General features: G+C 43.2%; 4 protein-coding genes across 9 annotated transcripts in view; 3 read left to right on the top strand and 1 right to left on the bottom strand.

Annotated features, from left to right (window-relative positions):
- Positions 1–19,274, top strand: part of LOC124004088 (genetic suppressor element 1-like) — a 39,711-nt gene extending 20,437 nt beyond the window's left edge. For both annotated transcript variants that reach the window (XM_046312946.1, XM_046312905.1), the window contains exons 4-15: positions 4,942–5,114; positions 5,335–5,529; positions 6,123–6,284; positions 6,730–6,971; positions 7,169–7,451; positions 13,872–14,506; positions 14,640–14,752; positions 14,860–15,142; positions 15,459–15,572; positions 15,786–16,424; positions 16,613–16,716; positions 18,812–19,274. In XM_046312946.1, coding sequence (XP_046168902.1) covers positions 4,942–5,114; positions 5,335–5,529; positions 6,123–6,284; positions 6,730–6,971; positions 7,169–7,451; positions 13,872–14,506; positions 14,640–14,752; positions 14,860–15,142; positions 15,459–15,572; positions 15,786–16,424; positions 16,613–16,716; positions 18,812–18,949 — 3,081 coding nt within the window. In that variant the 3' untranslated portion in view covers positions 18,950–19,274. The remainder of the gene's footprint in view (positions 1–4,941; positions 5,115–5,334; positions 5,530–6,122; positions 6,285–6,729; positions 6,972–7,168; positions 7,452–13,871; positions 14,507–14,639; positions 14,753–14,859; positions 15,143–15,458; positions 15,573–15,785; positions 16,425–16,612; positions 16,717–18,811) is intronic.
- Positions 19,275–32,493: 13,219 nt separating this feature from the next.
- LOC124035858 (ubiquitin-conjugating enzyme E2 H-like) lies at positions 32,494–53,641 on the bottom strand. Its single transcript, XM_046349660.1, has 7 exons — positions 53,345–53,641; positions 40,711–40,787; positions 40,061–40,135; positions 39,875–39,914; positions 39,659–39,711; positions 35,970–36,098; positions 32,494–35,826 (listed from the first exon to the last, which is right to left on the bottom strand). The coding sequence occupies exons 1-7, from the start codon at positions 53,395–53,397 to the stop codon at positions 35,705–35,707; spliced, it is 549 nt and encodes a 182-aa protein (XP_046205616.1). The 5' UTR covers positions 53,398–53,641; the 3' UTR covers positions 32,494–35,704.
- A 22,533-nt stretch (positions 53,642–76,174) lies between these two features.
- Positions 76,175–83,164, top strand: LOC124004015 (zona pellucida sperm-binding protein 4-like). Its single transcript, XM_046312785.1, has 8 exons — positions 76,175–76,721; positions 76,999–77,186; positions 77,458–77,555; positions 77,933–78,093; positions 80,033–80,225; positions 82,133–82,286; positions 82,630–82,702; positions 83,004–83,164. Exons 1-8 carry the CDS (start codon positions 76,229–76,231, stop codon positions 83,099–83,101), a joined length of 1,458 nt encoding a protein of 485 aa, XP_046168741.1. The 5' UTR covers positions 76,175–76,228; the 3' UTR covers positions 83,102–83,164.
- A 5,781-nt stretch (positions 83,165–88,945) lies between these two features.
- On the top strand, positions 88,946–139,267 carry fbxl13 (F-box and leucine-rich repeat protein 13). 5 transcript variants are annotated; one of them, XM_046312580.1, is made up of 22 exons: positions 88,946–88,992; positions 91,073–91,155; positions 91,542–91,648; positions 92,227–92,320; positions 92,589–92,656; positions 98,725–98,879; positions 99,603–99,712; positions 103,807–103,911; positions 106,597–106,692; positions 106,912–107,047; positions 110,209–110,261; positions 115,296–115,396; positions 134,231–134,360; positions 135,283–135,384; positions 135,529–135,649; positions 136,095–136,257; positions 136,352–136,471; positions 136,561–136,687; positions 136,774–136,857; positions 136,992–137,126; positions 137,199–137,362; positions 137,467–139,267. In XM_046312580.1, the coding sequence occupies exons 4-22, from the start codon at positions 92,282–92,284 to the stop codon at positions 137,678–137,680; spliced, it is 2,223 nt and encodes a 740-aa protein (XP_046168536.1). In that variant the 5' UTR covers positions 88,946–88,992; positions 91,073–91,155; positions 91,542–91,648; positions 92,227–92,281; the 3' UTR covers positions 137,681–139,267. The 5 variants fall into 5 exon arrangements, with proteins under 5 accessions (XP_046168536.1, XP_046168464.1, XP_046168624.1 ...); XM_046312508.1 differs by lacking the exon at positions 91,073–91,155; XM_046312347.1 differs by lacking the exons at positions 88,946–88,992; positions 91,073–91,155 and adding an exon at positions 91,183–91,372.
- Positions 139,268–144,179: the final 4,912 nt, after the last annotated feature.

Raw genomic sequence — 144,179 nt, 5'->3', positions numbered from 1 at the left:
GATGATTTCATTCCTGTTCTGTTTATAACTACCCTGGTAGGTTTACTGAGGTTGCAGGCACTGGTTACAGTTTGCAGCTTTTTCTTGAGTGGGCAGCTTGATAAAAGCCAGTCAATATTTAAATCACCCAGAAAATATACCTCTCTGTTGATATCACATACATTATCAAGCATTTCACACATGTTATCCAGATACTGACTGTTAGCAATTGGTGGTCTATAGCAGCTTCCCAACAGAAAGAGCTTTAGGTGAGGCAGTAACCATATTGCTTCAACAGTATTGTGGCTCTGAATATAAACAGCAACACATCCACCGTTGGCATTTCTATATTTTCTGTAAATGTTATAACCTTGTATTGCTACCACTGTATCATCAAAGGTATTATCTAAGTGAGTTTCAGAGTCAGAATATGAATGTCATCTGTTACTATCAAATGATTGATTTCAGGAACTTTGTTTCTTAAGCTACATATGTTAACATGGGCTATTTTTAGCACTTTTCTTCTGGGATGCTTGCTTGTTTTCATTGCTTTACTGGGAAGCTTAGCAGAAGTAGATATGTTCATGTTATGTATGTTAGTGCAGTTTGAGCTGCACACAGTGGAATTGCTCCTAGGGCACACCGCCCCAGTGCTAACAGTATAAATCTGGTTCATAGGAAAATGATTGCTGCATACAATATCTGTAGGATCAGTAGAGGCGTTCAGGGCAGTTAACGGGACATAAATTAAGTTACTTATATTGTGTCTACTGACACCCCTGGTGTAATGTACAATTGCTGAAGCATTATGACAACTCTGTGTCACAATGGTAGTGATTAGCTGAGCTGGGCTTGAGTCATTGATAAGTCATTGTCTCAATGCAGCCTTATAATGCTGTGACAGGATCCAGGAACCCAAATGACTTGAGTGGATCCCATTCTCCTTATAAAACGTGTTTTGTTTCCAAAAGGTATCGACATTGTCAACAAAAGTTACACGTTGAGCTGCAATAATCAAGTGACATCCTTTGACTCTGCTATCAGATAGGGGAGCTCCAGGCAACACAGGCCAGTCGGATAACGACAAGGCGGAGATGCATCCAGCAAGCGCGAACTGCGTCCAGCCACCGGCGGAGAGAATGTAAACATTCTACTCTGAGTGTTCCCCAGTTTCTTACATAGGCTGGTGACCTGCGTGATTAAGGAAGCCATCTCAAGACTATAATCCTGGGCAAGCAAACAATTGCCACATTGGAACGCTGAGTGATCCGGTTTGTTCCAAAACAAAGCGTAGTAGATACAGCTCTGGAACTGGTCATGTATTTCTCCAGACAAAGAGGGCCCCATTGGAAAACTCATCTGGTACCAACTTTGTTCGCTTGATGGCTAGAAGCTTAACGTCTCAGTCAAGCAGGCTTCAACCTGTCTGTTAAGCGGGATACCGGTATAAGAAATAGCGGTCCTAGCTGTTAAAAGCTAACCGTGTCGCGGAATCCACACAAAAACAAGTTCGGTATTTGTATTTAATGAATAGTGGTTTTGTTTTAATAAAAATTAGTGTTTCCAGGATACAGTGTTCCGCTGCACAATTTATGTAGTGCTTATGGAGCCTATATGAATGCTTTATGAAGCCTTCATAAGATGCACTTAAAATAATGTGGGAGAGAGAGAGAGAGTGAGTCACCCAGTGGACCCATACTGGAAAGAAAAGTGGTAGCTGTAAACACTGTCTCCTATGATGTTGTGTGTGTGTGCAGTATGCTGTGAATAGTGAGCTTTGTGTGCATTTTCTTGTGTCCCTTGTGTCCCAAGAGCCCTGTGTGTATTTGTGTTTGTATTTAAGATGGAGTGAGGAACTAGGCCCTCTAAACAATCCAGGGGTTAGCCCCCCGAGCTGCCTTTCTCCCCCTCACAAAGAGCAGTCTGTCTGGCTCGGCCTCCTACCCTAGGGTTCCTATTCAGAGAGGGGGTAGTGGAAGAGAGAAATAGAGAGCAAGGAGAGAGAGGGTTAAAAGAAGAGGAAGAGGAAGGAAGAGGCAGGGAAATGGACAGAGTGTGGTAGAGAGAGAGAAAGAGAGAGGGGGGGTATAATCAGAGGGAGTTGAACTGAGTGAAAAAGAAAGGGGGACAGGGGATAGAGGAAAGTAAGTATGAAGGAAGTTAAAGTGGAACTGACAGCATTTTAGCAACATTAGATCTTTGTAAAAATCTGTTCATATACATCCCCAGGAATAATATTTTTATTTTTTAAAACATTTTCTGACAAGCAAGCACTTAGATATGGTCATTTCCACATTTTCAAAATTCTTAGGCATCTAGCCATATAGAGTGGGAAAGCCTGTCGTTCTGCCCCTGAACAGGCAGTTAACCCACTGTTCCTAGGCCGTCATTGAAAATAAGAATTTGTTCTTAACTGACTTGCCTAGTTAAATAAAGGTCAAATTAAAAATACATTTAAAAAAATAACATTCTTAAAATATAGTGGTAATCGCAACTGACCTAAGACAGGGACTTTTTACTGTATCTAGCAGGTATTGCAAGTTCATAAATTCATCAGTTATTCTGCACTCTCAGACGAGAGTGCTCTGAAATCGGAGTAGATAGCCAGAGTGAATTTGCAAATGCAAGAGATATGCTAACTGGATAACAGTCATTCAAGTTCTTGCTAGCTAACCAAATGACACCTGCATTTCTAGCTGTCTATAGCCACCGAAAAACAATATGAGGGGAAAAAGTCAGTCACTCACCCACTCCTACAATGACATGACATGACGTCCTCCTAGCAGCTAGCTATCTGGCTAACATGAGGCTCAGTGTTTTTAGCTTGCTACATAATTAGATATGCTAGTCTATTAGCCATGGTATGACTGACTTGTGATCATTGCTCTTGCTAGTTTACATTTACATTTACATTTAAGTCATTTAGCAGACGCTCTTATCCAGAGCGACTTACAAATTGGTGCATTCACCTTATGACATCCAGTGGAACAGTCACTTTACAATAGTGCATCTAAATCTTAAAGGGGGGGGGTGAGAGGGATTACTTATCCTTATCCTTATCCAGTTTGATTGTATTGACATTCCCAGCATTAGTTACATTCTTCAGTTTTTGTCCAAAGTATTGAGTCATTGAAACTGAAACAGTGCATCCGAATGGAGGCAGAAAACAATGTATCAGGCCAGCTGTGATTTACAACCTGATAGCATTATGTTTTGGACTACCAAGAAATGTAGTCCCTCCGATGTAGAAATCTCGTCCCTCCGATGAGAAATGGGGACAAGGTCTTCCAGCTGACTCATGCACCAATTCATGTTTTTACTATGACCAGAGAAAGTGAAATATTCATAGATATTAAAAATACACAAGCTGCTAATAACACAAGCTTATGGGAACACTTTGCTATAGTAATTCATTGCAGCTGCGGTGCTGGTTGTAGTGTGAGTGGAAGGAGGGAGAACATACATTTTATGGCTTATTAAAGTGTTGAATGAAGTGTTGACAGTGCTGAACAACAACTTAATCATGAACTTCCTCATAAAAACAGCATCTCTTTGCTGTATTCATTGAGTCTCTCTAGTCATGGTTTTAAACGTTTAGAAATCTCACAGTATCAACTTTGCTGTGCGTTCAAGTTTTTTTACACCAATGTTTGGTGATGGACTAGGGATGACTTGGATTGCGATCGACCAGTTGGTGACCACTGCTTAACAATCACAGCTTAAGCCTAGTCATTAGCACTGGGAGCTAATATGTCCTCAGCAAGGTTACTCATGTGTGGGAGTAGTTTGGTAGAGTGAGTGAGTGTGTGGTTGTTTATACTTGATGGGGAGAGAGGTAGACAGCAGAGAAAGATGAAGGGGGATGTAGAGGAGGAGTTTTAGGGGTTGCCTCCTGCCCTGATCTTAACTTGCTCTGACATATCAGAAGCACTTCTCCACCCGGGTGGGCTTTTAGCTTGCAGCTGAGAGGTCATCTCCCCTCCCTTTCATCTATTTCATCCTACATCTCTCTTACTCTCCCCCTCTCCCTCCTTCCCCCCGCTCCATTTCCCCTCTCCTTCTTCCACTTTCCACTACCTTCCCCCTCTCCCCTGTCCCCCTCTCCCTCCCACCCCCTCTCGCTCCGCCCCTCTCCCTTTGCACCCCTCTTCCTCCATTCCCCACTCCCTCCATTCCCTTCTCCCTTGTCACCCACTCCCTCCGTTCCTCTCTCCCTCCATTCCCTTCTCCCTTGTCCCCCACTCCCTCCGTTCCCCTCTCCCTCCATTCCCTTCTCCCTTGTCCCCCACTCCCTCCGTTCCTCTCTCCCTCCATTCCCTTCTCCCTTGTCCCCCACTCCCTCCGTTCCCCTCTCCCTCCATTCCCTTCTCCCTTGTCCCCCACTCCCTCCGTTCCTCTCTCCCTACATTCCCTTCTCCCTTGTCCTCCACTCCCCCCACTCCCTTCTCCCTTGTCCCCCACTCCCTCCGTTCCCCTCTCCCTCCATTCCCTTCTCCCTTGTCCCCCACTCCCTCCGTTCCCCTCTCCCTCCATTCTCTTCTCCCTTGTCCCCCACTCCCTCCGTTCCCCTCTCCCTACATTCCCCTCTCCTTCCCTGCCTCAAGCTCATAGAGCTATTAACACGAGAGTCTCTTGCTGTGACCTAGAAGAAGGTGATGTGTGCGCGCATGCGAGTGTGTGTGTGTGTGTGTGTAGGGGACAGACATGACAGGGGTGTCAGAGTAGTGATGAGAGCATTGCTGGCAGGGGATTCAGTGATGCGTGTTCCAAACAGAGTGGGGGTTTGGAGTAGCTACATTGATAGCCAATGACAGTGTTAACATGCTATGGTTAGCTCAACATTAAGGGACAAATCCTGACATGAAAATAGTTTCACATGTTATGAGTGGGAGACTTTTTAAAAACTTAACAAACATGATCTATTTCCGTCTCTCTCTTCTTCTCCCTCCCTCTCCCTGTCAGGCTGAGTCAGGTGTTTGTGGAGTGAGTAGGGAGAGTGTTGGGTCTGAGCTCAGCCCTACCCAGGAGAAAGGAGGTTATCCTGTCCCCTCTCATCACGTCTTGGCTCACCCCTCTTACCCCTTCAGCCTCACCCCCAGCTCTGTCATGCAGGACCGGCAACTACAGGGCCTTAGGTGAATCACTCCTGGATGTCTATACACACACATACAAATACACCACACACATGTACACAGACACACACCACAAACACAAACACACACATACACACAAACCCATCAACAGTGCAACGGATAAGTCTCTCTTGCTTAAACCACATATGCACTATCCTCCGTTCACCCCAAAACAGCAGACCCAAATTTGCAATCTAATCCCCAACTCCTCCCCCTCCTGTAGTCTACCTGGTCAGGTACACCCTGCAGCTCCCTCGGGGACGGTCCCAGATGAGTACCTGAGAGGACTCCGCCCCTTTGCTACCTCAGACGACCTCCGCCTACCCTCGCTGCACCTGGGGCTTGACCCCGTCACCGCTGCCCATGTTACTGCTGCTGCTGCCTACTACCACCCTGCCTATCTCCACCACCTACACAGGTCAGTCTATAGACCACCCTGCCTATCTCCACCACCTACACAGGTCAGTCTATAGACCACCCTGCCTATCTCCACCACCTACACAGGTCAGTCTATAGACCACCCTGCCTATCTCCACCACCTACACAGGTCAGTCTATAGACCACCCTGCCTATCTCCACCACCTACACAGGTCAGTCTATAGACTACCCTGCCTACCTCCACCACCTACACAGGTCAGTCTATAGACTACCCTGCCTACCTCCACCACCTACACAGGTCAGGCTATAGACCCCCTCTGCCTTCCTCCACCACCTACACAGGTCAGTCTATAGACGACCCTACCTACCTCAGTCTCACTCTATAGAATCAGTGTTCTGAGATGAGACAGAGAGACAGGCAGACAGACAGGAAGACAAAGAGACAGACAGGGACACAGAGAGACAGACAGGGAGACAGAGGTTTGAAGCAGCCTTTGTGTTTGTGTGTTCCGGGTTGGGATGTATAAATGGCGACTGAACCACAAAATGTGCCAAAGGTTGAAATGAATTGCTCCCTCTCTCTTTGCCTCTCCTGCCAATCCTTTTCCCCTCGTCTCTCTCTGTGTGTTCCAGGATGGAGGAGTCTCTGTGTCTGTCTGCACTGCGCTCTCAGTTCTACTCTGTACCAGCAGGCGGAGCCTTCTCTACCCTCCACCCCTCTGCCCTCCACATGCACGTGCCTGGGGCACGCTACCCTGGGGAGCTCAGCCACACACACAGCGCAATAGCTGAGAGGTAACACACACACTTATAATACACACACCTGCACCTGCTCTGAGGGCTGCTACCTTTGGAAGCTGAACAATCCCTCTGGCTGAGAGGTGTTACACTCATACATGCACACACATTTTGTCATTTCTCTGCAGGAAAGGCACAGGTTGCTGACTGTGTTAAATTTTGCTACTATATACACATCACACACACCAATACACACATCGGTGTCTGTGTGTGTTTATATCCTGTGGTTACCTATTAATTGTTCATCTTCTCTTGCTCACTCATGCTGTCTTAATGCTCTGTGTGTGTGTGCGCGCCTGCAAGCGTGGGCATGTGTGTGGATAGGTGTGTGTGTTTAACAGTGTGTGGTTAATCAGCCCCATGTTGGGTGTTGCATCTCTCGTCATCTCTCCCATGTGTCTGTGGTGTGTGGATGTGTGTGTATCTTTTAACCTCCCCACAGACTACAGATGGAGGAAGATCTTCGCCAACGAGAGAAACAGAGGGAGCTGGAGCTGGAAAGGGAGAGAGAGAGGGAGCGGGACAGAGAGAGAGAAAGGGAGCGAGAAAGGCAGAGGGAGAGAGAGAGGGAGAGGGAGATGGTGAAAGCGGTGGGGACTCAGTACCTTGCTGGACTGAAGGCTCTCACGGCTCTGCCGGTGGACAGGGTCAGACCTGGGGAGAGGCTGACACCCAAAAGGCTGGGTGCGGTGTACATACACACATACACACACACACACACATATACAGTAAATATTAAATACACACACTGATTGGTTGATTTCCTGTTAATTAAGCACCAGATATTTCTCTTGAAAGTAGAGACTGGTCACCATCCATATCATGCATTATAAAGTGCATAATGTAGTGTTTAATTATAATACTTCATTTCTTTTCCCCAGGTAAGCCCACCCTCCCTGCCCTCCCAGTCCCTAAACCTCTACAGCCAGACCTCCAGTCCTCCAGGGGGTCAGCCTCTCACCCCATTTCCACCCTGGTGCCCTCTCAGATGGGGAACGCACACACTGCCTCAGCCTCTACCGGGGGGCTCCATGGAACACTGGCCTCTGCAATGAAGCAGGCCAATGGGGAGAATCTCTGGTTGTCAAAGCAACGCCGGCAGGGGCAGGAGAGTGAGGCGTGGTCACCTGGGGAAGGGGTGGAGCCTAGGAGACACAGCTACAGGTGAGTGTCTAATCAGGCAGGGAACAAGCAGTTGAGAAATGCATACGTTAATCAGTTTCCCCAACAGGAACAGGATCTGGCACCGTTCTGTTTTTAAATGGTTCGTTCCGGAACCCATTTTCTAGGATCCGTTACCTCTTGTGGTGTAAAGTACTTAAGTAAAAATACTTGAAAGTTCTACTTAAGTCGTTTTTTGGGTAGCTGTACTTTACTCTACTATTTATATTTTTGACAACTTTTACTTATAGTTCACTACATTCCTAAATACAATTATGTACTTTTTACTCCATACATTTTCCGTGACACCCAAAAGTACTCTTTACATTTTGAATGCTTAGCAGTACAGGAAAATGGTCTAACTCGCAAACGTATCGAGAGAATATCACTTGTCATCCCTACTGCCTCTGATCTGGCGGACTCACTAAACACGTGCTTGGTTTGTAAATGGAGTCTGAGTGTTAGATTGTGCTCCTGCTCCTGGCTATCCGTAAATAAAAGAAAAAAGGAAAATGGTGCCGTCCGTTTGCTTATTATAAGAAATTTGAAATGATTCTTACTTTTACTTTTGATACTTAAGTATATTTTAGCAATTACATTTACTTTTGATACTTAAGTATTTTTTTAAACCAAATACTTTTAGACGTTTACTCAAGTAGTATTTTACTAGGTGACTTCCACTTTTACTTGAGTCATTTTCTATAAATGTATCTTTACTTTTGTAAGTATGACAATTCAGTACTTTTTCCGCCACTGCTTATCACTGTTTGTAATGTAAAAATGTTAATAAAAACAATCAGAGTTCATTCAAGTTGCCTTGTCTGTAATTCTCCTGCCCCCTAAAAACGTCATGTGAATAGTGAATAGACCAACGAGTGGTCATTGCTGTGGTGAGAGAGAGCAGCTTGCCTGTAACTCTCACAGAACTAGAATGATATTCACTGTCTATGATCTCTCTCTGCTCTGATAGACATGAGCCTGCAACTTTCATCTCTCCAGCGTTGCACTTCATCATTTAATTCCTTATAGAATCATAATCATAGGGAAGCGTGCTGGAGGTGCCACAGCACTCCTATTGAATTGAAATACATTTGCCAAAGTTCTAGAATTACTGCTGTCAGTTCAGAAAGAAAGGGAATCATTCAGGAGTGGGCCTATGCCTATAATTTAGCCACAGAGGAGAAATAGCAAATCTGTCAGCATCTAGCCAAAACAGGCCTTTTGCAATATTTCAAATACAATCGTTGGTAAGCATATGGCTCCTGCTGAAAAGAGAAGACTAATCTGTCTATAATCTACCAAAATATTTGATCAAGTTCCAAATAGGCCTTTTAAGTGAACAGCACTGTTTTACAAAGTAAAACAAGAGACAGATGAGCTTTTGGCATGAGCGCATTGACCATCGCTGGTGAGTGAGCTGTGCATCATTGGCTGAGTCAGTGAAACTGGAAAGCTTTTTTAGGACTATCATTTCCTCCTCATATTGTACACTTTGTGTCTCCTCACACCTCGGCTTAGACTATTTTTATTGATCTGAGATTCTCAGTTTGTCAATGTCAAAGTGTAGCCTGTCATTTGGATCATTTGTGAGGTAATAAGAAAAGATTCTGCTAAAGTATCCAGTCATCAAAAATTGTGGATTTTTTTTTCCTAGACCCTAGGCTCCATATTTTTCCCCCATGTGTGCAACTTCTGCAAGCACCTCTACTCTACTGCTCTATGCCAGTACGCAAAAGCAATGGTAATGCAAAAGCAATGATAATGGGGAAAAAATGATAATGCAAGAGCAATGATGATGGAAAAGCAATGATAATGGGAAAGCGATGATAATGGAAAAGCAATGGTAATGGAAAAGCGCTGATAATGCAAAAGCAATGATAATGCAAAGGCAACGGTAATGGAAAAGCAACGGTAATGGAAAAGCGACGATAATGCAAAAGCAATGATAATGCAAAAGAGAATGATAATGCAAAGGCAATGGTAATGGAAAAGCAATGGTAATGCAAAAGCAATGATAATGGGAAAACAATGATAATGCAAGAGCAATGATGATGGAAAAGCAATGATAATGGAAAAGCGATGGTAATGGAAAAGCAATGATAATGCAAAAGCAAGGGTAATGGAAAAACAATGATAATGCAAAAGCAATGGTAATGGAAAAGCAATGGTAATGAAAAAGCAATGGTAATGGAAAAGCGATGATAATGCAAAAGCAATGATAATGCAAAGACAATGATAATGCAAAGGCAACGGTAATGGAAAAGCAAGGGTAATGGAAAAGCAATGGTAATGCAAAAGCAATGGTAATGGCAAAGCAATGATAATGCAAAAGCAATGGTAATGCAAAAGCAATGATAATGGAAAAGCAATGGTAATGGAAAAGCAATAATAATGTAAAAGCAATGATAATGCAAAAGCGATGATAATGCAAAATCAATGATAATGGAAAAGCAATGGTAATGCAAAAGCAATGATAATGCAATGACAATGATAATGCAAAGGCAACGGTAATGGAAAAGCAAGGGCAATGGAAAAGCAATGGTAATGCAAAAGCAATGGTAATGGCAAAGCAATGATAATGCAAAAGCAATGGTAATGCAAAAGCAATGATAATGGAAAAGCAATGGTAATGGAAAAGCAATGATAATGTAAAAGCGATGATAATGCAAAATCAATGATAATGGAAAAGCAATGGTAATGCAAAAGCAAAGATAATGCAAAAGCAATGGTAATGCAAAAGCAATGGTAATGGAAAAGCAATGGTAATGGAAAAGCGATAATAATGCAAAAGCGATGATAACGCAAAAGCGATGATAATGCATAAGCAATGATAATGCAAAGGCAATTGTAATGGAAAAGCAATGGTAATAGAAAAGCAATGGTAATGCAAAAGCAATGATAATGCAAGAGCAATGGTAATGCAAAAGCAATGATAATGCAAAAGCAATGGTAATGCAAAAGCAATGATAATGGAAAAGCAATGGTAATGGAAAAGCAATAATAATGTAAAAGGACGGCTCACTTTCTTTCCTGAGGACGGCTCACCTCTCACAGTTCTGGGCGACTTTAACCTCCCCACGTCTACCTTTGACTCATTCCTCTCTGCCTCCTTCTTTCCACTCCTCTTTTGACCTCACCCTCTCACCTTCCCCCCCTACTCACAAGGCAGCCAATACGCTCGACCTCATCTTTACTAGATGCTGTTCTTCCACTAACCTCATTGCAACTCCCCTCCAAGTCTCCGACCACTACCTTGTATCCTTTTCCCTCTCGCTCTCATCCAACACTTCCCACACTGCCCCTACTCGGATGGTATCGCGCCGTCTCTCCCCCGCTACTCTCTCCTCTTCCATCCTATCATCTCTTACCTCTGCTTAAACCTTCTCCAACCTATCTCCTGATTCTGCCTCCTCAACCCTCCTCTCCTCCCTTTCTGCATCCTTTGACTCTCTATGTCCCCTATCTTCCAGGCTGGCTCGGTCCTCCCCTCCCGCTCCGTGGCTTGACGACTCATTACGAGCTCACAGAACAGGGCTCCGGGCAGCCGAGCGGAAATGGAGGAAAACTCGCCTCCCTGCGGACCTGGCATCCTTTCGCTCCCTCCTCTCTACATTTTCCTCCTCTGTCTCTGCTGCTAAAGCCACTTTCTACCACTCTAAATTCCAAGCATCTGCCTCTAACCCTAGGAAGCTCTTTGCCACCTTCTCCTCCCTCCTGAATCCTCCTCCCCCTCCTCCCCCTCCTCCCTCTCTGCAGATGACTTCGTCAACCATTTTGAATTGAAGGCCGACGACATCCGATCCTCGTTTGCTAAGTCAAACGACACCGCTGGTTCTGCTCACACTGCCCTACCCTGTGCTCTGACCTCTTTCTCCCCTCTCTCTCCAGATGAAATCTCGCGTCTTGTGACGGCCGGCCGCCCAACAACCTGCCCGCTCGACCCTATCCCCTCCTCTCTTCTCCAGACCATTTCCGGAGACCTTCTCCCTTACCTCACCTCGCTCATCAACTTATCCCTGACCGCTGGCTACGTCCCTTCCGTCTTCAAGAGAGCGAGAGTTGCACCCCTTCTGAAAAAACCTACACTCGATCCCTCCGATGTTAACAACTACAGACCAGTATCCCTTCTTTCTTTTCTCTCCAAAACTCTTGAACGTGCCGTCCTTGGTCAGCTCTCCCGCTATCTCTCTCAGAATGACCTTCTTGATTCAAATCAGTCAGGTTTCAAGACTAGTCATTCAACTGAGACTGCTCTTCTCTGTATCACGGAGGCGCTTCGCACCGCTAAAGCTAACTCTCTCTCCTCTGCTCTCATCCTTCTAGACCTATCGGCTGCCTTCGATACTGTGAACCATCAGATCCTCCTCTCCACCCTCTCCGAGTTGGGCATCTCCGGCGCGGCCCACGCTTGGATTGCGTCCTACCTGACAGGTCGCTCCTACCAGGTGGCGTGGCGAGAATCTGTCTCTTCACCACGCGCTCTCACCACTGGTGTCCCCCAGGGCTCTGTTCTAGGCCCTCTCCTATTCTCGCTATACACCAAGTCACTTGGCTCTGTCATAACCTCACATGGTCTCTCCTATCATTGCTATGCAGACGACACACAATTAATCTTCTCCTTTCCCCCTTCTGATGACCAGGTGGCGAATCGCATCTCTGCATGTCTGGCAGACATATCAGTGTGGATGACGGATCACCACCTCAAGCTGAACTTCGGCAAGACGGAGCTGCTCTTCCTCCCGGGGAAGGACTGCCCGTTCCATGATCTCGCCATCACGGTTGACAACTCCATTGTGTCCTCCTCCCAGGGCGCTAAGAACCTTGGCGTGATCCTGGACAACACCCTGTAGTTCTCAACTAACATCAAGGCGGTGGCCTGTTCCTGTAGGTTCATGCTCTACAACATCCGCAGAGTACGACCCTGCCTCACACAGGAAGCGGCGCAGGTCCTAATCCAGGCACTTGTCATCTCCCGTCTGGATTACTGCAACTCGCTGTTGGCTGGGCTCCCTGCCTGTGCCATTAAACCCCTACAACTCATCCAGAACGCCGCAGCCCGTCTAGTGTTCAACCTTCCCAAGTTCTCTCACGTCACCCCGCTCCTCCGCTCTCTCCACTGGCTTCCAGTTGAAGCTCGCATCCGCTACAAGACCATGGTGCTTGCCTACGGAGCTGTGAGGGGAACGGGCACCTCAGTACCTCCAGGCTCTGATCAGGCCCTACACCCAAATAAGGGCACTGCGTTCATCCACCTCTGGCCTGCTCGCCTCCCTACCACTGAGGAAGTACAGTTCCCGCTCAGCCCAGTCAAAACTGTTCGCTGCTCTGGCTCCCCAATGGTGGAACAAACTCCCTCACGACGCCAGGACAGCGGAGTCAATCACCACCTTCCGGAGACACCTGAAACCCCACCTCTTTAAGGAATACTTAGGATAGTTAAAAGTAATCCTTCTCACCCCCCCCCCCTTAAAATATTTAGATGCACTATTGTAAACTGGCTGTTTCACTGGATGTCATAAGGTGAATGCACCAATTTGTAAGTCGCTCTGGATAAGAGCGTCTGCTAAATGACTTAAATGTAATGACTTAAATAAAAGCAGTGATAATGCAAAAGCGATGATAATGCAAAAGCAATGATAATGCAACATCAATGGTGATGAAAAAGCAATGGTAATGCAAAATCAATGATAATGGAAAAGCAATGATAATGCAAAAGCAATGGAAAAGCAACGATAATGGAAAAGCAATGATAACGCGAAAAGCAACGATAATGGAAAAGCAATGATAACGCAAAAAGCAATGATAATGGAAAAGCAATGATAATGCAAAAGCAACGGTAATGCAAAAACAATGATAATGCAAAAGCAATGATAATGCAAAAGCAATGATCATGGAAAAGCAATGATAACGCGAAAAGCAATGATAATGGAAAAGCAATGATAACGCAAAAGCAATGATAATGGAAAAGCAATGATAATGCAAAAGCAATGGCAATGCAAAAACAATGATAATGCAAAAGCAATGGTAATGGAAAAGCAATGATAATGCAAAAGCAATGGAAAAGCAATGATCATGGAAAAGCAATGATAACGCAAAAGCAATGATAATGCAAAAGCAATGAAAAAGCAATGATCATGGAAAAGCAATGATAACGCAAAAGCAATGATAATGCATGCAGGTGATTTTTTTTATCTGGCACTTCAGAGCCTCCCACATCACCCCGGGCTCACTTTTACAAATGAAACACTGATGTGCGTGCGTTTATGCATGTATTAAGATAACACTGCAGTATCCTCCGAGTCAGTACTCGTTCTACTCTGCTTTTAGCTTGGCTGCACCATCAAGGTCAACTCTGATAAAACCAAATGTGTTTGTGTTTGTGTGTGTTTGTGTGTGACTATATTGTTTTTCTTGTCTTCACAGGTCCAACGCCAGCCAGCGTGACCCAGGCAACAGAGAGTCTCAACCCCACCTAGGAGCCCCACCTCCACTCATCTCCCCCAAAGCTCACCCTCACCTCCTCCCCCACCCCCCTGTCCCTCCCACCACCCTCTGGAACCCTGCCTCTCTCACAGAGACCTCCCCAGACCCTCGTCGCAGGTTTGACTCCCCTATTCCTCCCTCCCGCCCTCCTCCTGGTCTGACCAGAGCTGAGTGGCCCCCCAGCTGGGAGCGGGGGGAGGAGGGATGCAGGAGGATGGGGGAGGGCCCAGAGAGGTTTTCCTTCATCAGGGGACCCGTTCTGCAGATTTCTGGCCTCTGGAGCATGGCTGAGCTTGAAAGATCCACTCACAGTCTCCACCACCAACATAACCACCACCATAACCACCTCCACCAGCAGGGCTCACTGCTCCTGTCCTCCCCCAGCCCCAGCTCTGACCTGGGGGTCCAGCGCCCACCCAGCTCCCCCTCTCCCTCCAGGGACCTCCAGAAGTCTGAGCGGCCAGGCCAGGAGCCTCAAAACCCAGTGGTGTACGATAAGATCCTTCAGCAGCAGCACAGGCTGGTCAGCAAGCTGGATCTGGAGGAGAGCAGGAGGAGAGAGGCCAGGGAGGGAGGTAAGACGAAAGGGTATGTAAGAGGGAGGGAGGGAGGTGAGGAGAGTGGACATTCAAGTGGGGATAAGACGAGATCTGGGTGGGCTTTAACAAAATTCTGGTCTGTACTCTCACTCTCTCCCCCCTCCCCCAGGGTATTACTATGATCTAGATGAGTCGTATGATGAGAGTGATGAGGAGGAAGTGAGGACCCACCTCAGAAGGGTTGCAGAGCAGCCCCCCCTAAAACTAGACACATCCTCAGAGGTAACTACCACACACTACCAAACACTACCACACATATTAACCATTTTCAATTGTTCTTCTATTATATCGTTGTATGATTTAATTCTCTGTAATCTGTCTCTCTGTAGAAGGTGTGTTTTCTGCGTGTGTGTGGCCTGACCACGCTGGCCCATCGTGACCAGCTGTTTCATCAGAAGAGGAGGAAGAGGAGGAGGATGCTGAGAGAGCGCAGCATCTCCCCTCCTCCTGTACAAGGCAAGAGGAAGACCCCTTGTTCTACTGTGGTACCTGTTCCCCCCCTCAGCACCACTCTCACCCCTGAAGAGATGAACTGCTTCCCCCAACTGGAGGACAAGAAACACTTCCTCAACATGCTTAGCCTGTCCCATGTCACCAGCCAGCAGAGGAGAGGTAACATACAGTACACTAACCCCAGCACAGTACACCCTAGCTCTTATTCTCCAACCCCTATCCACTACAACCTAGTGTACTCTAATGCCCTATCCAAGGGGTATTAAAATCTTACCTTAGGAGTTCCGAATTACTGCTGTTTTTCTGTTCTACCTGATAGTTAATTGCACCAACCTGGTGTCTAAATCTCTCCCTGATTAGAGAAGAATAAAAAAACTGTGGAACTGGCTTTGAGGTCCATATTTGAATTTGAGGAATCTATCCCATTTTCACCCCTCCCCTTGCTCTCTTTTTCTATCTCTCTCTTGCTCTGTAGATAAGGAAAAGATGGAGGGGTTGCTGAAGGCTATAAAGCTAAAGAGTGTGACATTGGACACCATCAGATACAACCCATTACCCCTCTGTAGCAGCACTCCTGCTCTCTCAACTGGTAAGACACACACACACACACACATGAAAACACACACACACACACACACATGCAAACACACACACACACACACACACACACACACACACACACACACACACACACACACACACACACACACACACACACACACACACACACACACACACACACACACACACACACACACACACAAAGGGTAACACCCATGAGATCCTGTGTTTATGTTTTCAGGTGACTACACACCTGACCTCCCAGCCTGCAAGTCAAACGGACTAGACTACCCAGACTCCCCAAGCCCCTTGCCTCCCTACCCCCACCATCCCGACAACCTTCACACAGACCCACTAAACCCCCAACCCTCTCCACCCCGCCACCCCCCTCCCCTTGGCCTCCACCCCGACAGGGCAGGACTGTGCGAACGTCACCCATCTAACAGGCTCCAGGGTCTCCAGAACGGAGCAGGCCACCTTGGCCATCCTACCCAACTGAAGTTGGCCCTGGCTGGACAGAATGGGCAGAACAAGCCCTGGGAAAGATTCATCCGGGAGGACTTCGCCCAACACTTCCACCAGGCTGTGTTGCAGTCTACCCACAAGACACTGGGTAGCTCCATATGCATTCCGGAGTCCAGTATAAAGTCTGAGCCCTCAGCGCCCTACAACATCCCCCCTGTGAAGAGACCAGACCCCCTCCACACACCTCCACACCCCACCAATGGGCATCATCCCTACCCTTCTCCACCCCACCATGACCCTGATGGCGTACGGGTTGAGCGCTCAGAGGAAGATGAGGAAGAGGATGAGGAAGAAACCCCTAGGAAGTGGAAGGGCATAGAGTCCGTCTTTGAGGCGTATCAGGAGTATGTGGATGGTGAGTTAACCTTTCATCTACAAATAGTTTTTAGTCAAATTTTCTTTCTCTTCCCCCAACACACAATTTCTCATCCTCTATCTATGCCCATCTCCCTATCTGTCTTCCTCCCTCTCCCTCTATGACCCCATATCTTCCCTTTACCCTCCTGTCGCTCTCTCTATTTCTCTCTTCCCCCTCTCTCTCAGAGCGGGGTATGGAGAGACAGGTTCTCCACAGTCAGTGCAGGAGGCTGGAGACTCAGAACTACACTCTCAGCCTGACAGCTGAACAACTCTCACACAGCATGGCGGTAAGAAACTCAGCTCCCATATCTAAAAAGTGTCCACAAGGCTCCCATATCCACAAAGTGTCCACAAGGCTCCCATATCCTCAAAGTGTCCACAAGGCTCCCATATCCACAAAGTGTCCACAAGGCTCCCATATCTACAAAGTGTCCACAAGGCTCCCATATCTACAAAGTGTCCACAAGGCTCCCATATCTACAAAGTGTCCACAAGGCTCCCATATCTACAGTGTCCACAAGGCTCCCATATCTACAGTGTCCACAAGGTTCCCATATCTACAAAGTGTCCACAAGGCTCCCATATCTACAAAGTGTCCACAAGGCTCCCATATCTACAAAGTGTCCACAAGTCTCCCATATCTACAAAGTGTCCACAAGGCTCCCATATCCACAAAGTGTCCACAAGGCTCCCATATCTACAAAGTGTCCACAAGGCTCCCATATCTACAAAGTGTCCACAAGGCTCCCATATCTACAAAGTGTCCACAAGTCTCCCATATCTACAAAGTGTCCACAAGGCTCCCATATCTACAAAGTGTCCACAAGGCTCCCATATCCACAAAGTGTCTCAGAGTAGGAGTACTGATCTAATCAAATAAAATGTTATTTGTCACATGCTTTGTAAACGACAGGTGTAGACCAACAGTGAAATGTTTATTTATGGACACTTCCCAGCAATGCAGAAAAAAAGAGAATATATACACAGGGTACCAGTACTGAGTCGATATGCAGGGGTACGAGGTAATTGAGGATGATTGGCTCCCCAGATCCTCAAAACGTTATACAGCTGCACCATCAAGAGCGTCCTGCCCGGTTGCATCACCGCCTGGTATGACAACTGCTCGGCATCTGACTGTAAGGCACTACAGAGGGTAGTGCATATGGACCAGTACATCACTGTGGCCAAGCTTCCTGCCATACAGGACCTATATACTAGGCGGGGTCAGAGGAAGGCCCAAAAGGTTGTCATAGACTCCAGTCACCCAAGTTAGAGACTGTTCTCTCTGCTACTGCACAGCGAGCAGTGAACAGTTAATCAAATGGCTACCCAGACTATTTACTTTGACCCCCCCCCCCCCCTTTATTTTTACATTTCTGCTACTCGCTGTTTATTATCTATGCACAGTCACTTTACCCCAACCTACATGTACAAATGATCTCGACATTGAGTCCGTACCGGTAACCCCCTGTATATAGCCTCGTTATTGTTATTTTATTGTGTTACTTTTTACTTTATTTTGATTTTTTTTAAATGTAGTGAATATTTTCTTAACTCTATTTCTTGAACTGCATTGTTGGTTAAGTAAGGGCTGGTAAGTAAGCATTTCACAGTGAGGTCTACACCTGTTGTATTCGACGCATGTGACAAATAACATTTGATTTGCGTGGAGATATGTACATATAGATAGGGATAAAGTGACTAGCCAACAGGATAAAAGGAAAGGTCAATGCAGAGAGTTAAATAGTTAGCCAATAGCCACCCAGACTAACTATTCAGCAGTCTTGTGGCTTGGGGGAAGAAGCTGTTCAGGGTCCTGTTGGTTCCAGACATGCGGTAGCAGAGAGAACAATCTAGGACTTGGGTAGCTGGAGACAATTTTTAGGGCCTTCCTCTGACACCGGCTGGTATAGAGGTCCTGGATGACTGGAAGCTGGGCTCCAGTGATGTACAGGGCCGTACACACTACCATCTGTCGTGCCTTGCGGTCGGATGCCAATCCTCAACTTTTTGAGGATCTAGGATCTGTCCATACAATTTGATTTATTATGATCAAAAAGTAAAAAACTAAAGCTTGATCAGCACTCTGTGTGTCTGTGTGTCTGTGTGTCTGTGTGTCTGTGTCTGTCTGTCTGTCTGTCTGTCTGTCTGTCTGTCTGTCTGTCTGTCTGTCTGTCTGTCTGTCTGTCTGTCTGTCTGTCTGTCTGTCTGTCTGTCTGTCTGTCTGTCTGTCTGTCTGTCTGTCTGTCTGTCTGTCTGTCTGTCTGTCTGTGACTGTTTGTTTACACCAATGTGCTTTGTTCACCCCTACTCACTCTTTTAGTAAACACTCTCGCTCTTTATCTCTCTTGCTCCATTCCCTCTCTTTCTCTCTCTCTCTAGGAGCTGCTGAGTCAGAGACAGAGGGTGAAAGATGAGAGAGAGAGACTGCAGGCTCAGCTAGAGCACTTCAGGAAGTGTCTGACCCTTCCCAACGTGCACTGGGGCAAGGGGCAGCTCAAAGGTCACCTTCCCCGGTGACTCCCTGCTCTGCTCCTGACAGATTGACAGAGACAGACAGACAGACTGACTGACCTCTGGAGAGAGGAAACTGGATTGGTTCCCAGTCAGATGCAGAGATGGAAGAGAACTCTGGACTGGGAAGGAAGAAAGGATGGTAGAAAGGGAGGAGTGCCACACTTCTAGACTCTGTAGTGTGGTCAGACTCACCATTGTTGAAAGACTAGAAGTCTAAAAGCTGGAGGTCGTAGCTACAGTGGGGAGAACAAGTATTTGATACACTGTCGATTTTGCAGGTTTTCCTACTTACAAAGCATTTAGAGCCAAAATCCCTGCTGCAGTGTGTGAAAACCTGGTCAAGAACTACAGGAAACGTATGATTTCTGTAATTGCAAACAAAGGTTTCTGTACCAAATATTAAGTTCTGCTTTTCTGATGTGTAAAATACTTATTTCATGCAATAAAATGCTAATTCATTACTTAAAAATCATACAATGTGATTTTGCGGATTTTTGTTTTAGATTCTGTCGCTCACAGTTGAAGTGTACCTATGATACAAATTACAGACCTCTACATGCTTTGTAAGTGGGAAAACCTGCAAAATCGGCAGTGTATCAAATACTTGTTCTCTCCACTATACATAAGAGTATGGCATAATATTGGCACCCACTTTAACCAATTCTAGAATTTGGGACAATAAAATGACGAGTATATCCTCCTTTTTTCCCTCCTTGATTTTGAAGGGTTTGGAAGCAACCAATAGCAAGCTCAAAAGGGAATGCACAACCAATAGCAAGCCAACCAACCACTGAACTGGAAGGACAAATCAGCCAAGATGCACTTAAAGACCTAGAAGAGCTACTAGGGATCATACTAGTGACATTGCTGTTAGAACTATCTAGAACAGTAAACACTGTGCTATAGAGATATTACTATTCAGTTTTTTTCCCCACTTGGGTTCATGGACTTACAAAATCATAGTTGTAGAATATTTAAGACAGTGTTTCTATAAGAAAATAACTGGAGGTTGTGAAAATGTTTATATATATATATATATATATACACACACTACCGGTAAAAGGTTTCAGAACGCCTACTCATTCAAGGTTTTTGTCTTTCATTTTTACTATTTTCTACATTGTAGAATAATAGTGAAGACATCAAAACTATGAAATAACACATATGGAATCATGTAGTAACCAAAAAAGTGTTAAACAAATCAAAATATATTTTATATTTGAGATTCTTTAAATAGCCATCCTTTGCCTTGATGACAGCTTTGCACACTCTTGGCATTCTGTCAACCAGCTTCACCTGGAATGCTTTTCCAACAGTCTTGAAGGAGTTCCCACATATGCTGAGCACTTGTTGGCTGCTTTTTCTTCACTCTGCGGTCCGTCTCATCCCAGACCATCTCCATTTGGTTGAGGTTAGGGGATTGTGGAAGCCAGGTCATCTGATGCAGCACTCTCCTTGATAAAATAGCATTAACACAGCCTGGTGTTTTGGGTCATTGTCCTGTTGAAAAACAAATGATAGTCCCACTAAGCCCAAACCAGATGGGATGGCCTATCGCTGCAGAATGCTGTGGTAGCCATGCTTGTTAATTGTGCATTGAAATCTAAATAAATCACAGACAGTGTCACCAGCAAAGCACCCCCACACCATACCACCTCCTCCGTGCATTAAAGTGGGAAATACACATGCTGACATCATTCGTTCACCCACACTGCATCTCACAAAGACACAGCGGTTGGAACCAAAAATCTCCAATTTGGACTCATCAGACCAAAGGACAGATTTCCACTGGTCTAATCTCCATTCTTGGCCCAAGCAAGTCTTTTCTTCTTATTGGTGTCCTTTAGTAATGGTTTCTTTGCTACAATTCAACCATGAAGGCCTGATTCACACAATCTCCTCTGAACAGTTGATGATGATATGTGTCTGTTACTTGAACTCTGTGAAGCATTTATTTGGGCTGCAATTTCTGAGGCTGGTAACTCTGCAGCAGAGGTAACTCTGGGTCTTCCATTCCTGTGGCGATCCTCATGAGAGCCAGTTTCATCATAGCGCTTGATGGTTTTTGGGACTGACTTGAAGAAACTTTCAAAGTTATTGAAATGTTCCGTATTGACTGACCTTCAATGTCTTAAAGTAATGATAGACTGTCGATGCTCTTTGCTTATTTGAACTGTTCTTACCATAATATGTACTTCGTCTTTTACCCTCAAAACACTAGTCTCAACGTCAACAGTGAAGAGGCGACTCCGGGTTCCTCTGTCCAGGGTTTTTTCTTTGCAACTCTGCCTAGAAGGCCAGCATGCCGGAGTCTGCTCTTCACTGTTAACACATACTGGTGTTTTGCGGGCCCTATTTAATGAAGCTGCCAGTTGAGGACTTGTGAGGCGTCTGTTTCTCAAACTAGACACTCTATTGTACTTGTCCTCGTGCTCAGTTGTGCACCGGGGCCTCCCACTCATCTTTCTATTCTGGTTAGAGCCAGTTTGCGCTGTTCTGTGAAGGGAGTATTACACAGCGTCTTAAGTTTATTGGCAATTTCTCGCATTGAATAGCCTTCATTTCTCAGAACAATAATAGACTGACGGGTTTTAGAAGAAAGTTCTTTGTTTCTGGCCATTTTGAGCCTGTAATCGAACCCACAAATGCTGATGCTCCAGATGCTCAACTAGTCTAAAGAAGGCCAGTTTTATTGCTTCTTTAAATCAGAAAAACAGTTTTCAGCTGTGCTAACATAATTACAAAAGGGTTTTCTAATGATCAATTATCCTTTTAAAATGATAAACTTGGATTAGCTAACACAACGTGCCATTGGAACACAGAAGTGGTGTTTGCTGATAATGGACCTCTGTACGCCTGTGTAGATATTCCATTATAATCAGCCGTTTCCAGCCATTTACAACATTAACAATGTCTACTCTGTATTTCTGATAAATATTTTGTTATTTTAAAGGACAAAAAATGTGCTTTTCATTCCAAAACAAGGACATTTCTAAGTGACCCCAAACTTTTGAACGGTAGTGTGTATATATATATATATATATATAAGTTACATATATGTTACATTTTTTTATAGGAATTAAGTCTAAATAATGTTTTTAATAGTTTTGCCATTGATAATATCAATACTTATTAAGCCAGAATGGTGTGTTTTTTAAATGATTTTAATTATAGTTATTTAAAAGCCTGCTTTAGAATACAAATTAAGGGTTAAACAAGACGCTTGGGATATTTGTACTGCTGCTGGTCAGTATTTAAAGCACAGGAGGTTGGTGGCACCTTTTTGGGGAGAACAGGCTCGTGGTAATGACTGGAGCGTAATCAGTGGAATGGTATCAAATACATCAAACACAAAGTTTCCAGGTGTTTGATGCCATTCCGTTTGCGCCGTTCTGGACATTATTACGAGCCGTTCTTCCCTCAGCAGCCTCCACTTATTTAAAGATAAATAAACATGTTATAAGACCTGTATGTGGAGTGTCCCAAACTGTATGAAAACATTTTGGAAAGGTGACGAAGAAATACACTGCAGGTGAGGGACAGGAAGTGTAATATTTTGATCATGATAGCTATTTTCTATTATTCTATTGTCTATAATTTTCTATTATTTAAATCTGAGTCTCAGCCACAAACCCCTCATAACCTGTCTGTCATTGAGATATCTTCTGCCACAGGACAGAAGTGCCAAAGTCACACAGAAAATTGTAAACAGATTTTACCCAATATGCCACATGTTTTTCCACACCCTAGTAAGGGCTCTACAGTGCTGCCATTTTGGGACATATTTTCCTAAATATTTTGCTATGCTACCTGGAATGTTAATTTGGGAGCATCAGTGCCCCTAGAAAAACAAATTGACCAATTAATAATTGTTGTAATTATATCTTTGCCGTCCCTAAGCCTCAGTAGTATGCAAACATGGAGATGAGCTTCAGGGGATGAGCTTCAAAATAAGCTAGGATATTTTTCTGGTGCTCCTAAACCCTGCATTTTGTAATTGCTGGCAATTCTTATCATTAAAGGGGCACTCTGCAATCACAACATACATTTTGACTTATAAAGAATGATATACTTTAAATCCTTTGATGATTGAAGAGTTTAACTTATAAGCGCCCCAGAGCTTAGTTCCACTGTCGTACCCCATCAGAAGCCAAAATATAGGGCTCTATTCAACATGTATTGCTAATGCATTACAGGCTGCGTGATAGAAAGGTGAAGGTCATTTCAGATTGAGCCGACATATGCAGCGTTTACCGTGAAAGCTGGCTCCACTGTAATGCTGAACTTCCGTGATATGGATTGAATATAGCCCATGAGCATGTTTTTACAATATTTGTCAACAAAATGAATGTAAACAAACACTGTATAACCTCCAAACATTTTTCAAACTATAATCATGGATGAACAGTTCCTTGCATCTATATGTGGCTCTGTCAATGACTTTGAGTGTGGTTACATTTCTCCAGGCCCTTAACCTTTTACCGAAACAGTGGCGAGGAAAATTGCAGATTGCAGATTTAATACCTCTAATATTTGGCATTCTGTTCCTAAATTGTTCAACTTAGGAGCAGATGTGTCACGTAGAGCCCTGCTGTAATAACAGGTCATCTCTCTACATCCTATTGACTCTAGAGGAACTCAGCCCTGTCCATTGCAGATACCCAGTCTAAGGCCAAAGTCTGCCTCGCTCTACCTCACGCCTACCCTACCTACATAACCTCTACCCCCCCCCCACACAAACATATGCTGTTAAATCATGTTTCTATATGCTCTAGTTTTTATATTTAGCTTACAGTAGGCCTATCATGTAATATACAGTGCCTTCAGAAAGTATTCATACCCCTTGACTTATTCCACATTTTGTTGTTACAGACTGAATTCAAAATGGATGAAATTTATTTGTTTTCTCACACAATACACCATGATGACGAAGTGAAAACGTTGTAGAAATGTTAGCAATGTTATTGAAAGTGAAGTACATAATGATCTCATTTCCATAATTACTCACACCCTTGAGTCAATACATGTTAGAATCACCATTGGCAGCGATTACAGCTGTGAGTCTTTCTGGGTAAGTCTATAAGAGCTTTGAACACCTGGATTGTACAATACTTGCACATTATTATTTCAAAACTTCTTCAAGCTCTGTCATGTCTTGCCATACTGTAACTAGGTCACTCAGGAACATTCAATGTCGTCTTGGTAAGCATCACAAGTGTAGATTTGGCCTTGTGTTTTAAGTTATTGTCCTGCTGAAAGGTGAATTCATCTCCAATGTCTGGTGGAAAGCAGACTGAACCAGGTTTTCCTCTAGGATTTTGCCTGTGCTTATCTCCATTCCATTTCTTTTTTATCCTGAAAAACTCCCCAATCCTTAACAATTACAAGTATACCCATTACATGATGCAGCCATCACTATGCTTGGAAATATTGAGAGACGTACTCAGTAATGTGTTGTATTGGATTTGCCCTAAACATAACACTTTGTATTCAGGATAAAAAGTTAATTGCTTTGCCATCTTTTTTTCTGGATTAATTTAGTGCCTTGTTGCAAACAGGATGCATGTTTCGGAATATTTTTTTTATTCTGTACAGGTTTCCATCTTTTTACTCTGTCAATTAGGTTAATATTGTGGAGTAACTACAATGTTTTAGATCCATCTTCAGTTTTCTCCTATCACAGCCACTCTGTAACTGTTTTAAAGTCACCATTGGCCTCATGGTGAAATCCCTGAGCAGTTTCCTTTCTCTCCGGCAACTGAGTTAGGAAGGACGCCTGTATCTTTGTAGTGGCTGGGTGTATTGATACACCATTCAAAGTATATTTAATAACTTCACCATGCTCAAAGGGATATTCAATGTCTGTTTAAAATATATATATCTACCACTAGCTGCCATTCTTTGTGAGGCATTGGAAAACCCCACTGGTCTTTGTGGTTGAATCTATGTTTGAAATCCACTGCTCGACTGAGGGACCTTACAGTTAATTGTATGTGAGGATTACATAGATGAGGTAGTCATTCAAAAATCATGTTAAATACTATTATTGCACATACATAGAGTGAGTCCATGCATATTATGTGACTTGTTAAGCAAATGTGTACTCCTGAACTCATTTAGGCTTGCCACAATAAAGGGGTTGAATTCTTTATTGACTCAAGACATTTCAGTTTTAAATTTTCAATTAATTTGTAAAGAAATCTATAAACATAATTCTACTTTGACATTATGGGGCATTTTGTGTAAACCAGTGACACAAAGTCAATGGGTGTGAATTCTTTCTGAAGGCACTATATTAATTTGAACATTAATGAGCTATTTATGGAAATTCTACTGTAATTTCTAAAGAAAACTTTGTCAAATGTAGAACATGTCTGGATCAATTTCAATGGGAATCACCTGGATAAATAAAGAATCATTTTAATCGATAAAATGGATCATGTTCAAGTTGGTTGACAACATTTACTCCTCAGCTAGATTACATGCTCTTAAACGCTAGTAAAACCAAATGCATGCTTTTCAACCGATCGCTGCCTGCACCCGCATGCCCGACTAGCATCACCGCACTGGATGGTTCCGACCTTGAATATGTGGACACCTAGAAGTACCTAGGTGTCTGGCTAGACTGCAAACTCTCCTTCCAGACCCATATCAAACATATCCAATCGAAAATCAAATCAAGAATCGGCTTTCTATTCCGCAACAAAGCCTCCTTCACTCACGCTGCCAAGCTTACCCTAGTAAAACTGACTATCCTACCGATCCTCGACTTCGGCGACATCATCTACAAAATTGCTTCCAACACTCTACTCAGCAAACTGGATGCAGTTTATCACAGTGCCATCCGTTTTGTCACTAAAGCACCTTATACTACCCACCACTGCGACTTGTATGCTCTAGTCGGCTGGTCCTCGCTACATATTCGTCGCCAGACCCACTGGCTTCAGGTCATCTACAAGGCCATGCTAGGCAAAGCTCCGCCTTATCTCAGCTCACTGGTCACGATGGCAACACCCATCCGTAGCACGCGCTCCAGCAGGTGTATCTCATTGATCATCCCTAAAGCCAACATCTCATTCGGCCGCATTTCGTTCCAGTACTCTGCTGCCTGTGACTGGAACGAATTGCAAAAATCGCTGAAGTTGGAGACTTTTATCTCCCTCACCAACTTCAAACATCAGCTAGCTGAGCAGCTAACCGATCGCTGCAGCTGTACATAATCTATTGGTAAATAGCACACCCATTTTCACCTACCTCATCCCCACAGTTTTTATTTATTTACTTTTCTGCTCTTTTGCACACCAATATCTCTACCTGTACATGATCATCTGATCATTTATCACTCCAGTGTTAATCTGCAATATTGTAATTATTCGCCTACCTCCTCATGCCTTTTGCACACATTGTATATAGACTCCCCTTTTTTCTCTGTGTTATTGACTTGTTAATTGTTTACTCCATGTGTAACTCTGTGTTGTCTGTTCACACTGCTATGCTTTATCTTGGCCAGGTCACAGTTGCAAATGAGAACCTGTTCTCAACTAGCCTACCTGGTTAAATAAAGGTGAAAAAAAATAATAATAAACATCTCCTTTCCTCCATCTGCACTGAACTGGCATGCATTTTCAGATAAGTGCAGATGAGGGACAGGAGACAAGGAAAGGAAACCACTATCCTACAGGTAACTGCCAAAATAAAGGAAACACACCAACATAGTGTCTCATTAGGGTGTTGGGCCACCACGTGCCACTAGAACAGCTTCAATACGCCTTGGCATAGATTCTTGAACTCTATTGGAGGAATGCGACACAATTCTTCCACAAAAACTTCTATAAATTTATGTTTTGTTTGGATAAACCTAAAACGCTGTCTCAGGCGCTGCTCCAGAAACTCCCATAGTGTTCAATTGGGTTGAGATCTGGTGACTGAGACACACAACCTTTAAAGCCCTTATGCTACATTGACTCACCTCTTTAAAAGTCACTAGGTCTTTCCTCGAGCAATGGTAGCAAAAGGAATGGGCAACTGGGCATTTTTATACATGACATTATGCGCACGAACATAGCAAAATACATTTACACATACATGTCATTCAATCATTTCATCCAATCTGCTTGTGCGCGTCAACGAGCGTCTGCATAGCTGGGTGCAAAAATAGAACTTGGTCCTATTTTTGACTCGACGCACGACAAGTCCTGCTTCTCCCATCCTCAATGGTTTTTAGGAGCATATACCCACGTGGGTGATTGGAAGGTTAACTGAGGTCCACACTCCAGTCTAGCTGGTGGTGGTAATGCACCTTAAAGTTGGTTGCCAACCGCCATATCATTTTATTTATTTGACCTTTTATTTAACTAAATATATATTTAATAAATCAATATTTAAATATAAAGTCCAAAGAAGAAGACTGAAGGAGGAGAGATTGAAACTAACTAGGTTTATCCTTTTATCTGTGGTTTAGTAGTCGGATTAGAGGACCTTGTGCATGCTGACAAGACCTGCCCGGTCTATTCAGCATGCTTGATCAGATGTTCATTTCTTAGTTAACTTGGGAACCACAACTGTGTTGGAGGCACCTGCTTTCAATTTACTTTGTATCACTTAATCACTTAATCAAACGTTTCCTTCATGTTGACAGTTACCTGTATATACACGCTGATCTGAGAATAGGTACAACCAAATTCAGTAAAGAGGCTTATAGTACATATGTAGTTTATGCCCTCTGCTGGGCAGACCTTGTATAACATCTGCATTATCTTATTCTGGTGTTGCTCTCTGTCAGGCTGTGCATAAATCAATATGGTAGAAAATTGAGTCTAAACCATGGTTACACCAATCACAATGCTTTGAAATTTACACAGGAGCATGAACAGATGCAAACTTCAGGGAGAATGTGGAAAATCAGACCGCAGAACAGTAGTAAAACAGATCATTTTGAAGGAGTTTGTTTTCATATTTTTGTTTATTTCTTTACTAACGTTACAAGGGAAGCATATTTATTTATTCACTTATTTGCCTTTACAAATATCTGTATTTCTGGTCTTGTACATCCTTGAAGTAAGGGTTAAAACAAGTCAAACAAATAGCGTAGGTTTCAAATATATATCTCATAATTCAAATGATACTGTAATTGACTGTCCTGATGCTAAATAGCCATGGGAAAAGGGTCATGTCTGCTCACTGACCACGTTTACATGTGCCTAGTATTCCTGATAGTTGCTGATATTCTGCTTAATTAAGGTCTTACTCAGGATAAGCGGTTTACATGTGTCCAGTAGTCCTGATAGTTGCTGATATTCTGCTTAATTAAGGTCTTACTCAGGATAAGCGGTTTACATGTGCCCAGTATTCCTGATAGTTGCTGATATTCTGCTTAATTAAGGTCTTACTCAGGATAAGCGGTTTACATGTGCCCAGTATTCCTGATAGTTGCTGATATTCTGCTTAATTAAGGTCTTACTCAGGATAAGCGGTTTACATGTGTCCAGTATTCCTGATAGTTGCTGATATTCTGCTTAATTAAGGTCTTACTCAGGATAAGCAGTTTACATGTGTCCAGTATTCCTGATAGTTGCTGATATTCTGCTTAATTAAGGTCTTACTCAGGATAAGCAGTTTACATGTGCCCAGTATTCCTGATAGTTGCTGATATTCTGCTTAATTAAGGTCTTACTCAGGATAAGCGGTTTACATGTGCCCAGTATTCCTGATAGTTGCTGATATTCTGCTTAATTAAGGTCTTACTCAGGATAAGCGGTTTACATGTGCCCAGTATTCCTGATAGTTGCTGATATTCTGCTTAATTAAGGTCTTACTCAGGATAAGCAGTTTACATGTGTCCAGTATTCCTGATAGTTGCTGATATTCTGCTTAATTAAGGTCTTACTCAGGATAAGCGGTTTACATGTGCCCAGTATTCCTGATAGTTGCTGATATTCTGCTTAATTAAGGTCTTACTCAGGATAAGCGGTTTACATGTGTCCAGTATTCCTGATAGTTGCTGATATTCTGCTTAATTAAGGTCTTACTCAGGATAAGCGGTTTACATGTGCCCAGTATTCCTGATAGTTGCTGATATTCTGCTTAATTAAGGTCTTACTCAGGATAAGCAGTTTACATGTGTCCAGTATTCCTGATAGTTGCTGATATTCTGCTTAATTAAGGTCTTACTCAGGATAAGCGGTTTACATGTGCCCAGTATTCCTGATAGTTGCTGATATTCTGCTTAATTAAGGTCTTACTCAGGATAAGCAGTTTACATGTGTCCAGTATTCCTGATAGTTGCTGATATTCTGCTTAATTAAGGTCTTACTCAGGATAAGCGGTTTACATGTGCCCAGTATTCCTGATAGTTGCTGATATTCTGCTTAATTAAGGTCTTACTCAGGATAAGCAGTTTACATGTGTCCAGTATTCCTGATAGTTGCTGATATTCTGCTTAATTAAGGTCTTACTCAGGATAAGCGGTTTACATGTGCCCAGTATTCCTGATAGTTGCTGATATTCTGCTTAATTAAGGTCTTACTCAGGATAAGCAGTTTACATGTGTCCAGTATTCCTGATAGTTGCTGATATTCTGCTTAATTAAGGTCTTACTCAGGATAAGTGGTTTACATGCACATTGATTACCCTGCTCACGAGTATCCCTGCATTCATGGATAAACAGAATGTTTCTGATGGGTTCATATGGGTTAAATGGAATAGTAAGTGAAATGTGAACACTGACTATGGGCCTATAACCTCTCACATGTATCAGAATATAATATTAACTCCTGCAGAATTATGCATTTCTTGCAGTAAAATTATACAACAAATGTTAATTCTGTCAGCATATCTTGAAAAAATGCAAATAAACATGTCATGTGTTATCTTTGACACGGTTATGCAAGCAGCAGAGTTTTTCAACCACACAAAATATGCACACAAAACAAACTGAATTCTTATATGAAGCTGTGCTTAATCATTTTCTCAGTTTATAACTTCCTTTAAACCGGTCAAACTGATGACATTTGGACATTTTGCACAGGACCAACCTTTCAACTGTTTTGGAGTTATTGCGTTTTTATTCCCGGTCCCGAAACGGATAACTTTACCGGTGTTAGCGAGATCACTCATGCATTCATTACATCAATGTAAGACATTATTCTGGCGAGCACTACTTTATTTAGGCTTCTGGTGTAACGTGTTGAAGCATATCTAATACAAACAAATGGCCCACCACATGTCGGAAGTTATAAACAGAAAGTTGTCTAGATTAGGGGTAAGTAGCAAATAGGCTATATGGTCCATTACCGAATATCAGCTAAATAAATTACTATGATGGATCGAATTGCTACTTTTGGAAGTGATTTTTGTTTGACAATAAGATGACATCATCAAATATGCTAAACAGCCTACGCAGGCCGCGGAAAACCAAAAAATTGGATTAAATGTTTACATGCCACAGTTCCCATCCAAAAATCAGCATATCCCAGGCATTTTATCCGTGTTTCAAGCTTTTTCGGGTAATTGTAAACGAGATATGATTCCACTGGATGTCATAAGGTGAATGCACCAATTTGTAAGTCGCTCTGGATAAGAGCGTCTGCTAAATGACTTAAATGTAAATGTACATGTGTTAACTCAAAAATATAATACTTAAGAGTATCCCAAATATTAACGGGATATTAATGTGCAGGTAAACGTGGTCACTGATTTCTGCTTTCAACAAGCTTGCAACTCAGTAAACAGTGAGAGCAGACATTACCTTATTTACTTTGTAACTTTTTGGTCTGCTTCTGTGGAAGTTGCTAATAGACAACATACTTGTGTATATATATTGTATGTGGACACCCCTTCAAATGAGTGGATTCGGCTATTTCAGACACACCCGTTGCTGACAAGTGTATAAAATCGAGCAAATAGCCATGCAATCTCCATAGACAAACATTGACAGTAGAATGGCCATACTGAAGAGCTCAGTAACTTTCAATGTGGCACCGGCATAGGAAGCTACCTTTCCCGAGTGGTGCAGCAGTCTAAGGCACTGCATCTCAGTGCTAGAGGCATCACTACAAACCCTGGTTCGATTCCAAGCTGTATCATAACCGGTCGTGATTGAGAGTCCCATAGGGCGGTGCACAGTTGGCCCAGTGTCGTCCGGGTTTGGCTGGGGTGGGCAGTCATTATAGATTAAGAACAAATTACCGACTTGCCTAGTTAAATAAAGGTTTAAAAAAATGCAAAAAGTTAGTTCGTCAAATTTCTGCATAGCTAGAGCTGCCCTGGTTATCTGTCAGTGCTGTTATTGTGAAGTGGATACATCTAGGAGCAACAATGGCTCAGCCGCAAAGTGGTAGGCCACACAAGCTCACAGAACATGACTGCTGAAGTGCATAGCATGTAAAAATCACCTGTCCTCGGTTGCAATACTCTAAACTGCCTCTGGAAGCAAACAAAGAATATGATATGGATTTTCACGGCTGAGCAGCAGCACACAAGCCTAAGTTTACCATGCGCAATGCCAAACGTTGGCTGGAGTGGTGTAAAGCTTGCCGCCATTTGGCTCTGGAGCAGTGGAAACACGTTCTCTAGAGTGATGAATTACCGACGGACAAATCTGGGTTTGGCAGATGCCAGGAGAAAGAATGCTACTTTGCCAAAGGCATAGTGCCAACTGTTACGTTTGGTGGAGGAGGAATAATGGTTTGGGCTAGGCCCCTTAGTTCAAGTGAAGGCAAATCTTAATGCTTCAGCATACAATAGCATTCTAGACAATTCTGTGCTTCCAACTTTGTGGCAACAGTTTGAGGAAGGCCCTTTCCTGTTTCAGCATGACAATGCTCCAGTGCACAAAAAGAGGTGCATACAGAAATGGTTTGTCGATATCGGTGTAAACTTGACCGGCCTGCACAGGGATGAATTGGAACACTGACTGCGAGCCAGACCTAATCCAGACCTAATCTCCCAACATCAGCGCCCGACCTCTCAAATGCTTTTGTGGCTGAATGGAAACAAGTCCCTGTAGTAATGTTCCAACATCTAGTGGAAAGCCTTCCCTGAAGAGTGGAAGCTATTACAACAGCAATGGGGGACCAACTCCATATTAATGCCCATGATTTTTGGAATGAGATGTTTTTTAAATTTTATAAACCTTTCTTTAACTAGGCAAGTCAGTTAAGAACAAATTCTTATTTTCAATGATGGCCTAGGAACAGTGGGTTAACTGCCTGTTCAGGGGAAGAACGACAGATTTGTACCTTGTCAGCTCGGGGGTTTGAACTTGCAACCTTCCGGTTAATAGTCCAACACTAACCACTAGGCTACCCTGCCGCCCCTAGCAGGCGTCCACATACTTCTGGTCATGGAGTGAAGTTACACACTATGGCTGTGGTAACCATTACAATACACCATATGTCCGGTGCCCATGTTATTGAGACAGATTTATAATGCTAAACCTACAATCATAATGTATGAAAATTCTAACTCCAACCATCTCAACACTAAGGCAGTTCCCACCGTGCATGTTTTTCAATGCAATATTATTTCAAATAAATGTAATTCTCCTGTCTCTTTGACTCTCCTGTTCTTAGTTTAATGGAGGCAAAATACAAATTACAGACAAGTAGCAACAATAGCATCAGAATGTAGGGATGAGGTGGGGGTTCGGTATGTTTTCTGTAACTTCAATCCTGAACCCTAATACGTTAAATATTAATTGTCAACATTATACATTGTACAGTTGTTGCATTTTGTGAAAAGGAAAACAGAGATGAACTCAATTGTGATTAAATTCTAATGTTTATGACTAGAATGTCCCCAATGAAAGAGATTGTATTTCTTTAAGAAAACCATCTCTTCTCATCTGACCCAAGACAAGTGGCCAGTACACTTCTGTAACAGGCTTGTCAGTCTTATCACATGTTATGACAGTGCTTTGAAGCATTCTGACATCTGTTAGTGCAAAGAGTCCCCGTCATTAAACCAGTAATATGCAACCAGCTCCTTCAGTCTAGGACCTAGACCTTTCACTTACATCACTAGTAGCATATTGAATTGATGCACAATGTTAAGAAAATCATAAATAGATCTGTCATGTACAGAATGGACAAGATCCTCTCGTGTGGAACAGACAACCATGACCAATTTCTATCTGAAACAATCAGAATGTGACCTATAGGATATTATATAACTAAGCACACAGATGAGGATAGGATATCGAATTGGGCACATTGGGATAGGTTTGGGCACATATAGTTTACTGTGGCAGGAATGGGACACCCTGTCCTGTGTAGGTTGATGAGTAGCCTTTTAATGATGACAATAGTAAGGGAGAAAAATCGTGGAGCACTCCCAATGTGCTGCTCCTGAGTTAGTGATCACACAGACTGAAAACCAAAAACACTGTCTGCTAGCCAGTCTGAGTATGTAGGTGCACTCATCTAGCCTGGATATCAGACGGTGATTTCTGCATTTCTGCTTTAGACCAAATTTACATAAGAACAACGACAAAGGAGTTGGCTACAGCAGACAGCCAGGCTAGATGAGTCCACCTGCACACTGAACTGAGAATACAGACAGAGGGGGGTATTTCCATAAGGGAGAGGAGACAGGGATGCAACATGTCTTTGGAGGATCAGGTTCAAACCAGGAGAGAAAAAAAAGTAAACTCAAATGAAAACAAAATGTATTTATCTGTTCACCTTTACAGGATGATAGAAGAAATAAAACTATAGATTATAATTATGACTCACCACCCAGCACACGAACAAGCCCTAAACTACACATATTACAGTTTAACATAAGCAACAGGCAACAAGGACCTGGTTTGTTCCTTGCGCATCCCACCCCATGTCACTCCCTATTCCATCCAACACGTCCCAAGGTAACCTTCCAACCTCCCAGCCCTGCCCTGCCCGACACAACTACTCAATCCAACCCAACCCCTAGATCAGGACTGTCCAGTCTTATCTACAGAGGGCCAGTCGTATGGCTCCAGGCTTCTGTTTCAACCAAGCACTAACACACCTGATTCAACTAATAATAGTCTTCTATGAAGGCAGAAATCCAAATAGTGCTTGGAAGGAATGAAACCTGGCCATATACTGGCCCTCAGTGTGGATATGACTGGACACTGCTGACATCTAGATAGAAACCCATCCATCACACAAGAGGTGTCTTTTCTCTTTTTCTACAGCATATAAACTCAATGTCCTACACAACTTCACTTCTGTATCATGTCACAAGGTACCAAAGGATGTTTTGAGAATCACAAACACTTTCCTAAAACGGAGAGGAGGAAGAGGAGGAGAAAACGGACGAAGAGGATAACTAGGAGGAAGAGGATGGCTAAAGGAGTGACTGGTGCATGATTATGTGAGTTTGTTTAGTGACAGACAGCTCCTGGAATGACAGTAGTTAGTCTCTGTGGTTCTCTCCTCCAGAGCGACAACAGTGTGTTGTTTGTTAGGGTTGTCACCGAGGATGACAAACTACTATGGCTCTAGTAGTCTGGTTCGCTTCCATTGGGATCAGTTGGGTCTGAAAACATAAGATTGGTTCTCTCTCACACAGACACATCAGAGAACTCCTACCCTCCCTTTGTGAAAACAACAAGTAGCAAGCCTCTGAAGGAGTCACTGAGCAGAGAGGAGAGAAAAGAAAGAGAAAATCAACGATGTTCAGTCCACCTTCAACACCCCTTTCAACTCTGGTGTGAAGAGGTGTGGTAAGGTGTCTCTTGGTTGGTGTGCTGGTGCTCCTGACTACAGGGTAAAAGGCTTGTTTAGAGAACCATTTCTATGACAAACAGGGTGTGGTGGTTGGATAGAATATACTGGCCTCTGGGGTGAGGCCTGACAGAGAGGTCAATGGCAGCCATATTGGATGTCTGGATGAAACCCACTAACTGATCCTTGGGAAGGAGTGATCATGTGGTGGTCCTGATAGTAGCTTCCAACCCCCAAAATGTAGAAAGTCAACAAGTGAAATTGCATCTCAAAGTGCGATTCCTTATTGTGGTATTGACTCCAGAAACAGTGGGCCGTGCACTAGAGCCAGAGAGCTTCTCTGAGAGCAAGGGGAGGGTAAAAATCTGTGTCTGTCAAAACAGTGAGTCACACACTTAATCAAATATAGAACAATTCTGAGAATTAAAAATCAAACTAGAGTGGGGGGTGGCCGGGTTACTGAGTATAAACATTCCATCCCTGTCTCCGTCATGACAATGACAGTCTGACACTCTTGTCTTCCCATGGTGCACTGCTCTCTGGTCTCAACCCATCAGTTCTATCAGGGTTGGGTCAAAGGTAACCTAATGTAGCAGGCGCCTGAGCTGAGTCCCCACATCCGTTTTTAAGGGGAAACGGAAGTTATGTTGAAAATATTGTATCCCTGAAAAAAGAATAAATCTGCTTTCTGCCAACCCCGCGGATAGTGGGTCAACGGTCGATGAGAATACGATCCAGACCACAGCAGAGGGAATTTAGGATCCTGGGAATGCTGCACTCCTTTCTGGGTAAGAGGGGGTAATAATGTGGTTGTGGTGGTGGAGGTAAAGGTGGAGGTGGTGGTAGAGGGCGACTATGACTGAGTTATAAAGAATATCTAGACGAGGGTGACATTTTCACATTTCACACCGCCGCTTCTCATACATATAATCCATAAAAATCCTTGGTTAGTAATAAAAAAATGGCCATGTTTATATGTATATAATAGTCTTTCTGCTCTTTAGGAAATTATAGTCTGTGTGTGAGGGGAGTGGGGGTTGTCTCCCCTTCACTACAACTCCATGTCCTGAGCCTCATCCTCGGAGAAGTCTGACATGGAACTCTCAGATGAGGAGTCGCCTCCCTCCTCCTGCTCCTTTAGAGCCTCCTCTGTCGCATACTTCTGGAGATACTCTGGAACAGAGAGAAGGAAGAGAGAGAGGGAGTCAGATGGGACATCTGGTGTGTGTGTGTGTGTGTGTGTGTGTGTGTGTGTGTGTGTGTGTGTGTGTGTGTGTGTGTGTGTGTGTGTGTGTGTGTGTGTGTGTGTCTCTCACCTTTGATCTTGTGTTTGTAGTCCTCTGGTCGGTGCAGGTACATGGCAGCAGCGTCTCCGTTGAGAGGATCGATGGGGTTGGGGTAGGCCAGCAGCTGGGGCAGGAACGCCTCAAAGATGTTGGTCAGGTCTGCAAGGGGAGGAGGGACGACCAGAGTTTTACATCACATGCGTTGTGCAGACATCCCTACCCTCTGGAGAGCCTTACGGTGTGGGCGAAGCAGTTGCCGTACCAGGTCGGTGATACAGCCCGACAGGATGCTCTCGATTGTGCATCTGTAAAAGTTTGTGAGTCTTTTTGGTGACAAGCCAAATTTCTTCAGCCCCATGAGGTTGAAGAGGCGCTGCTGCACCTTCTTCACCACGCTGTCTGTGTGGTTGGACCATTTCAGTTTGTCCGTGATGTGTACGCCGAGGAACTTAAAACTTCCCAGCTTTTCCACTACTGTCCCGTCGATGTGGATAGGGGGCTGCTCCCTTTGCTGTTTCCCGAAGTCCACGATCATCTCCTTTGTTTTGTTGACATTGAGTGGGAGGTTATTTTCCTGACACCACACTCCGAGGGCCCTCACCTCCTCCCTGTAGGCCATCTCGTTGTTGTTGGTAATCAAGCCTACAACTGTAGTGTCGTCTGCAAACTTGATGATTGAGTTGGAGGTGTGTATGGCCACGCAGTCATGGGTGAACATGGAGTACAGGAGAGGGCTGAGAACGCACCGTTGTGGGGCCCCAGTGTTGAGGATCAGTGGGGAGGAGATGTTGTCGCCTACCCTCACCACCTGGGGGCGGCCCGTCAGGAAGTCCAGGACCCAGTTGCACAGGGCGGGGTCGAGACTGAGGGTCTCGAGCTTAATGACGAGTTTGGAGGGCACTATGTGTTAAATGCTGAGCTGTAGTCAATTTAACAGCATTCTTACATAGATATTCCTCTTGTCCAGATGGGTTAGGGCAGTGTGCAGTGTGATTGTGTCGTCTGTGGACCTATTGGGGCGGTAAGAAAATTGGAGTGGGTCTAGGGTGGAGGTGATATGGTCTTTGACTAGTCTCTCAAAGCACTTCATGATGACGGAAGTGAGTGCTACGGCGCAATAGTCGTTTAGCTCAGTTACCTTAGCTTTCTTGGGAACAGGAACAATGGTGGCCCTCCTGAAGCATGTGGGAACAGCAGACTGGGATAGGGATTGATTGAATATGTCAGTAAACACACCAGCCAGCTGGTCTGCGCATGCTCCGAGGACGCGGCTGGGGATGCCGTCTGGGCCTGCAGCCTTGCGAGGGTTAACACGTTTAAATGTTATACTCACGTCGGCTGAAGTGAAGGAGAGTCCACAGGTTTTGGTAGCTGGTCGTGTCAGTGGCATTGTATTGTCCTCAAAGCTAGCAAAATAGTTGTTTAATTTGTCTGGGAGCAAGACATCGTGGTCCACCACGGGGCTGGTTTTCCTTTTGTACTCCGTGATTGACTGTAGACCCTGCCACATACCTCTTGTGTCTGAGCCATTGAATTGCGACTCTACTTTGTCTCTATACGGACGCTTAGCTTGTTTGATTGCCTTGCAGGGGGAATAGCTACACTGTTTGTATTTGGTCATGTTTCCGGTCACCTTGCCCTGACTAAAAGCAGTGGATCGCACTTTCAGTTTTGCGTGAATGCTGCAATCAAGCCACAGTTTCTGGTTGGGGAATGTTTTAATAGACGCTGTGGGTACAACATTACTGATGCACTTGCTCATAAACTGGCTCACCTAATCAGCGTATTCATCAATGTTGTTGTTCGACGCTATGCGGAACATATCCCAGTCCACGTGATCGAAGCAATCTTGAAGCGTGGAATCCGATTTGGTTGGACCAGCATTGAACAGACCTGAGCACGGGTGCTTCCTTTTAGTGTCTGTCTATAGGCTATCAGCAACAAAATGGAGTCGTGGTCAGCTCTTCCGAAAGGTGGATGGGGGAGGGCATTATATGCGTAGCAGAAGTTAGAATAACAATGATCCAGGGTTTTGCCAGCCCAGGTCGCGCAATCGATATGTTAATCAAATTTAGGGAGCCATGTTTTCAGATTAGCCTTGATAAAATTCCCAGCTGCAATAAATGCAGCCTCATGATATGTGGTTTCCAGTTTACATAGAGTCAAATGAAGTTCTTTCAAGGCCGTAATGTGTCTGCTTGGGGGGGAACATACACGACTGATTATGATGGAAGAGAATTCTCTTGGTAGTTAGGGCTGACCCCAATTAGTCGACTAGTTGATTGTTTGGTGGATAGGCTGTTGGTCGACCAAGATTATTAAAAAAAAAAAATTTTCAGTCGAGCAGTAGCATATACAGTACCACTCAAAAGTTTGGACACCTACTCATTCAGGGGTTTTTCTTTATTTTTTTTTTACAATTTTCTAGAATAATAGTGAAGAAATCACAACTACGAAATGACACATATGGAATCATGTAGTAACCAAAATGTTAAACAAATCTAAATATAGTTTATATTTGAAATTCTTCAAAGTAGCCAACATTTGCCTTGATGAAAGCTTTGCACACTCTTGAGCTGTGGAGCTTCTCAAAGTAATGTTTTCTTCACCTCAAACAGCAAACAAAGTCTGTTTTTGCATCCATTGAAAATGACAGTTCCTCAATATATTTCAAAAGAAATTCCAGCCCTCTCCCTTTTGATAACCACTCGGCGTGGTAAATGACATGCTCTGATCCAGTGGAAAAGTCGTAAAATAGGCCTACCTGTGTCTGTCCTAGAACGATTCAAGCTTGCTAGCATAAGTTAATAGTTGATACAATGTTTCAGGTTCATTGCAGATAGGCCATGCGTAGCCAATGTGATTTCTAGGATATTTATTTTCAGCAAATATTTTCTACCTGCAGGCTGCAATATTTATTTATCGGCTTTATGTAGGCTATTTCCACATAGTTGGCAATGGAAGTTAATTCTTAGGATTGCATTTTCATTTAGATTTGGATAGAATTTTGATTACCCACATTACAATCCTTTTGAAATGCGAAGATGTTATTATAAATTACATGAAACAAATGTGCATATGAAAACCAAGACTGACACACATAGATAGAAATGGTGAGATAAATTGGCATTCCACATGAGTAAGGTTGCAGACTCCTCGTGTAGCCTATTACCAGCAACTTCAGGAGAGTAACGGAAGAATCTGTGAAAGCCAGAAGGAGGAGGATGGTCGTGTCAGGTTAAGTATGATATTTTTTCTGGATATCTTGATCTCTGGCTCCCCTTTGAGTCATTTGTGTCTTATTTTGTCACAGTGTGCTTAGACAAGCATCAGATAAGCTAAATGCATATAGTTGATTTTATTCAAACACATATATGGAAAGATATGGAAATATATGGAAAGATATACGTTTAAAAATGTTGACCCGTCAATTGGTGGAAAGAACATATGACTTTCAGTTGACCAAGATTTTTGACAATAATGCTCATTTGGGAGCTACTTAAGTTTATACAGACATTCTATACCTGTTTTTTCAGTCTGTCCCTCTTATATCAGCTTGTCACAGCTGCTCCTTACAGTCAACAGTTCAGATTTGATGAGAGAAAAGGTATGTACCCATGTCATGGGAAAAAACATTCAGTAGGTTTCAAACATTGTCAAACTGAGGTGGTACCAAGTCCATTATATATCCAAGTAGACATTTTGGAACTGTTACTCACCGTACAGGGCTGTCCATGTCTGGTTGATGACATCTAGACACACTGTACCTGACCTGAAGGAGAGGGGAGATGAGAGAGAAAGAATAAAATGATCAAAATTGTGAGAATAATTTTGTGATATAGGCTAACATCAAACAAACATCATGGATAATTTATAATATTGTCCAGGCCTATACATCAACATGCATTAATTGCTAACTACTAAAACGAACTTACGCTTCATCAATATTGGGATGAAAGATTTTATTCATGAATCCTGCGAGGAGAACAATAACAGTCAGTCTGCATAGAAAACCTGTGGCTTGAAAAGGTGTTACTGTCATTTCCATAATGCTTTCACCAGTTGTGTTTATAATTGTATATTACATAGAGTGTTGTAACCGAGGCATTGATACACTGTACCTATAGATGGAGACTTGAAGGGGTATTTATCCGGTAGGTCTACTCGTACCTTCCATACACCTCCTTCATACGGTGCTAAAAACAACATTTGATTAGAAACACACACACCTGCACATACAGGTGGGAGGAAGACACTGGGAGGAAGACATACAGATATTGCATTGACACAATTAGCCAGTGAGGATGATTATGAAAACACTTACTTACCATATTAGTGGCCATGTGGTTAGTGTCCACCCTGAGATTTGAAGGTGAGTTTAATCCCTAGCTGAGTCATTCATTTTATTTAACCTTTATTTAACTAGGCAAGTCAGCTAAGAACAAATGTTTATTTACAATGACGGCCTACCAGGGAAGAGTGCCTTGTTCAGGGGAAGAACGACAGATTCGTACCCCGTCAGCTCAGGATTCTATCCAGCAACCTTTCGGTTACTGGCCCAATGCTCTAACCACTAGGCTACCTACTGCCCCGGGATACTGAAGACTATAAAAAATGGGACCTGATGCATCTCTGCTTGGCCCTCAGCATTATGGGGGTATTGCCCTGCGATGGATCCGGTCCAGGGGGTGTACTTGTACATCATGCTGCCTAGTGCTACAGAAACAGGAGACTCCTGCCCTATGAGCCGTTCTGGCTCAAGGCTACTTACTTCCTTGTGGGCCGTAGAACTTGACCACAAATTCGTTGAGTCCACTGAGGATGGTGACCTCATGCTTGCTCTCGATGCTGAGCATTTGTCAAGGAAAAGACACGACTGAAAATGAACTAACAATGAGAGGGAAACAGTACAAACAAATATTGAAATGTCTGTAAACAAGCAAATTAAATGAGCTACAAATAAGATACAATTCGTTGGGAGAAATGGTACTAGTCCAAAGTAGTGCACTAAATAGTGTGACAGAGGTCTGTGTGAGTGAGTGAGTGAGTGAGTGAGTGAGTGAGTGAGTGAGTGAGTGAGTGAGTGAGTGAGTGAGTGAGTGAGTGAGTGAGAAAGAAGGGCCATCTACTTCATCAAAAGGAACACAACATTTGACATCCCAATTAAGATCTGGCAAAAAATATACTCCAATCAGTTATAGAACCCATTGCCCTCTATAGCTGTGAGGTCTGGGGTCCACTCACCAACCAAGAATGCACAAAATGGGACAGATACCCAATTGAGACTCTACAGAATTCTGCAAAAATATTCTGAGTACAACACAAAACCCCAAATAAGGCATGCAGAGCAGAATTAGGACTATACTCACTAATGATCAAAATCCAGAAGTGACGTTAAATTCCACGACCACCTAAAGGAAAGTGATGCCCAAACCTTCCATCAAAAAGCCCTAACCTGCAAGATGAACCTAGAGAAGAGTCCCCTCAGCCATTGGAAAGAATCAAGCAAAAAAACAGAGCAAACTGGAATGCTATCTGTCCCTAAACAGAGAGTACACAGTGGCAACACCTGAATAATAGCGATGATATTGAGCGAGGTCGCCATAGGCAGACCTGGCTCTCAAGAGTAGACAGAATATGTGGTCACTGCCCACAAAATGAGGTGGAAACCAAGCTGCACTTTCTAACCTCCTGCCAAATGTACAACCATATAAGACACACATATCCCTCAAATTACACAAACCCCAAAGAATTCAAACAAATCACATTGACAAACTCCTGTATGTTAGGCGAAATACTGCAGTGTGCAATCCCAGCAGCAAAATGTGTGACCTGCTGTCAGAAGAAAAGGTCAACCAGTGGATCAGAAACACCAAATATAAATATAACCTAACCAGAACGAACACCCACGACAACCTCAGACTCTACCCAGAACTAACTGCAGGTATAAGCTTCTCTTCTGGGGAGAATAGGAACCAAAACAATAAGAAATGACCAGTGTCCCATCAACTAGGGCTCTGGGAGACCAGGTTCTGGACTGATGAGGATCCCTGCCCTGATGCTACATGCTGGGCATCAATCACTGGGGTTCTGGGGTTTGAGTTAGCCTCTCCAGCCTTATGGATGGAATGCCCTTCCACATTCTGACACCTGTGTCCTGGTATTGTTTAGACAAATGAATTGTTACAGCTCAGTTGGCCAATGTTCTAGTTCACCGGGGTTAAGAGACGGCTCAGGGTGGGAAAATAATGGGAAAGAAGAAAAGAAAGAAAGAGAAATAGGAAAACTGAGAATTTGAAAGAGGAGGAGCTGGAGAGGAAGAAGAGCGTTTGACATACAGCAGCAGCTGAACCTCAGAGAGAGAAAGTTAGAGAGACGATCAGGGCAGAAAGGTTTCCCTTCAGCATCAGAGACATGGCTGACACATGGTTGTGTGTGTGTGTGTGTGTGTGTGTGTAGCATCCACTGTTGTCCAGTGTGACTACACAGTACAGTATGATCCAGATATTTCCATGTGAAGAAATCTGTCATTCAGACCAAGGGGACTGGAAACAACATGAGAGGGTTCTTCCACTGGCCACCGGTGGTGGTTGGGAGGGAGGTGCTACTGTAGGGAGGATGTGTCATGATTACAGGATGTGTTGGTGACCGAGCAGGAGAATCCAGGGACATGTTGAGTGTGTGACATGAATCCAGACCGTGGTGTCTGTTACTCTCACCTGAGACACACACACACACACACACACACACACACACACACACACACACACACACACACACACACACACACACACACACACACACACACACCAGTAGCAACAGCTATTCCATGTCTCATCATCCTGTCACTTCCTTCCCAATGAAAAACATGACACGATCTCCTAAACTTCCCTTCTCAATAAGGCAGTCATAGAGCCTATTCCAGCTCACTAGAAGGCAAAAATGCTAGCTTGTTGTGTACTGTATATGGGTTGAAGTCGCTCTGGATAAGAGCGTCTGCTAAATGACTTAAATGTAAATGTAAATGTATTTTATCTCATGTGCATTACACTCCTCGTGGGGATCCCAAGTCTAATCCAGCTCAAACAGGCTGAAAAGCAAGTTGAAGCAGGAAAGGATTCATCCAACATCCACCTGAGCTGCCGACTTGCCCCTAGGATCTGGTATCTGCCACTCACACCTGTACTTTTACAGTGGCAAGACAAAGTGTGTGAACCCTTAGGAATTACCTGGATTTCTGCCTAAATTGGTCATTAAATTTGATCTTCATCTAAGTCACAACAATAGACAAACATAGTGTGCTTAAACTAAAAACACACAAATTGTATTTCTATTGTCTATATTGAATACATAATTTAAACATTCACATTGTAGGTTGCAAAAAGCATGTGAACCCCTAGGCTAATAACTTCTCTTAAAGCCAATTGGAGTCAAGAGGCAGATAACCTGGAGTCTAATTAACAAGACGAGATTGGAGATGTTGATTAGAGCTGCCTTGCCCTATAAAAGAAAAAAACTCACTAAAGTTGAATTTGCTATTCACAAGAAGCATTGCCTGATGTGAACCATGCCTTGAACAGAAAAGATCTCAGAAGACCTAAGATTAAGAATGATTGACTTGCATAAAGCTTGAAAGGGTTACAAAAGTATCTCTAAAAGCCTTGACGTTCATCAGTCCACGGTAAGACACATTGTCTATAAATGGAGAAAGTTCAGCACGGTTGCTACTCTCCCTAGGAGTGGCCATCCTGCAAAGATGACTGCAAGAGTACAGTGCAGAATGCTCAATGAGGTTAAGAAGAATCCTTGAGTGTCAGCTAAAGACTTGCAAAAATCTCTGGAACATGCTAGCATCTCTGATGAGTCTACGATACGTAAATCACTAAACAAGAATGGTGTTCATGGGAGGACACCACGGAAGAAGCCACTGCTGTCCAAAAAAAACATGCTGCACATTTGAAGTTTACAAAAGTCTACCTGAATGTTCCACAGCGCAACTGGCAAAATATTCTGTGGATAGATGAAACTACAGTTGAGTTGTTTGGAGGGAAACACACCACTCTTTGTGGAGAAAGAAAGGTACAGCACACCAACATCAAAACCTCATGCAAACTGTAAAGTCTGGTGGAGGGAGCATCTTGGTTTGGGGGCTGCTTTGCTGCCTCAAGGCCTGTACAGCTTGCTCTCGTTGACGGAAAAAGGAAATCAAGTTTATCAAGACCATATTGCAGGAGAATGTTAGGCTATCTGTCCGCCAATTGAAGCTCAACAGAAGTTGGGTGATGCAACAGGACAACAACCCAAAACACAGAAGTAAATCAACAACAGAGTCCTGACCTCAGCCCGATTGAGATGCTGTGGCATGACCTCAAGAGAGCAGTTCACACCAGAAATCCCAAGAATATTGCTGAACTGAAACAGTTTTATAAAGAGGAATGGTCCAAAATTACTACTGACCGCTGTGCAGGTCTGATCTGCAACGACAGAAAACATTTGGTTGAGGTTATTGCTGCCAAAGGAGGGTCAACCAATTATTAAATCCAAGGGTTCACATACTTTTCCCACCCTGCACTGTGAATGTTTACACTGTGTGTTCAATAAGAACATGAAAACAGATAATTATTTGTGTGTTAATAGTATAAGTAGACTGTTTGTCTGTTGTTGTGACCTAGATGAAGATCAGCTAAAATTGTATGACCAATTTATGCAGAAATTCAGGTATTTCCAAAGGGTTCACATACTTTTTCTCACCACTGTCTATATAAACCTGATAGCTAACTGCCACAGACCTTCTACTGACCTCACTGTTATGGTAATCAGATGCAAACATGAACCCTGAGCCATACTCAGACCTGGAATAACCTGTCTGTTAAACACAGACTCCACCTACAACCAGAGCAGAGGGCCTGGTGAAATAAGTTTACCAAAATGGCATCTATTCATGTCAATCAGGAGGACCCACAGTTGGGTTTTACTTAGCCTGTTTTGAGTTGCAGCTAGACTAACACTTAGGTTGTGGTTGCGTGTCTGTGGGTCTAAAGGAAATGTTTATTTTATTGGGTTTAGGAAATACTAACCTAGAGGATAGGGCAGATGCCACTGATTAGTTGAATCAGGTGGTGTGTTAGTGTTGGGCTGAAACAAAAGCCTGCACACACTGTGGTCCCTAGAAGCCAGGTTAAAGACCAATCAATGGCCTAGAATAAAGGACTGTGACCTACAACAGACAGGACCTAGAAATAAGCCTGGTTACAATGATGCAGTTTGGAACGGTGCATGTCGGTCTTGTCTTTCCACAGGGGGTTGCCCTAATAGACCTAGGGTCCAACCTGTTGTGCACACAACACAGGAAGATGCTGAGAGGATGGCTCATAATAAAAGTCCAAAACAGAGCAAATGGAATGGCATCAAACACCTGGAAACAAAGTGTTTGATATTTGATAACGTTCCACTAATTCTGCTCGAGCCATTTCCATGAGCCCAGCATCCACAATTAAGGTGCCACCAGCCTCCTGTGGTGCACCCACAGACATAAGCAAACACTGAAAGAACCAGAAGTGCAAAGGAAGAGACTAGGGCCTGACAAACACAGTCATGTGCTGTGTTCTACATTGAGCACACTCTAAATTCACAGGTCTTCTGCTGCCTGGAGTAAACACCAGCCAGTCCTCACACTGGGTGGCTGATATCATGGGCATGCCACATTTCTCCACTAGTGCTGGGTTAAAAACACTCCATTTACTGTGTGCAAGCTTTTCTACCAGGCTCATCAGATAAGAGAGCTGAGGGCTCAGAGACTAACATACAAGTCATAATGACTGAGTAAAGGCAACAGACAATGCTGGTTTGGCAAAGAGAAAGGAAGGATTTACCACAATACCCAGACCCCACCTGCTGCTAAGCTTCAGGAACACCCACAAGTGCATAAACACGCATGAAGACACACAAAAACACAGAAAACACTAAATATCCAAATGGCAAAAAACAAACATGCTCAAATATCAAGATGAGAGTGTATCTCCCTTTCAAACAGTCAAAAGGGCTGTGTGTGTGAACCTGCTCCCAGGCATCACAGCGATGGCAGCAAGCTCAGCTCAGGGAGCCCCAGCTGCCTGTTAGATCAGCCAGTCTCCTGCATCTCCAGACAGACCCCTCAGACAGACCCCTGCCCCACTCAATAGGCCACTGCTCATTTAGTTGATAGAACCCAAATCCATCCTTTATTTATCCAACCGATCCATTTGAGATGATTGTCTTGAGAGAACTGCCTGGGAAGGCAGCTAATTAGTCATGATATCCATGCATTGATTTCAAACCAGACAGTATATAGTGCATTCGGAAAGTATTCCGACCACTTCACTTTTTCCACATATTGTTATGTTACAGCCGTATTATAAAATTCAATAAAATGTTTTTTCCCCCTCATCAATCTACACACAATAACAAAGATGACAAAGAAAAAACAGATTATCATTTATAAAACATAAATATCACATTTACAGAAGTATTCAGACCCTTTACTTAGTACTTTGTTGAAGCACCTTTGGCAGGGATTACAGCCTCGGGTCTTCTTGGTTATGACGCTACAAGCTTGGCACAACTGTATTTGGGGAGTTTCTCCCATTCTTCTCCGCAGATCCTCTCAAGCTCTGTCAGGTTGGATCGGGAGCGTCACTGCACAGATATTTTCAGGTCTCTCCAGAGATGTTCGATTGGGTTCAAGTCCGGGCTTTGGCTGGGCCACTCAAGGACATTCACACTCGGGTGTGAATACTTACAGTACCATCAAATGTTTGGACACACCTACTCATTCCAGAGTTTGTCTTTATTTTTTACTATTTTCTACATTGTAGAATAATAATGAAAACAAACTATGAAACAACAAATATGGAATCATATAGTAACCAAAAAATATATTTGAGATTTTTCAAAGTAGCCACCCTTTGCCTTGATGACAGCTTTGATTCAGACCCTTTGCTATGAGACTCGAAATTATAGTCAGGTACATCCTGTTTCCATGAATCATCCTTGAGACGTTTCTACACCTTGATTGGAGTCCACCTGTTGTAAATTCAATTGATTGGACATGATTTGGAAAGGCCCACACCTGTCTATGTAAGGTCCCACAGTTTACAGTGCCTGTCAGAGCAAAAAACAAGCCATGAGGTTGAAGGAATTTCCATAGAGCTCTGAGACAGGATTGTGTCGAGGCACAGATCTGGGGAAGGGTACCAAACTCTTTCTGCAGCATTGAAGGTCCCCAAGAACACAGTGGCTCCATCAATCTTGAATGGAAGAAGTTTGGAACCACCAAGACTCTTCCTAGAGCTGGTCGCCCGGCCAAACTGAGCAATCAGGGGAGAAGGGTCTAGGTCAGGGAGGTGTCCTAGAACCTGATGGTCACTGACAGAGCTCCAGAGTTCCTCTGTGGAGATGGAAGAACCTTCCAAAAGGAGAACCATCTCTGCAGCACGCCACCAATCAGGCCTTTATGGTAGAGTGGCCAAACAGAAGCCACTCCTCAGTAAAAGACACGTGACAGCCCGCCTGGAGTTTGCCAAAAGGCACCTGAAGGACTCTCAGACCATGAGAAACAAGATTGAACTAATTTGCCTGAATGCCAAGCGTCACATCTGGAGGAAACCTGGCACCAGAAAATGTGTAAGAATTGAAGGTGCCAACAAATGTGATTAGTCATCATAAGAATGTTTTAACATCATATACAGCGGTTGCTCCACTAAAGGTTTTGTGATTATGCTGCGGTACTTAAGAGGTAATTTGTGGTTTAGTATTTTGTGGTTCACCATTTCATTGCTCCAGACCAGCGCAAGGGGGAGATGGATCCAAAAGCATAATCAGTGCTCTTACCGTGTCTCTAACTGACAATGAATGGGCGACATAAACCTAAATAGAAACTGATAATAGTGCACAACCATAAAAGTTTTTTATTATTTTAATGTTAGGATTATTTTGCTCTTAATGTAGTACTGTAGCCCACTCCCAACCGGTCACATAGTACAGTGCCTGAGTGGCGCAATGGTCTAAGACACTGCATAGCAGTAAAAGCTGTGTTGCTACAGATGCTGGTTCAATACCTGTGCCGGCCTCGACTGGGAGACCCATGAGATGACTGTAGGTTTTTGGTTTCTCTCCCTCTAAAAACGGAAAGAAATAATTCTAGGTAACATACTGGCTTTACTTACAAATTAGTAATAAATGTCTCTCCCCATGTTCGGGAATGGCCTTGTTCTCGCTCATTTAACGTTATTTGAAAACAAAATCTCCAAAATACTGTTATTTTTTAAACAAAGCGATTATTATTATGAATTTATAATTATATAAAAGCCCCTTGGATATTCTCAGATATATTATTAACCCTGTTAGTAGCAGGACAATATATTTTGGTCATGGCTCCCGAGTGGCGCACAATGGGATTTCCTTGAAGTTCTCCAGCTGTATCTACTGAAAGCTCGCGAAGCTCAATGCACAGAGGGCAGGGGGCACGGGATGGGCCATAGAGCCGCACACAGAAGTTAGCCCATGGGGAACGGAGGAGGGAGTTTGACCCCCACCCCGCCACACTGGGTAGCACAGAGCAACACTAAGGGGCATTGCACTAATAATGGCGCTGACTAAGGAAACGTTCCCGCTGTTGTAGCAGGTAGCTGGACAATAGACTTGCCTAGATGGAGGGTAGGGGGAGAATTATATCGTAGCACCGTTTTAGCAATGTTTCATGCTGCTCTGACACAAGCATGGGGACTCCCGACCGTCACTTTGTACAGCGTCATATTTTCCATTCCTAACAGAAACCCAGAGGGTTTTTCGTTTAACTTGGAATATAAATACCATTATATTAATCAAATGAATCCCAAACTCTAAAAGTAATTGGAAAGGTAGATACAAATTATTTGTAACATTGTGGTTACAATAAAGAATGTAAACAAGATGTAAACAAGATGCTGTGCTTTTATTTACAGTAGTGATGGACATCTGGTTGCATTTTGCAAATGTATTTTCAAACACTTGTAGCCCAATTATCAGGACAATAGACTCTTGATAGCCCAGCTAATTTTGGTGTGAACATCACCCTACCTGCAATGTATTCAATGCTTAAGTACTCTGAAGTGTTACATTTCTAACTCAAAACAGTGGTACAGTGGTCTTCATCAACATCTATGTTTTCGTTAATAAAATAACTAGAGAAAAGACACTCAAAATGCAGATGGTTATTTAAACTACATTTTAGTTGCAGTTCCACCCTGCTCCACAACCACGGTTAAAACCTTGCTGAGATGATCAATGTATTTTTTTTGTAGTATCGTCTCGAATGCCTCAAACGTTTGGACACACCTACTCATTCCAGAGTTTTTCCTTTTCATTTTACTATTTTCTACATTGTAGAATTATATTTATGACTTCCCAACTATGAAATAACACATGGAATCAGTTAAAAAAACTTAAGGATATGTGTCTTATATCGGCTGAAAGCTTAAATTGAAAGCTTATATCGGCTGAATGCAGTTATATTAACAATAATTTAAGCTTTGTCCAATTTACACTAGCTATTACTGCGAAAAAAAATGACATGCTATTGTTTAAGGATAGCTCCTAACAACAAAACACTATTTAAAGCGATAGGTTAGACAAATTCACCTCTGAAGTTGAAATGTGTACTTACATTCTGAAATCTTGCTCTGAATTATCATCCAAAGGATCCCAGAGATAACATGAAATGTTGTTTTGTTAGATAAAATCCTTTTTCATATCATAAAAAGATCCCTACAGCATGCACAATCGATTTTGTATTTCCACTCGTTCAATTTCCAAAGAAAGAAATCTGTGAAAATCTCACCATAAACGTTGTTTGAACGAGTCAAACCACATTCATATATATTCCTCAGAGATCCTAGAAGGTAACAAGACTTCACATATACTACACATTAAGGGTGTAGTATATCCTATAGGATACCATATTTGGTCAGAGAGCGCCGCCTTCATGGCACGCGGGTAAACTAATGTATCTTTGTCAAATAAGCACCAATTGGGGTCAAACAAAGCTAGCTAGATAGCCAATGAGCTGGGCTTTACGGGAGTATCGGAAACCATGTATATGTCATAAAATGTAGCTACTATCCTTGTACGTCCGCATGCCTTTTCATTTTGGACAAAAATTATACGAATATTCAGAGTTATGAAGTTATGAAAACGGGTTGTTTGCAAATGTTGAATTTATAATATGGCTACTAATACTTGGAAAGCTAAATCAAAGTCCAAGTATACAGATTTGATGATATACTTGCAGAAAAATGGAATATGAATGTGAATGTCATCTTCACGATTTGCCCAAATGTACCTGGGGACTTCACACTAAAATTATAGTAGGTCAGTCATTCTTCAAGTTATCCATCTGAAACTTTACACATACACTGCTGCCATCTTGTTGACACTATCGGAATTACAACCAGAGTGATGGCTAGCACTATAAACTTTCGCTTGCATTTCAAAGACGGTGGTAAAAAAAAGACTGGTTGGTATTTTCTTTGTATTTTCTTCTACCAGATCTATTGTTATTCTCCTACATTCAATTCACATTTCCACAAACTTCAAAGTGTATCCTTTCAAATGGTACCAAGAATATGCATAACCTTGCTTCAGGGCCTGAGCTACAGGCAGTTAGATTTGGGTATGTCATATAGGCGAGAAAAAGAAAAAAAAAGGGTGCTATCCCTAAGACATTTTAAGAACTAATTCTTATTTATAAGGACAGCCTACTCCTTTCCTCCCCATTGGGGAATTTAACCCCAGTCTCCCACGTGCCCGCGCACGACACAGGGATTCTTTAGCTAAATAGCCCAGCACTGTAGCCTACTCCCGACCATCACGTTGTACAGCACCATATTTCCCGCTCCATCCTAACGGAAACCCAGAGGGTTTTTAATTTTTCTTGGAGTAGAAACACCATAATAATCGAATCAATTAAGCAACATTTCTTCAAATCTGTCCCATATACTATGATCTTACAAAAAAAGGTTTTCAATTTTCTAGTACAGCCACTATTGAAGGCTATCAAATGCTGGCGGTCAAACTAGCATTAATGGTACCAGTGGTTGGCACTTAAATAACGTGCCATAGAATTCTGCAGCACAGCTTACACTGCAACTATTAAAGGACGAACCACTGTACAAGACAATCTGCTCTTATCTCGACGGGGACCCATCAACTTCCCTCTTTTCTGCTTCGGCCCACCACCTAAGTGGAAGAGAGGACAGTAGCAGGTAGCTGTGGTTTGTAACTACTAGGATTTCCCATTGTAGCCAATTCAATTGCAGCCATTCTGTTATTCTGCCATTCTGTTACTGATTTTCAGTGAGTTTTAATCACTTAATAATTCATAAACAAATTTATCAGTAAAAACAACTAACCTTTACTTGTTACCTCTGAAGTTTTATTATATTCCCTCCTCATAAGGGAGAGAAATTAAAGTATCTTAAATATATGTGGGGTTTTGGTAACAGAATGACAATATTTCTTAAACTTACAGAAGGCAAATAATTTTTACAAAACTAAATATAAGTATTGATATTAGTTAGCAGGGGTCTTTACTTCAACATTATTGTGTTTTGATGTATTCTTAATACCTTAATATACTTTTTCTGGTAGATGTTTTCTTAGACCACTTTTCCATCTGTTTGACCAGAAATCAAATCCTTTGCTTATTCCTAATTTGTGGGATGGAAAATGGTAGCCTTCATTTCTCTAAAATAAGACTCTTAGCTTTGATTTGGCACCCAATTTGATATGCTTCTATGAATTTATTTTTACATTGAAATGCTCCTATTCTGACATATAGAGTGATCATGAATCAGAAAACTCTCTCTCACACACATCATGAGATCAGGACACTATATGTTTTTTAACACCAACCGTCTGTAACAACAAAATCGAATGGTTTCTCCAAAAATGGCCTATAGTGTAAAATACTCATTTTACACCAAAATAAAACATATTTTGAAATTAGACAGGGCCATTCTGCAGATTATATGCAGAGACAAATTGACACAATGATTAATTTCCACTGGATTGATTTCATATTGCAAGTGAGCCCCTCTTTAATACCGATAGGCCTAGCTACTAACTAGTACATTCGGTCAAGTCCCAGCCCCCCATCCTGTGCAAGCAGGGTTTGTTGTCACTCGATCAGCTGCTTATCTAGTCCCGCCCCCTACCAGTTTCCGGGTAGTAACAGGTTGACCAATCGAGGAGCTGGCTCAGGCTGCAGGAGCACAAAAACAAAACAATTCAACTCATGCCGTCTGAACCTTTGAGGCAAACTTAAATAACTATACGTGAGAAAATATAATGTCTACATTCTGATACCTCGGTGTAAAAGGTTACAATACACGTTTTTAAGAAGTAGTGTTAATGAGAGCTTGGATTATATTAGTAATTCAAAGACCACTACATCACAGCTTTGTTAGGGAGGAAAACACAAATGCAAAAATATAACAATAATAACTAGTTAGCAACTACAATATTTACTACTTTAAGATGGGAATACATTTTTACCACAAACATTTCCCCATTGTTTAATATATTTTCCCAATGACTCACGGGTGGAAAACAGAAGTAGGCCTGTCTGTAGCGAACTGGCAAACTTGACACATGTAAACAAGACAATGTCAATACTGATTCGATTATATATTGATCAGCTAACGTTACAATGACGGGACTGTCAACCGAAATTACTTTACAAAATCGATATATCTTAGCTAAATACCCAGACATAAAGCCAATGAAACATTATTAGATTGTAAAGAAAGACCATTACATTTGGACGGGTGACGGATCATATCTCGCAGAAAATGGTGCTCAACACGGCCAGCGTCGTTTAGTTTTTTTTCTAGCCATCGTCGTTTGAAGGATAAAGCTATGTTAATTGTGCATAAAATAAATTATTCATTGTAGAAAACAATCAAGGGCTGTTTTGATGAGAGCTTCACTATTAAGCAAGCCAAAATTACATTGTTTGATAACTGCCCAAATGTCATCCAATAGGCCTACTGGCACCTGTAATTTTATGATCTGAGCAAACATGCAAAAATGTTTGATCACACATATCTAGCAAATATTACTGTTGGGTAAAATATTTAACCTACATCTGGCAACAATGTAACGTTAACCTTACAGAACTGAAACGAATCGTGTGATGCCTGATCAAAACAAAAGCAGAATCTGCTTTTCTTGTCAGATAATCTAACAACCATCAGCAGTTATTGTTCACTTACACAACACGTCAGTTGTCTTTTATCAATAAACAATCAATGCTAGAGACCTGTCACTAACTAGTTAAAATACGACAAAGATTTTTCGCCTGTCTGTTGTTTATGTTAAGAAAAGGATACAGTTTTACCACGTCGGTATCCATTCGCCTCTTGCCTGGACTTGGCGACGACATTGTTGTATTCCTTTGAGAAGTGTCAACGTAATAACGTTAAATCCGATGCTAGCTCAATACTTAACATATACCGTATTCCTTTCACGTTTGTCCATCGATCTAAATCTGCACTTTCTCTCAACAGTAGCTAACGTATGTCGCTCTCTCTCTCTACCTAGTTCGTTTCTGTCCTGTCCTGTCCTGTCCTGTCCTGAAGCTTTGGGCGCGTTTGAGCAGATTACTTTTGTTACGCCTTTCAAAGTGTGTTGCATTATGGGGATATAAATTATCTGACTTGTGCCTGTGTGTGGACTGCATGAACAGAAATCATGTGATCACAGTACAATACGTTTTGCAGTCAGAGAGGAAGAGGCAAAACGGCAGGTAGCCTGGTGGGTAGAAGTGTTGGGCCAGGAACTGAAAAATTGCTGGATTGAATCCCCAAATTGACAAGGTAAACATGTGTTACTTCCCCTGCACACGGCAATTAACCCACTGTTCCCCCTGGCGCCAATTGGTTGATTAAGGCAGGCCTCCCTGCCTTGTTTAAATGGTAAGGCAAAAGCAACCAACTGTAGGCAAAAGTCGGGGGAAGTGCATTTGGGAAAGCCGGAATTCAGACACTGATGTGGTTTTCCAACAGCAAGAATCAGTGCACATGGCAGTGTTGCCATTGTTTATTAAAGTAGTTCTTTATAATGAAATAAACATGTCTCAAACCCCCATATTACACACTCAAGCTGAAAATATGTGTGTACAATCAATTGGTGAGAGAAAGAGGCTCATAACACATTAATTTGTACATATCCACTGTATACATGAATTGAGGCAAAGTTGGTTCCTGTTTCAGTCATGTCTTTGATCATGTTCACGTGGGTCAAACAAAAACAACCCCATGATTGGTTGACAATAGAGCCTCCCACAATGCAGGTGATTGCTGCAGGATGAAGTTGGTGAAGAGCAACTGCAGAAATTTGAAGTCGACTGCAGACAAAACTTCATGACCTGTGATCACATTATTTTTTATAAAGTTCATCCATTTTTTTATCCCCATAATGCAACACACTTTGAAAGGTTGTGATCAAAGTTGGTAACGGCTTATCAAAAGTGTTCTGCTCGAACGTGCCCAGTCTTTGCTGCAGTCCACTGCAAGTTTCTGTAGTTGATCTTCACCAACTTCCTGGGCACGTTAGAGCAGATCATTCTTGTCAAATCGTAAACCATCGTTGATTCAAAGTTTATGTGCAATCAGTGAAAGCATTACCATTTTTATCTCTCAATACCAAAAGTATGACGCAAGTGAAGTGAAGTGTAGTCTAGTGCTGTAGGTTGGTTATATTTTAATGAAGCAGCACTAGCATACCAAACACTCAATCAGCCTCCACAGATAGCACTATCAACACGTCAGAAGCCATGGCAATGTTTAGAATTACAGGAAATTTGCTTTAAAACTGAAACATTTTCTCTCACCCTTATAGAAAAATGTGTAGAATAGCAGGACATTTGCTTTAAAAATGCAAAAATGTACCTTAGTCTCATGGCAAAACATGTAGAATAGCATACGAGTATCTGTAAAACTGCAAATGTTTCTCTCTGCCTCATGAAAAAATGTGTAACAGCTGGAGCTCCTACCTAAAAACGTGGACCTCTAGTGGTTTGAATATTGCATTTGATCTCAGGCCCTTTCTATGAACATTTCAACCCAATGAACATCATTTGCCCACAGTCTATTAACATATCATGTTTCCCATGTTGATGATGTTCATTATGCATTATGTTTGAACCACAAGAAGATAATAAAACAAATATGAAAGTACATGATTATATTTGCCTGTATTTACCCCCAACAAATGAAATGTTAATTAGCTGATAATGTGGCTATCATAAATAACTACAAATGCCATGATGATCTGGACCGAATTGAGGCAAAGGTAAGAATCTCTGGATTGACTATCTAATGTAGCTAAATGCAGTGGAGACTTGCAGACTTGTTTTCGAGTTGCTGTGCGTCTTGTTGCCAACCTATTTTGCTATATATATACTTTTTTCCTCAACTTTTTCACTCCGGACGCCTTATCTGGATACGATTTGTCAGGACCTCCAACAGCCGAAGCTAAGTAGTAACATTAACATGATGCCTTCTAATTGCAGTCGCTGTACTCGCCTTACGGCGAGGATAGCCGTGCTACAAGCCCAGCTTCAGACGCAATCGTTAGGCAAGGGTAATTTCAGTGTAGGAAAGGATTAAACTGCATCTGTGCCACCAGTAAGTACAGATAGTGGTATAAATCCCCTGTCACAGTCCCCGCAGCCGGACAACTTTCTCACGGTTTCTGGTAGGAAATGCTGTAGGAACGCTCAACCGGTGTCGCTCATTCAGCCAAGAAACTTTCAACCGGTTTTCCCCATTAAGCAGCAAGTCGGAGTCAGAGGCCGGAGTCAGAGGCCGAGCCTTCTCTGGTCTCTACTCCTCTCGTTGCGGGGTCTGAGACGCCGAAGCTTCCCACCATTAGCTCTGACAAATTGAAAACTCAAGTCATTGGCGACTCCATTACCCGCAGTATTAGACTTAAAACGAATCATCCAGCGATCATACACTGTTTACCAGGGGGGCAGGGCTACCGACGTTAAGGCTAATCTGAAGATGGTGCTGGCTAAAGCTAAAACTGGCGAGTGTAGAGAGTATAGAGATATTGTTATCCACGTCGGCACCAACGATGTTAGGATGAAACAGTCAGAGATCACCAAGCGCAACATAGCTTCTGCGTGTAAATCAGCTAGAAAGATGTATCGGCCTCGAGTAATTGTCTCTGGCCCCCTCCCAGTTAGGGGGAGTGATGAGCTCTATAGCAGAGTCTCACAACTCAATCGCTGGTTGAAAACTGTTTTCTGCCCCTCCCAAAAGATAGAATTTGTAGATAATTGGCCCTCTTTCTGGGACTCACCCACAAACAGGACCAAGCCTGACCTGCTGAGGAGTGACGGACTCCATCCGAGCTGGAGGGGTGCTCTCATCTTATCTACCAAAATAGACAGGGATCTAACTCCTCTAGCTCCACAATGAAATAGGGTGCAGGCCAGGCAGCAGGCTGTTAACCAGCATAGTGGAGTCTGCCACTAGCACAGTCAGTGTAGTCAGCTCAGCTATCACCATTGAGACCGTGTCTGTGCCTCGACCTAGGTTGGGCAAAACTAAACATGGCGGTGGTCGCCTTAGCAATCTCACTAGGATAAAGACCACCTCCATTCCTGTCATTATTGAAATAGATCATGATACCTCACATCTCAAAATAGGGCTACTTAATGTTAGATCCCTTACTTCAAAGGCAATTATAGTCAATGAACTAATCACTGATCATAATCTTGATGTGATTGGCCTGAGGCCTGAGGCCTCACCTCCTTGCTACACTAGTGACCATATCCCCTGTGCATCCCGCAAAGGCGGAGGTGTTGCTAACATTTACGATAGCAAATTTCAATTTACAAAAAAAAAAGAAGACGTTTTTGTCTTTTGTGCTTCTAGTCATGAAATCTATGCAGCCTACTCAATCACTTTTTATAGCTACTGTTTACAGGCCTCCTGGGCCATATACAGCGTTCCTCACTGAGTTCCCTGAATTCCTATCGGACCTTGTAGTCATAGCAGATAATATTCTAATCTTTGGTGACTTTAATATTCACATGGAAAAGTCCACAGACCCACTCCAAAAGGCTTTTGGAGCCATCATCGACTCAGTGGGTTTTGTCCAACATGTCTCTGGACCCACTCACTGTCACAGTCATACGCTGGACCTAGTTTTGTCCCATGGAATAAATGTTGTGGATCTTAATGTTTTTCCTCATAATCCTGGACTATCGGACCACTATTTTATTACGTTTGCAATTGCAACAAATAATCTGCTCAGACCCCAACCAAGGAACATCGAAAGTCGTGCTATAAATTCACAGACAACACAAAGATTCCTTGATGTCCTTCCAGATTCCCTCTGTCTACCCAAAGACGCCAGAGGACAAAAATCAGTTAACCACCTAACTGAGGAACTCAATTTAACCTTGCGCAATACCCTAGATCCAGTTGCACCCCTAAAAACTAAAAACATTTCTCATAAGAAACTAGCTCCCTGCTACACAGAAAATACCCGAGCTCTGAAGCAAGCTTCCAGAAAATTGGAACGGAAATGGCGCCACACCAAACTGGAAGTCTTCCGACTAGCTTGGAAAGACAGTACCGTGCAGTACCGAAGAGCCCTTACTGCTGCTCGATCGTCCTATTTTTCTAACTTAATTGAGGAAAATAAGAACAATCCGAAATTCCTTTTTGATACTGTCGCAAAGCTAACTAAAAAGCAGCATTCCCCAAGAGAGGATGGCTTTCACTTCAGCAGTGATAAATTCATGAACTTCTTTGAGGAAAAGATTATGATTATTAGAAAGCAAATTACTGACTCTTCTTTAAATCTGCGTATTCCTTCAAAGCTCAGTTGTCCTGAGTCTGCACAACTCTCCCAGGACCTAGGATCAACAAAGACACTCAAGTGTTTTAGTACTATATCTCTTGACACAATGATGAAAATAATCATGGCCTCTAAACCTTCAAGCTGCATACTGGACCCTATTCCAACTAAACTACTGAAAGAGCTGCTTCCTGTGCTTGGCTCTCCTATGTTGAACATAATAAACGGCTCTCTATCTACTGGATGTGTACCAAACTCACTAAAAGTGGCAGTAATAAAGCCTCTCTTGAAAAAGCCAAACCTCGACCCAGAAAATATAAAAAAACTATCGGCCTATATCGAATCTTCCATTCCTCTCAAAGATTTTAGAAAAGGCTGTTGCGCAGCAACTTACTGCCTTCCTGAAGACAAACAATGTATACAAAATGCTTCAGTCTGATTTTAGACCCCATCATAGCACTGAGACGGCACTTGTGAAGGTGTAAATTACATTTTAATGGCATCGGACCGAGGCTCTGCATCTGGCCTCGTGCTCCTAGACCTTAGTGCTGCTTTTGATACCATCGATCACCACATTCTTTTGGAGAGATTGGAAACACAAATTGGTCTACATGGACAAGTTCTGGCCTGGTTTAGATCTTATCTGTCGGAAAGATATCAGTTTGTCTCTGTGAATGGTTTGTCCTCTGACAAATCAACTGTAAATTTCGGTGTTCCTCAAGGTTCCGTTTTAGGACCACTATTGTTTTCACTATATATTTTACCTCTTGGGGATGTTATTCGAAAACATAATGTTAACTTTCACTGCTATGCGGATGACACACAGCTGTACATTTCAATGAAACATGGTGAAGCCCCAAAATTGCCCTTGCTAGAAGCATGTGTTTCAGACATAAGGAAGTGGATGGCTGCAAACTTTCTACTTTTAAACTCGGACAAAACAGAGATGCTTGTTATAGGTCCCAAGAAACAAAGAGATCTTCTGTTGAATCTGACAATTCATCTTAATGGTTGTACAGTCATCTCAAATAAAACTGTGAAGGACCTCGGCGTTGGACCCTGATCTCTCTTTTGACGAACATATCAAGACTGTTTCAAGGACAGCTTTTTTCCATCTACGTAACATTGCAAAAATCAGAAACTTTCTGTCCAAAAATGATGCAGAAAAATGAATCCATGCTTTTGTTACTTCTAGGTTAGACTACTGCAATGCTCTACTTTCCGGCTACCCAGATAAAGCACTAAATAAACTTCAGTTAGTGCTAAATACGGCTGATAGAATCCTGACTAGAACCAAAATAAATTATCATATTACTCCAGTGCTAGCCTCCCTACACTGGCTTCCTGTTAAGGCAAGGGCTGATTTCAAGGTTTTACTGCTAACCTACAAAGCATTACATGGGCTTGCTCCTACCTATCTTTCCGATTTGGTCCTGCTGTACATACCTACACATACGCTACAGTCACAAGACGCAGGCCTCCTAATTGTCCCTAGAATTTCTAAGCAAACAGCTGGAGGCAGGGCTTTCTCGTATAGAGCTCCATTTTTATGGAATGGTCTGCCTACCCATGTGAGAGACGCAGACTCGGTCTCAACCTTTCAGCCTGACTAACCGGTGTCTACATGTAGCCTCGCTACTTTTATAGCCTCGCTTCTGTATATAGCCTGTCTTTTTACTGTTGTTTTATTTCGTTACTTACCTACTGTTCACCTAACACCTTTTTTGCACTATTGGTTAGAGCCTGTAAGTAAGCATTTCACTGTTCACTGTTGTATTCGGCGCACGTGACAAATAAACTTTGATTTGAGAAGCTTTTTTTGGTCATAAGAGACGGTAGCAGCAACATTATATACAAAATAAGTTACAAACAATGCAATTTTTTTTTAGCAGAGTTGGTTAAGAGCCCATAAAACGCCAGCCATTCCCTCTGGCACCATCTTTAGAATGTATCACAGCTGTTGGTTGTGGTTGGTGATGACTGGCAGGCTCTAAGAAGAGAATAAGATGGCTTCAGACTCGGCGGATCTTCTCCCCTATGTGCCCCAACCTCCGCATCCCTAATAGGTTTCTGAAAGAAGGTGGGTAATTGTAACACCCCAAGACAGCAGCCGAGACCTCCTCTCTTCACAGACCAATACTAACGAAACTTTAGTGCATTCAGACTCCGCTAAAGAATGATGGGATTAGATTAAGATGGGCCCGGGTTGAACCAGGTTTTTTTTAATTGTATTTTTATTTAACCTTTATTTAACTAGGCAAGTCAGTTAAGAACAAATTCTTATTTACAATGACGGCCTACCAGAAGGCAAAAGGCCTCCTGCGGGGACTGGGGCTACAAAACATATTATGGCCAGGGCCAGTCACTTGTCCGGGCGAAGCCGGTGAGGGAGGCGCACCCTGCTCAAATTGAACAGTAATCTGTGTCGCTCAGTCATGTTGTCTATAAGGCATCATGATGCATTGTTCAGAAACATAAATCTTATTTACATTAAATATGTGTTTCAATTTTCAAAGTAGATTTCATTGGTGATGCAGATAAAGCGTTTTTCTCAAAAGCAATCACTTTTGCATGTAAAAACCGGATCCTGCTCATTACCCCACATGCTTATCCTACGTCACTTTTGTTTTCAGCCGATAAGGAAAATCCACCTGTACCCCTCTGCTTTCTCCTCTCTTCTTATCCAAACCACCTCCTTTTCCTTTTCTCTGCCTTGTAATGGTTGTCGGTCAACTCCACCTCTTCTCTTCCTTCCTGTTCTCTTCCATCACTTGAGCTTCAAATCATCCCTCCTAGTAAGAGTCTCTCTTCCTCTGATTGGCCCCGGTTCCTCCTCTCCTCACTTCTCTCCAGCTTTCACTATTGGACCAGGGAGGCTTTCTCTCCTTCAGTGTCTGTCTCTGGGTTTGGAAGTACGTTTGTCATGGAGTGGTGTTCTCTGAGGTCTCGCTTTCTCTGTTCTATTTATCTATGAGTCTGTTATGTGGTGGTTATTGTCATAATCATTATAGGAAACAATAGACCTGTGTGACCCCCTATTTTCCAGTGTCTGAATTTTTTAATACACCTCATCATACTGATATGACGGATGGGCAGTTAATCATTACACACAGTAAACTAAACTACCTCCCCATCCACAGTGCAGATGTTACAAAGCATGTCAATAAGAAATAGTTGATTATTCATTTAACCTAGTGACTATTTCCAAATTAAATTGTCGTATAGAGAGCACATTAAACAAATGCTTGCTATTCTGATGTTTAATTCGTGTGTCACGCCCTGGCCTTAGAGAGCCTGTTTATTGCTCTATTTGGTTAGGTCAGGGTGTGATTTGGGTGGGAATTCTAGTTTTCTATTTCTTTGTTGGCTGTGTATGGTTCCCAATCAGAGGCAGCTGTCTATCGTTGTGGATAAGAGCTGTCTATCGCTCTGGATAAGAGCGTCTGCTAAATGACTTAAATGTAAATGTAATGTAAATGTTGTCTCTGATTGGGAATCATACTTAGGCAGCCTGTTTTCCACCTGAGATTGTGGGATCTTGTTTTTGCACAGTTGCTGTCTAGCCCAGCAGAACTTTACGTTCATATATATTTTGTTGTTTTGGTGGTGTTTCAGCATTAAATATCATGAACACTTTCCACGCTGGGATTTGGTCGCATTCATTCAACGACGGATGTAACATTGTGTGATCGCTAGCCCTATTTAGCTAATTTTTAAACAATCCAAAATATTTAAGCATATGCATCTTAAAAGCTGCCTGCTTGTGTAGGTGTACACAGTTCAGTGCAGTCATGTTCCTGGTAATCTGTGCAGCAGATTATAGAATTACTAGAGGGATAATGGCTCTGTGTAGAAATCTGCTGGAAACCCATTGGATTACTTCACCGCAGTTTATTATACTCATTTATGTCTCTAGGTCCGCTGTCTATAACACACCGATGCGAAATGACAGAGCCTAGGCCTACACGTCTATGGCTCTCCAGCCCATGCAAATCATGTAGGGGAGGTCAAGTCAACAAGGGTAGAGGTGCAGGGTACACATTTTTAGATTGGAATCTAGCCAATGTTTCAGGGCTGCATTCCATTCCATAACGATCCCCTCCGCTCTATGGTTCCCTCCTGACCTCACTCCCCCTCATGGATATGGCTGGACTAAATCAGTGAAAACAATATGGCAGATCAAAACTAGGTAGCGCTATTGCTTACATCTACATGGTTATCTCCCCCACCTCAGGTCACTGTGCCTTCCTAGTGCGCAGTGGGCACCGGTGTGTGTGGCAGACAGTACCAACCTGTATGTTTTTGGAGGGTACAACCCTGATTTTGAGGAGGAATGCGGCTCAGAGAATGAGGACTAGCCTCTGTACAGGGAGATTCCACTTCGCCACGGCTACCTGGCAACAGGTCTACACAGAGGGCAACATGCCCACCGAGCTGGCTTCAATATCGGGAAAGAGTTGGAGATTGTCTGTCTTTCTGTCCATTATATGTACATCTATCCATTACAGAAATAACTTGTTAAACCATTAATTTCAGTCCCTGGTCAGACTAAGAGCAGACAGTTGAACAGTTTTGTTTTTTTCTGTGTCCCAGCTGTCTTACACAGCAACAATCTATTGATGTTTGGGGACACTGGATTTCCTTTTGGAGAAATCAACGGGAATGACATACGTCTGCAACGTTCACAACAAACACTGGAACCTGCTCAATTGCCAAGGGAAGAAACCCAACCAAATCTACGGGCAGGTAAAGAGCTGTCATCTGCTCCCCACTGACACATTGTGTGGTCTGTGGAGAGTTGGCGGTTAGCTTCAAACCTGGGCTGTGGTATGTTCCAATGGTCCTGTGTGGCTTCCTTTCCCTATCTCCTTTGCTTTCTGACCTCTGATCTAAAAAGATTGGATTGGTCAAAGTGAATAACTGACACATAATTACCTTGTCAAGTTATTTACTTTGTTACAGTCAAACCTACTACATAGGATGATCACATTGAAAATACTCAAATGTAGGCCTACACACACACACACACACACACACACACACACACACACACACACACACACACACACACACACACACACACACACACACACACACACACACACACACACACACACACACACACACACACACACACACAACCCCTGCAGCACAAAGCACGCTTATTGAAGCACACCTAGCCTACTTCTTTGTCTCTTGACAAACTTGGTGATGCAGAAACAAGAGACAATGGTTGTCGGAATATCTCAGAATATTTTGCCAAGGAAACATTTTGAGTGGGTCTCAAGGTATGTCAACAGTTAGGGAGACTTTTTCAAATGGGATTGAGTGAAGTAGCAGCAAATATGGTGAATGAGCAACTAACGAGCATAGAGAGCCTCACAAGTTTGACGAAATTACATATATTTTTGTATAATATGTCTCTTGACTTACTTTTGTAGCTCTTCGTTAGAAATGCGCATTTTGTAAGCCTAGTTATCTATCCTTTCCAAGTTGAGCTGGATTCCTTTTGGAGAAAGCAACGGGAATGATGTACATGTCTACAACATTCACTACAAATGCTGGAACCTGCTCAACAGCGAAAGGAAGAAACCCAACCAAATCTACGGGCAGGTAAAGAGCTGTCATCTGCTCCCCACTGACACATTGTGTGGTCTGTGGAGAGTTGGCGGTTAGCTTCAAACCTGGGCTGTGGTATGTTCCAATGGTCCTGTGTGGCTTCCTTTCCCTATCTCGTTTCCTTTCTGACCTCTGATCTAAAAATATTGGTTAAAGTGAATAACTGACACATAATTACCAAGTTATTTACTTTGTTACAGTCAAACCTACTGCAAAGGATAATCACATTGGTGCTGATGCACACCAGAGAGAATATAGTAGACAGTATGTGTCAAAAAGGTATTGACGAGCTATTTCTGTGTCCATGTCAAGACTGCACTGCAATCTTTTCCAATGTGCTTATAATATGAAGGTTTGCAGAGACAATCTTTTGACATTTATCCAAAGACACCCTAGAATGGTGCCCCATGTTAAAGTGTACTTAATGTGACAAAAAAAACAAGTCCTTCTGAGGCAGCGGAAGTGTATTAAATATACTGTTGTATATTATGATTGTATAATTTGGATGTCCTCATGCTATTTGTGGTGTGCTTATGTAACATGATAGTGCAGCTGTTTCTTTGAAGTAAAGCAAATGTTTGCAATTAAAGTAATGGCCTGATGATTGATGTGTGGTGACCTTGTTGAACTGAAAGAAAAATGTGATACAGTTGGGAATTTTTGTTGTGAACTTGTGTAGCTGCTGTACATCTTGTGACCCCTTGTATTGTACGGACAGACGCAGGACATGAGAAGCAGGTACGGGGCGTCAACATTTAATCAGCAATAAACAGGTAACAAGACAGGCACAGCGTCGGCACATGGGTAAACAAGGACATATGACAATCCATGCTGAAGCAGGGAACAGAGCGGGGAACCATACATATATAGGGAAGGTAATGACAGAGGTGATTGAGTCCAATAATCGCTGATGCGCGTGACAGGGGGAAGGCAGGTGTGCGTACTAATGGTGGAAGGAGTACGCAATGCTGGGGATGCCCTCATGCACCAGGGGGGTAAGAGCGGGATCGACATGTATGGAGAAGTAATGTCCGGGGTATGTCTGCCTGAGTATAAGTAAGTGTTAGACCAGTCTTGTGCCAAGTCTAACACATATAAACTACCGAAAACATGTCTCCTATACCAATTGTAGGTGTATTGTGTCCTTCATGGTCTGGGACACAATGAAAAAAACATCTTAAGCCATTTTCTCCTGCGTTTCTATCAACTATGAAGGTAAGACCCAGATGCAGACCACGTTGAATAAACAATAGTTTAATGATCCAATAGAGGCAGGAAATAGACAGGTCAAGGCAGGCAGTGGTCAGTAAACCAGAGGTGAGGCAACGGTACCGGACAACAGGCAGGCTGGGGGTAAGCAGAGGTCAAGAATCCAGCCGGGGGCAAAGGTACAGGTCAGTAGGCAGGCTCTGGGTCAGGTGTGGTCAGGCAGGCGGGCCTGGAAACAGGAGACAATGGGCTGTGATACATGGGTTTGACTCTGGACACATGAAAGGTGGGATGGAAATGAAGGATACTGGGCAACAGAAGACGAACAGCAGAGGGGTTATTGATCTTGGAGAATGGGAACGGGCCGATAAACCGGGGGGAGATCCCGGGTGGATAGCCATACCTTCTGCCCGAGACGATACCGGGGGAGAGGAATGAAGTGGGCGGCCTTGAAAAATTGATCCATCACAGTCAGGATGGCGGTGTTGCTATCAGACGGGGGGAGACCCGTGACAAAGTCCAGGGAGATGTGAGAACAGGGGCCATGGGGGACGGGCAGAGGTTGGAGGAGGCCAGCCAGAGCTTGTCGAGGGGTCTTGTTCCGTGCACAGACCGTGGTGGCAGCGACAAAGGAGGCGACGTCTGGAATCATGGTAGGGCACCAAAAGCGTTGTCCCACGGGAGCCCGGGTGGCAGGCAAGCCTGGAAGAATGGGCCCACTCCAGGACCGCGGAGTGGACAGCGTCAGGCACGAACATTCGGTTGGGACCTCTGCGTCTCCCGGACCTGTTTCCCGATACCCCAGCTGAGTGCCGTCGCCAGGCACGAGGTGGGAAGAATGTTCTCGAGCTCTGGGGTGATTTGGAGTTCTTTTACAAAGAAACATACAGCCATATTTATTTGAGGTGGAATACAATGAAGAGGATTTGAGACAGCGAATACAAATAATTGCGAGACCAGCAAGCAACGGCGGCAGCCTAGACAAGCTGGACCAGGACTCAAGAGGGTAAATGACAAACAAGTAAGTTATTTTGTTGTTGGTAGCTAGCTAGTAATATAAGCTCTCTTTTTACAGTGGACAGTGTTGTACAGTACAATTTGAAACATTAAAAAGGTCATCCTTTTTAGATAAAACTCTACTAAATATATTCACATCTCATCAAATTACTAATTAAAACACACTATTTTGCAATGAATGTCTACAGTAGCCTCAACAGCAGTCTCTGGAGTAGCTCCATGGTATAGCCGGAGGACAGCTATTTTCTGTCCTCCTCTAGGTACATTGACTTCAATACAAAACCTAGGAGGCTCGTGGTTCTTACCCCCTTCCATAAACTTACACAGTAATTATGAAGACATTTGCAGGATGTCCTCCAACGTATCGGAGGTCTTGTCCACCCAATCAAAGGAACAGAGAATTAATCTAGTACTGTAAGCATAAGCTACAGCTAGCTAGCACTGCAGTGCATAACATGTGGTGAGTAGTTGACTCAAAGAGAGAGAAACACAACAGTTGAACAGTTTTGAAGATATTAACTTCTTCAAATATTAAGGAGAAGCAGTCGAGCGGGAGAGAGCTAGCTTTATTTCGTTACATTATTTTCACTTAATCTTACTTAGCTAGCTAATGCGGGGAGTGTTTTCTGGGTGGGGAATGACCATTGGGTGAATTTCCCTGTGAGTCCAGTTTTTGTTACACATCTATGGGTTTCTCAACACTAAAGATAACAATTATATCATTAATATAACATTATTTTCTGAAAAACAATGGCAACACTAGCTATTCTCTCTTACCTTAAATTGTCCTATCAAACGTTTCAGCTGAATCCTATAAAGAAACCATATTGCGAAAACTCACAAATAAGGAAATTCTGGAGATTTTGAAATATTCTGACAATGAGTCTGAAAGTCAGGAATCAGATTCTGACAGTGAGGAGCTGCCCCCCAACCTTGTAGCCATTGAGAACCCTGAATCTGAGGATCCCTAGTCCACTGACAAAGTCCCAGGTCCCTTTGAAGATGCTGGTGGTGATGGAGGCAGACGGACAGTGGATGAAGTACAGGAGTTCTGTGGTAGCTGGAAGGCCGCCAGCCATTTCACCCCTCCCGGCCCTGCTGTTTGCTTTGATGAGTCTCAGTCTGGAGTGCAACGTCCCTTGCCATTTCCATCTGAGGCAGAGTGCTTCAAGTTGTTTCTGACAGAGGAGCTGGTATGAGACATAGTAGAGGAGGCCAATTGCTATGCCTTGGAGGTACAGGAGAAGAGAGAGCCAGGAGTGGGGGGGAAACTCGCTGAATGGGTGACATGCACAGTTAGTTAAATTTATACCTTCCTGGTGACAGTCCTTCTCATGGGGATAGTAAAAGAAGAAATCCCTAAGAGAATACTGGAGCACAAATCCTATGTTTGCTACTCTCTTCTTTGCCTCTTTTCCCAAGACCGCTTTCTAGTTCTGCTGCGATGCCTGCATTTCGTCAACAATGTTACTGCCATCCTAAATGACCCGTTATACAAAATAAGAAATATCTTACCAGCCTGACATCAGCATTTGGTCGGGTCTTTGTGCCATACAAGGACCTATGCATTGATGAGTCCCTGATGTTATGGAAAGGTAGGCTGGCATTACATCAATATATTCCCTCCAAAAGGCACAGGTTTGGGATCAAGTTCTTTGTCATGTGCGACATGAAGACAGGATTTGTCCAGGACATTATAGTTTACACAGAGTCCAACACTGATATCCAACATTATAAGGGGCTTGAGGTGTCCGGTCCATGGTGATGACCATGCTGGCTCCTCATCTTGGCAAGGGACACACTTTGTATGTGGACAATTGGTACAGCAGTCCCACACTCTTCCAGCATCTGCTCTCCAACAGCACAGGGGCCTGTGGCACAGTCAGGTCGAACAGGAAGGGGATGCCGGCATTCAGATGCAGAGAGGGAAGGTGGAGTTCAAGGAGAATGGTCAACAGCTGGCAGTAAAGGGGCATGACAAACGAGACGTCCATACAGCAACCATGTCGGCCACAGGGAAGGTGGACCACCTGACGGGAGAGAGAAAAATCAAACCAGACTGTGCTCGATTATAACCTCAAAATGTGGGCAGTGGATACGGCGGACATGATAAACAGCTTTGTGGAATGCACTCAGAAAACTACCAAGTGGTATAAGGATATATTTTTTCCATCTGATCGACACTGCTGCCCTCAACGGCCACATAGTTCACCGCCAACTAACAGGTGAGATGATCACTGAACAAGGTATTTTTTGTAATTGGACGTACAGTTCCATTATGCAATTAGTGACAATATCTCACCCACGTACCCACTGCCTCATCATCATCTCCCTTCCCTGATAGGTAAAGCAATTACCTACCAAAAGTACAGAGAGAACCTCGAGAGTGCTGCTGGAGGAGCACCACACCCCTCAGCGCCCATCCACTGGGGGTCGTCCTGCTGCAGACAATCCCCTGCACAGCATTTTCCCTGCAAGTCCCTCAAACTGCTGCTCAAGGTAGTCGGACACGGAGGCACTGCAAAGTCTGCCTGTCTGGCACCAGGAGAATTAAGCAGAGGAAGTTGACAAAATACATGTTTAGCATGTGATACACCTCTATGTAATTCACCATGCTTTGGGGAATATTATATGCTCAAGCACTATTGAGCACATCTGCAGCAATTACTAACTGAATGACCTGACCGGTGACCTGCCATGATACTATGCCTTTAGAGGTGGGGGGTGGAAATGCAGTTGTTCAGTCACTGCAGTTTTTTTTCCTCTAGTAAAAAATGTTGTTGAACCAACCACCACCAATACTACAATAAAATAGACGACTATTACATATTGGCCTGTGTGTTCACTAGCATACAAAAGCTGGCCTCAATCTTCAGCTCGAAAGATGTCCAGCTCCAGTTATGATATTGGTAAATACTGTTTGTGGTTTCTGAAAGTACAGAATAAAGGAATTATTAGTAATTAGAATACAATAAGGATATAGCAATAAAACAATATTACAAAGTAGTAACATAAACACTGCTATAAAAATAGTATATTGCATTGACAAAAATCACAAATTTGAGTTTATACAGTAAAACGGAGGGACAGGAGTCACATAGCGACACCTTTACCTCAGACAGGGTGGTCGAAGACTCTCCTCATCTCCTCCGTGAAGCTGGAGTAGGAGGAGCAGAAGGGGGACTATTTCTCCCACACAGCCTTGGCCCAAGAAAGCACTGTTCCACTGTTCTTTCCATCAGAAAGAAAATCTTGGCCCGCTCGCTAGCATCAGCGTAGGGCTGTTGCTCGTATACCAGTGAACATTATACCAAAAAGGCTCTGCAAGCTCCGAGGTTGCCATTGTAATGCTCGGGGGATGGAACAAACAGCTCACAGAGCAGATGAGAAGAACTAGGGCCTGGTTGCGAGCTCTGGGCGAAGGTTCGACCCTGCAGGTCCAAAAGGCTCCGCGATGTGCTCCAGAAGGATTTTCAGGGCTTGGTGATGTTGTTTGAGCAGGGCGCCTTGGCTGGCGAAGGTTTGGTGGAGAGGATCTGAGTCTGCTGGGTTCATGTCTTTGGCCAGATCGTACTGTTACGCAGAGATCGGAACAGGTGAACACGAGATCAGTCTCAGATGAGGAGACTGGGATGAAGTAACCAAGGTATTTATTGAAACACATGGGGAAGATGGGGTGCAGGCCAGGGGAAGCTTGGGTGGGTTGCAGGAAACCAGGTGCGGAGGCTGAGGCTGGAGCGAGAGGTGTTGGGACAGGGTAGGCAGGTCCAGAGGAGAATCCAAGGGAGCAGTAGAGTGGGGGATCCAGGACAGAGTAGCAGGACTGATGAGCGTGGGACTGGAGACAGGGACCAGAGTCAGAGCGGGCAGAACTGTAGTGGAGAGGAAAACGGCGGCAGGCAAAGGAAAACAGGATAAAAGGATCTAAACAGAAACAAACGGCATGAAACGTAGACTGACTGAGCAGAGATTACAATCTGGCAGCGTGGAAGTGGCAGGGCTGAGTATTTGTAGAGGTCTTCATTATGGAACAGATTGCAGCTATTGGGGATTTGCTCTGACTCCAGCACACCTGTCTCCGCCCACACAATCACACACACACACACACAAAGAGAGGGAAAGAGCACTGGGGGAGTGGTGGCAGGAGACACAGGATGAGAAGTAGAGGGTGTGGCAGGAGCAGATGTAACAATTATGGGGTATTGTGTGTAGATTGATGAGGGGGAAAAACGATTTAATCCATATTAGAATAAGGCTGTAATGTAACTAAATGTGGAAAAAGTTAAGGGGTCTGAATACTTTCCGAATGCACTGTACATTGGTGGGCCAGATATGTTGACAGTGCTAATTTGGCACCCTTGCCCCTTTCTTAAATAATTCCATATTTCTTCTAAAATAAGTTGATACTAAAACATTTTTGGGGACATTGTAATTGGATTGTCAATCTTGCACATGTTCAAGGCCCCCCAGTACCAGAGGCAGCAAAACAACCCTACAGCATTATCAAACCACCCCCATCAACAAATAGCTGCCTGTTAGCTCTTATTTGAATGAGCCTAATACTTTAAATCTCGTAGGGTGCTTGGGATAATGCACCTTTAATATGCAAAGTGTGATTTCAAAAATCAGCAAATTGACATTTGGATACAGGACTCATGTCCTGACATTCAGGTTCTCTCAGAAACATGGTCAAATGTTTCTGTCTCTGATAAAGGCTTGAAGTAAATGATTACAATGTATTTAAATTTGTCAATTATTATAGAAAGGGGGAGGAGTGGCCATTCATGTAAAATCAAATTTCATGGGAATCCCAATCTTTAAATATTTATGTTTCCAAGAAATTTGAGCCCCTGGTTGTAGATGTGTCCATAAACCAGAATACACATGTATTTCTTGTTGGGATCTACCTCACCCCTGCTGCCATGGCAGATGGTTTTGGTGCTATATCGGTGTTTAACACACTGTCCTCGGAGTTGATAATTTTAGGGGATTTGAATCTGTATTGTTTATCCCAGGATTCAGATAAATTTAGGAGTATTTGCATTGATTTTAATCTTACACAACTGATCTCAAAACCCTCCCTGGCTAAATGTGAAAAACCTGTTAACCTGTTAACTCTTCATTGATTAATTTTACTCTGACTAATAACCACCATAAATCAAATCAAAATCTATGATTATTACTCACATGCGCCAACAGGTTTCACCTTACTGTGAAATGCTTACTTACAAGCCCTTAACCAACAATGTTTAGGGGGGTGTGTCTGCAACCTGTCCTCCTGAACGCATCTACGTCCCCATGGAGGGGGATCGGCTGTTGACCTGGTCACACACATCCCTAGCCGCTGGACACCAAGGTATCACCCGCACTAGTCAATCCATCTCCGCTAAGTACTGGTTTCCCGATTTGGCACAGGACGTCGCCCGTTATTTGAATTCATGCTCCGTCTGTGCCCAAACAATATCTTCCTGGCACACTACAACAGGGAAACCCCGCCCCTTCCCATGCCTCAGAGGCCTTGGTCCCATCTGTCCATAGATTTTGTCACGGATCTTCCTCCATCTGTTGTTTTCATCACTATTATGGTTGTTGTGGACAGATTTTCTAAATCCTGCAGTTTTTTCCCTCTCTCTGATCTCCCTACCACCCTCCAGGTCACAGAGGCACTGTTCCAGCAGGTCTTCCGACACTATGGCCTTCCAGAGGACATTGTCTCCGACCATGGCCCCCAATTCATGTCATGGGTGTGGAGGGCTTTCATGGAGAAGCTGGTGCTCACGGTCAGCCTCACTTCCGGGTACCGGCCTCAGTCTAAGGGGCAGGTGGAGATGAACCAGGAGCTGGGGAGGTTCCTGAGGAGTCACATCCAGGACCGGCAGGTGTAGTGGGCCGATTCCTTCCCTGGGCGGAGTACGACCAGAATTCATTACATCACTCCTCCACCGGGCTGATTCCCTTCCAGTGTATTCTGGGTTATCAGCCAGCCCTTGCTCCGTGGATCCAGATCCAGACCGAAGCTCCTACGGTGGACAAGTGGTTCAGGCATGCAAAAGAGGTCTGGAAAGAATACTCTCCACCAGGAACCTCCCACTCCGCCTTCCCTGTAATAAGCTGAGTCCCCGATTTGTGGGGCCATTCAAGGTCAATGAGGTGACATATAGATTACAGCTCCCCACTAACTACCGGATCTCACCCTCTTTTCATGTTTCCCTCCTCAGGCCGGTGGTTCCTGGTCCCCTGGTTGAGGCTGTCCCCCACGACACACCTCCACATCGACGGAAGCCCTGCCTATGCTGTCAGATCCCTCCTGGACTCCCAACGTCGTGTGGGTTGGCTCCAGTACCTGGTGGACTGGGAGGGGTATGGTCCAAAGGAGCATTATTGGGTTCCGGTGGATGACATTCTAGATCCCATCATCATCCGAGTTTTCCACCTTCGCCTTCCGGACTGGCCCGTTCCTCGCCCTCCCTGCCATCCCCCTGGCAGTGAATTTCAAACACAAATTCAACCACGAAGACCAGGGAGGTTTTCCAATGCCTCTCAAAGAAGGTCACCTATTGGTACTCCACAATACTAACCTAACTGACAGAGGAGAAAAGAAGGAAGCCTGTACAGAATACAAATATTCCAAAACATCCATCCTGTTTGCAACAAGGCACTAAAGTAATTCTGCAAAAAATGTGCCAAGCAATACACTTTTTGTCATAAATATAAAGTGTTATGTTTGGGACAAATCCAATACAACACATTACTGAGTACAGTTCTCCATATTTTATATTGGGGGCTGTATCATGTTATGGCTATGCTTGTAATCGTTAAGGACTTGGGTGTTTTTCAAGTTAAAAAAGAAACGGAACGGAGCTAAGCACAAGCAAATTCCTAGAGGAAAACCTGGTTCAGTCTGCTGTCCACCAGACACTGGGAGATAACACCCAGACACTGGGAGATAATTCCAGCAGGAAATATAACCTAAAAGACAAGGCCCAATCTCAATTCAAATTTTATTTGTCAAATACACGTGGTTAGCAGATATTATGCGAATGTAGCGAAATGGTTGTGCTTCTGGTTCCGACAGTGCAGTAATCTAACAGTTCTCCAACAACTACCTAAACCCACAAATTTAAAAGGGGTAAATGAGAATATGTACAAATAAATATATGGATGAGCGATGGCCGAGCGGCATAGCCAAAGTTCAATAGATGGTATAAAATACAGTATATGCATGTGATATGATAATGTAAGACATGTAAACATTATTAAAGTGGCGTTATTTAAAGTGACGAGTGATCCATTTAAAATCAAAGTCAAATCAAATCAAAGTTTATTTGTCACGTGCGCCAAATACAACTATACAACCTTACAGTGAAATGCTTACTTACAGGCCCTAACCAACAGTGCAATTTTAAAGTAAAAAATAAGAATTAGGGGAACAATAGATAAGTAAGGAAATAAAAAATAACAGTGAAAAGACAGTGAATAATAACAGTAGCGAGGCTATATACAGTAGCGAGGCTAAAACAGTAGCGAGGCTATATACAGGCACCGGTTAGTCGGGCTAATTGAGGTAGTATGTACATGTAGGTATGGTTAAAGTGACTATGCATATACAGTGCCTTGCGAAAGTATTCGGCCCCCTTGAACTTTGCGACCTTTTGCCACATTTCAGGCTTCAAACATAAAGATATAAAACTGTATTTTTTTGTGAAGAATCAACAACAAGTGGGACACAATCATGAAGTGGAACGACATTTATTGGATATTTCAAACTTTTTTAACAAATTAAAAACTGACAAATTGGGAGTGCAAAATGATTCAGCCCCCTTAAGTTAATACTTTGTAGCGCCACCTTTTGCTGCGATTACAGCTGTAAGTCGCTTGGGGTATGTCTCTATCAGTTTTGCACATCGAGAGACTGACATTTTTTTCCCATTCCTCCTTGCAAAACAGGTCAAGCTCAGTGAGGTTGGATGGAGAGCATTTGTGAACAGCAGTTGTCAGTTCTATGTTTATTTTTGAACCATTCCATTGTAGATTTTGCTTTATGTTTTGGATCATTGTCTTGTTGGAAGACAAATCTCCGTCCCAGTCTCAGGTCTTTTGCAGACTCCATCAGGTTTTCTTCCAGAATGGTCCTGTATTTGGCTCCATCCATCTTCCCATCAATTTTAACCATCTTCCCTGTCCCTGCTGAAGAAAAGCAGGCCCAAACCATGATGCTGCCACCACCATGTTTGACAGTGGGGATGGTGTGTTCAGGGTGATGAGCTGTGTTGCTTTTACGCCAAACATAACGTTTTGCATTGTTGCCAAAAAGTTCAATTTTGGTTTTATCTGACCTTTTTAAAAAAAAGTTTTTTTACCTTTATTTAACCAGGCAAGTCGATTAACACATTCTTATTTTCAATGACGGCCTGGGAACAGTGGGTTAACTGCCTGTTCAGGGGCAGAACGACAGATTTGTACCTTGTCAGCTCGGGAGTTTGAACTCACAATCTTCCAGTTACTAGTCCAACGCTCTAACCACTAGGCTACGCTGCCGCCCCCACCTTCTTCCACATGTTTGGTGTGTCTCCCAGGTGGCATGTGGCAAACTTTAAACAACACTTTTTATGGATATCTTTAAGAAATGGCTTTCTTCTTGCCACTCTTCCATAAAGGCCAGATTTGTGCAATATACGACTGATTGTTGTCCTATGGACAGAGTCTCCCACCTCAGCTGTAGATCTCTGCAGTTCATCCAGAGTGATCATGGGCCTCTTGGCTGCATCTCTGATCAGTCGTCTCCTTGTATGAGCTGAAAGTTTAGAGGGACGGCCAGGTCTTGGTAGATTTGCAGTGGTCTGATACTCCTTCCATTTCAATATTATCGCTTGCACAGTGCTCCTTGGGATGTTTAAAGCATGGGAAATATTTTTGTATCCAAATCCAGCTTTAAACTTCTTCACAACAGTATCTCGGACCTGCCTGGTGTGTTCCTTGTTCTTCATGATGCTCTTTGCGCTTTTAACGGACCTCTGAGTCTATCACAGTGCAGGTGCATTTATACGGAGACTTGATTACACACAGGTGGATTGTATTTATCATCATTAGTCATTTAGGTCAACATTGGATCATTCAGAGATCCTCACTGAACTTCTGGAGAGAGTTTGCTGCACTGAAAGTAAAGGGGCTGAATAATTTTGCACGCCCAATTTTTCAGTTTTTGATTTGTTTAATTTTTTTGAAATATCCAATAAATGTCATTCCACTTCATGATTGTGTCCCACTTGTTGTTGATTCTTCACAAAAAAATACAGTTTTATATCTTTGTTTGAAGCCTGAAATGTGGCAAAAGGTCGCAAAGTTCAAGGGGGCTGAATACTTTCGCAAGGCACTGTACTACTGAAAGAGACACGAGAAACCACAATGAACTTTGCAAAAGCCCACCTAAACAAGTCTAAATCCTGTGAAAATGTTCTGTGGACCACTGAAACAAAATTAGAGCTATTTGGCAATACAGATCAGTGCTATGTTTACAGATGACCAAATGAAGCTTTAAAAGAAAAGAACACCCTCCCTACAATCAAACATGGGGAGGTTTGATAATGCTGTGGGGTTGTTTTGCTTCCTCTGGTACTGAGGACCTTGAACATGTGAAAGACGTAGTAGATTATCAATGCGTTTTTGGCAAACTAGTGGGTGTCTTTTGAAGGTTGTGGGTCTTCCATCAGGACCAAAACACAAACACACATCAATAAACAACAGGAATGGTTAAACAATTAACACTGGACTGTTCTGGAGCGGCCAGCGATGAGTTCATATCAGAATCCCATCAAAAACCTATGGTGAGATATTTTTCACAGATAACTCCAGTACCTGAAAAGAAGTACCTGGATGTTCATATGTTCTTCAGATTTTGTGTATGAGATCTGAAAACAGTAGTTAGTGGAAGGCACCACTCAAACATTGAAGAATTAGAGCAGTTTGAAGAGTGGCTGAAGAGTGGGACAAATTGCCATTAGACAGGTGCAGCAAGCTCGTTGATGGCAACAAGAAGCATTTTCTGGTGGTTCTGCAATGCTGACAATCCAATAACAACATGTCTAGACTGAAGTTTTTTTTAAATGTCAACTTATTTTTGAAGAAATAGGGAATTATTTAAGAAAAGTGAAAAGGTGGCAATATACTTATCTATATTAGAAATCGAATACAATAGATACATTTGTGTCTATTATTATTTATAAAATGTTTACTTCTTGAGTGTAGTTCTGCACACCGTGTGTACCTGCAAAATAAACATTTGTTAACAAATACAATGTTACGGTCACAAAGACCTTCAACTCTGGTCAAAGGCATGTCAGAGATCTATGTGACCTGAACATTGCGTTTGTCAATAAATGTTTGGGACTTCAGAGTGTGGAAAGCCTTGATTCCTCCGAACTGGATGTGAATGATTGGTCAGCCAAGGAGGTGGGACTTTTCAACAGTTCAACACACCCCTCTATGTATAAAAGCAGCAACAAGTGGCACAGTGAGCATTGTGGGTTCCTCGGATTGTCTCTTGTTCTGAATCCATGGACTTGCAGTGGAGTGTTGTTTGTCTCGTAGCAGTGGCCATGCTTGGCTGTCTGTGTGACGCTCAATTGAAGTGGCCTTTCCAAATCCCGCAGAACCCTGCCCAACCCCTTCCTCAGAGGCCTGCCCAACCCCTTCCTCAGTGGCCTTCCCAACCCCTTCCTCAGAGGCCTGCCCAACCCCTTCCTCAGAGGCCTGCCCAACCCCTTCCTCAGAGGCCTGCCCAACCCCTTCCTCAGAGGCCTGCCCAACCACTTCCTCAGTGGCCTGTCCAACCCTTTCCTCAGAGGCCTGCCCAAACCCTTCCTCAGAGACCTGCTCAACCCTTTCTTCAGAAGCCTCCCCAAAACATACCCCAACACATACCAACACAGACCTGTGAAGTTGTGGACAAGGACAAGGTGTTGTGTGGACTTTCTGGCATCAATGCTGCCCAATGCCAGGCCATCAGCTGCTGTTTTGATGGACGGATGTGCTTCTACGGGAAAACAGGTAGGTGTCAGACAATGCTCATGTTACTCTAGAACTCTCACTCTCAAATTGTAACAGTGCAATTTTACTTAATGTTTTGCCCCTCAGAGAAACTAGTATGTTTCTCTTTACCAGAAAACTAGTAATTGGATTGTGAACTCTTCACTCTCAACAATTTCACTTACCCACTTAGATATGGCCATTTTGTATCCAACAATCAACATGCACCAAAATGCTCCAGTTTACTCAGCAATTAGGACTACTAACTTCATGTTTCTCCTATGCTCCTTATCACCAGTGACTGTCCAGTGTACCAAGGATGGCCAGTTTGTGGTGGTGGTTTCCAGAGATGCCACTCTGCCCAAACTTGAGCTAGATTCCATCAGCCTGCTAGGGGCAAACGGAGCCCACTGCACCCCTGTCGGCACTACATCTGCCTTTGCCATCTACCAGTTCAAAGTTACTGAATGTGGAACTGTGCTGACGGTACGTATGGCCAGGGTTTGGTTTCAGTACAATGATACTGCATCTTAACCAGAGAGTTACTGTGTTGCTCTAGCACCAAATTCAGATAATCGAGGTCCTAATAAACAGTGGATTAGAAGAATGGAGTTTGTTAAAACAGGGCAGGATTAAAAGCTTACTTACCCAGTAGCTCTTCTGGAGGAGGGTTGACTATCCCGTGGCTATATAATGAGTTAGAAAGTACTTATTTCTACTTTTTATTTCTACAATGTGATGCATGGTCTGTCTGCAGGAGGAACCTGATACTATTGTCTATGAGAACAGGATGTATTCTTCATATGTAGTGGGGAATGGACCCTTCGGCGACATTACCAGGGACAGCAACTATGAGTAGGTTATCTTTGCCTAAAATGGGGTGTCATGCCCAATTAAATAAAGGTAAAAAAATAAATAAAAAATAAACATTCATATGTGTATATATATATATATACAGTGTTTTTAAGTTATTCAAAATGTATATGGCATTCATAATGTAAATAATTTGTTCTTCTCTCTATGCAACAACATTTCAACTGACTTACAATGGCTGGTATTTAGTCAGGACCATTATGAGATGATTATAAGCTTGAGGGTACATGCCCATAACCTCATTACTGCCTCATAACTTGTTATACCTGTTATATAACGTGTTATACCCCCCCCCCAAAAAAAAAGTGGTGATATGTGATGTCTCTCTGATAGCTCTGAATATATTGCTTTATTCTCAGCCTGCTCTTCCAGTGTCGGTATACTGGGACTTCCGTTGAGACACTGATTATCGAGGTGAGAACGTATCCAAACCCCAACCCTGTGGTCAGTGTTGATGCAGTTCTCAACGTGGAGCTCCGACTGGCCAATGGACGTTGTCTCTCCAAGGGATGTGATGAAAGTAAGTCATAGTTTTGATATTGTTCCTGTGTATCTGATATGAGGTATACGGTCAGAGTTCATGTGAGTTTTCACCAGGTGTTCAGGTTTTCTGCAACACTTAATATTTTTGTATTGTATTGTTTAAAAAAAATATATATATGAAGTATACAGTGCCTTGCGAAAGTATTCGGCCCCCTTGAACTTTGCGACCTTTTGCCACATTTCAGGCTTCAAACATAAAGATATAAAACTGTATTTTTTTGTGAAGAATCAACAACAAGTGGGACACAATCATGAAGTGGAAGGACATTTCTTGGATATTTCAAACTTTTTTAACAAATCAAAAACTGAAAAATTGGGCGTGCTAAATTATTCAGCCCCTTTACTTTCAGTGCAGCAAACTCTCTCCAGAAGTTCAGTGAGGATCTCTGAATGATCCAATGTTGACCTAAATGACTAATGATGATAAATACAATCCACCTGTGTGTAATCAAGTCTCCGTATAAATGCACCTGCACTGTGATAGTCTCAGAGGTCCGTTAAAAGCGCAGAGAGCATCATGAAGAACAAGGAACACACCAGGCAGGTCCGAGATACTGTTGTGAAGAAGTTTAAAGCCGGATTTGGATACAATAAGATTTCCCAAGCTTTAAACATCCCAAGGAGCACTGTGCAAGCGATAATATTGAAATGGAAGGAGTATCAGACCACTGCAAATCCACCAAGACCTGGCCGTCCCTCTAAACTTTCAGCTCATACAAGGAGAAGACTGATCAGAGATGCAGCCAAGAGGCCCATGATCACTCTGGATGAACTGCAGAGATCTACAGCTGAGGTGGGAGACTCTGTCCATAGGACAACAATCAGTCGTATATTGCACAAATCTGGCCTTAATGGAAGAGTGGCAAGAAGAAAGCCATTTCTTAAAGATATCCATAAAAAGTGTTGTTTAAAGTTTGCCACAAGCCACCTGGGAGACACACCAAACATGTGGAAGAAGGTGCTCTGGTCAGATGAAACCAAAATTGAACTTTTTGGCAACAATGCAAAACGTTATGTTTGGCGTAAAAGCAACACAGCTCATCACCCTGAACACACCATCCCCACTGTCAAACATGGTGGTGGCAGCATCATGGTTTGGGCCTGCTTTTCTTCAGCAGGGACAGGGAAGATGGTTAAAATTGATGGGAAGATGGATGGAGCCAAATACAGGACCATTCTGGAAGAAAACCTGATGGAGTCTGCAAAAGACCTGAGACTGGGACAGAGATTTGTCTTCCAACAAGACAATGATCCAAAACATAAAGCAAAATCTACAATGGAATGGTTCAAAAATAAACATATCCAGGTGTTAGAATGGCCAAGTCAAAGTCCAGACCTGAATCCAATCGAGAATCTGTGGAAAGAACTGAAAACTGCTGTTCACAAATTCTCTCCATCCAACCTCACTGAGCTCGAGCTGTTTTGCAAGGAGGAATGGGAAAAAATGTCAGTCTCTCGATGTGCAAAACTGATAGAGACATACCCCAAGCGACTTACAGCTGTAATCGCAGCAAAAGGTGGCGCTACAAAGTATTAACTTAAGGGGGCTGAATAATTTTGCACACCCAATTTTTCAGTTTTTGATTTGTTAAAAAAGTTTGAAATATACAATAAATGTCGTTCCACTTCATGATTGTGTCCCACTTGTTGTTGATTCTTCACAACAAAAGACAGTTTTATATCTTTATGTTTGAAGCCTGAAATGTGGCAAAAGGTCGCAAAATGTGGCAAAAGGTCGCAAAGTTCAAGGCACTGTATATATATATATACTTTTAAAAAGTATAAAGGGAGAACGCCTGATATGAACCTAATGATGATGGAGTAATGATCACTTTTCCAAGTGCATGGTGGTTTAAGTGATTTACAGTCTATTTTAAGGTGAACTCATCCACTACCAATGTGATTTTCCTCCACAGTGCAAGAAGCATACACCTCTTACTACACGGTGGCAGACTACCCTGTCACCAAGGTCCTCAGGGATCCCGTGTACGCTGAGGTTCGCATCCTGGGGATGACAGATCCCAATGTTGTCCTGATACTGGAGCAGTGCTGGGCCAACACATACCCCACAGGTGAAAGTCTGCCCCGGTGGGACCTTCTAGTTAATGGGTAACTAAATACTCTATACTTTTAAACTTTGCGTTATATATATACAGTGGGGCAAAAAACTATTTAGTCAGCCACCAATTGTGCAAGTTCTCCCACTTAAAAAGATGAGAGGTCTGTAATTTTCATCATAGGTACACTTCAACTATGACAGACAAAATGAAAAAAAAAATCCAGAAAATCACATTGTAGGGTTTTTTATTAATGTATTTGCAAATTATGGTGGAAAATAAGTATTTGGTCAATAACAAAAGTTTCTCAATACTTTGTTATATACCCTTTGTTGGCAATGACAGAGGTCAAACGTTTTCTGTAAGTCCTCATAAGGTTTTCACACACTGTTGCTGGTATTTTGGCCCATTCATCCATGCAGATCTCCTCTAGAGCAGTGATGTTTTGGGGCTGTTGCTGGGCAACACGGACTTTCAACTCCCTCCAAAGATTTTCTAAGGGGTTGAGATCTGGAGACTGGCTAGGCCACTCCAGGACCTTGAAATGCTTCTTCTGAAGCCACTCCTTCATTGCCCGGGCAGTGTGTTTGGGATCATTGTCATGCTGAAAGACCCAGCCATGTTTCATCTTCAATGCCCTTGCTGATGGAAGGAGGTTTTCACTCAAAATTTCACGATACACGGCCCCATTCATTCTTTCCTTTACATGGATCAGTCGTCCTGGTCCTTTTGCAGAAAAACAGCCCCAAAGCATGATGTTTCCACCCCCATGCTTCACAGTAGGTATGGTGTTCTTTGGGTGCAACTCAGCATTCTTTGTCCTCCAAACACGACAAGTTGAGTTTTTACCAAAAAGTTATATTTTGGTTTCATCTGACCATATGACATTCTCCCAATCTTCTTCTGGATCATCCAAATGCTCTCTAACAAACTTCAGACGGGTCTGGACATGTACTGGCTTAAGCAGGGGGACACGTCTGGCACTGCAGGATTTGAGTCCCTGGCGGCGTAGTGCGTTACTGATGGTAGGCTTTGTTACTTTGGTCCCAGCTCTCTGCAGGTCATTCACTAGGTCCCCCCGTGTAGTTCTGTGATTTTTGCTCACCGTTCTTGTGATCATTTTGACCGCACGGGGTGAGATCTTGCGTGGAGCCCCAGATTGAGGGAGATTATCAGTGGTTTTGTATGTCTTCCATTTCCTAATAATTGCTCCCACAGTTGATTTCTTCAAACCAAGCTGCTTACCTATTGCAGATTCAGTCTTCCCAGCCTGGTGCAGGTCTACAATTTTGTTTCTGGTGTCCTTTGACAGCTCTTTGGTCTTGGCCATAGTGGAGTTTGGAGTGTGACTGTTTGAGGTTGTGAACAGGTGTCTTTTATACTGATAACAAGTTCAAACAGGTGCCATTAATACAGGTAACGAGTGGAGGACAGAGGAGCCTCTTAAAGAAGAAGTTACAAGTCTGTGAGAGCCAGAAATCTTGCTTGTTTGTAGGTGACCAAATACTTATTTTACACCATAATTAGCAAATAAATTCATTAAGAATCCTACAATGTGATTTTCTGATTTCTTTCTTCTTCTCATTTTGTCTGTCATAGTTGAAGTGTGCCTATGATGAAAATTACAGGCCTCATCTTTTTAAGTGGGAGAACTTGCACAATTGGTGGCTGACTAAATACTTTTTTGCCCCACTGTATATGTATATATATATATATATATATACTTTTTTGCCCCACTGTGTATATATATATATATATATATATATATATATATATATGTGTGTGTTCAAAATTAAAAGCAAGTAATTTAAATAAACTTCTAACTCCAGCTATTCTTTTTGAAGTTTGTGAACAATATAGTACTCTGATTGATCCATTTCCCCCCAGTTTCTGTCCTAGCTGGTCTCTGGTGCTACACACCATGACTCTCTCTCTCTCTGTGCGTTTATCTCCCCCCAGGTGTCCCTACCAGGATGACCGTTACCTGACCGTGCCCATCCGCTCGGACAGCTCCTATTTCCCTCCAGGAGAATTCTTCTCCCACTACAAGCGCTTCCTCTTCAAGATGTTCACCTTTGTAGATCCGACATCTATGGTCCCCCTGCAGGAGAACGTAATGAATGCGGTTCAATCCTAAATCACATCAGAACCCATAGAGACACTTGTGTAGATCTGAAAGTGTTGCATAGATGTAAAGATGATGGTTAAGATTCCACCTAACATCCCCTAGACCAATGTGTAGCTATTACCATATTGCTTGAACATGTACCTATTTTATACATATTGTAGAATGCTTCCTCATACACCTATAGCGCTTTAAACATAAATAACAACATCACAATCAGGTGAAGGAATACCTAACATAGATATAGACATAACCATGGTACAAATCAATGTAGACAAGGCTCTGTCGACCAGCTCCAGAGATGTAGCTGATTTCATTTCTGTCTCACCAGGTGTACATCCACTGTAGTGTAACAGTGTGCCACGCTCTAGCAGGCTCCTGTGAACAAAGGTGCAACAGGCAAAGTGAGTGGTGCACATAAGGACCAGGCTGTCATGTTTACACTGTGCAACAGTTTGGAGTGTGTTTTTATTGGCACAGGGGGTTGGTGGCACGTTAATTGGGGAGGATGGGCTCGTGGTAATGGCTGGAGCAGAATTAGTGGAATGGTATCAAACACATGGTTTCTATGCATTTGATGCCATTCTATTTGCTCCATTCCAGCCATTATTATGTCCTACACTCAGCAGCCTCCACTGGAGAGTGGTTTATTTGAATCTTTAGTTTGGAGTCTTTGTCTGTGGTCTGACTGTCTTTTCTCTTCAGGGAGAGATCTTTCTGCTCAAGGCCAAAAGAAGACTAAAGGAGATGTTTTGGTTTCCAGTCAAAAAGTCATCATGATTGACCCACGTTTTTATGCTTAAATCAAATGTGTTATATGCTCCTCATTTATATGGTCTGACTTGACAATAAAAGATGAGACATCTCATTGCTTTTTTTGTGGAAAGAGTTATGAAAAGGTTAAGTTACAAAACTTTTGTTGTGTGTTGGGGACTTTGTGGTCAGCGAAAAACCTTCAAACCTTTTCCCCTCACTTGGTCAGAGAAACTGAGGCAGGGCCCTGATAATATGCTGGCTTTGAACCACTTCCCAGCTTCAACACTAGAGGGCTTAGTCATAATCAAAATAAATATTTCCTGAATAACTGTACTGTAGTAAATAAGCTTTACACAAGGGGGTGATACTGTTGGTATCAATACTACATGACCAAAAGTATGTGGACACCTGCTCGTTGAACATCTCATTCCAAAACCATAGGCATTAATATGGAGTTGGTCCCCCCTTTGCTGCTATAACAGCCTCCACTCTTCTAGGAAGGTTTCCACTAGATGTTGGAACATTGCTGCAGGGACTTCCATTCAGCCACAAGAGCATTAGTGAGGTCGACATTGATGTTGGGCGATTAGGCCGAGCTCGTAGTTTGCGTTCCAATTCATCCCAAAGGTGTTCGATATGGTTGAGGTCAGGGCAATCTTGACAAACCATTTCTGTATGGACCTCGCTTTGTGCATGAGGGCATTGTCATGCTGGAACAGGAAAGGGCCTTCCCCAAACTGCTGCCACAAAGTTGGAAGCACAGAATTGTCAAGAATGTCATTGTGTGCTGTAGCGTTAAGATTTCCTTTCACTGGAACTAAGGGGTCTACCCCGAACCATGAAAAACAGCCCCAGACCATTATTCCTCCTCCACCAAACTTTACAGTTGGCACTATGCATTGGGGCAGGTAGCATTCTCCTGGCATCTGCCAAACCCAGATTTGTCCGTTGGACTGCCAAATGGTGAAGTGTGATTTATCACTCCAGAGAACACGTTTCCACTGCTCCAGAGATCAATGGCGGTGAGCTTTACACCACTCCAGCTGACGCTTGGCATTGTGCATGGTGATCTTAGGCTTGTGTTCGGCTGCTGGATCATGGAAACCATTTCATTAAGCTCCCAACGAACAGTTACTGTGCTGACGTTGCTTCCAGAGGAAGTTTGGAACTCGGTAGTGAGTGTTGCTACCGAGGACAGACGTGCTATGAGCTTCAGCACTCGACAGTCCCGTTCAGTGAGCTTGTGTGACCGACGTAATACTTCATGGCTGAGCCATGTTGCTCCTAGACATTTTTACATTTACATTTAAGTCATTTAGCAGACGCTCTTATCCAGAGCGACTTACAAATTGGTGCATTCACCTTATGACATCCAGTGGAACAACCACTTTACAATAGTGCATCTAAATATTTTAAGGGGGGTGAGAAGGATTACTTTATCCTATCCTAGGTATTCCTTAAAGAGGTGGGGTTTCAGGTGTCTCCGGAAGGTGGTGATTGACTCCGCTGTCCTGGCGTCGTGAGGGAGTTTGTTCCACCATTGGGGAGCCAGAGCAGCGAACAGTTTTGACTGAGCTGAGCGGGAACTGTACTTCCTCAGTGGTAGGGAGGCGAGCAGGCCAGAGGTGGATGAACGCAGTGCCCTTATTTGGGTGTAGGGCCTGATCAGAGCCTGGAGGTACTGAGGTGCCGTTCCCCTCACAGCTCCGTAGGCAAGCACCATGGTCTTGTAGCGGATGCGAGCTTCAACTGGAAGCCAGTGGAGAGAGCGGAGGAGCGGGGTGACGTGAGAGAACTTGGGAAGGTTGAACACTAGACGGGCTGCGGCGTTCTGGATGAGTTGTAGGGGTTTAATGGCACAGGCAGGGAGCCCAGCCAACAGCGAGTTGCAGTAATCCAGACGGGAGATGACAAGTGCCTGGATTAGGACCTGCGCCGCTTCCTGTGTGAGGCAGGGTCGTACTCTGCGGATGTTGTAGAGCATGAACCTACAGGAACGGGCCACCGCCTTGATGTTAGTTGAGAACGACAGTTTGTTGTCCAGGATCACGCCAAGGTTCTTAGCGCTCTGGGAGGAGGACACAATGGAGTTGTCAACCGTGATGGCGAGATCATGGAACGGGCAGTCCTTCCCCGGGAGGAAGAGCAGCTCCGTCTTGCCGAAGTTCAGCTTGAGGTGGTGATCCGTCATCCACACTGATATGTCTGCCAGACATGCAGAGATGCGATTCGCCACCTGGTCATCAGAAGGGGGAAAGGAGAAGATTAATTGTGTGTCGTCTGCATAGCAATGATAGGAGAGACCATGTGAGGTTATGACAGAGCCAAGTGACTTGGTGTATAGCGAGAATAGGAGAGGGCCTAGAACAGAGCCCTGGGGGACACCAGTGGTGAGAGCGCGTGGTGAGGAGACAGATTCTCGCCACGCCACCTGGTAGGAGCGACCTGTCAGGTAGGACGCAATCCAAGCGTGGGCCGCGCCGGAGATGCCCAACTCGGAGAGGGTGGAGAGGAGGATCTGATGGTTCACAGTATCGAAGGCAGCCGATAGGTCTAGAAGGATGAGAGCAGAGGAGAGAGAGTTAGCTTTAGCGGTGCGGAGCGCCTCCGTGATACAGAGAAGAGCAGTCTCAGTTGAATGACTAGTCTTGAAACCTGACTGATTTGGATCAAGAAGGTCATTCTGAGAGAGATAGCGGGAGAGCTGACCAAGGACGGCACGTTCAAGAGTTTTGGAGAGAAAAGAAAGAAGGGATACTGGTCTGTAGTTGTTGACATCGGAGGGATCGAGTGTAGGTTTTTTCAGAAGGGGTGCAACTCTCGCTCTCTTGAAGACGGAAGGGACGTAGCCAGCGGTCAGGGATAAGTTGATGAGCGAGGTGAGGTAAGGGAGAAGGTCTCCGGAAATGGTCTGGAGAAGAGAGGAGGGGATAGGGTCGAGCGGGCAGGTTGTTGGGCGGCCGGCCGTCACAAGACGCGAGATTTCATCTGGAGAGAGAGGGGAGAAAGAGGTCAGAGCACAGGGTAGGGCAGTGTGAGCAGAACCAGCGGTGTTGTTTGACTTAGCAAACGAGGATCGGATGTCGTCGATCTTCTTTTCAAAATGGTTGACGAAGTCATCTGCAGAGAGGGAGGAGGGGGGGGAGGGGGAGGAGGATTCAGGAGGGAGGAGAATGTGGCAAAGAGCTTCCTAGGGTTAGAGGCAGATGCTTGGAATTTAGAGTGGTAGAAAGTGGCTTTAGCAGCAGAGACAGAGGAGGAAAATGTAGAGAGGAGGGAGTGAAAGGATGCCAGGTCCGCAGGGAGGCGAGTTTTCCTCCATTTCCGCTCGGCCTTCCGGAGCCCTGTTCTGTGAGCTCGCATTGAGTCGTCAAGCCACGGAGCGGGAGGGGAGGACCGAGCCGGCCTGGAAGATAGGGGACATAGAGAGTCAAAGGATGCAGAAAGGGAGGAGAGGAGGGTTGAGGAGGCAGAATCAGGAGATAGGTTGGAGAAGGTTTGAGCAGAGGGAAGAGATGATAGGATGGAAGAGGAGAGAGTAGCGGGGGAGAGAGAGCGAAGGTTGGGACGGCGCGATACCATCCGAGTAGGGGCAGTGTGGGAAGTGTTGGATGAGAGCGAGAGGGAAAAGGATACAAGGTAGTGGTCGGAGACTTGGAGGGGAGTTGCAATGAGGTTAGTGGAAGAACAGCATCTAGTAAAGATGAGGTCGAGCGTATTGCCTGCCTTGTGAGTAGGGGGAAGGTGAGAGGGTGAGGTCAAAAGAGGAGAGGAGTGGAAAGAAGGAGGCAGAGAGGAATGAGTCAAAGGTAGACGTGGGGAGGTTAAAGTCGCCCAGAACTGTGAGAGGTGAGCCGTCCTCAGGAAAGGAGCTTATCAAGGCATCAAGCTCATTGATGAACTCTCCGAGGGGACCTGGAGGGCGATAAATGATAAGGATGTTAAGCTTGAAAGGGCTGGTAACTGTGACAGCATGAAATTCAAAGGAGGCGATAGACAGATGGGTAAGGGGAGAAAGAGAGAATGACCACATGGGAGAGATAAGGATCCCTATGCCACCACCCCGCTGACCAGAAGCTCTCGGGGTGTGCGAGAACACGTGGGCGGACGAAGAGAGAGCAGTAGGAGTAGCAGTGTTATCTGTGGTGATCCATGTTTCTGTCAGTGCCAAGAAGTCGAGGGACTGGAGGGAGGCATAGGCTGAGATGAACTCTGCCTTGTTGGCTGCAGATCGGCAGTTCCAGAGGCTACCGGAGACCTGGAACTCCACGTGGGTCGTGCGCGCTGGGACCACCAGATTAGGGTGGCAGCGGCCACGCGGTGTGGAGCGTTTGTATGGTCTGTGCAGAGAGGAGAGAACAGGGATAGACAGACACATAGTTGACAGGCTACAGAAGAGGCTACGCTAATGCAAGGAGATTGGAATGACAAGTGGACTACACGTCTCGAATGTTCAGAAAGTTAAGCTTACGTAGCAAGAATCTTATTGACTAAAATTATTAAAAATGATACAGTACTGCTGAAGTAGGCTAGCTGGCAGTGGCTGCGTTGTTGACTTTGTAGGCTAGCTGACAGTGGCTGCGTTGTTGACACTACACTAATCAAGTCGTTCCGTTGAGTGTAGTAGTTTCTACAGTGCTGCTATTCGGGGCTAGCTGGCTAGCTAGCAGTGTTGATTACGTTACGTTGCGTTAAAAGAACGACAATAGCTGGCTAGCTAACCTAGAAAATCGCTCTAGACTACACAATTATCTTTGATACACAGACGGCTATGTAGCTAGCTATGTAGCTAGCTACGATCAAACAAATCAAACCGTTGTGCTGTAATGAAATGAAATGAAAAATGTGATACTACCTGTGGAGCGAAGCGGAATGCGACCGGGTTGTTGAGTGCGGAAGTTCTATTCAGTAGACGTTGGCTAGCTGTTGGCTAGCTAGCAGTGTCTCCTACGTTAAGGACGACAAATAGCTGGCTAGCTAACCTCGGTAAATTAAGATAATCACTCTAAGACTACACGCTCTAAACTACACAATTATCTTGGATACGAAGACAGCAAAGACAACTATGTAGCTAGCTAACACTACACTAATCAAGTCGTTCAGTTGAGTGTAATAGTTTCTACAGTGCTGCTATTCGGTAGACGGTGGACGTTTGCTAGCTGGCTAGCTGCTGGGCAGATAGCAGTGTAGACTACGTTAGGACGACGAAATACGAAGTTGCAATAGAAGTGCTGACTGTTTCACTTTGTTGTCCTCTTTCTTTTCCTTTTTCTTCTGTCCTTCTTTTGTCCTTATTTTGTCTTCCTTTCTTCTGTTAACTAGATATTTTTTGTTGTTATTCTTTGTAAGCTAGCTAGCTTCTTCCAGGAGAGTCCCTAGCAACTAGACGTTTCCACTTCACAATAACAGCACTTACAATTGACGAGAGCAGCTCTAGCAGACGAGAAATTTGACAAACGCTTGTTGAAAAGGTGGCATCACATGACACTGAGCTCTTCAGTAAGACCATTCTACTTCCCATGTTTGTCTATGGAGATTGGATGGCTGTGTACTCGAGTTTATACACCTGTCAGCAACGGGTTTGGTTGAAATAGTCGAATCCACTAATTTGAAGGGGTATCCACATACTTTTGTAAGGTGCAGGTGTAACAGTATAGCTTTAGACCGTCCCCTCGCCCATACCCGGGCTCAAACCAGGGACCCTCTGCACACAACAACAACAGTCGCACACAACAACAACAGTCACACACGAAGCATCTTACCCATCGCTCCACAAAAACCGCGGTCCTTGCAGAGCAAGGGGAACCACGACCTCAAGGTCTCAGAGCAAGTGACGTCACCGATTGAAACGCTATTTAGCTCGCACCACCCACCGCTAACTAGCTAGCCGTTTCACATCCGTTACACAGGTCTCGAACCCTCGATCTTCTAGCCCGAGGTACGGCGCGCTATCGACTGTGCCGCAAAAGGATGCTCGTGCGGCAGAGTCGATTTCCGCGATTATAAACCCAGGGTCGTTACAATATAGTATTATTATTATTAAATTATAATATAATATACAGACCGATTTTGGCAGGCAGCTGCTATTTGAAACCATTCCAGCGAGGGCTAGCTTGTGTATGTGTATGTGTGTTTGGTGAAGTTATACTTAGTCATGGCAACACAATTTGTTTACCACGGCATACATAGTTCAGCGCATTGCTCAAATAGGCCTACTATAAGTATTTGTTCAAGTCAAATATGCCGCAGAGCACAAAAAAAAAATCAATAATATTCAAGACAAATGTGCTGCAGACCGACAAGTATTCCTCCACGCACCAGCGTCTTTGTGAATGGCTGGTATATGCTATGGATCATGTTATTGAGACCACACTAATGTCGAGGGTCAATTACAATACTAAACTCTCCCCCTACTGAAATTTAAAAAGCATGACCCTCCCATTTCCTCCTGGTAACCATTCAGAAAAACGTAGCTATAGGTTATTGTAACATTTAAACTTAAAACATGTTTTTGCACTTGATGGACCGCCGGTGGGTTGAATGCAGCATTGCTGTATGGTGCACTCAAAATGTCTTGTAGTTGAGTAGCCAGCCTAGGCTACTTCTCAAATGTCTTGTAGTTGAGTAGCCAGCCTAGGCTACTTCTCAAATGTCTTGTAGTTGAGTAGCCAGCCGAGGCTACTTCTCAAATGTCTTGTAGTTGAGTAGCCAGCCGAGGCTACTTTTCAAATGTCTTGTAGTTGAGTAGCCAGCCGAGGCTACTTCTCAAATGGCTTGTAGTTGAGTAGCCAGCCGAGGCTACTTCTCAAATGTCTTGTAGTTGAGTAGCCAGCCGAGGCTACTTCTCAAATGTCTTGTAGTTGAGTAGCCAGCCTAGGCTACTTCTCAAATGTCTTGTAGTTGAGTAGCCAGCCGAGGCTACTTCTCAAATGTCTTGTAGTTGAGTAGCCAGCCGAGGCTACTTCTCAAATGTCTTGTAGTTGAGTAGCCAGCCGAGGCTACTTCTCAAATGTCTTGTAGTTGAGTAGCCAGCCGAGGCTACTTCTCAAATGTCTTGTAGTTGAGTAGCCAGCCGAGGCTACTTCTCAAATGTCTTGTAGTTGAGTAGCCAGCCGAGGCTACTTTTCAAATGTCTTGTAGTTGAGTAGCCAGCCGAGGCTACTTCTCAAATGTCTTGAAGTTGAGTAGCCAGCCGAGGCTACTTCTCAAATGTCTTGTAGTTGAGTAGCCAGCCGAGGCTACTTCTCAAATGTCTTGTAGTTGAGTAGCCAGCCGAGGCTACTTCTCAAATGTCTTGTAGTTGAGTAGCCAGCCGAGGCTACTTCTCAAATGTCTTGTAGTTGAGTAGCCAGCCGAGGCTACTTCTCAAATGTCTTGTAGTTGAGTAGCCAGCCGAGGCTACTTCTCAAATGTCTTGAAGTTGAGTAGCCAGCCTAGGTGACTCAACTGTTGACTCGTTTATGTGTCCTATTCGGCCTGCAGGACTTGTGTTTGACACATACGCTTGCCTTTCAGCCACGTTATGACTGACTTGTGATCATTGCCCTTGCTAGTTTGATTGTATCGACATTCCCAACATTAGTTACAGTAGTCAGTTTTTGTTCAACATATTGAGTTGTTGTTAGAAACTGCATCATAATATTGAGTTATTGTAAGAAACTGCATCCCGTGGAGGTAGAAAACAACGTACCAGGCAAGCTATGATTTTACAACCTGATGGCAATATTTTTAGACTACCAAAATATGAATTATGCATTGAACCGCATCCATCTATTCTAGCAACAATGCCTTACTGTATGTCATGGAATTTTGAGTCAAATAGAACCTATTTTGAAAACATTTTAAATAAAGTTGTTTTTGTAGCATAACTAGGAATGTCACATTTGACTAAGTCGCTCTGGATAAGAGCGTCTGCTAAATGACTTAAATGTAAATGTAAATATTATGACTGTCTGTTTGTTTCATATTTGCATATATGTCAATTCCACTTTAACCGTTTTAAATGTGAACTTCGGTAGGGTTAGGTCAGAGTTCGGACATCCCAAGGACCCAGATGAGATTTTTCCGTACACCCCCCACAACATGGAATATTGGTTACTAGGTAACGGTAAACTGTACATGGAAGTGTCCAATCAGAGAACAGACCGTGGCCTGCTTGCAAACTTCTGTGTTGACAAATATTTTGATAATTTTCTATTTAGCTAGTTAACGTTATATTACCTACTTTGGGATTGAGTTTTGATATGGCTTCTTTACAAAATGCTGACCCGGCGTTGAGGGAATATATACTGCAGCATTCCTTGCCCCAAATATTTCAGGTGAGACTTTTACAATGTCACACATTTTGCCATGCCAACTCTCGTGACCCTAACATAAAATAGCTAGCTACAGTAGCTAACGTTAGCGAGTTAATAAAGAGCCATATAGCAGTTGGTAGTTAACTTAAAATCCCGTAATATGTACAATACTCGTGTTGTGTTTCAACAGGCATTATTAACAGGTTTATGTGTGTCGTGCCCTGAAAGTCCATTACATTTTCTGGAAAGGAAGATTGTGTCTATTCAGGAAAACCGGGACACTGCTGAGATTGATTGGTGAGTAACCTGTTACAGTATCCTACTTCTGAAAGGTCTATATAAAATGGTTGTGACCTATAAATGAAAGCATCTCAAAACGTCCACTTTATGAAAAACGGTGTAGGGAGTAAGTCACTGCACATGTGCATTTTCTTATTTTCAAAAATGAAATATTTCCCGGCACAACCAGAACTGGCCACCCCTCAGAGCCTGGTTCCTCTCTAGGTTTCTTCCTAGGTTTCTGCCTTTCTAGGGAGTTTTTCTTAGCCACTGTGCTTCTACATCTGCGTTGCTTGCTGTTTGGGGTGACATCTGCTGATGTAAAACGGGCTTTATAAATACAATTGATTGATAAAGGTTCAATTTGGGTACCCACTTGCTTTACTTATCAACACTCGTGAACACTGCAGTGCAAAGCCCACAGCACAATGAATGCAGTTTGGTCTGAGTATGATGACAGTGATAGTTTCATTGCCATGTTTGAAATGCAAGAGGGATTAGAATTTAGAATCAAAGCTAAACTCTAAACTTTATGATACCAGGTTGATAAAAGCTGCAGTGAATTGCAGAAAATGTTAACAAAGCACTGTCTCTAGGCATACATGTGTTGATGAGCCAGACCAAGTTGCCGTGACCTCACTGGCAGGAAGCATGGTGCATGACATCTTTGGGAAACGAGATGATACACTGGTAAATTTATAAATAAAAGCACTTTTCGTTGAACAAGTCATAAGTATTTGGACAAATTCACTTATGCTGTATTAAAGTAGTCAGAAGTTTAGAATTTGGTCCCATATTCATTGCACTCAATGACTACATCAAGCTTGTGGCTTTACAAAGTTGTTGGATGCATTTGCAGTTTGTTTTGGTTGGTAAGGTTTAGTGGTTTCCTACATACATGCTGTACATGAACATTTTGAAAATGATCTCACCTTTACACCTTTCCTTCCCTCAACAGTTTCTCTCCCATTTGTTTGAGAAGGCCTACTCCTGTTACAGAATAAATTTAACAAATATGTGCTTCAAGTAAGTAACCCCTGTTATCTAAAGCTCACCTATTGAATACAAAAATGGTGTCCCATTTTGAGAACCATGTTTAGTTGGAATACCGAGAGGATGGATGGGCGAGGGGGGTTGAGTCTTGGGGCACTCTGGTAGTGTAGTGGCAGATCAGTTCAAATACGACACAACCAGGAACTTTGTGAAAATCAATATAGACTTTTAATACACCCGTATCATAAGTCGGAGGGATCCGCGGAACACACACTTTTTCCAGAGCCATGTTCCAGTATTTATCCACATATTGCATATGAGCCCATCCCATATGTAAATTACATTACATTCCAATCTGTGCGCCCTGCTTGTTCAGCTCAATAACCCTCACATCTGCTTGCGGCCAAATTATGATGTCAAAACCTTTCCCATGACCTAAAGATAATAATTTACACCCCCCCCCTTCCTGTGGCCTGTGCTCAGACCCTGTAATTAACTCTGTGTCCCTATTGTATGTGTCCTTCATCTCATTTTAACTTTAGGGTTCCCATCTGTTCTGGTCCCCTGCTCTTCCTATGTTTGTCCAAGGCCAAACAGACTTGTGTTTCCCCAGTGATATGACCGATGCCTGCAATCCATCAGTTAGTCACCTGGCCGACCCCGTCCCCAGGCCATCCATCAGTTAGTCATTGACTGTCCAGCTAGCCTAAGCATCTATGTGTCTGCATTTTTAGTGACCTTTAACTTCTTCCTGCCCTATACAATACAGAATGCATTTTACCAGAACAGAACCCATAAGTGTACCTTTTCTCTTTTGTTATCAAATCATGTATATAATTCTACCACAGTAGCCACCACTGTTGGAAGACAAAGCTTGTCCATCCTGTCTGGAAGAACTGGAAGGGAAAGGCCTTTGTACTGTAGGGGCATAGCCAGTTTGAGACACTTTGAATGGATGCTTGACATTAGGGATTTGTTCACTCTGGACATCAAAACTGTTATAGGCACCACCATCATTTCTAAATCTTGAGCCAGAATTACAAAGACTTCCATAGCTCTTTGAAACAGATTCTCCTGCAGGGATTTGGTTAGAATGATACAAGGGAACAGAATTAGGGCCTTTACTGCCATAACCACTGGGAGAGGCTGGACCTTGGGTAGAGATTATAGGATCAGGGACTGTGTCCTTGCAATTGGGCTTTGGACAGGCTCATGAGGCTGTAGGCTGGCTCTCAAACTCTGGGTTGAACTGCAGCCATTTTGAGCAAGCCCTTTCTCAATAGGGACATGGATAGTTTGGGATATTTGCCTTGGCAGCTGAATACACAGTGTCCAAGGTTTTTTGGAAATATCTACCTGGCTTAAAAAAGGTGTTCCTCCATAGACTTCACAAATGGTTTTAAATCATGAATGGTTGCGACACTGACATCCTTGACAATGTTACTAAGTGCTTGCCTATCATGTAAAGGATTGTAGGGAGTTTGGACATCATTACCAGTGCTAGCATGTTCAGGCTCTAGAACAAAGGTGCTGGAGAGAGCTGGTATGAACTCATTGGGCTCATGCCGTGCAGAGATTCCGATCTGGGCAGAGCCAGAATGGCTAGAAACATGATCCCCATAAACACTGGAGTGACTGGGGTAGTTGACCTGCTCCACAGTTTCTCTTGACTCATACTCGCTTGTGACAGTTCCACCCTTGGGCATTGGCCTTGGTTCAGTTGGAGTGGAGACAAGTTGTGTGAACTGCCCAGATTCCTGGGATTGGGTGGACAGGTTCTCTCTGCATAGAGACAAAGCTGGGGGATGGTTTCCTTCCACTGGACTGGTAGCTGGTGTCTGCAGAGCCAGAGTCTGAACCAGGCCCTGAGAAGCCTCTAGATTTCAAGAGGCCTGAGGCATCTCTAATTTTAAATTTTATTTATTTTACCTTTTTTTAACGAGGCAAGGCAGTCAAGAACAAAGGGGACAGGGGCTGGGATAAAGATAATCAATAAATACAAAAAATATAGGACAAAATACACATCACGACAAGGCAACATAGCAAGGCAGGAACACATGACAACACAGTATGGTAGCAACACAACATGACAACATGATAGCAACACAACATGGCAGCAGCACAACATGGTGGCAGCAGCACAACATGGTACAAACATTATTAGGCATAGACAACAGCACAAAGGGCAAGAAGGTAGAGACAACAATACATCACACAAAGCAGCCACAACTGTCAGTAAGAGTGTCCATGATTGAGTCTTTGAATGAAAAGATTGAAATAAAACTGTCCAGTTTGAGTGTTTGTTGCAGCTCGTTCCAGTCGCTAGCTGCAGCGAACTGAAAAGACGAGTGAACCAGGGGTGTGTGTGCTTTGGGGACCTTTAACAGATTGTGACTCGCAGAACAGGTGTTGTATGTGATGAGGGCTGCAGTAGATATCTCAGATAGGAGGGAGTAAGACCTAAGAGCATCAACCAGTGGGTCTTGTGACGTGTATACAGAGATGACCCGTTTACAGAGGAGTATAGAGTGCAGTGATGTGTCCTATAAGGAGCATTGGCGGCAAATCTGATGGCCGAATGGTAAAGAACATCTAGCTGGTCGAGAGCACCCTTACCTGCCAATCTATAAATTATATCTCCGTAATCTAGCATGAGTAGGATGGTCATCTGAATTAGGGTTAGTTTGGCAGCTGGGGTGAAAGAAGAGTGATTACGATAGAGGAAACCCAAGTCTAGATTTAGCTTTAGCTTGTAGCTTTGGTATGTGCTGAGAGAAGAACAGTGTACCATCTAGCCATACCCCCAAGTTCTTGTATGAGGTGACTACCTCAAGCTCTAAACCCTCAGAGGTAGTAATCACACCTGTGGAGAGGGGCATTCTTCTTACCAAACCACATGACCTTTGTTTTGGAGGTGTTCAGAACAAGGTTAAGGGAAGAGAAAGCTTGTTGGACACTAAGAAAGCTTTGTTGTAGAGCATTTTATGGGGAGGGGCCAGCTGAGTATAAGACTGTATCTGCATTTACATGGATGAGAGAGCTTCCTACTCCCTGAGCTATGTTGTTTATGTAAATTGAGAAGAGCGTGGGGCCTAGTATCGAGCCTTGGGGTACTCCCTTGGTGACAGGCAGTGGCTGAGAAAGCAGATGTTCTGACGTTCTACACTGCACATAAGGTGCTCCGTAGACCTCCATAGATGTGTACTAAATGGATATCCACGCAGAAAAGGGATTCCTAAGGACATACACAGGGTGTAAGGTTGAGTCTAATATTATCAAGGTCGTTATGCTATTCAGGTCAATATGCAAGACATGCTTATCACCAAACGGGACAGAATTCTCGACTTTTTGGGCAGGAACAAAGTTAGCGCTGATCAATATGGGTGTGACACATAGAGATGGACACAGCATTGTATCACGCTCTCCGTAGCTGATGTGAGTAAGACCTTTAAACAGGTCTTACTCACATCAACATTTACAAGGCCACAGGGCCAGACGGATTACCAGGACGTGTACTCCGAGCATGCGATGACCAACTGGCAAATGTCTTCACTGACATTTTCAACCTGTCTCTGACTGAGTCTGTAATACCAACATGTTTCAAGCAGACCACCATGGTCCCTGTGCCTAAGAACACTAAGGTAACCTGCCTAAATGACTACCGACCCGTAGCACTCACGTCTGTAGCCAACTAGCCATGAAGTGCTTTGAAAGGCTGGTCATGGCTCATAACAACACTATCCCCGAAACCATTGACCCACTCCAATTTGCAAACCGCCCCAACAGATCCACAGATGATGCAATCTCTATTGCACTCAACACTGCCCTTTCCCACCTGGACAAAAGGAACACCTATGTGAGAATGTTATTCATTGACTACAGCTCAGCGTTCAACACCATAGCATTTACATTACATTTAAGTCATTTAGCAGACGCTCTTATCCAGAGCGACCCTGGGTCTAAACACCTCCCTCTGCGACTGGATCCTGGACTTCCTGACGGGTCGCCCCCAGATGGTAAGGGTAGGTAACAACACATCCGCCTCGCTGATCCTCAACACAGGGACCCCTCAGGGGTGTGTGCTCAGTCCCCTCTTGAACTCCCTGTTCACTCATGACTGCATGGCAGGCACGACTCCAACACCGTCATCAAGTTTGCCGATGACACAACAGTAGTAGTAGGCCTGATCACCAACAACGATGAGACAGCCTATATGGGAGGAGGTCAGAGACCTGGCTGTGTGGTGCCAGGATATTAACTTCACCCTCAACGTGATCAAGACAAAGGAGATGATTGTGGACTACAGGAAAAGGAGGACCCAGCACGCCCCCATTCTCATCGACGGGGCTGCAGTGGAGTAGTTTGAGAGCTTCAAGTTCCTTGGTGTCTACATCACCAACAAACTATCATGGTCCAAACACACTAAGACAGTCGTGAAGAGGGCCTGACAAAGCCTATTCCCCCTCAGGAGACTGAAAAGATTTGGCATGGGTCCTCAGATCCTCAAAAGATTCTACAGCTGCACCATTGAGAGCATGGTTGCATCACTGCCTGGTATGGCATCTGCTCGGACTCCGACCGCAAGGCACTACAGAGGGTAGTGCGTACGGCCCAGTACATCACTGGGCCAAGCTTCCTGCTATCCAGGACCTCTAAACCAGGCGGTGTCAGAGGAAGGCCCTAAATATTGTCAAAGATTCCAGCCACTGTAGTCATAGACTTTTCTCTCTGCTACTGCATGGCAAGCGGTACCAGAGCACCAAGTCTAGGTCCATAAGGCTTCTAAACATCTTCTACCCCCAAGCCATAGGACTCCTGAACATCTAGTCAAATGGCTACCCAGACTATTTGAATTGCCCCCCCTTCCCCCCACGCTGCTGCCGCTCTGTTATTTTCATTGTATAGCCACTGATTACTCTACTGACATGTACATAATTACCCCAATTACCTCGACAACAGTGCCCCCGCACATTGACTCTGTGCCGGTACCTATAGTTATTTACTGCTGCTCTTTAATTATTTGTTATTCTTATCTCTTACTTTTTTTGGGGGGATTTTCGTAACTGCATTGTTGGTTAAGGGCTTGTAAGTAAGCAATTCACTGTTGCATTCAGCATGTGACAAATTAAATTTGATTTGATTTGTGTGAACAACACATCTGTCCACGATTTTTCCCCATGTGTTAAAAACAGGCACAAGTCTGATTATAAAATCGTTTTTTCAAAGTTTCAGAAATGCCACGTGCGTCCACTTATATCAGTGCTTTCATAAAAAACCTAACCACTACGAAGCTTCTATTTTATCAAATAAGCCTCAAGTAGCAAATTAGCAATTCCATTTTTTTATTGACCAAATTCGGCATTCTGTCATTGACCTCATTGACCAAATTAAACTGGGAACATCTCTGGCATCTTCCTGAAGATCACTGATGTCATGATATGACCTCGTGTTTTGGGGGGAGTTCTCAGTTGTCTTGAAAGCACCAATAGAACACCACTCTTCCAATTGATTAGTCAGTTCCAAAGTAAATCATCAGCTTAGACATCAATATGAAGCTTAGATACTGTTTAAAAAATAGGCCTACAATGCAGTTGACAGTTAATAATTCTAATTTTTATTAACACACACTTTTGTCTATGAAGAGTGGTGACCAATAACTTAAGATGTGTGATGAACAAGCTGTGTGGTGAACAAGCTGGGGGGTTAGCTGGGACACTGTACTCTGTATTTCCTTTCACCTCCTACTGTTGCAGGTAGTACAGGCCCTGGGAGGATGATATCAGTATTTAGTATCACTGACAGCTTTTGTCTAGGAAACATATGCTGCTTTCTGAATAGCTGATTATCTGGGGAGAATAGCTCATTGAGGATGTGAAACCTTTTAAGGTGTTGCAGATATAAATATACTGTATAGAACAATCAGACTTCAATTCAACAAGATATAACTGAGGCACATATACTGTAGGTCTATTCTTACCCCTATTGAATGAAAACGTCCTTGGTTCATGTTCTGCCCTACTGAATGAATGAAGGCGTACAGGATCAGTCCTACCTGCCAGCTCACTGAATTAATGATGGTTGTGTTTTGTGGGCACCGGCAGGGCGTGGAAAAGGTTCATCTGGAATAAGCGGAAGGAGGCCAGGGAGTTGACGCTGAAGATGGAGACAGCTGAGAGGCACTACATACAGAGGGGCCTGAGGGTCGCACTCTGCAAGTGGGTGGAGTGGGTACAGGTCTGCAAGAGAAGGCAGAACGGTAGGCAACTACTATTGGCATGTGTTGCAGAGTCATTGATATAGCCTAAAGAGTTACTGTAGGGAAAGTACAGTTTAAGTATCTGGAATATTAATGGGTGCCATTTTGGCACCTTAAAAGATATTTAAATTTTGGTTAAAATAGTTTACCAAACTGTAGGCCTATCTATGACTCTAATGCATATTTATGCATTACTGTCAGAGCATTACTTGTCTGACCTCAGTTCATTCATGTGCTTCAGTACAGAAAAAAAACAACTAAGTTATGCTTTATCTATGTGAATCTCCTGACTTTTGCAAAGCTTCAGAATACAGTATGAGAACATAGTTCTGAAAACCGCATGGCTTGTTTTTGGTCAGTTATGTTAAGTGGGTCAGCTGAAAGTCATTAGCTAATACTATATATCCAGACTAGTCTCTGCTGTTAGTTTAACTGATTTATGCTTTGACTAACTATGACTATTTATAGTACTCTGTATCATGACTGTTGTCTTTTAAAAAGTTGTCAGGATGTTTTGTATTATGAATGACTGTATACAGATAATTTTTCCCTTGGGTGTCAGTGACTCAGTTATGCTTATTGTGTTAAAGTGTTGGCATAAAATACAATTGCAACATCCATGTTTCTACAACAAAATAAATCCACAAATATATCATTTTTCGACAGTATATTATTCACATTTTCATGCAGGACATGTATAATGCTTGTGTGTTTTCCTCTTAGATGCCATGAAGAAGATCCAGCGAGTGTGGAATGCTATCCACTGTAAGATTGTCATAGGTGCTTGGCGCTATGTGGTGCAGGACTCAAAACGGACAAAGGAGTACTTTGAGGTATGACTAGACAAGATTCATTTGATTAGTATTTACGGTATACCAATTAATAATTCGATTTTTGAAATGTAACCTTTATTTTGACTTGGTGTCAGTGCTGAGACCAAGGTCTCTTTTCCAGATGAGCCCTGTTTAGCACAACAACAATACACATCAAAATACAATATACCCATTAAATTACACATCAATATTAACATTCAAATACACATTATTATGCTCAATACATGAAAAGCAAAACACAATCATAAAAAACAACACCTTCTTCAGTAAAATGGTCTCCTAACAGCCTTAGAGGGTACAATTATTCCTATTTTTAGATCATTCCACACATAAGGTGCAAAATAACTAAAAGCAGATCTACCAGAGTTAGCTATCCAAATCAAATTTTATTTGTCACATACACATGGTTAGCAGATGTTAATGCGAGTGTAGCGAAATGCTTGTGCTTCTAGTTCCGACAATGCAGTAATAACCAACAAGTAATCTAACTAACAATTCCAAAACTACTGTCTTAAACACAGTGTAAGGGGATAAAGAATATATACATCAGGATATATGAATGAGTGATGGTACAGAGCAGCATAGGCAAGATACAGTAGATGGTATCGAGTACAGTATATACATATGAGATGAGTATGTAAACAAAGTGGCATAGTTAAAGTGGCTAGTGATACATTTATTACATATGGATGCAGTCGATGATATAGAGTACAGTATATACGTATGCATATGAGATTAATAATGTAGGGTAAGTAACATTATATAAGGTAGCATTGTTTAAAGTGGCTAGTGATATATTTACATCATTTCCCATCAATTCCCATTATTAAAGTGGCTGGAGTTGAGTCAGTGTCAGTGTCAGTGTGTTGGCAGCAGCCACTCAATGTTAGTGGTGGCTGTTTAACAGTCTGATGGCCTTGAGATAGAAGCTGTTTTTCAGTCTCTCGGTCCCAGCTTTGATGCACCGCCTTCTGGATGATAGCGGGGTGAACAGGCAGTGGCTCGGGTGGTTGATGTCCTTGATGATCTTTATGGCCTTCCTGTAACATCGGGTGGTGTAGGTGTCCTGGAGGGCAGGTAGTTTGCCCCCGGTGATGCGTTGTGCAGACCTCACTACCCTCTGGAGAGCCTTACGGTTGAGGGCGGAGCAGTTGCCGTACCAGGCGGTGATACAGCCCGCCAGGATGCTCTCGATTGTGAGTGTGAGTGCTTTTGGTGACAAGCCGAATTTCTTCAGCCTCCTGAGGTTGAAGACGCTGCTGCGCCTTCTTCACGATGCTGTCTGTGTGAGTGGACCAGTTCAGTTTGTCTGTGATGTGTATGCCGAGGAACTTAAAACTTGCTACCCTCTCCACTACTGTTCCATTGATGTGGATAGGGGGGTGTTCCCTCTGCTGTTTCCTGAAGTCCACAATCATCTCCTTAGTTTTGTTGACGTTGAGTGTGAGGTTATTTTCCTGACACCACACTCCGAGGGCCCTCACCTCCTCCCTGTAGGCCCTCGTCGTTGTTGGTAATCAAGCCTACCACTGTTGTGTCGTCCGCAAACTTGATGATTGAGTTGGAGGCGTGCGTGGCCACGCAGTCGTGGGTGAACAGGGAGTACAGGAGAGGGCTCAGAACGCACCCTTGTGGGGCCCCAGTGTTGAGGATCAGCGGGGAGGAGATGTTGTTGCCTACCCTCACCACCTGGGGGCGGCCCGTCAGGAAGTCCAGTACCCAGTTGCACAGGGCGGGGTCGAGACCCAGGGTCTCGAGCTTGATGACGAGCTTGGAGGGTACTATGGTGTTGAATGCCGAGCTGTAGTCGATGAACAGCATTCTCACATAGGTATTCCTCTTGTCCACATGGGTTAGGGCAGTGTGCAGTGTGGTTGAGATTGCATCGTCTGTGGACCTATTTGGGCGGTAAGCAAATTGGAGTGGGTCTAGGGTGTCAGGTAGGGTGGAGGTGATATGGTCCTTGACTAGTCTCTCAAAGCACTTCATGATGACGGAAGTGAGTGCTACGGGGCGGTAGTTGTTTAGCTCAGTTACCTTAGCTTTCTTGGGAACAGGAACAATGGTGGCCCTCTTGAAGCATGTGGGAACAGCAGACTGGTATAGGGATTGATTGAATATGTCCGTAAACACACCAGCCAGCCGGTCTGCGCATGCTCTGAAAGGGGGCGGCTGGGGATGCCGTCTGGGCCTGCAGCCTAGCGAGGGTTAACACGTTTAAATGTCTTACTCACCTCGGCTGCAGTGAAGGAGAGACCGCATGTTTCCGTTGCAGGCCGTGTCAGTGGCACTGTATTGTCCTCAAAGCGGGCAAAAAGTTATTTAGTCTGCCTGGGAGCAAGACATCCTGGTCTGTGACTGGGCTGGATTTCTTCCTGTAGTCCGTGATTGACTGTAGACCCTGCCACATGCCTCTTGTGTCTGAGCCGTTGAATTGAGATTCTACTTAGTCTCTGTACTGACGCTTAGCTTGTTTGATAGCCTTGCAGAGGGAATAGCTGCACTGTTTGTATTCGGTCATGTTACCAGACACCTTGCCCTGATTAAAAGCAGTGGTTCGCGCTTTCAGTTTCACGCGAATGCTGCCATCAATCCACGGTTTCTGGTTAGGGAATGTTTTAATCGTTGCTATGGGAACGACATCTTCAACGCACGTTCTAATGAACTGGCACACCGATCCGCGTATTCGTCAATATTGTTATCTGACGCAATACGAAACATATCCCAGTCCATGTGATGGAAGCAATCTTGGGAGTGTGGAGTCAGCTTGGTCGGACCAGCGTTGGACAGACCTCAGCATGGGAGCCTCTTGTTTTAGTTTCTGTCTTTAGGCAGGGATCAACAAAATGGAGTCGTGGTCAGCTTTTCCGAAAGGGGGGCGGGGCAGGGCCTTATATGCATCGCGGAAGTTAGAGTAACAATGATCCAAGGTTTTTCCACCCCTGGTTGCGCAATCGATATGCTGATAAAATTTAGGGAGTCTTGTTTTCAGATTAGCCTTGTTAAAATCCCCAGCTACAATGAATGCAGCCTCCGGATAAATAGTTAACAGTTTACAAAGAGTTAAATAAAGTTTGTTTAGAGCCATCGATGTGTCTGCTTGGGGGGGATATATGCAGCTGTGATTATAATCAAAGAGAATTATCTTGGTAGGTAATGCGGTCTACATTTGATTGTGAGGAATTCTAAATCAGGTGAACAGAAGGATTTGAGTTCCTGTATGTTTCTTTCATCACACCATGTCTCGTTAACCATAAGGCATACGCCCCCGCCCCTCTTCTTACCAGAAAGATGTTTGTTTCTGTCTGCGCGATGCGTGGAGAAACCTGTTGGCTGCACCTCCTCGGATAGTGTCTCTCCAGTGAGCCATGTTTCCGTGACGCAAAGAACGTTAGTCTCTGATGTCCCTCTGGAATGCTACCCTTGCTCGGATTTCATCAACCTTGTTGTCAAGAGACTGGACATTGGCGAGAAGAATGCTAGGGAGTGGTGCACGGTGTGCCCGTCTCCGGAGTCTGACCAGAAGACCGCCTCGTTACCCTCTTTTTCGGAGTCGTTTTTTTGGGTCGCTGCAAGGGATCCATTCCGTTGTCCTGTTTGTAAGGCAGAACACAGGATCTGCGTCGCGAAAAACATATTCTTGGTCGTACTGATGATGAGTTGGCGCTGATCTTACAGTCGAGAAGAACTACTGAATATATGTAATGAAACCTAAGATGACCTGGGGTACTAATGTAAGAAATGACACGTAAAAAAAAAAAACTTCATAGTTTCCTAGGAACGCGAAGCGAGGCGGCCATCTCTGTCAGCACCGGAAGCACCAGACCGGGTCTGGTATCTCTTGCATATATAAGTTAACAAGGTAAGGTACGGTGGAAGTTCAAACAGGAGGACTTGATAAACAAACAAGAGTGCAATGCATTGGTCTACGAGACTTCAGAGAGGGCCAGTCTACTTTCTGATACAGAATGCAGTGATGTGTACTGAACCTATCACCAGTAATAAAGCGTAGTGTGTTATAATAAACTGCATCCCATGTCTTCAATACAGTTGCAGCTGCATTCATATAGACAATGTAATGTGTGTGTTGTCAGAGACTGGAGAATGGTCTGTTGGAGATGAGCAGTAAGGACTCTGACGTTGCCATTGGAGAGGGACATGACGGACTCTCACTGCTACCTTGCAAGCTCTCAATAAAGGTACTCCTCTCTCGCTCTTACTGTCTTCCTCATGCTCACTCGCTAAACTTGCCTCCTCTTATTTCTTTCTCACCCTACATTCTTATGAGTCACATGTTCACCCCAGGTATCCTGAGTTTTCTTCTTTAACTGTCAGATTAATTGTTTGAAGATTCCTAGCCTTCATGGGCAGTTAACCCTGAGGTCACCTCTATTGCATGCATCATGACTTATGATGACCCCAGTCCTTGTCCCTTCTAAGGCCACATGAGGGTCGTTCCATATGATTTCAGTCACTTTCTTACTGCACCCCTTTTGATTTGAACGAAACCTTCCCTACATGTTTGTCCATGGTAGAACCACAGACGGTTGAAGGTCCACACATCAGAGAATGTTGACTTGAATGGGAATACACATTGTTTTGAATTCAACTGTCAGTCTTTCATATGAAACTTATTGAAATCATAAAAGTATAGATAAAAGAATAGACATTCCCATTCAAGTTGACATTCAATGGTGGGTGGACTGGCGGCCATCTTTCTGGTAGTAATTGAAACTTAAATTTAAATATCAGTGGTGTACGAGCTGATAGGCAGAATCTACCGCACACCCAAAACTGATTTGTGAAGGTGCTGTAGGCAAAAGACAAAACTGGAGAAACAGGAAAAAGTCTCTGCACACTATCAAATATATTTTAATTATAGCTGAGCAGTGAGTCAAAGGTAATTACAGACACCTGTGGTAATCTAAAGTACCCAAAAGTGCCACTACATGTCATAATATCATATAGAAATATAGGATAGAACTGAGCATGTTATACTGTAGATGTATTGCTACTAGAACAAAACATGTACACAACATTCTTTCTCCAATGGTGTACCAGCTAAATTGCAGTGGTCTGAAGGGATAGGTCCATTCTATGAATTTAGCTTCTATGATTGAAATGACACCCACCCTGTATTCAAGAGAATGCTGTGTCTCAACCAATGATCAGCACAAAACAAACACTTCAGACAATGTAAAATAGGGTCTATACTCCAACATATGTGTAAATGAAAAAAAAATATGAGTTTACCCGTGTTAAGATAATTTATGTTAAAGGTTAAGAAATTACTTCATTTTTATAAATAAAAAATAAATACAAATTAAATAAATTACTAAATAGCTTAACAACCCTGTTTGTAAGCTTTCAAATGGTATCAAACTCAACCCTTTTTCAGTGATGAAGACATGGAAGTCTCATGGTAGGGTGGGGTATGCAAAATGGGTACATTTTGAGCACCTCTACTCCTGAATGTTTAGGCTTTCAGATCCAAAACGTCACTTTCTGACCACTTCTAGAATGGGCAAACATGTTCGAAAGGTTTCGTTAAAGGCCCAGTGCAGTCAAACTTGATTTACCTGTGTTTGATGTTTTCACACTGAGGTTGGACTAATATTGGGACATTTTGAAAATTATGATACTGCTATTTTAGTGTAAGAGCTGTTTGAAAAGACTGCCTGAAATTTCTGCCTGTTTTGGTGGGATGGAGTTTTGACATCACCAGGCGGAATATTAGTTAATAGACTAATAAGAAAGAGAGTTCCAAACCTCTCTGCCACTAACAGCTAGTTTTCAGTTTCCCCCTCCCTACTTGGACCACTCCCAGACAGTCCTAGAAAAATTCTTGCTTGAAAAATTGCTCTTTGCTAAGAAAAGGGGTAACTTAATTGTTACCTCGAATTGATTTGATATCGAGCTAGAAATGGCTGCATTGGAACTTTACAATCTATTATGCTCTATTATCGGTTGCCATTGCAGTTGTGTGTGTGTTTTCGAATGACTCTCTCTCCCTCTGGATGATAGTGTTATTGGACCCATTTCTGAGAGTTGTTACTCAATAAAAACATGTTCCCCTGTATATTTTGTCTTCTGGCCAAGCAAGACTTGTTTGGAGTGGCAGCGGGGGTGGCAGCGGGGGTTTTGTAATCAGCAGGGGTTCATGTTTAGTGTGAGGGGAAATGCTAGGATATGGTTCCTATATAGAAAAAGTGAGCCTATTACATGCTATACAGGACTGTTTTGTCTGGGACCACCCCTGTAGGCATCTAGCAGTTATGGCTTATTTCTTGGCAGTGATTACTATGCTGTTTTTATCAAAAATATTACTGGGACATGACTATGTTTCGGAAAGGAGCACAGCTCCTAAATGCTTTGTTGACATTCAGTATTTTTGTCTGTTTGTAAAGGTAAAATCAAAATAATTGTGGGAAAAAGGCAAGAGGAATGGGGGCAGAGATTGTTCTGCAGTGTTTTCTTCTTATGAAATAGATTCAGAAGAACTCACAATCACATTGCAAAGGGCATAAACGGTATGGGTGAAACGTTTGAATTGACTTGCAGTAAATCAAGGCCTATGTTGAAGTGTTGTGTTGCGAATGAAAAGTGGGAGATGTGTCATCAGATGTTTTGGTCAAATTTGATATTGTTCTGAAATGACACCCAATAGCCTTGTAGTTAATTTGTTGGGAAATAGGGTATACTTTCAGATGCAGCCATGCATAACATCTTTAAACACCAGATTGACTGAACAGTTGCTATGGCAGTGGTCACTAACGCAGGTCCTGGAGAGAGCTACAAGCTAGGTCGTAAAAATATCTCTATTTTCAACCTGTGCAGGGTTGGGTTGGTGACAACTGTTCCATCATAGTATTCTGTTTGGTCAGGTCTTCCAGAGACTAGACGTAGGAGACCTGCTGAAATGTGCAGAAGTGTGTCGGACCTGGAAAGCCATCGCTCAGACCTGCTCACTGTGGAGTCGGGTCAGTATAGCACTCACACACACCACAATGACAGGTACTGAAATTACCATAAACATTTAATGTAACATTAACTAATTGTTGTCAGTGATTTAACGCTTATGTCTACAGCATGTCTACAGCATGTTCCACGGTGCTTTCAGGTCTAATATATCCCTTGTTACCTGTTGAGTCCAGATGTGTCCTGTAATGTTTCCTCCAACGTTTGTCTCTGAATGACAGATCAGTTTCTCTGTGGAGAGGGACTGGATCACAGACCGCATCGTGGAACAGATCCTACAGAAGTACCGGCCATTTGTAGTTCACCTTAACATGCGTGGCTGCACCTCTCTACAGTGGCCAAGCTTCAAATGTATCAGTGAGTACTAGCATACACACACACAGACATACACACACACGCATGGGTGTAAAGATTACATACCTGCATGGAAGCATGCACACACACTAACACACATACAACAAAAATGCACAATTACGTAAATGTGATTGTGTTTCATTTCACAGCTACATGTACATTCAAATGACTCTACCAATATAACATTTCTGTCATCTCTAAATCATCTGATTGAGACAACACTGACAAAGCAGGAACAACAATATTAAAACAAAGTTAGTTTCACCATCTGATACGGACTAAATTTAAATTATCTATAAAATAAGACTAAAAGTATTTAAAGAGCCACTGAACACACTGATTGGCACACGTGTTTTTCTGTTGCTCATTAGAAAAATAGAATTTCAGTCTTGGAGGTGTTTCCAGCCCGATTCCGTGTTTGGTTAATTATGTTATTCCCCCAACCCTATTTCACTTCTTCAAAATCCCCAGAATGAATGTAAGATAACTCTCAAAAATCTGAAAATAATTTAGATGTTTTTGCTGAGGATGTTATAGTTGCGCAATTTTACATCTACAGTTGAAGTCGGAAGTTTGCATACACTTAGATTGGAGTCATAAAAAAATATATATGTAGAACTGTTTGGCCATAATGACTATCGTTATGTTTGGAGGAAAAAGGGGGAGGCTTGCAAGCCGGGGCTGCTTTGCTGCAGGAGGGACTGGTTCACTTCACAAAATAGATGGCATCATGAGGCATTAAAACTATATGGATATATTGAAGCAATATCTCAAGACATCAGTCAGAAAATTAAAGCTTGGTCGCAAATGGGTCTTCCAAATGAACAATGACCCAAAGCATACTTTCAAGTTGTGGCAAAATGGCTTAAGGACAACAAAGTCAAGGTATTGGAGTGGCCATCACAAAGCCCTGACCTCAATCCCATAGAAAATGTGTGGGCAGAACTGAAAAAGTGTGTGCGAGCAAGGAGGCCTACAAACCTGACTCAGTTACACCAGCTCTGTCAGGAGGAATGGGCCAAAATTCACCCAACTTATTGTGGGAAGCTTGTGGAAAGCTACCCAAAACATTTCACACAAGTTAAACAATTTAAAGGCAATGCTACCAAATACTAATTGAGTGTATGTCATCTTCTGACCCACTGGGAATGTGATGAAAGAAATAAAAGCTGAAATAAATAATTCTCTACTATTATTCTGACATTTCACATTCTTAAAATAAAGTGGTGATCCTAACTGACCTAAGACGGGGACTTTTTACTAGGATTAAATGTCAGGAATTGTGAAAAACTGAGTTTAAATGTATTTGGCTAAGGTGTATGTAAACTTCCAACTGTAACTAAGGTGTTTGGTGCAGTATTTCTCAAGTAAAACAATGCAGGACATGTTGTCTTATGTAAACAGTCGGTACTGCTGAGCAGGTTTGTCTATTATATTGGATAGAGAGCAATCACCACAGTTGTTCACCCCATGGTAGTAGACAAATGGACATTGTCAAATCAAAACCCAAACTTACTTTACCTGTTATAACGCATGGATTTTCCAAACTCCGTTTTCGACAAGACTTTATGACCAAAATGTTCCTATTTACACTTTGTAGTCAAGTTTGACACTAGAATAACTGTTTCTGATTCATATCAATGTAATTTTCAAAGGGATTCATTGCTTTTTAAAGGCAGTCGCTCTTTAAAGATTTAAGATGTCAGTCATTCCATTCTTCGGTGGTTGTTTAAGTCAATCTAGTGATGCAGTATTTCGGCAGTCCTTTCAGATGTGCCGACTCCACCTCCTCTAGCTCCCCCTGCAACACCATAGCAGTGTTCCACAACTCCGGATCTGTCTGGCCGTAATCTTTCGGGCCGTATTGTGTCTGATTGTGTTCTGTCTGGCCGCAGGCTCTGTTGTAGGAGTGGACGTAGTCCTCCACACTCTTTCCTCCAAGCTTGGAAGGGGGGTGGCACAGCAGGCCAGAGTGGGTCACCCCTGGGTGCAGACGTAGCCAGTACACCAGGTAGTGGATGCTGGAATGTTGATTTATTTATTTCATGGTTTATTTACGAGAGACAGGGGATTTTGAAACATTGACACATTGAATGGTCAAATGCATTGTACCCATAATGGGTTAGTATTTAGCTAATGTTAATAGTAGTACTACTCACCTGTAGTTACAGACCCAGGGGTTTCCCCCCAGCCTTAGCAGGGACAGGAAATAGAGGTCTTCTAGAACGCCATAGTTGTTGTGCAGGCTGTTGTTGAACTGGTCAAACTCACGGAGGCCAGACTGGCTGAGAGAGAGGGAGAGGAAATCATTTTTATCATCAATAGTCAGGTCAAATTAATAATTTCTTCCCTTTTTAAGTACTTCTAAAGCTGTACTGTGGATGAGCATTATACAATTAGCCTATTCTAACATTCAATTGAAACTACCTGAATGCCTTGATGCCTGACTGCCTGCTTTATATAGCAAGCCACGGCCATGTGACTCACTGTCTGCAGTAGCACACCATTTTCGTGAACAGGGGGTGTGTGTCTAATAAACTGGCCACTGAGTGTATACAGAGTGAGAGTGGGGGGAGAGGTGATGTCTCCAGCTCTGTTGAGTGGCACAGCGGTCTAATGCACTGCATTTCAGTGCAAGAGATGTCACTACAGTCCCGGGTTCAAATCTAGGCTGTATAACATCTGGTCCCATAAGGCAGCGCACAATTGGCCCAGTGTCATCCAGGTTTGGCTGGGGTAGGTTGTTATTGTAAATAAGATTTTTTTCTTAACTGACTTGCCAAGTTAAATAAAGGGTTAAATGTTTTAAAAATTGAGAAGACTCCTCGGAGGAATGGGTTCAAATTGGGTTTGTCATTCCGTTGGCGTGACGTGGCCTATGAGATAATGAGATAAAAAAACATATCTGTCACACAAACTCACATGTACACACACTTACTCGTGTTTTAGTTCTAACCTGCTTGCCAACTAAGTAAATTGATGTAATTATGGTAATCCATATCTGAAGGGAATTTTCAGAGAAACACAAACATGAGGCTGGACAAAAACATGCTCAGAGACATAAACCTTTAATAACCCTCTACTGTCTAAGCCGGGGGAGGGGTGGGAGGGTTATATGAAATTGTTCTAAGAAGGTTGTACCTTTGTATCCCTCTCTTTCCCAGGTGAATGCAGAAACCTACAGGAGCTGAACCTTTCAGAGTGTTTCAACATTAAAGTGAGTAATGGCCAGGTCTACTCACGGGTACAAACTACCCTCTTGTCTTATATATTAATGGTACATTTGAATATATTAATAGTACATTTGAATAGAAAACAATCTGAAGATTCTAAAACTGTTTGAATGATGTCTGAGTAAAACAGAACTCATATGGCAGGCAAAAACCTGAGAAAAAAATCCAAACTGGAAGTGGGAAATCTGAGGTTTGTAGTTTTTGAACTCTACTCTATCGAATACACAGTGGGATATTGGTTATGTTGCACTTCCTAAGGCTTCCACTAGATGCCAAACATCTTTAGAAACTTGAATGAGGCTTCTACTGTGATGTGGGGCTGGATGAGAGCTATTCGAGTCAGTGGTCTGGCAGAGAGCCAGGTGCTGGTCATGCGCATTTCACATGAGAGCGACCTGCGTTCCATGGCTTTTCTACAGACAATGGAATTCTCCTGTTGGAACGTTATTGAAGATTTATGATAAAAACACCCTAAAGATTGATTCTATACTTAGTATGAAATGTTTCTACAACCTGTAATATAACTTTTTTAACTTTTCGTCCGACTTTCGGCTGGACCTGCACGAGCGTTTGGATTTGTGTACTAAACGCCCTAACAAAAGTAGCTACTTGGACATAAATAATGGACATTATCGAACAAAACAAACATTTGTTGTGGAACTAGGATTCCTGGGAGTGCATTCTGATGAAGATCATCAAAGGTAAGGGAATATTTATAATGTTATTTCTGATTTCTGTTGACTCCCAACATGGCGGATACATATTTATTTTCTGAGCGCCGTTCTCAGATTATTGCATGGTTTGCTTTTTCCATAAAGCTTTTTTGAAATCTGACACAGCGGTTGCATTAAGGAGAGGTATATCTATAATTCCATGTGTAACGCTTGTATTTTCAACACCATTTATGATGACTATTTCTGTAAAATTGATGTGGCTATGCAAAATCACTGGATGGTTTTAGAACTACTGAACATAACGCGCCAATGTAAACTTTGATTTTTAAAATTATAAATATGAACTTTATCAAACAAAACATACATGTATTGTGTAACATGAAGTCCTATGAGTGTCATCTGATGAAGATCATCAAAGGTTAGTGATTCATTTTATCTCTTGTGCTTTTTGTGACTCCTATCTTTGGCTGGAAAAATGGCTGTGTTTTTCTGTGGCTTGGTGGTGACCTAACATAATCGTTTGTGGTGCTTTCGCTGTAAAGCCTTTTGAAATCGGACACTGTGGTGGGATTAACAACAAAATTACCTTTTAAAACGGTAGAAGATACATGTATGTTTGAGGAATTTTAATTATGAGATTTCTGTTGTTTTCAATTTGGCGCCCTAATGGAATTGCAGCCCTAAGACGTTTTAAAGTGAGTAATGGCCAGGTCTACTCACGGGTACAAACTACCCTCTTATCTTATCTTCCAGAAGTGAAATAAAACCCAACTGTAGAACAGAAGGAAAAAATTCACCAAATCTCCCTTTCATCTTTAGTTGATATGCTTTTCATTAATTCTCTCCATAGCAGTGATGGAATGACACTGTTCTGAAGTTCATCACCACTCATAAAGAGAGTTGAAGTCAGATTATGAAATCAGGGCTCAGGTGGAGGGTGCAGTTGCTTCTCGTATATTGTGATTTACAGTTACGATTCATCTCTACTGATTACACAACATTCTTTAAATAACAAAATGCCTATAATAATAATATTAACATTTTCTACATTAAACATTTTGTCAACATACAGTGCCTTCACTTCAGAAAGTGGAGTTTTTCCACATTTTGTTGTGTTACAGCCTGCATTTAAAATGTATTAAATTGAGATGTGTCACTGGCCTACACACAATACCCCATAATTTCAAAGTGTAATTATGTTTTTAGAAGGGTAGCCTAGTGGTTAGAGCGTTGGACTAGTAACCCGAAGGTTGTGAGTTCAAACCCCCGAGCTGACAAGGTACAAATCTGTTGTTCTGCCCCTGAACAGGCAGTTAACCCACTGTTCCTAGGCCGTCATTGAAAATAAGAATTTGTTCTTAACTGACTTGCCTGGTTAAATAAAGGTTAAAAAAAAAATTAATAAAAAGAATTGAGCTAAGCTCAACTGTGGGTTGTCCTGGTGCTGCAAAACGCCCCCAAGTGAGATCAGTTTGGATTTGGCTTCACACCAATCAAATCACATCCTAAGCAAGACATAATTTTAGTTTCTGGTCTGTTTGTGTTGATGTCCTGCAATAACTAGCTTGCTAAATTGTCCCTTTCCTAAGCCATGGATGGAGATGGGGATTTGGACTTTATTCTCTGGACAGGCCAATGATTATGACAGCAATTCTGATCTAACCATAAATGAATATGGTGTGCCACTGGCCTGAGACGATTGAAGTTCAATATGTAGCCTGGCCATTTTAGACTCACGTTAATTAGCTAGCTAACTTACCTGGTGCTTTGTTGCCAATGCTAGGAAGTTAGGCTATCAAAGATTTTAGCGAGGTAGCCTATGACAACAAAACTAAAAGTGTACTGTATGACAGAGCCATAGACCGTTTTGCCAACATGAAAGAGAGGAGGTTGGCATTGCCGTTCAACTAGTCTACAAGTAAGGTGAGTCAAAAAAGAATAATACTTGTGCACACACCACACACACACACACACACACACACACACACACACACACATAAATCAGTACCATGGACAGCCACATGATATTTAGCAACATTGATTGGACAAAATAGTTTTTGGTATCTTCAAGTTTGTTTTCAGTGTATTCAACTAAGCATATATAGCCTTGTTGATTTGATGGTTTGATCACAATATAGTAGCCACATCTAGGAAAACCAAAGTTCCAAAGGCTAGGCCATATATATAGTATATAAGAAGGCATACAATAAGTTTTGTATTGATTCCTATGACAACTTGGATGAAAAATTACTGAGGATAACAGCAGACGATATTGCCACTCCTATTTGCCATATCTTCAATCAGAGCCTACTAGAAAGTGTGTGACCTCGGGCTTGGAGGGAAGCTCAAGTCATGCCGTTACCCAAGAATAATAAAAGGCCCCTTTACTGGCTCAAATAGCCGACCAATCAGCCTGTTACCAAACCTTCGTAAACTTTAGGAAAAAATTGTTTGACCAGATAATACTATTTTACAATAAACAAATTGATAACAGACTTTCAGTACGCTTACAGGGAAGAACATTCAACAAGCACAGCACTTACACAAATGACTGATTATTGGCTGAGAGAAATTGATGATAAAAAAGATTCTGGGAGCTGTTTTTTTAGACTTCATTGGGGCTTTTGACATTATTGATCGTAGTCTGCTGCTGGAAAAACATATATATTATTGCTTTACAACCCCTGCTATATGGTGGATAAAGAGTTACCTGTCTAATAAAACACAGAGGGTGTTCTTTAATGGAAGCCTGGACCAACATAATCCAGGTAGAATCAGGAATTCTCCAGAGCAGATGTCTAGGCCTACCACTGTTGTCGTCTGCAAACTTAATGATTGTGTTGGAGTCGTGCCTGGCCATGCAGTCATGGGTGAACAGGGAGTACAGGAGGGGACTGAGCACGCACCCCTGGGGATCTCCAGTGTTGAACATTTAGCAAGTTGTGACTAACCTGCTTGGATTTTAAATTGTCATGGTCAAAACATGTTGATACAACAGTAGCTAAGATAGGGATAAGTCTTCTATAATAAATAGCTGCTCTGCCTTAACAACACTATCAACAAGGCATCTTAATCTTTTATTTTTATTGGCCAGTCTGAGATATGGCTTTTCCTTTGCAACTCTGCCTAGAAGGCCAGCATCCCGGAGCCGCCTCTTCACTGTTGACGTTGAGACTGGTGTTTTGCAGGTACTATTTAATGAAGCTGCCAGTTGAGGCCTTGTGAGGCGTCTGTTTCTCAAACTAATGTACTTGTCCTCCTGCTCAATTGTGCACCGGAGCCTCCCACTCCTCTTTCTATTCTGGTTAGAGACCGTTTGCTCTCTTTTGTGAAGGGAGTAGTACACAGCGTTGTACGAGATTTTCAGTTTCTTGGCAATTTCTCCCGTCGAATAGCCTTCATTTTTCAGAACAAGAATTGATTGACGAGTTTCAGACTGAAGTTATTTGTTTCTGGCCATTTTGAGCCTGAAATCAAACCCACAAATGCTGATGCTCAAGATACTCAACTAGTCTAAAGAAGGCCAGTTTTATTGCTTCTTTAATAAGAACAGTTTTCAGCTGTGCTAACATAATTGCAAAAGGGTTTTCTAATGATCAGTTAGCCTATTAAAATGATAAAATGATACACTTGGCACATTGTGTTAACTAATCCATTGTAACACAGGTGGTGGTTGCTGATAAGCGGGCTCTGTACGCCTATGTAGATATTCCATTAAAAATCAGCCGTTTCCAGCTTCAATAGTCATTTACAACATTAACAATATCTACACTGCATTTCTGATCATATTGATATTATTTTAATGGTAAACAAAATTGCTTTTCTTTCAAAAACATGGACATTTCTAAGTGAATCCAAACTTTTGAACTATCGTGTGTATATAAATGAGATTTATGTATTTCATTTTCAATAAATGTGAAAACAATTCTGAAAACATGTTTGTCATTATGGAGTATTGCGTGTATATTGGTGAGATAAAAATATATATATTTAATCAGGCTGTAATACAACAAAATGTGGAATAAGTCAAGGGGTACCAGGCTCATCTAGGTGGTTGCAGTTGTTGGGGATTTTCTTTACATGCCTTTGGCCACAGCTGAGTACCATGAAAAATATATTGTTTGTTTAGTGGTCTTGTTTGTTTTTAGATTAGATTGGGTAACACTGTTTGAGACGTATAAAGAACTCTGAGGGCTCATTTGTAATGTGCTATGAGCTGTTATGCATGCTTATATAGTCATATAATGCTTGAATATGTGTGATATGTGATAGGACCAGAGGCACTATGAATGTAAATACAGAGATGGTATGAATAAAATGTAACCTTGTGTTGTCCTTCACCAGGATGAGATGGTGTGTATGATTCTAGAAGGCTGCCCCACTCTGCTCTACCTGAACCTGTCCTTCTCATATGTGGCCAATGAGACTCTCAGAGAGCTCTCCAGGTAAATGCCCATAGACCACAGCTACTCCAGTGATGGAAAATGTTTCCCATTTCATTAGAACACAAGGTAGAACACGACCGGTATAATGTATATTGCTCGTGTTTCTTGGCCTAAGCAAGTCTCTTCTTCTTATTGGTGTCCTGTGGTTTATTTGCAACAATTTGACCATGAAGGCCTGATTAACACAGTCTCTCAATAGTTGATGTTGAGATGTATCTGTTACTTGAACTCTGTGAAGCACCTATTTGGGCTGCAGTTATTGTTTCATGTCCCAAACACCTGTTGGGTTAATGTCAGTTGCTGCTTTTACCACCTCTTGTCAGCAAAGCCATTATACGGGCCTGTTATTGTTCCCTCTGTGCTGAAGTACCCATTGGCCCAAGCAGACAGAGCCTGTACTGTGTCTATCTCTGTCTTTGCCTGTCTGTCTGTCTGTCACTTTCATTCTGTCTCTCTCTAATTTTCTTGCTCTCTCACTCTCTCATCGCCTAATCTTAACCATTTGGGTCTCTCTCTCATCTCCTAATCTTAACCATTTGGGTCTCTCTCTCATCTCCTAATCTTAACCATTTGGGTCTCTCTCTCTCATCTCCTAATCTTAACCATTTGGGTCTCTCTCTCATCTCCTAATCTAAACCATTTGGGTCTCTCTCTCATCTCCTAATCTAAACCATTTGGGTCTCTCTCTCATCTCCTAATCTAAACCATTTGGGTCTCATCTCTCCTGATCTAAACAATTTGGGTCTCTCTCTCATCTCCTAATCTAAACCATTTGGGTCTTCTCATCTCCTAATCTAAACATTTGGGTCTCTCTCTCTCTCTCTCTCAGCTTCTAATCTAAACCATTTGGGTCTCTCTCTCTCTCTCTCTCAGCTCCTAATCTAAACCATTTGGGTCTCTCTCTCTCAGCTCCTAATCTAAACCATTTGGGTCTCTCTCTCTCTCCTCCTAATCTAAACCATTTGGGTCTCTCTCTCTCTCTCTCTCAGCTCCTAATCTAAACCATTTGGGTCTCTCTCATCTCCTCCTAATCTAAACCATTTGGGCTCCTCTAAACCATTTGGGTCTCTCTTCTCAGCTCCTAATCTAAACCATTTGGGTCTCTCTCTCTCAGCTCCTAATCTAAACCATTTGGGTCTCTCTCTCTCTCTCTCTCTCTCTTTCTCTCTCTCTCTCTCTCTCTCTCTCTCTCTCAGCTCCTAATCTAAACCATTTGGGTCTCTCTCTCTCTCTCTCAGCTCCTAATCTAAACCATTTGGGTCTCTCTCTCTCTCAGCTCCTAATCTAAACCATTTGGGTCTCTCTCTCATCTCCTAATCTTAACCATTTGGGTCTCTCTCTCATCTCCTAATCTTAACCATTTGGGTCTCTCTCTCATCTCCTAATCTTAACCATTTGGGTCTCTCTCTCTCTCATCTCCTAATCTAAACCATTTGGGTCTCTCTCATCTCCTAATCTAAACAATTTGGGTCTCTCTCTCAGCTCCTAATCTAAACCATTTGGGTCTCTCTCATCTCCTAATCTTAACCATTTGGGTCTCTCTCTCAGCTCCTAATCTAAACAATTTGGGTCTCTCTCTCAGCTCCTAATCTAAACCATTTGGGTCTCTCTCATCTCCTAATCTAAACCATTTGGGTCTCTCTCTCTCTCTCTCTCAGCTTCTAATCTAAACCATTTGGGTCTCTCTCTCTCTCTCAGCTTCTAATCTAAACCATTTGGGTCTCTCTCTCTCTCTCTCTCAGCTCCTAATCTAAACCATTTGGGTCTCTCTCTCTCTCTCTCTCTCTCTCTCTCTCTCTCTCAGCTCCTAATCTAAACCATTTGGGTCTCTCTCTCTCTCAGCTCCTAATCTAAACCATTTGGGTCTCTCTCTCTCTCTCTCAGCTCCTAATCTAAACCATTTGGGTCTCTCTCTCCCTCTCTCAGCTCCTAATCTAAACCATTTGGGTCTCTCTCTCTCTCTCTCAGCTCCTAATCTAAACCATTTGGGTCTCTCTCTCTCTCTCTCAGCTCCTAATCTAAACCATTTGGGTCTCTCTCTCTCTCTCTCTCTCTCAGCTCCTAATCTAAACCATTTGGGTCTCTCTCTCATCTCCTAATCTAAACCATTTGGGTCTCTCTCTCTCTCTCAGCTCCTAATCTAAACCATTTGGGTCTCTCTCTCAGCTCCTAATCTAAACCATTTGGGTCTCTCTCTCTCTCAGCTCCTAATCTAAACCATTTGGGTCTCTCTCTCTCTCAGCTCCTAATCTAAACCATTTGGGTCTCTCTCATCTCCTAATCTAAACAATTTGGGTCTCTCTCTCTCTCAGCTCCTAATCTAAACCATTTGGGTCTCTCTCTCATCTCCTAATCTAACCCATTTAGGTCTCTCTCTCAGCTCCTAATCTAAACCATTTGGGTCTCTCTCTCTCTCTCTCAGCTTCTAATCTAAACCATTTGGGTCTCTCTCTCTCTCTCAGCTTCTAATCTAAACCATTTGGGTCTCTCTCTCTCAGCTCCTAATCTAAACCATTTGGGTCTCTCTCTCTCTCTCTCTCAGCTTCTAATCTAAACTATTTGGGTCTCTCTCTCTCTCAGCTCCTAATCTAAACCATTTGGGTCTCTCTCTCTCAGCTCCTAATCTAAACCATTTGGGTCTCTCTCTCTCTCAGCTTCTAATCTAAACCATTTGGGTCTCTCTCTCTCTCTCAGCTTCTAATCTAAACCATTTGGGTCTCTCTCTCTCTCTCTCAGCTCCTAATCTAAACCTTTTGGGTCTCTCTCTCTCTCTCAGCTCCTAATCTAAACCATTTGGGTCACTCTCTCATCTCCTAATCTAAACCATTTGGGTCACTCTCTCATCTCCTAATCTAAACAATTTGGGTCTCTCTCTCAGCTCCTAATCTAAACCATTTGGGTCTCTCTCATCTCCTAATCTTAACCATTTGGGTCTCTCTCTCATCTCCTAATCTAAACCATTTGGGTCTCTCTCTCAGCTCCTAATCTAAACCATTTGGGTCTCTCTCTCTCTCTCTCTCAGCTTCTAATCTAAACCATTTGGGTCTCTCTCTCTCTCTCTCAGCTTCTAATCTAAACCATTTGGGTCTCTCTCTCTCTCTCTCAGCTCCTAATCTAAACCATTTGGGTCTCTCTCTCTCTCTCTCAGCTCCTAATCTAAACCATTTGGGTCTCTCTCTCTCTCTCTCTCTCTCTCTCTCTCTCTCTCTCTCTCTCTCTCTCTCTCTCAGCTCCTAATCTAAACCATTTGGGTCTCTCTCTCAGCTCCTAATCTAAACCATTTGGGTCTCTCTCTCATCTCCTAATCTAAACCATTTGGGTCTCTCTCTCTCTCAGCTCCTAATCTAAACCATTTGGGTCTCTCTCTCTCTCAGCTCCTAATCTAAACCATTTGGGTCTCTCTCTCTCTCAGCTCCTAATCTAAACCATTTGGGTCTCTCTCTCTCTCTCTCAGCTTCTAATCTAAACCATTTGGGTCTCTCTCTCTCTCTCTCAGCTTCTAATCTAAACCATTTGGGTCTCTCTCTCTCTCTCAGCTCCTAATCTAAACCATTTGGGTCTCTCTCTCTCTCTCTCTCATCTCCTAATCTTAACCATTTGGGTCTCTCTCTCTCATCTCCTAATCTTAACCATTTGGGTCTCTCTCTCTCTCAGCTCCTAATCTAAACCATTTGGGTCTCTCTCATCTCCTAATCTAAACCATTTGGGTCTCTCTCTCATCTCCTAATCTTAACCATTTGGGTCTCTCTCTCTCATCTCCTGATCTAAACAATTTGGGTCTCTCTCTCTCATCTCCTAATCTAAACCATTTGGGTCTCTCTCATCTCCTAATCTAAACCATTTGGGTCTCTCTCTCTCTCTCTCTCAGCTTCTAATCTAAACCATTTGGGTCTCTCTCTCTCTCTCTCTCAGCTCCTAATCTAAACCATTTGGGTCTCTCTCTCTCTCTCTCAGCTCCTAATCTAAACCATTTGGGTCTCTCTCTCTCTCTCAGCTCCTAATCTAAACCATTTGGGTCTCTCTCTCTCTCTCTCTCAGCTCCTAATCTAAACCATTTGGGTCTCTCTCTCTCTCTCTCAGCTCCTAATCTAAACCATTTGGGTCTCTCTCTCTCTCTCTCAGCTCCTAATCTAAACCATTTGGGTCTCTTTCTCTCAGCTCCTAATCTAAACCATTTGGGTCTCTCTCTCTCTCTCTCTCTCTCTCTCTCTCTCTCTCTCTCTCTCTCTCTCTCTCTCTCTCTCTCTCAGCTCCTAATCTAAACCATTTGGGTCTCTCTCTCTCTCAGCTCCTAATCTAAACCATTTGGGTCTCTCTCTCTCTCAGCTCCTAATCTAAACCATTTGGGTCTCTCTCTCATCTCCTAATCTTAACCATTTGGGTCTCTCTCTCATCTCCTAATCTTAACCATTTGGGTCTCTCTCTCATCTCCTAATCTTAACCATTTGGGTCTCTCTCTCTCTCATCTCCTAATCTAAACCATTTGGGTCTCTCTCATCTCCTAATCTAAACAATTTGGGTCTCTCTCTCAGCTCCTAATCTAAACCATTTGGGTCTCTCTCATCTCCTAATCTTAACCATTTGGGTCTCTCTCTCAGCTCCTAATCTAAACAATTTGGGTCTCTCTCTCAGCTCCTAATCTAAACCATTTGGGTCTCTCTCATCTCCTAATCTAAACCATTTGGGTCTCTCTCTCTCTCTCTCAGCTTCTAATCTAAACCATTTGGGTCTCTCTCTCTCTCTCAGCTTCTAATCTAAACCATTTGGGTCTCTCTCTGTCTCTCTCTCAGCTCCTAATCTAAACCATTTGGGTCTCTCTCTCTCTCTCTCTCTCTCTCTCTCAGCTCCTAATCTAAACCATTTGGGTCTCTCTCTCTCAGCTCCTAATCTAAACCATTTGGGTCTCTCTCTCTCTCTCAGCTCCTAATCTAAACCATTTGGGTCTCTCTCTCCCTCTCTCAGCTCCTAATCTAAACCATTTGGGTCTCTCTCTCTCTCTCTCAGCTCCTAATCTAAACCATTTGGGTCTCTCTCTCTCTCTCTCAGCTCCTAATCTAAACCATTTGGGTCTCTCTCTCTCTCTCTCTCTCTCTCAGCTCCTAATCTAAACCATTTGGGTCTCTCTCTCATCTCTAATCTAAACCATTTGGGTCTCTCTCTCTCAGCTCCTAATCTAAACCATTTGGGTCTCTCTCTCAGCTCCTAATCTAAACCATTTGGGTCTCTCAGCTCCTAATCTAAACCATTTGGGTCTCTCTCTCTCAGCTCCTAATCTAAACCATTTGGGTCTCTCTCATCTCCTAATCTAAACAATTTGCTCCTATCTAAACCATTTGGGTCTCTCTCTCATCTCCTAATCTAAACCATTTGGGTCTCTCTCTCAGCTCCTAATCTAAACCATTTGGGTCTCTCTCTCAGCTTCTAATCTAAACCATTTGGGTCTCTCTCTCTCTCTCAGCTTCTAATCTAAACCATTTGGGTCTCTCTCTCTCTCTCTCAGCTCCTAATCTAAACCATTTGGGTCTCTCTCTCTAAACCATTTGGGTCTCTCAGCTTCTAATCTAAACTATTTGGGTCTCTCTCTCTCTCAGCTCCTAATCTAAACCATTTGGGTCTCTCTCTCAGCTCCTAATCTAAACCATTTGGGTCTCTCTCTCTCTCAGCTTCTAATCTAAACCATTTGGGTCTCTCTCTCTCTCTCAGCTTCTAATCTAAACCATTTGGGTCTCTCTCTCTCTCTCTCTCTCTCAGCTCCTAATCTAAACCTTTTGGGTCTCTCTCTCTCTCTCAGCTCCTAATCTAAACCATTTGGGTCACTCTCTCATCTCCTAATCTAAACCATTTGGGTCTCTCTCATCTCCTAATCTAAACAATTTGGGTCTCTCTCTCAGCTCCTAATCTAAACCATTTGGGTCTCTCTCATCTCCTAATCTTAACCATTTGGGTCTCTCTCTCATCTCCTAATCTAAACCATTTGGGTCTCTCTCTCAGCTCCTAATCTAAACCATTTGGGTCTCTCTCTCTCTCTCTCAGCTTCTAATCTAAACCATTTGGGTCTCTCTCTCTCTCTCTCAGCTTCTAATCTAAACCATTTGGGTCTCTCTCTCTCTCTCAGCTCCTAATCTAAACCATTTGGGTCTCTCTCTCTCTCTCAGCTCCTAATCTAAACCATTTGGGTCTCTCTCTCTCTCTCTCTCTCCTAATCTAAACCATTTGGGTCTCTCTCTCTCTCTCTCAGCTCCTAATCTAAACCATTTGGGTCTCTCTCTCATCTCCTAATCTAAACCATTTGGGTCTCTCTCTCTCTCAGCTCCTAATCTAAACCATTTGGGTCTCTCTCTCTCTCAGCTCCTAATCTAAACCATTTGGGTCTCTCTCTCTCAGCTCCTAATCTAAACCATTTGGGCTTCTAATCTAAACCATTTGGGTCTCTCTCTCTCTCTCAGCTTCTAATCTAAACCATTTGGGTCTCTCTCTCTCTCTCTCAGCTTCTAATCTAAACCATTTGGGTCTCTCTCTCTAATCTAAACCATTTGGGTCTCTCTCTCTCTCTCTCAGCTTCTAATCTAAACCATTTGGGTCTCTCTCTCTCTCTCTCAGCTCCTAATCTAAACCATTTGGGTCTCTCTCTCTCTCTCTCTCTCTCAGCTCCTAATCTAAACCATTTGGGTCTCTCTCTCTCTCTCTCAGCTCCTAATCTAAACCATTTGGGTCTCTCTCTCTCTCTCTCTCTCTCTCTCTCTCTCTCTCTCTCTCTCTCTCTCCTCCTAATCTAAACCATTTGGGTCTCTCTCTCTCTCTCTCAGCTCCTAATCTAAACCATTTGGGTCTCTCTCTCTCTCTCTCTCTCTCTCAGCTCCTAATCTAAACCATTTGGGTCTCTCTCATCTCCTAATCTAAACCATTTGGGTCTCTCTCTCATCTCCTAATCTAAACCATTTGGGTCTCTCTCTCAGCTCCTAATCTAAACCATTTGGGTCTCTCTCTCTCTCTCAGCTTCTAATCTAAACCATTTGGGTCTCTCTCTCTCTCTCAGCTTCTAATCTAAACCATTTGGGTCTCTCTCTCTCTCTCTCTCTCAGCTCCTAATCTAAACCATTTGGGTCTCTCTCTCATCTCCTAATCTAAACAATTTGGGTCTCTCTCTCTCATCTCCTAATCTAAACCATTTGGGTCTCTCTCATCTCCTAATCTAAACAATTTGGGTCTCTCTCTCTCTCAGCTCCTAATCTAAACCATTTGGGTCTCTCTCTCTCAGCTCCTAATCTAAACCATTTGGGTCTCTCTCTCTCTCAGCTTCTAATCTAAACCATTTGGGTCTCTCTCTCTCTCAGCTTCTAATCTAAACCATTTGGGTCTCTCTCTCTCTCTCTCAGCTCCTAATCTAAACCATTTGGGTCTCTCTCTCATCTCCTAATCTTAACCATTTGGGTCTCTCTCTCATCTCCTAATCTTAACCATTTGGGTCTCTCTCTCTCTCATCTCCTAATCTAAACCATTTGGGTCTCTCTCTCTCTCAGCTCCTAATCTAAACCATTTGGGTCTCTCTCTCATCTCCTAATCTAAACCATTTGGGTCTCTCTCTCAGCTCCTAATCTAAACCATTTGGGTCTCTCTCTCTCTCTCAGCTTCTAATCTAAACCATTTGGGTCTCTCTCTCTCTCAGCTTCTAATCTAAACCATTTGGGTCTCTCTCTCTCTCTCTCTCAGCTTCTAATCTAAACTATTTGGGTCTCTCTCTCTCTCAGCTCCTAATCTAAACCATTTGGGTCTCTCTCTCTCTCTCTCAGCTCCTAATCTAAACCATTTGGGTCTCTCTCTCTCTCTCAGCTCCTAATCTAAACCATTTGGGTCTCTCTCTCTCTCTCAGCTCCTAATCTAAACCATTTGGGTCTCTCTCTCTCTCAGCTTCTAATCTAAACCATTTGGGTCTCTCTCTCTCTCTCTCAGCTCCTAATCTAAACCATTTGGGTCTCTCTCTCAGCTCCTAATCTTAACCATTTGGGTCTCTCTCTCTCTCATCTCCTAATCTAAACCATTTGGGTCTCTCTCATCTCCTAATCTAAACCATTTGGGTCTCTCTCTCATCTCCTAATCTAAACCATTTGGGTCTCTCTCTCAGCTCCTAATCTAAACCATTTGGGTCTCTCTCTCTCAGCTTCTAATCTAAACCATTTGGGTCTCTCTCTCTCTCAGCTTCTAATCTAAACCATTTGGGTCTCTCTCTCTCTCTCTCAGCTCCTAATCTAAACCATTTGGGTCTCTCTCTCTCTCTCTCTCTCTCTCTCTCTCTCTCTCTCTCTCTCTCTCTCTCTCAGCTCCTAATCTAAACCATTTGGGTCTCTCTCTCTCTCTCAGCTCCTAATCTAAACCATTTGGGTCTCTCTCTCTCTCTCTCAGCTCCTAATCTAAACCATTTGGGTCTCTCTCTCATCTCCTAATCTTAACCATTTGGGTCTCTCTCTCATCTCCTAATCTTAACCATTTGGGTCTCTCTCTCATCTCCTAATCTTAACCATTTGGGTCTCTCTCTCTCATCTCCTAATCTAAACCATTTGGGTCTCTCTCATCTCCTAATCTAAACAATTTGGGTCTCTCTCTCAGCTCCTAATCTAAACCATTTGGGTCTCTCTCATCTCCTAATCTTAACCATTTGGGTCTCTCTCTCAGCTCCTAATCTAAACAATTTGGGTCTCTCTCTCAGCTCCTAATCTAAACCATTTGGGTCTCTCTATCTCCTAATCTAAACCATTTGGGTCTCTCTCTCTCTCTCTCTCAGCTTCTAATCTAAACCATTTGGGTCTCTCTCTCTCTCTCTAAACCATTTGGGTCTCTCTCTCTCTCTCAGCTCCTAATCTAAACCATTTGGGTCTCTCTCTCTCTCTCTCTCTCTCTCTCTCTCTCTCTCTCAGCTCCTAATCTAAACCATTTGGGTCTCTCTCTCTCAGCTCCTAATCTAAACCATTTGGGTCTCTCTCTCTCTCTCAGCTCCTAATCTAAACCATTTGGGTCTCTCTCTCCCTCTCTCAGCTCCTAATCTAAACCATTTGGGTCTCTCTCTCTCTCTCAGCTCCTAATCTAAACCATTTGGGTCTCTCTCTCTCTCTCAGCTCCTAATCTAAACCATTTGGGTCTCTCTCTCTCTCTCTCTCTCTCTCTCAGCTCCTAATCTAAATCTAAACCATTTGGGTCTCTCTCTCTCTCTCTCAGCTCTCTAAACTTTGGGTCTCTCTCTCATCTAAAAACCATTTGGGTCTCTCTCTCAGGGTCTCCTAAGCTCCTAAAAACCATTTGGGTCTCTCTCTCTCTCAGCTCCTAATCTAAACCATTTGGGTCTCTCTCATCTCTAATCTAAACAATTTGGGTCTCTCTCTCAGCTCCTAATCTAAACCATTTGGGTCTCTCTCTTATCTCCTAATCTAAACCATTTGGGTCTCTCTCTCAGCTCCTAATCTAAACCATTTGGGTCTCTCTCTCTCTCTCTCAGCTTCTAATCTAAACCATTTGGGTCTCTCTCTCTCTCTCAGCTTCTAATCTAAACCATTTGGGTCTCTCTCTCTCAGCTCCTAATCTAAACCATTTGGGTCTCTCTCTCTCTCAGCTTCTAATCTAAACTATTTGGGTCTCTCTCTCTCTCAGCTCCTAATCTAAACCATTTGGGTCTCTCTCTCTCAGCTCCTAATCTAAACCATTTGGGTCTCTCTCTCTCTCAGCTTCTAATCTAAACCATTTGGGTCTCTCTCTCTCTCTCAGCTTCTAATCTAAACCATTTGGGTCTCTCTCTCTCTCTCTCTCAGCTCCTAATCTAAACCTTTTGGGTCTCTCTCTCTCTCTCAGCTCCTAATCTAAACCATTTGGGTCTCTCTCTCATCTCCTAATCTAAACCATTTGGGTCTCTCATCTCCTAATCTAAACAATTTGGGTCTCTCTCTCAGCTCCTAATCTAAACCATTTGGGTCTCTCTCATCTCCTAATCTTAACCATTTGGGTCTCTCTCTCATCTCCTAATCTAAACCATTTGGGTCTCTCTCTCAGCTCCTAATCTAAACCATTTGGGTCTCTCTCTCTCTCTCTCTCAGCTTCTAATCTAAACCATTTGGGTCTCTCTCTCTCTCTCTCTCAGCTTCTAATCTAAACCATTTGGGTCTCTCTCTCTCTCTCTCAGCTCCTAATCTAAACCATTTGGGTCTCTCTCTCTCTCTCTCTCTCTCTCTCTCTCTCAGCTCCTAATCTAAACCATTTGGGTCTCTCTCTCTCTCAGCTCCTAATCTAAACCATTTGGGTCTCTCTCTCTCTCTCTCAGCTCCTAATCTAAACCATTTGGGTCTCTCTCTCCCTCTCTCAGCTCCTAATCTAAACCATTTGGGTCTCTCTCTCTCTCTCTCTCAGCTCCTAATCTAAACCATTTGGGTCTCTCTCTCTCTCTCTCAGCTCCTAATCTAAACCATTTGGGTCTCTCTCTCTCTCTCTCTCTCTCTCTCTCTCTCTCTCTCTCTCTCTCTCTCAGCTCCTAATCTAAACCATTTGGGTCTCTCTCTCATCTCCTAATCTAAACCATTTGGGTCTCTCTCTCTCTCTCTCTCAGCTCCTAATCTAAACCATTTGGGTCTCTCTCTCAGCTCCTAATCTAAACCATTTGGGTCTCTCTCTCTCTCAGCTCCTAATCTAAACCATTTGGGTCTCTCTCTCTCTCAGCTCCTAATCTAAACCATTTGGGTCTCTCTCTCTCTCTCTCAGCTTCTAATCTAAACCATTTGGGTCTCTCTCTCTCTCTCTCAGCTTCTAATCTAAACCATTTGGGTCTCTCTCTCTCTCTCTCAGCTTCTAATCTAAACCATTTGGGTCTCTCTCTCTCAGCTCTCTAAACCATTTGGGTCCAGCTTCTAATCTAAACCATTTGGGTCTCTCTCTCTCTCTCTCAGCTTCTAATCTAAACCATTTGGGTCTCTCTCTCTCTCTCTCAGCTCTAATCTAAACCATTTGGGTCTCTCTCTCAGCTCCTAATCTAAACCATTTGGGTCTCTCTCTCTCTCTCTCTCTCAGCTCCTAATCTAAACCATTTGGGTCTCTCTCTCTCTCTCTCTCAGCTCCTAATCTAAACCATTTGGGTCTCTCTCTCTCTCTCTCAGCTCCTAATCTAAACCATTTGGGTCTCTCTCTCTCAGCTCTAATCTAAACCATTTGGGTCTCTCTCTCTCTCTCTCTCTCTCAGCTCCTAATCTAAACCATTTGGGTCTCTCTCTCTCTCTCAGCTCCTAATCTAAACCATTTGGGTCTCTCTCTCTCTCAGCTCAGCTCCTAATCTAAACCATTTGGGTCTCTCTCTCTCTCTCTCTCTCAGCTCCTAATCTAAACCATTTGGGTCTCTCTCTCATCTCCTAATCTTAACCATTTGGGTCTCTCTCTCATCTCCTAATCTTAACCATTTGGGTCTCTCTCTCTCATCTCCTAATCTAAACAATTTGGGTCTCTCTCTCTCATCTCCTAATCTAAACCATTTGGGTCTCTCTCATCTCCTAATCTAAACAATTTGGGTCTCTCTCTCTCTCAGCTCCTAATCTAAACCATTTGGGTCTCTCTCTCTCAGCTCCTAATCTAAACCATTTGGGTCTCTCTCTCTCTCAGCTTCTAATCTAAACCATTTGGGTCTCTCTCTCTCTCAGCTTCTAATCTAAACCATTTGGGTCTCTCTCTCTCTCTCTCAGCTCCTAATCTAAACCATTTGGGTCTCTCTCTCATCTCCTAATCTTAACCATTTGGGTCTCTCTCTCATCTCCTAATCTTAACCATTTGGGTCTCTCTCTCTCTCATCTCCTAATCTAAACCATTTGGGTCTCTCTCATCTCCTAATCTAAACAATTTGGGTCTCTCTCTCTCAGCTCCTAATCTAAACCATTTGGGTCTCTCTCTCATCTCCTAATCTAAACCATTTGGGTCTCTCTCTCAGCTCCTAATCTAAACCATTTGGGTCTCTCTCTCTCTCTCTCAGCTTCTAATCTAAACCATTTGGGTCTCTCTCTCTCTCTCAGCTTCTAATCTAAACCATTTGGGTCTCTCTCTCTCAGCTTCTAATCTAAACCATTTGGGTCTCTCTCTCTCTCTCAGCTTCTAATCTAAACTATTTGGGTCTCTCTCTCTCTCAGCTCCTAATCTAAACCATTTGGGTCTCTCTCTCTCTCTCAGCTCCTAATCTAAACCATTTGGGTCTCTCTCTCTCTCAGCTCCTAATCTAAACCATTTGGGTCTCTCTCTCTCTCTCAGCTCCTAATCTAAACCATTTGGGTCTCTCTCTCTCTCAGCTTCTAATCTAAACCATTTGGGTCTCTCTCTCTCTCTCTCAGCTCCTAATCTAAACCATTTGGGTCTCTCTCTCAGCTCCTAATCTTAACCATTTGGGTCTCTCTCTCTCTCATCTCCTAATCTAAACCATTTGGGTCTCTCTCAGCTCCTAATCTAAACCATTTGGGTCTCTCTCTCTCTCAGCTCCTAATCTAAACCATTTGGGTCTCTCTCTCAGCTCCTAATCTAAACCATTTGGGTCTCTCTCTCTCTCAGCTCCTAATCTAAACCATTTGGGTCTCTCTCTCTCTCAGCTCCTAATCTAAACCATTTGGGTCTCTCTCTCTCTCTCTCAGCTTCTAATCTAAACCATTTGGGTCTCTCAGCTTCTAATCTAAACCATTTGGGTCTCTCAGCTTCTAATCTAAACCATTTGGGTCTCTCTCTCTCTCTCTCAGCTTCTAATCTAAACCATTTGGGTCTCTCTCTCTCTCTCTCAGCTTCTAATCTAAACCATTTGGGTCTCTCTCTCTCTCTCAGCTTCTAATCTAAACCATTTGGGTCTCTCTCTCTCTCTCTCAGCTCCTAATCTAAACCATTTGGGTCTCTCTCTCTCTCTCTCTCAGCTCCTAATCTAAACCATTTGGGTCTCTCTCTCAGCTCCTAATCTAAACCATTTGGGTCTCTCTCTCAGCTCCTAATCTAAACCATTTGGGTCTCTCTCTCTCAGCTCCTAATCTAAACCATTTGGGTCTCTCTCTCTCTCTCTCAGCTCCTAATCTAAACCATTTGGGTCTCTCTCTCTCTCTCAGCTCCTAATCTAAACCATTTGGGTCTCTCTCTCTCTCTCTCTCAGCTCCTAATCTAAACCATTTGGGTCTCTCTCTCTCTCTCAGCTCCTAATCTAAACCATTTGGGTCTCTCTCTCATCTCCTAATCTTAACCATTTGGGTCTCTCTCTCATCTCCTAATCTTAACCATTTGGGTCTCTCTCTCTCATCTCCTAATCTAAACCATTTGGGTCTCTCTCTCTCATCTCCTAATCTAAACCATTTGGGTCTCTCTCATCTCCTAATCTAAACAATTTGCTCTCTAAATCTAAACCATTTGGGTCTCTCTCTCTCAGCTCCTAATCTAAACCATTTGGGTCTCTCTCTCTCTCTCAGCTTCTAATCTAAACCATTTGGGTCTCTCTCTCTCTCAGCTTCTAATCTAAACCATTTGGGTCTCTCTCTCTCTCTCTCAGCTCCTAATCTAAACCATTTGGGTCTCTCTCTCATCTCCTAATCTTAACCATTTGGGTCTCTCTCTCATCTCCTAATCTTAACCATTTGGGTCTCTCTCTCTCTCATCTCCTAATCTAAACCATTTGGGTCTCTCTCATCTCCTAATCTAAACAATTTGGGTCTCTCTCTCTCTCAGCTCCTAATCTAAACCATTTGGGTCTCTCTCTCATCTCCTAATCTAAACCATTTGGGTCTCTCTCTCAGCTCCTAATCTAAACCATTTGGGTCTCTCTCTCTCTCTCTCAGCTTCTAATCTAAACCATTTGGGTCTCTCTCTCTCTCTCAGCTTCTAATCTAAACCATTTGGGTCTCTCTCTCTCAGCTTCTAATCTAAACCATTTGGGTCTCTCTCTCTCTCTCTAAACTAGCTTCTAATCTAAACCATTTGGGTCTCTCTCTCTCTCTCAGCTCCTAATCTAAACCATTTGGGTCTCTCTCTCTCTCTCAGCTCCTAATCTAAACCATTTGGGTCTCTCTCTCTCTCAGCTCCTAATCTAAACCATTTGGGTCTCTCTCTCTCTCAGCTCTAATCTAAACCATTTGGGTCTCTCTCTCTCTCAGCTCTAATCTAAACCATTTGGGTCTCTCTCTCTCTCTCTCAGCTCCTAAACCAATTTGGGTCTCTCTCTCATCTAATCTTAACCATTTGGGTCTCTCTCTCTCTCTCATCTCCTAATCTAAACCATTTGGGTCTCTCTCATCTCCTAATCTAAACCATTTGGGTCTCTCTCTCATCTCCTAATCTAAACCATTTGGGTCTCTCTCTCAGCTCCTAATCTAAACCATTTGGGTCTCTCTCTCTCAGCTTCTAATCTAAACCATTTGGGTCTCTCTCTCTCTCAGCTCTAATCTAAACCATTTGGGTCTCTCTCTCTCTCTCTCAGCTCCTAATCTAAACCATTTGGGTCTCTCTCTCTCTCTCTCTCTCAGCTCCTAATCTAAACCATTTGGGTCTCTCTCCCTCTCTCAGCTCCTAATCTAAACCATTTGGGTCTCTCTCTCTCTCTCTCAGCTCCTAATCTAAACCATTTGGGTCTCTCTCTCTCTCTCAGCTCCTAATCTAAACCATTTGGGTCTCTCTCTCTCTCTCTCTCTCTCTCTCTCTCTCTCAGCTCCTAATCTAAACCATTTGGGTCTCTCTCTCATCTCCTAATCTAAACCATTTGGGTCTCTCTCTCTCTCTCTCTCTCAGCTCCTAATCTAAACCATTTGGGTCTCTCTCTCAGCTCCTAATCTAAACCATTTGGGTCTCTCTCTCTCTCAGCTCCTAATCTAAACCATTTGGGTCTCTCTCTCTCTCAGCTCCTAATCTAAACCATTTGGGTCTCTCTCTCTCTCTCTCAGCTTCTAATCTAAACCATTTGGGTCTCTCTCTCTCAGCTTCTAATCTAAACCATTTGGGTCTCTCTCTCTCAGCTCCTAATCTAAACCATTTGGGTCTCTCTCTCTCTCTCAGCTCCTAATCTAAACCATTTGGGTCTCTCTCTCTCTCCTAATCTAAACCATTTGGGTCTCTCTCTCTCTCTCAGCTCCTAATCTAAACCATTTGGGTCTCTCTCTCTCTCTCTCTCTCAGCTCCTAATCTAAACCATTTGGGTCTCTCTCTCTCTCTCTCTCTCAGCTCCTAATCTAAACCATTTGGGTCTCTCTCTCTCTCTCTCTCTCTCTCAGCTCCTAATCTAAACCATTTGGGTCTCTCTCTCTCTCTCTCAGCTCCTAATCTAAACCATTTGGGTCTCTCTCTCTCTCTCAGCTCCTAATCTAAACCATTTGGGTCTCTCTCTCTCTCTCTCTCTCAGCTCCTAATCTAAACCATTTGGGTCTCTCTCTCTCTCTCTCAGCTCCTAATCTAAACCATTTGGGTCTCTCTCTCTCAGCTCCTAATCTAAACCATTTGGGTCTCTCTCTCAGCTCCTAATCTAAACCATTTGGGTCTCTCTCTCTCTCTCTCAGCTCCTAATCTAAACCATTTGGGTCTCTCTCTCTCTCTCTAATCTAAACCATTTGGGTCTCTCTCTCTCTCTCTCTCTCTCTTTCTCTCTCAGCTTCTAATCTAAACCATTTGGGTCTCTCTCTCTCTCTCAGCTCCTAATCTAAACCATTTGGGTCTCTCTCTCTCAGCTCCTAATCTAAACCATTTGGGTCTCTCTCTCATCTCCTAATCTAAACCATTTGGGTCTCTCTCTCAGCTCCTAATCTAAACCATTTGGGTCTCTCTCTCTCTCTCAGCTTCTAATCTAAACCATTTGGGTCTCTCTCTCTCTCTCAGCTTCTAATCTAAACCATTTGGGTCTCTCTCTCTCTCAGCTCCTAATCTAAACCATTTGGGTCTCTCTCTCTCTCTCTCTCTCTCTCTCTCTAAACCATTTGGGTCTCTCTCAGCTCCTAATCTAAACCATTTGGGTCTCTCTCTCCCTCTCTCAGCTCCTAATCTAAACCATTTGGGTCTCTCTCTCTCTCTCAGCTCCTAATCTAAACCATTTGGGTCTCTCTCTCTCAGCTCCTCCTAATCTAAACCATTTGGGTCTCTCTCTCTCTCTCTCTCTCTCCTAATCTAAACTCTCTCTCTCTCTCTCAGCTCCTAATCTAAACCATTTGGGTCTCTCTCTCATCTCCTAATCTAAACCATTTGGGTCTCTCTCTCTCTCTCCTCCTAATCTAAACCATTTGGGTCTCTCTCTCAGCTCCTAATCTAAACCATTTGGGTCTCTCTCTCTCTCAGCTCCTAATCTAAACCATTTGGGTCTCTCTCTCTCTCAGCTCCTAATCTAAACCATTTGGGTCTCTCTCTCTCTCTCTCAGCTTCTAATCTAAACCATTTGGGTCTCTCTCTCTCAGCTTCTAATCTAAACCATTTGGGTCTCTCTCTCTCTCAGCTCCTAATCTAAACCATTTGGGTCTCTCTCTCTCTCTCAGCTCCTAATCTAAACCATTTGGGTCTCTCTCTCTCTCAGCTCCTAATCTAAACCATTTGGGTCTCTCTCTCTCTCTCTCTCAGCTCCTAATCTAAACCATTTGGGTCTCTCTCTCTCTCAGCTCCTAATCTAAACCATTTGGGTCTCTCTCTCTCTCTCTCTCTCAGCTCCTAATCTAAACCATTTGGGTCTCTCTCTCTCTCTCAGCTACTAATCTAAACCATTTGGGTCTCTCTCTCTCTCTCTCAGCTCCTAATCTAAACCATTTGGGTCTCTCTCTCTCTCTCTCTCAGCTCCTAATCTAAACCATTTGGGTCTCTCTCTCTCTCTCTCTCTCTCAGCTCCTAATCTAAACCATTTGGGTCTCTCTCTCTCTCTCTCAGCTCCTAATCTAAACCATTTGGGTCTCTCTCTCAGCTCCTAATCTAAACCATTTGGGTCTCTCTCTCAGCTCCTAATCTAAACCATTTGGGTCTCTCTCTCTCTCTCTCTCTCTCTCTCAGCTCCTAATCTAAACCATTTGGGTCTCTCTCTCTCTCTCTCTCTCTCAGCTCCTAATCTAAACCATTTGGGTCTCTCTCTCTCTCTCTCTCTCTCTCTCTCTCTCTCTCTCTCTCAGCTTCTAATCTAAACCATTTGGGTCTCTCTCTCTCTCTCAGCTCCTAATCTAAACCATTTGGGTCTCTCTCTCTCTCTCTCTCAGCTCCTAATCTAAACCATTTGGGTCTCTCTTTCTCTCTCTCTCAGCTCCTAATCTAAACCATTTGGGTCTCTCTCTCAGCTCCTAATCTAAACCATTTGGGTCTCTCTCTCAGCTCCTAATCTAAACCATTTGGGTCTCTCTCTCTCTCTCTCTCTCTCTCAGCTCCTAATCTAAACCATTTGGGTCTCTCTCTCTCTCTCTCAGCTCCTAATCTAAACCATTTGGGTCTCTCTCTCTCTCTCTCAGCTCCTAATCTAAACCATTTGGGTCTCTATCTCTCTCTCTCTCAGCTCCTAATCTAAACCATTTGGGTCTCTCTCTCTCAGCTCCTAATCTAAACCATTTGGGTCTCTCTCTCTCTCTCGCTCAGCTCCTAATCTAAACCATTTGGGTCTCTCTCTCTCTCTCTCTCTCTCTCAGCTCCTAATCTAAACCATTTGGGTCTCTCTCTCAGCTCCTAATCTAAACCATTTGGGTCTCTCTCTCTCTCTCTCAGCTCCTAATCTAAACCATTTGGGTCTCTATCTCTCTCTCTCTCAGCTCCTAATCTAAACCATTTGGGTCTCTCTCTCTCAGCTCCTAATCTAAACCATTTGGGTCTCTCTCTCTCTCTCGCTCAGCTCCTAATCTAAACCATTTGGGTCTCTCTCTCTCTCTCTCTCAGCTCCTAATCTAAACCATTTGGGTCTCTCCCCCTCTCTCTTTTTCTCTCTTCTGAATGGAAAATAGTCACTTAAATCCCAGGCCACAGCTATTACTCATGTCATAATGGCATAAGGATTACCCAACACTGTTATCCCAGTGATGTAGTGGAATGATGTGGCATGACGAAACAGAAATACTGAGAGGAACAGAGAGAGAAAGATTGAGAAATAGAGAAAGTAAATGTTTGCGTGAGCGCACATGTTTATTTGTATCCTTTTTATCCAAAGAATGTTACACCTGAAAGCAATTCCATAGGCTCAGTTTTCTTTTTAAACTTTGTAGCTTATAGACTAGAAATCATTGGAACCTAGCAGTGTGAAAATGCTTCACAGACCTGCCTGAGAATTAACCTGGAGAAATAGTCTTATTTCAGTTCAATTGCAAATACTTTCAACCCTCAGCTGCTGCTGTCAACACATTCCTACACGCCATTCTCTCTCTATGGCAGTTCCCTTCTCTCCTCCTCTCTGTCTCTTTGTCCACCCTTCATCTCTGCTGTTCTTGTGGGATTTATCTTGATTAACAATGTCTAAACTTAGGTTTCGAAAGAAAAGATTCTCCCAATCAGATGCCACAGTCAATTGACAACTCTGCCAACCTCACGTCTCACCAACCCTCTCAACCCCTTTCCTGACATCCTACCTTGGTCGTTCAACTGCTGCAACCCGGCCAGATGTCAAATAATCATTCATATCCTCACTATCCAACCCCCACACCTTCACAAACTGAAGATTGTGAGAAGACTTGAACTAGTGAAATCAGGCTGATAACAGACTGCAGGTGCACATTAGCTTTAGAAATACTCTGGAGTATTACTTTTCCAATACAAATCAAGGAACTTTAGAGGTGCCTTAAGCACATCCAGTATGGATATGAGGCTAATACACAGCCAGTTGTTGCCCAGTACTGCTCACATATTGATCTTAAACCCCCCCTGTCTGTCCAGGAGCTGTCTGAACCTGCAATTCCTGAGTTTAGCATGCTGCCGTAGGTTCACTGATAAAGGCTTACAGTACATGGCCTCAGGGAAGGGCTGCCACAAACTCATCCACCTTGACCTCTCTGGCTGCACTCAGGTCAGTTCCTATGGTCCTCTCTGATCTGTATGTCTCCTCTTCTATCGGCTTCAACTATATCCAGATCAGTTTGTGTGCTCCTCTCTTCTCCAACACGTCTGTGTCCTCTGCTACCCTGCTGTACTGAAGTCAGTTTGCGTGCTCCTCTCATTTACAAGTCTGTAGGTTGATACTGGGATTTGAGAGAGGTTCTCTTTCTCTGACTCTAAGAGAGAAGGTGGCTACAGCTAACACACTGGTTTTAGATTGCAACAGTCACCAGAGCCAGCGTTGGTCTACCTCCAGCTGGTTGAGTGTTTGTACTCTGCAGAGAGAGAGAGAATGGTCACACTGCCCACAAAATGAGGTGGAAACTGAGCTGCACTTCCTAACCTCGTGCCCAATGTATGACCATATTAGAGACTCATATTTCCCTCAGATTACACAGATCCACAAAGAATTTTAAAACAAACCCAATTTTGATAAACTTCCATATCTACTGGGTGAAATTCCACAGTGTGCCATCACAGCAGCAATATTTGTGACCTGTTGCCACAAGAAAAGGGCAACCAGTGAAGAACAAACACCATTGTAAATACAACCCATATTTATGCTTATTTATTTTCCCTTGTGTACTTTAAACATTTGTACATTGTTACAACACTGTATATATACATAATGACATTTGTAATGTCTTTATTGTTTTAAAATGTTTACTGTTCATTTTTATTGTTTATTTCACTTTTGTATATTATCTACCTCACTTGCTTTGGCAATGTTAACATGTTTCCCATGCCAATAAAGCCCATTGAATTGAGAGAGAGAGAGAGAGAGAGCAGCCAACCTGTTTGTTTTAAATTACAAAGTGTACACACTGGCCCTCTCCATCTTTCTCTCACCCACCTACTCTCTAATGTACTCTGTGTGTGGTGTTTTGTCCCAGCAGATCTCAGTGGAAGGTTTCAGGTACATAGCAGCGGGCTGCCCTCTGCTCCAGCAGATAGTCTTCAATGACATGCCTACTCTGTCAGACAGCTGTGTGCTGGTATGTATGGAGCTACCAGACAACTCATTTAGGCTCTGGACAAAATGATTGGGAGTAAGACCATATTTTTAACCTCCATTGGCTACCTGTCATTAATGAGTGAATGGACCTCTGCCTGTCACTTAGTCTGGTTTCTTCCAATAGGAGCTGGCCTCTAAGTGTCACTCTCTGTCTGCCATCTCCCTATGGGACACCCCCCATCTCTCAGACTCCGCCTTCAAAGCCATCGCTGAGGTGGCCAACCTCTCCAAGTTCAGTGTTGATGGTGAGTGTGTGTGCCTGAGTTGTGTCATGTTCCATGTCTATCTATTAGTGTTCTTTATTTGTCTTGGCAACAATCATTGTGGTGAGTCTTGTTCCCAGGTTGAGGTCTACAGGAGCTCTGATTGGGTAACTGAGTGAGGCGCTAGGCCTCATTTCATGTGATTGGTCTGTGACATCAAAACCATGATGCAGCAGCCAGCAGGTCATGTAGTTGGTCAACTCTGAAACTTTTGCTATCCTCTAACTGTTGGCCTTATACAGTGCTGTATCTGGCACAAGTCACTGTTAAGTGATTAGCCAATCATTATAGCTCTTCAGCCAAAGGAGATGGTCAGTTTGTTTCTGAGGATGTGATTAGTCATGACAAATGGTTCAGGGGCAGTATCAACACACACACTTAGTTTGTTATGGTGCGTGTTATTACAGTTGTCCGTGTGTTTTTGTAGGTAACCGTCGTATGTCAGACATCAGTTGGAGGGCTCTGTGTCGTAGCTCTCCAGGCCTTACGAGACTCCATGCAGCTGACTGCCCTAGAATGACTGACTCCAGCCTAAAGTCTATGGGCACCCTCAAAAACCTGGTCTACCTCAACATCTCACACTGCAGCAGGTGTGTGTGCGCGTGTGTTCTGTCTCTCTACGTTAGATGATATCGGGCTGTGCTACCTGACTGCTTGTGTGTGTGCTCTCGTGTGTGTTCGTAGGGTGAGTGACATGGGGCTGCGGTACCTGACTGAGGGGCCTTCTGCCTCTAAACTGCGGGAGCTGAATCTGAGCAACTGCAGCCGTATCAACGACTTAGCTATCATGAGGGTGGCTCAAAAGTAAGGTCATATAAAAACTCACACACACGCATATATTACACACAAGTACTGTACACACTGACAGACTGGCGTGGTGTGTGTGTGTACAGGTGCAGTAAGCTGAACCACCTGAGTGTGTCTTACTGTGATAACCTGTCTAATTCTGGTCTGGAGTGGCTCAGTAGCTGTTCCTCTCTCCTCTCTCTGGACATCAGTGGCTGCAACATCATGGACCAGGTAATGCTCCCATACGTTGCCGTGTAGGTGTGACTTATTACAGTTAGCTATCTAAAACACTCCAACAACACAACTTGTGTTTTCAGGGGTTGATTGCTCTAGGTGGGAACCCTGGCCTGAAGAAGCTGGTTGCCTCTGAGTGTGTCTGGATCACTGACATTGGCATAGAGGTACTGTTTACTTTGTGTTCTGCAGTCTGCACAGTACCTTTTGACTGTCTGTGACCTCATTGAAAGAGTGTTAAAGGAATTCACTTCTTAAAGTAACCCTCCTCTTCTCTCTCCTGTTCTCCCTGTGAAAGCAGAAGTTCTGCAGGCAGGCGAGAGGTCTGGAGTATATTGACGTGTCTCACTGTGTAGCTCTATCTGACCAGGCCATCAAGGCTCTGTCCTTCTACTGCAGGACTATAGTCACGTTACGCATGCCCGGCTGCCCAAAGGTATTCACACACACACAAACAAACAATATTACCAAAATATCTTGCCTATTGTCTATGCACTTCCCCTATCAGATGACAGACCTGGCGGTACAGTACCTGACAGTAGGGCGTCACTTCCTGAGAGAGCTGGACGTGAGTGGCTGTGTTCTGCTGACTGATCGCACACCACGCTTCCTACAGACAGGCTGCCCACAGCTCAACACCATCAACATGGTCTACTGCAGGGGAATATCCAAGTAAGACACAAATACACATACTTCAACTGAAATGAAATGTCTAGAAACTAAAGATGTAACACTGGGAGCACAGTAGCAATGTGTGTGTGTATGTGTGTGGGTAGGCAGGCGGCTCTGAGGCTCCAGCCCTGTGTTGAGAAGTGGGAGCACAGTAACGATGACGCCCCCTACTGGTTCGGCTATGACAGTCTTGGCCAGCTTCTGCAGCCAATCGGACGACCCGACAAGATCCAGGACACCTGGGAGGAAGAGGAGCCAGCACCAAGAAACAACAAAAAGAAGAATTTGATAAAGGCCTGTGGAGAGGACTACGAATGAATACAGCATGAATACACACACAGTCCATGAAGATAAACAAACGCACAACGACTTAGTTTATACAGTACATACACACCGCCTCACAATCTAGGGTAAATCAAATCCCTAACACATACACTGCACCTTACATTAACTCTAGCTCAGATATCAAGCAATGGAAAGGAATGGCCAAAGATGAATAACCAGAAAACAATATTTTGTATCTGAGAATCAATGCAGTATATACATGTATGCAGTATATACATTTATGCAAAGCTTCTGCATCATACTGTTTCAAAGCTTTCTTCTATGCATTGCAACACAAGACAGATGATTGAATTTCATAATTACATAATTACATCAATTTAGCTTGGAAATAATCATAACAAAAATAAATGTCCTCAATATGATTAGATGTATTTGTCATTGTCAACACTTTTCCCAGGTTTTTTTATTTGCAGGAAATTGATCCCCTTCCCCAAACCTATTTTGTACATTTTGCAGTTTCCACCCTGTGGTAAGAAAGTCTTAAGGGTTCTTCTTGCTTTGACTGTTGCACACACACTAACCACAGCAGTCTCTGAACTTCTCAAAAGTCCAGTTAGACTTCACGCTCAATACCTGACTGAATATGTGAGACCTGAATGTTGTTCAGTGTTTCAATCTAAGAGCTCTGCTGATGACCACAAAGACAATGACTGAACTAGCCTGGCTGCCAGCATGCCACTATATTCCTGCTTGAGCCCTCTTGTGACAACAGTTGGCTAAAGCAGAAACATGACTGAGTTACCTCTACTAACCATGATCATGTGCTACAACTGTATATAGACATATAATATAGCCTGCAGTTTCTGTTATCACATATGTAGCATAGCTTTTACTTTCAGGAATGTTATTCACTTCTAAAACAATAGATTGAGAACAGAAATCAGTTGTAGACCATTTGCTTGGGTAAGAAATTGGCACCCTTGATAAAGATGAGCAATAATAACTGAAGGGAAAGGGGGATACCTAGTCAGTTGTACAACTGAATGCCTTCAACTGAAATGTGTCTTCCGCATTTAACCCAACCCCTCTGAATCAGAGGTACGGGGGGGGCTGCCTTAATCGACATCCACGTCTTCGGCGCCAGGGGAACAATTGGTTAACTGCCTTGGTCAGGGGCAAAACAACACATTTTTCCTTGTCATAAAATAAATCAAATACTGAGGAATATTGTATGTAATATTTTTGGGGGAAATTAATGTTATACTAATACAATTTCTCAGAGAAAAATATTTTATTTAACAAGTAATAGTTTTCCTCAAAAGGGTAGGTGTCAAAATTATTGACACCTCTTATGAATAAAGTAGTCAAAAGTTTAGTATTTGGTCCCATATCCCTAGCACGCAATGACTACATCAAGCTTGTGACTCTACAATCCTGTTGGATGCATTTGCAGTTAGTTTTGGTTGTTTTTCAGATTATTTTGTGCCCAGAAGAAATTCATGGTAAATAATGTGTAATTTTGGAGTCACTTTTATTATAAGTAAGAATATGTTTCTAAACACTTCTACATTAAATGTGGATGTTACCATGATTACAGATAATCCTGAATGAATCGTGAATATTTATGGCTATTTGGATTTGGATTTATTATGGATCCAGCAGCTACTCTTCATGGGGTCCAGCAAAATTAAGGCAGTTTATACCATTTTTAAAACATTACAATACATTCACAGATTTCACCACACACTGTGTGCCCTCAGGCCCCTACTCCACCACTACCATTACATTTACATTTAAGTCATTTAGCAGACGCTCTTATCCAGAGCGACTTACAAATTGGTGCATTCACCTTATGACATCCAGTGGAACAGTCACTTTACAATAGTGCATCTACATCTTAAAGGGGGGGTGAGAGGGATTACTTATCCTATCCTAGGTATTCCTTAAAGAGGTGGGGTTTCAGGTGTCTCTACCACATATCTACAGTAATAAATCCATGTGTATGTATATCGTGTGTGTGTGCCAATGTTTGTGTTCATCTGTTTTTTAAATATAATTTTACTGGTGGCATTAGTTACTTGATGTGGAATTGAGTTCCATGAATTCATGGCTCTATTTAGCACTGTGTGCCTCCCATAGTCTGTTATGGATTTGAGGACTGTGAAGAGACCTCTTGTGGCATGTCTTATACATGTCAATACCTCTCATACATAAAAGTAGCGATGAAGTCCATCTCTCCTCCACTTCAACCAGGAGAGATTGACATGCATATTATTAATATTAGCTCTCTCTATACATTCAAGGGCCAGCCGTGCGGCTCTGTTCTGATCCAACTGCAATTTTCCTAAGTCCTTTTTTGTGGCACCTGACCACACGACTGAACGGTAGTCGAGGTTCGACAAAACTAGGGCCTGTAGGACCTGCCTTGTTGATAGTGTTGTTAAGGCAGCGCATCGCTTTATTATAGACTTCTCCCCATCTTAGCTACTACTGCATCAATGTTTTGACTGTCACGATTGTCGTCATGGTGGAAAAGACCGGACCAAGGTGCGGCATTTATTTATAAATGTCGCCAACAAAGAATAAGGACACGACCGTGAAGCTTACTTCGACTATACAGGCCACTAACAAAGACAACTACCCACAACTAAGGGGGAAAAACAGGCTGCCTAAGTATGATTCCCAATCAGAGACAGCGATAGACAGCTGTCCCTGATTGAGAACCATACCCGGCCAAAACATAGAAACAGAAAACATAGAAATAAAGAAACTAGAATGCCCACCCTAGTCACACCCTGGCGTAACCAAAATAGAGAATAAAAGCCGCTCTATGGCCAGGGCGTAACATTGGCCATGACTGTTTACAATCAAGCAGTTTAGTCATCTCATCTTGTTAAATTTTCACATTATTTATTACAAGATTTAGTTGAGGTTAATGGTTTAGTGAGTGTTTTGTTCCAAATACAATGCTTTTAGTTTTAGAAATATTTAGGGCTAACTTATTCCTTGCCACCCACTCGGAAACTAACTGCAGCTCTTTGTTGAGTGTTGCAGTCATTTCCGTCGCTGTAGTAGCTGACGTGTATAGTGTATAGTCATTCGCATACAGAAAAACTCTGGCTTTACTGAAAGTTAGTGGCATGTCGTTAGTGAAGATTGAAAAATTGTGGGCAGAGCTGAAAAAGTGTGTGCAAGCGAGGAGGCCTACAAACCTGACTCAGTTACACCAGCTCTGTCAGGAGGCATGGGCCAAAATTCACCCAACTTATTGTGGGAAGCTTGTCGGAAGCCTACCTGAAATATTTGACCCAAGTAAAAAATGTAAAGGCAATGCTACCAAATACTAATTGAGTGTATGTAAACTTCTGACCCACTAGGAATGTGATGAAAGAAATAAAATATGATATAAATAATTCTCTCTTATTATTCTGACATTTCACATTCTTAAAATAAGTGGTGATCGCAACTGACCTAACACAGGACATTTTTACTCTGATTAAATGTCAGGAATTACGAAAAACTGAGTATAAATGTATTTGGCTAAAACTAGTTTTATTTTAACTTATGAATTCAACTGTAAACTATATATACAAAAGTATGTTGACACCCCTTCAAATTTGTGGATTCGGCTATTTCAGCCACACCCGTTGCTGACAAGTGTATAAAATCGAGCACACCGCCATGCAATCTCCATAGACAAATATTGGCAGTAGAATGGCCTTCCTGAAGAGCTATGTGACTTACAACGTGGAACCGTTATTGGATACCACCTGTCCAACAAGTCAGTTCATCAAATGTCTGCCCTGCTAGAGCTGCCCCAGACAACTGTAAGTGCTGTTATTGTGAAGTGGAAACATCTAGGAGCAACAACAGCTCAGACGCGAAGTGGTAGGCCACACAAGCTCACAGAACGGGACTGTTGAGTGCTGAAGTACGTAAAAATGGTCTGTCCTTGTTTGCAACACTCACTAGCGAGTTCCAAACTGCCTCTGAAAGCAACGTCAACACAATAACTGTTTGTCGGGAGCTTCATGAAATGGGTTTCCATGGCCGAGCAACCGCACACAAGCCTAAGATCACCATGGTTTGTTGAGATCAGTATGGAAAAACTGGGCTGGCCTGCACAGAGCTCTGACCACAACCCCATTGAACAATTTTGGGATGAATTGGAACGCCGATTGCGAGCCAGGCCTAATCGCCCAACATCAGTGTCCGACCTCACTAATGCTCTTGTGGCTGAATGGAACAAGTCCCCCAGCAATGTTCCAACATCTAGTGGAAAACCTTTCCAGAAGAGTGGAGGCTGTTATAGCAGCAAAGGGGGGAACAACTCCATATTAATACCCATGATTTTGGAATGAGATGTCCATATACCTTTGACCATGTAGTGTATGTTGCCCACGGATAGGCTAGGAGTTTCTAACTTTGAATTTATTGGTATCTAATCTTTTCACATCTATAAGAGCCATGGGATATAGGTAAGGGGTTAAAGCATGTCATCACTGACCATCTCGAATCCCACCGTACCTTCTCCGCTGTGCAATCTGGTTTCCGAGCCGGTCACGGGTGCACCTCAGCCACACTCAAGGTACTAAACGATATCATAACCGCCATCGATAAAAGACAGTACTGTGCAGCCGTCTTCATCGACCTCGCCAAGGCTTTCGACTCTGTCAATCACCATATTCTTATCGGCAGACTCAACAGCCTCGGTTTTTCGGATGACTGCCTTGCCTGGTTCACCAATTACTTTGCAGACAGAGTTCAGTGTGTCAAATCGGAGGGCATGCTGTCCAGTCCTCTGGCAGTCTCTGCGGGGGTGCCACAGGGTTCAATTCTCGGGCCGACTCTTTTCTCTGTGTATATCAATGATGTTGCTCTTGCTGCGGGCGATTCCCTGATCCACCTCTACGCAGACGACACCATTCTATATACTTTCAGCCCGTCATTGGACACTGTGCTATCTAACCTCCAAACGAGCTTCAATGCCATACAGCACTCCTTCCGTGGCCTCCAACTGCTCTTAAACGCGAGTAAAACCAAATGCATGCTTTTCAACCGATCGCTGCCTGCACCCGCATGCCCGACTAGCATCACCACCCTGGATGGTTCCGACCTTGAATATGTGGACATCTATAAGTACCTAGGTGTCTGGCTAGACTGCAAACTCTCCTTCCAGACCCACATCAAAAATCTCCAATTGAAAATCAAATCAAGAGTCGGCTTTCTATTCCGCAACAAAGCCTCCTTCACTCACGCTGCCAAGCTTACCCTAGTAAAACTGACTATCCTACCGATCCTCGACTTCGGCGATGTCATCTACAAAATGGCTTCCAACACTCTACTCAGCAAACTGGATGCAGTCTATCACAGTGCCATCCGTTTTGTCACTAAAGCACCTTATACCACCCACCACTGCGACTTGTATGCTCTAGTCGGCTGGCCCTCACTACATATTCGTCGCCAGACCCACTGGCTCCAGGTCATCTACAAGTCCATGCTAGGTAAAGCTCCGCCTTATCTCAGTTCACTGGTCACGATGGCAACACCCATCCGTAGCACGCGCTCCAGCAGGTGTATCTCACTGATCATCCCTAAAGCCAACACATCATTTGGCCGCCTTTCGTTCCAGTACTCTGCTGCCTGTGACTGGAACGAATTGCAAAAATCGCTGAAGTTGGAGACTTTTATCTCCCTCACCAACTTCAAACATCAGCTATCCGAGCAGCTAACCGATCGCTGCAGCTGTACATAGTCTATAGGAAAATAGCCCACCCATTTTCACCTACCTCATTCCCATATTGTTTTTTATACTGTTTTTATTTATTTATTTTTCTGCTCTTTTGCACACCAATATCTCTACCTGTACATGACCATCTGATCATTTATCACTCCAGTGTTAATCTGCAAAACTGTATTATTCGCCTACCTCCTCATGCCTTTTGCACACATTGTATATAGACTGCCCATTTTTTTCTACTGTGTTATTGACTTGTTAATTGTTTATTCCATGTGTAACTCTGTGTTGTCTGTTCACACTGCTATGCTTTATCTTGGCCAGGTCGCAGTTGCAAATGAGAACTTGTTCTCAACTAGCCTACCTGGTTAAATAAAGGTGAAATAAAAAATTAAAATAAAATCACAGAAAGCTACATGAGACCAGAACCATTTGACTTTGGGTGGGGCCATCATTATTTCTTATGCTCAGCTGTCTCCTCCTTATACTTGCATTCACAGAGGGAGAAGGGGCTCCGGCATTATAACAAGACGACGTGGCTGTAGTTTTAGTCATATAATCTTATTCATATATATCTTGACAGTACAGCTTTAATCCCATTCATATTTATTTTGACTGCGTGCAGCACAGTTTCCACTCTCTGTCTTCAACCTTCAGGTATCACACTCCATCTTCTTGACACGCACATTGCCCTCTCCTTGAGTGGTGATGTAAAGGTCTGACACACACACACACAAAGTAGGACATGTGATATCTATCTGATCACTGGTTTTATAAGAGTTAGGGGAAGTGCTT

This window comes from Oncorhynchus gorbuscha, linkage group LG01 (assembly GCF_021184085.1).
Source record: "Oncorhynchus gorbuscha isolate QuinsamMale2020 ecotype Even-year linkage group LG01, OgorEven_v1.0, whole genome shotgun sequence".
NCBI lineage: Eukaryota > Metazoa > Chordata > Actinopteri > Salmoniformes > Salmonidae > Oncorhynchus > Oncorhynchus gorbuscha.
This window is presented reverse-complemented; position numbering and strand designations above follow the sequence as displayed.

Coding starts and splice junctions, on each gene's coding strand:
- LOC124035858 (XM_046349660.1), bottom strand. CDS start 53,397: ATGTCGTCGCCAAGTCCAGGCAAGAGGCGAATGGATACCGACGTGGTA. Junction 39,915..40,060: donor CTTCAAGTCTCCATCTATAG/GTACAGTGTATC, acceptor TTCTCCTCGCAG/GATTCATGAATAAAATCTTT. Junction 36,099..39,658: donor GACATGGACAGCCCTGTACG/GTGAGTAACAGT, acceptor CTCCCCTTGCAG/ACCTGACCAACATCTTTGAG.
- fbxl13 (XM_046312347.1), top strand. CDS start 91,298: ATGGCTTCTTTACAAAATGCTGACCCGGCGTTGAGGGAATATATACTG. Junction 107,048..110,208: donor GCCAAGCTTCAAATGTATCA/GTGAGTACTAGC, acceptor TCTCTTTCCCAG/GTGAATGCAGAAACCTACAG. Junction 135,385..135,528: donor TGTCAGACAGCTGTGTGCTG/GTATGTATGGAG, acceptor TTCTTCCAATAG/GAGCTGGCCTCTAAGTGTCA.
- LOC124004015 (XM_046312785.1), top strand. CDS start 76,229: ATGGACTTGCAGTGGAGTGTTGTTTGTCTCGTAGCAGTGGCCATGCTT. Junction 77,187..77,457: donor AATGTGGAACTGTGCTGACG/GTACGTATGGCC, acceptor GTCTGTCTGCAG/GAGGAACCTGATACTATTGT. Junction 77,556..77,932: donor ACCAGGGACAGCAACTATGA/GTAGGTTATCTT, acceptor CTTTATTCTCAG/CCTGCTCTTCCAGTGTCGGT.